Genomic DNA, 104,564 nt, shown 5'->3' on the forward strand with positions numbered 1-104,564 from the left:
AGAGTCTTGCTCTGTCACCCAGGCTGGAGTGCAGTGGCGTGTTATCGGCTCACTGCAACCTCCGCCTCCTGGGTTCAAGCAATTCTCCTGCCTCAGCCTCATGAGTAGCTGGGACTATAGGCATGTGCCACCACGCCTGGCTAACTTTTTGTATTTTTAGTAGAGATGGGGTTTCACCGTGTTAGCCAGGATGGTCTAGATCTCCTGAAGTGTGATCTGCCCACCTTGGCCTCCCAAAGTGCTGGGATTACAGGCATGAGCCACCACGCCCGGCTGGAATATAAACTTATTAAATATCTCTGTAAATCCTTCCCAGTTGGGTAGCTCTGTCCTATGATTTTGCTATCTGGGCAACTGTAGATGATGAATTAGCTGCGATTGATTTTCATCATCAGTCATCAGCCATAGCATCTGCTATACCTCTGTTGACTCCGTCATCTCCTAGGGAGCTTGTACTCAACATTAATGACAACATTAGCCCAGGTGACATGTAATTAAGAAAGCAAACCTTTTTCCAACCAAAAATAATATGAGAGATTCCAAATCCAAACAGAACAGAGCTGTGGATCATTTCATGTTTGTCTTCATATCATTCTCTCCACTCCACTCCACTGACACAGCGTGATGCTTGATTGTCCTCTAAGCCCCTTCCATTGCTGTCATCTGGGATGCTGGCAATGTATTGTGCTGAAAGGGAAGCTTATTAATAAAGTTAGTAACTCGAAGAGTCAGTGCAGGTTATTTGTAGGATGCTCATTATGAGTCTTGAGTCTGACTCAGTCCAGAAAGCAATGGAATATTCCGCATAACCACCTAAAGGACTTCTCTTTCCCCCTTCCCCAGGGTCTGTTTCTCCTGTAAGGGTTCAGAGCTGCCTGGCAGAGGCTGGCTGAAATAGGAGAAATCCTGACTTAAGCTGTTTCAGGAAAGTGATCCAGTCTTTGGAGAATAATCAGGACATAATTAAGTATGAGTAAAAGGCTTAGAGTTAGTCTGTTCTCCTCTGTAATGGGGTGTTCACTAGTGTGACAGTTGTTTTTGTGACTATTGCTTTTACGTACATTTTTGACCAGCACTTGGAACACTACCTCAGGGTAACTTAAATGAAAGTCCATTTTCCAGGATGGAGTAAACTGACAGAAATTTCCATCGTGCATCAAATCTGCTATAAGTTGTTTGCCTTCTGGGTATTTTTGGGCCCTAGTTGTACTCCTGAAGAAATAACCACTGTTGCTCCAAGTAGAAAGTGGTTGAGGAGACAGCTAACAGATACGTCCAGTTCTTATTTTCTATCACAGAGATGTGAAAAAAAAAAAGCCTAAATTATCTTAGAAGGAAAAGCATTCCTCTGTGCTGGATTTCCAGTGCTTCCCAGCTTTGCACTGTTAGCTTATTTTTTCCAATGTCCCTATAATAACAATCCACTCCTTTCTCTGCACTCCTGGCCCCTCGTGATGTTTTATCATGCTCATGCTGAAAGAAAAGGTGTCTGTCCATACTGTATCTCTTCATTTGGCCTCAGGGATTTCCCTTTGATTTGGAAAGAATAATCTTTCAAATTCCGCTATAAACTATACAGGAGAAAGAGAAAAATAAGATAAAGCTCCTGGAATGTGCACTGGTATTGACATTTCGTTCAAATAATGGGCTGAAGGTGAACTATCTTTACTATTGCTCATGTGAATGATCAATTATTATCAATCCAAACTATCAACAGTGCTGCTTATTATTGATTTATACTGCATGGTTTAATTTTGTCTCCATCCTTCCAGACATTAAAACATAGCCAATATTTAGCAGTTCCCGCCATTCACCATGAGCACCTCCACAGCCCCCAACTCCTCTCTCCCAGTTCTGCCCAGGATATTTATGGTGAGTAGCGAGTTATCTCCTCTTTGGCAGTCATCCCTGCTTTCCTGTGTGGAGGAATTGCCCACATTCGCATTTGCAAACAGAGGCTCACTCAAGTGTCACTAAAGGAAAGGAGGTGGAGCCTGAAGAGCTTTAAAAAGCAAAGCTGAGTCATTCCACTTTTCAAAAAGAGAAACTGTTGGGAGAGGAATCGTATCTCCATATTTCTTCTTTCAGCCCCAATCCAAGGGTTGTAGCTGGAACTTTCCATCAGTTCTTCCTTTCTTTTTCCTCTCTAAGCCTTTGCCTTGCTCTGTCACAGTGAAGTCAGCCAGAGCAGGGCTGTTAAACTCTGTGAAATTTGTCATAAGGGTGTCAGGTATTTCTTACTGGCTTCCAAAGAAACATAGATAAAGAAATCTTTCCTGTGGCTTCCCTTGGCAGGCTGCATTCAGAAGGTCTCTCAGTTGAAGAAAGAGCTTGGAGGACAACAGCACAACAGGAGAGTAAAAGATGCCCCAGGGCTGAGGCCTCCGCTCAGGCAGCCGCATCTGGGGTCAATCATACTCACCTTGCCCGGGCCATGCTCCAGCAAAATCAAGCTGTTTTCTTTTGAAAGTTCAAACTCATCAAGATTATGCTGCTCACTCTTATCATTCTGTTGCCAGTAGTTTCAAAATTTAGTTTTGTTAGTCTCTCAGCACCGCAGCACTGGAGCTGTCCTGAAGGTACTCTCGCAGGAAATGGGAATTCTACTTGTGTGGGTAAGTACTCCAATGAAAAGGTGCTCCAGGTCTCCGGGAAACTGCCCCCACATCCCTGTTGGTTCAATCTGGTATACTTGGGCATTTAACAAAGTTTGTCTTTGGGTATGTATAGTTGCTTAATTTTTGTTTTCTGATGCATGTTTATTTTCTTACTGGCCATTAGAGCTAATCTGCTACCAACTATAAAACTTCATAACTCTCAAACTGTACTTCTGTGTATAAGTGAATGAATATGCCTCATTTTAAACTAGCAGAACATTTCATGGAAGCTTCAGCTTTTACTCTGACAAGAGGAGTAATTAACACCTGGCTAATTGCTTGGAAATTAGGGAAACAGATGGTTGATTTTTTGTTTGTCTGTTTGAAACTCTTAAGCCACAAAGAAAAAAATCCTTCCTTCTGATAACTTGTAAGAATTCAGAAGTTCTAAAAATTAGTGAAAAATGGAAAGGGAACTGTGAACAAAGGTAGTTGTGAAAATTAACCTAAATTTCAATTTCAACCTCCTTCACTTTCTCCCCACTCTTACTGTTTCTGAGGCTCTGACACAACTCCGGAGTTTTAGTAACAGGTGCATTGCAACTTTAAGAACTGCCAAATATGATAATGGGTAAATAAGCCACACTGTCCTCTCATATTAAATGAATTTTTTGCCAAGGGGAAATGGGAGCTTGACTGAATGCGAATTACAATCCTGCCAAAGGATATTGCCTGAAAAACATTCTCTCTCTAACTGTTAATTCATTTATTTAATCCTTGGGTGAGCCTCCAACCTGCTGCTTAGACACGGCAGCCGCCTTTGTTGATGAGAGGTTATAGCTGCCCCGACATTCCATTTTTATCAGCTTGCCCTTTTGAGATGGCGTCTGGCTTTTAAAAAGAGGTAGATTGAGGGGGAAAACACAGTACAGTTTCCAGAAGAGACACCTATGGAAGACAGTACACAATAGGCAATAGTTTGAATAAAGAGAGCAGAATGGAGCCAAACTGCCAAAGCTAGGCTGCTGTCCTGGCTCTCCCATTAAGGAAGTTCCCGATGAGGAAATCAGGTGCTTTTGCTCAGAATCTCTGGACTCTGTTCTCAGGTAGCACTCCTTGTAACAGGTGAGCAGAACTCTAGGGTATTTGAAATAAAGACTTAATCCTAGTGATCTCTATGTTCCCAGCACCTAGGACATTCCTGCTTCCACAGTGTGTACTCAGCAAATTCTTGTGTATGAATGAGGCGTCTTTCTCTGATCTGCTAATGACATAGTCCTAGAGAACAGCAACAAAAAGAGGGTGACAAATGACAAAAATGGCCCCATGAACCTCAGACTCAGCTGTTGGAGACAGAAGTAAAACTTCTGTATACAGTTATGTCAAATGGACTGGACTCTCTTTGGGGTGGGAGAATTTTCCGTGGAGTAGTTGGCAAATATCTAGAGTTGGGCACTGTCATTTGCATGGGATGTGAGGGGTGATGGTTGGGCCGATCTATCAGGCAGCCAGAAGCTAGGAAAGAAGAACCCAGGTTGCTGAAGCAGAACCCAAGAAATTACAAAAATGAGCTTTTATGGATGGCTCTAGGATCTCAGAATAGTCTGATTCCTGCTGGCAAGCAAGTCTATGCCTTGTTTTCCTTGCCACCTCTGGTGGCTCAGAAGTGCCTTCATTGAGGTAGGTTGTACCCAATAAACATGAAACCCAGGATAGAAACAATAAGTTGGGGAGACTGTGTCACAGAGTGGAAGGAACCACAGGTTTTAGAAACAAACAAGCCTCATTTCATATCCATGCTACCAACTTAATAGCTGAGTTACTTTAGAGTATCTCTGGGAAATAATACCCTCGCCCACTGCTTTTAGGATTTTTTTGTGGGGAATCACATGAGATAACCTAGCATGTACCAAAGCATGGTGCTTAGCAGAGTATGCTCAATAAATGTCCTCCTGGGCTCCACGTCTTGGCTAAATCTCTGATCAAGTCATACGATGAGATGCCGTATTTGAACAGTGCAGTGACACGGCACAGATCCATGGAGTGTGGAATGTGTGGATGGCACTTTGGGATTCCCTGCCTCTCTGCTACCTCATTTCTTGCAAGTCACTGGTTTAAATCCCGTACTTTACGCTCCTGGTCTCATGTTAGCTGATAACTGCCTGGGTCACCCTTTGTCAGTCACTGTGTGCATTTCAGAGGATAGTATTTCTTTCTCCTCTCTAAATAGATATGGTGCCATCATCTATTTTTCCCTCATTTAAATTCTACTTGCCTTATTTCTTGCCCTTGGCATTGAGACAGATCACCTCTGCAGCCACCTGACCCAGCAGGAAGAATGCTTTATGGTCTAACAGTATTCAGGTAAACTTATGCAAGATTGTTACTCATGTGACTGCTAGCCGGATAAACCAAGTGATAGCAACACAATTAGGTTTCTTTCTATTCCCCTCCCTCTCCCTCCTTTTAACTGAGTATTCTGTTAGCGTCTACTTGAGCTACAGCAGGTGAGGACAGCAGGAAAGAAAACTGCTGGCAAGTGGTTTCTGAACCTTCAAGTCTATTTACCCTGGAGGACAAATAACAGTTGAAAAAGAAATTGTTCCTGTTTGGCTTCTGTACCTGCATTATTTATATGAACTTTTTTGGTAATAAAGGGTAAGGAAGAAGTACAGCCTCCCAGCTGCGGGAGGGATCCTGGGGTGGCACTAAGTTATCACTTTTAGTAGTAAACAGTGAAATCAGTGATTTCAGTACCGGCTAAGGCGTGGTCAGCATCCCAGTCATGTGCAAACCAGAGTAATTCTGAGACCAGAAGCTTGTCTGTTTTTTCAGCCAGGGTTATGCGATTTTTTTTCTTTTTTTCTAACAGCAGTGAAACTAACCTCCAAATATTCAGTGGTGTTTGGTCATTGAGCTTAGTGGTAAAGAAGCATAAATTTTGGAGACAGATTTCTTGCCTGGATTCAAATCCCATTTCTGCTGCTTGTGAACTGTTTGTCTCATTTTCCTTACCCTAAAATGAAGATAATTGTACCCTCTTCCGAGGACTCTTGTCAGTATTGCGTTAATGTATTCATTTTCAGTGCTGGCTGTGCATTAGAATCACTAATGTCTGGGTGGCCACCCCGGGCAGTCTGGATCAGAGTCTCTTCTGGGAGTGGAATCTAGGCCTTATTTTTTTTTAATGTGGTGATTCTAACCAACAGCCTGGGTTAGAACCACTGAGTTAATATATGTAAAGTGCACAAAACAGAGCTTGGCATACAATAAACACTCGATAAGCCCGAGATTCTATTAATGTTTTGTTGTTTTAAAAATTATTTTTATGAATGTAATGGTATTTTCTAAATGTGGCTTGGTTTCGCCTATAATCATCGAACATTTTTTATACATGACAAAATGCCATAGTGAAAAACCCAATAATAGTTCTACAACATTAAAAATTATAGTCAAAATAATTTAAAAATACATAACTCATATTTTTGTAATCAGAAGAAATGTTTATTAAAAATACAAGAACATGTCAACTTGATTTGAGTAAGTACCTTTGTGAAACTGTGGCTCTGGTGTTTGTCTTTTTCTTATACCAACTGATAAAAAATTTCATTCATTGCAAATTAACTCTGTTCGTCGGGTTTCTTACCGGTAATAATCTTATTTTAACAGCAGCAAAAACAAGCCACTTGAAAGTGATAGCGATTATTTCAGTTTTTTGCATATTTTTGCCCATGTGTGGAACCCTTCCCTTGTGGATTTTTAAAGCTATTAAAAGCATATAAAAATGGTAAATTAGTTTTCTCAGTTAATTTACATTTTGGGGCTAATTTGAGCTTGTCAAAATATTTGACATTCAATTTAGAAGTTGCTTGTGTTCATGGTAGAGCAAGTAATTGATTGTTTCTATCAAAAGTAAACAGACTAATAATTTGGCTCAAGCAAATTAAAAACCTTACTTTATAATTTACAAATCTGCCTTTATGAAAATCCATTTCAAATTATTCCTTGGGTAGTATGGTTGGTTGGAGGTTTTTTAGCTTTTAGTTTTTGTCTTTTTTTTTTAATTTCAATTTTTACTTTACATTCAGGTGTACATGTGGAGGTTTGTTACAAGGGGATATTGTGTGATGGTGAGGTTTGGGCTTCTATTGATCCCATGTGATCAGTTGGTTTTTTATTTTTATTTTTATTTTTTGAGACAGGTTTTGCTCTGTCGCCCAGGCTGGAGTACAGTGGCATGATCTTGGCTCACTGCAACCTCCGCCTCCCAGGTTCAAGCAATTCTCCTGTCTCAGCCTCCTGAGTAGTTGGGATTACAGGCATATGCCACCACACCTGCTAATTTTTGTATTTTTAGTAGAGATGGGGTTTCATCATGTTGGCCAGGCTGGTCTCGAACTCCTGACCTCAAGTGATCAGCCCACCTCAGCCTCCCAAAGTGCTGGGATTACAGGCATGAGCCACCACGACTGGCCTCAGTTGGTTTATTAAATCAGTACTCTCCAGACTCCGTTCCATCAGTAAAATAATTAAAATGTAAGCATATGCTTCTAATAAACACATTTACTTATCAATTACATACATGTAATATGTACACTGTACACATGAACATGTGTATGTAATGAACATTACACAACAAATAACGTATCTAATATTTTCTTTCTACACAATAGCAAACCATCTTACATAGCCTCTATGTGATATACACCCTCCTTGGAAGATAGTTTTAGAAAATAAGTGAAATGGTAGAATAAACGTTTACCTTTTCTTCACTATAAGCTCTGTTCCTTTCTCTTGATTGCTAGGTGTGGTTTTTTTTTTTTTTTTAAATTTCAAGTAAAGGTGGGTTATTCATAGCGAATGACTTTTCTCAGAGTGTGTAATGGTAGAAACAGAAATGCGTGTGGTTGTGCTGAGATTCTTCCGGAAGGAGTGGAAGGCCAGATGATGTTCCTGAGGGGGACCTGGAGTTTGAGAAATGCCCAAGTCCTGTGGCTTGCTGGGCTCAGCATCTATTTAAATTAAAGTGACCTGCACCTCTATCATATGTTCCAGGAAACCCAATGTCTCTCTCCTCTGTCTTGGAAGATGCTGGAGGTGGGGGCTGTGATGAGGAAGGCAAGGCTATGTGTCCCTTCTGGGCCTCCTACTGAATGATTCATCTACTGTGTGTCTCACTGCCCTCATGTACTGTCCCTTTCCCATACTTCACCACCTCACACCAGCCACCACCCTGTCTCACTTACTTCTTGAAAGAACGAGGAAACAATTGTTATGAGCTGTGAGGGGACAGACTTTACCTGAAGGTTTGCTGTTGGGAGGGTTGGGGCAAGGGCAGGGGCTGCTTACATCCCAGCGCTTCCAACAACAAAGTAAAACATTTTTCATTCCTGTTCCTAAAAGTGACACAAGGTCATCTGTGGAAGGGACTTGCCAGACATCTCTTTTTCTTGGGCCTTAGTCTTCCACCACATGAGCGAAACCCTCTTTCTCCCACAGTGATACTGACCTGCACCTTGGCCGCTTTCCTGGGCCTCCTTAATCTACTTCAGACCATCCATATCCTTCTGCAGAACATTTTAGATTTCTTCTTCCTCCAATTTTGCTTTTCTGATCATATCCGAGACTTGCCTTTTTAAATGAAAATAACTTCAAAAACTATTAAATAGTGAGCTGATGTGTTTTGCTAAACAAAAACAGTTGTGTACTCCTTTGAGAATTTCTGGCTCCTGATTTCAAAGTAATCATTTTTCTTTTCCTTCTACAATGGGAGATGTTAATTTTGAGACAGAAGTGAAGATTCTTGTAGGCAGTCCCAGGTATTAGGAATGCATGCTTCTCTGTCTCTCTCTCTCTCTCTCTCTCTCTCTCTCTCTCTCTCTCTCTCTCTCTCTCTCATCTCTCTCTCTCTCTCATCTCTCTCTCCCTCTGTCTGTATCTCTCTCTGTCCTGTATTCTGAGTCTGGGAAGGGACTACTGCACTTTGGGGCTGGGGAGTGCCTTTACTTTGGCTTGATGGACATAAGTCATAAGTAAGGCAGGGCACTGACTTGAAAAGAGACTTTAACAGGTCTGGTCATGGCCAGTGATTGTGAGTTATACTATAGGTTGTCCTCCTCCCCTCTCCACAATTCTTAAAGAGGACTTCAGTAAAAGTTAGACATTGATCTCACTTGTGCTCAGGTGAAATGGTACATGAGTGACAGGTAGGGGGGAACTACTTCCAGGAGCACTGTGGCCTCACATTGGTGTGGCCAGAGATCAAGGAGATCAGAGGAGAGCTCTTGATGGGGTAAGGATGAGAGAGGTAGGCCCCGGAATCTCTCAGAAAGGTCTAGGATGGAAAGATTTTAAAGAAGGCTAATTTCCAGCAATTTGCTTGTGGTGGCATGGTCCAAAAAATTTCACTATAAAAAAGAAATGTGCCCTTATTTAGTAGTTACTGACTGGACAGGTCAAGTGTAAACGATACACATCTGTAAATAGAGAAGTATGCTCAGAATATTCCCTAGTCAGTCAGTGGTCTGCTATTGGGAGCATCAAATAGTTTGGCTTGTGAATCAGTACAATGTCTTTTATTTTTATCGTTGATGCATAGGTTTCATTTAACAAATTCATATAGATGAATTTATAAGTTGTTTTTTAATCCATACAGAGTTAAAAAGTCAAACATTGAACCTCAGATGAAAGGTAACAAAGATTTCTTACCTGGAAAATAAGTCTTCTAAAATCTGTTCGAAGTCCTTAAACTTTTTGTCACTTTGATTACAATAGAGGAAACTCGGAGAACCTAGCAACTTTCCAATGTAAATTGCCTGATCTAAGCTATTTTAGCAATTATTGTACAGAAGTAGTTTTTATAAACTTATTGCAAACAAAACAATTAAAGACTCAATAACTATCCTCAATAGCTGGAAATGACTGCATTGGAGAGCGTTTTCAAAATAGTCAGTTTTTAAGAAACAAATCACTTTATCTCACTGGTGTGGCCAGAGGTCGAGGAGAACAGGGGAGAGCACTTGATGGGGCGAGGAGAAGAGAGGCAGGCCCTGGAATCTCTCAGAAAGGTCTAGGTCAGTTTTAAAGAAAGAAATCACGTTCTTTTAAAGGATTCCTAAATCTTTTTCAAGAAATTTTAAATTCCAGGAAGCAGTTTAGTGCTTAGTTTAATTATTACTCCAAATTTGGGCCATCCTAGAGCTAGTAAACAAAATATTAGTCTTATTATGTTATAGTTTCTCATGTGAGAATTAGAATTAACTTTAAGAAAGAACCAGAAACAACAACAGCAACTACAGAGATCCTGACCATTGGAATGTAATTGTCCCCATTGTCTATTTACTTCTTGCCTACAGGCCAGCGCTTTCCTCCAGAATGCTAATATTGTTCACCATGAAGGAAGTATTGCCTAGATATTAGGTGAACTAAGAACTAGATTCACTTTGTAGAGATTCTTTATTACCACTGAGGTGGTTGTGCACACGGCCATCCCAGGCCCTTCCCAGATGTCCTGTTTGCTGGGGCTCATGACAAGATGACTGAGAGTCAGGTCTGGAAGGATGAATACTATTATTGCCAGGTGTAGACGAAGAAAAAATTTCACTGAACAGAAGGGATCTTTACACTTCTTGAAAGATCTTACTATCTCTGAAAATGTTTTACTCTCTTGTTTTATATGGCCAAAGTTAATAACTTCCAAAGGCAATTGTGGAATAATGCTTGTCAATATGTCTTTCTTTAGGAGATGTTCTATTTCTTAAGAGCATCTTCCAGAGCTTTCTTCTCAATTCTGGGAATTAGCAAATGTATAGAAACTTCAGTTGTTTTAGCCAAATACAAGGCAGAAACTTCTACTCTCATCACCTGTTGACCTCCTTGCTAAGTCTGGAATCTGAATTGGTGTGAGCATCTGTTTTTTTTTTTATTCTGACTTGATTTTCTGATTCTCCCAAGTTGACCAAACATACTAATGCCTCTCACTGTCTGGGTTTCCCAAGTATTTCCCAGGACATTCAGTACACTGGAATTTGTGTGTGTGTGTGAAGGTATTTGAGAGCCAGCCAACTGCTGTGACAGTGATTCATGGTAGGCACTAATTTATTTGCAAAGCTTCTTCCCAGTGATGTAAGAGTCCTTTTGGAGAAAAGCACTGCCTCCTTCCTCCATTCAGACTAACTTCCCAGGGTGCTATGGACCAGCTTTGTGTGCAGTAAGGGAATTACATCCATGAGGTGGTTCTTTCTGTGGGTAGGTGGTTGCTAGGATACAGATAGTCACAACAGCATCACGGCAGCTGCCTTGTTCTTCAGCACATGGTGTATCAGTTGAGAAATAGTGTTTTATTTCATTCACTCCAACACTTTTCTGGTTAAAATTTTAAAAGCTTGAAGGAGGATCTTTCTTTTTCACACACACCATTCTTGTATAAACAGGTCAAAAACAGATTAGTCAAACTGAACATTGTCATAATACATGCCGGTTGACACCAATCCTCTGCTCTTCCAGCCCAGGCCTTCCCTTACGAGGTTTAAAAACATGCTGAAGGGTTGAAGCTACCAAGGGTCTTCTGGTGTTTTTCTCCCTTCCTCTGAAGTGCATAATTATTCTGTTTACTGGAAGATTTTCAACACAAAGGAAATTAACTTCTCCTTGGTGTGCAAGGAAATTGCAAAGGTTATTGTCATTAATGTTAATTTACCCACTATATCTTTTAGATTCAAGCAACATTGTTTAGAATGGTCAATGCTCTAAGTGGATCAAAAGGCTTATTATTTTTTGGAAGACAAATTTGAAAAACCTGCTGGAACTTTTATCTCTCCTGGTTACTCTAATGAATCATGGCAAAGATTTCATGTAAGTGGGAAAAAATGAGGTATTTGAAGAAAAATGTTCATCTAGGATTTCAATCCATTAAAAAGCACACAATCATGGACACCTACCTACAAGAGGATAAGTGACTGTCTTTCAATACTGACATGTTGTCTTCTGAGACAGGAGCTAATAGAAATATATAGCGCATGACATCCTCTTTAACATGAGCTATGTTGACACATATGAAGTTACTGGGTTTATTACTTCCAAGAGAGGCAGTGCCATTTTCAAACAAAGGATACATTTTAAGCAGAGTGAATTCTGGTTGGTTCTTTATACAGTGGGTTGATCTTGTCACACAGGCAAAAATGGAGCAGTTTTGGGCAGATGGTTCTAGTGTTACGCTTGCTTGTTGCCTTACTTTGCAAGAAGAAGTTCTCTCATCTTTGGTCAACGCCCTATGTCTGGCATGTCATGTTAGGCCTCAGCTTTTGAAATTGATAGGGTCTAATTCTGGAGCTGATATAAGCTGTTAATACCTACCTCTTAGATTGCTATGAGTACTAAATGGATTAATTCTTGTAAAATGCTTAGAATCTTAGCTGACGCAGTGAGTTATCAGCAAATATTGGCTATTACTCTCTACCAAAAACCATAAATGAGACATATTAGAAACATTTTCTATAATTTTTATAATACCTGTTTCTTCAAATTTTCAACAATGCTTAGAGAAGTCGGTTTCCTGGGATGAGCTAAGTCCTAAAAACTATCTTAACCAGCAGGTTCTTTGTGATTTTTAAAAATTATCCTTTTTATTATCCTAACATGTGACAAAACTCCCCATTAATTATTTTTTTTAAATAGTTAATCTTGCTATTTGTTACATATGTCTTCAAGAGAATTATATAAAATATTTTTTATGTATATTTATATAGCTGTACCTATAGGTATATATGTATATAGGTAAGGCCCAGAACTTAATGACCAGTGTAGGATTAATGAGAACAGTGAAACTGGGCTCAGGAAATAGCAATACGCCAACACTTCTTAATTTTACCTCATTTTTGTCTATTTGTCTAGAACACTCAGGATATAGTATCTATAGGCAAATATTTATGTGTTTATCCTTGCAATTTGAGAAACTAAATTTAAAGCTGGTTAAAAAAGAGAGAAGATAATTGTATTCAGTATAAATGAGACTTACACCAAATTTTGTACCTCCAATAAATTTGTTATAGATTTAATCAGTAGATTAATTTTTAGAATTCCTTTAGAAAGTTGAGTGTTTAGTGTCACTTAGGGGGAAGTTATTTAAGTTATTGTTTTACTTCATTTAGTAGGACTCATGATGACATATTTTAAAATTATTTTTATTATTTTTTGAGACAGGGTCTCACTCTTGTCACCCAGGCTGGAGGGCAATGGCACAATCAAAGCACACTGCAGCCTTGACTTCCTGAGCTCAGGTGATGCTTCCACATCAGCTTCCTAAGTAGCTGGAACTACAGGTGTACGCCAGCACACCCAACTAGTTTCTGTATTTTTAGTAGAGACAGGATTTCGCCATGTTGCCCAGGCTGGTCTTGAACTCCTGGGCCCAAGAGAGCCACCCACCTTGGCCTCCCAAAGTGCTGGGATTATAGGTGTGAGCCACCACGCCTGGCCTATGACACTTTATTGATTTCATATTTGAAGTTCCAAGAAACAAAGAAGGAAACAATTCACAGAAAGTAGAGGTTAAGGTGAATAATATTTATGTAGGAATTTACTACAAGTTTAAGCCTCCTTGCCAAAGTGCCACAAAAAAGAAAGTTATTGAATTTTTTAGTGCATATAGAATATGAATTAAATTGATAAATGTCAGATTACGAAGGACCTTCAAGATCATTTAGCCCAACTGCTTCTTATTATGGATGAGAGGCTGAGATCTAGACAGATGAAGTAGCTTCTCAGGTCCTATGAGAATATAGCTCAGGACCCTAGACTCTTATTCTGTGAAATTTACAATGCACATGACACCTCCCAAGACTGATTGTTGAAAGTCCATCAATGTAATGATTTTATTAGTTCTTTCTACCAAAAAAAATTAATAGTTTTAAGTCGGTTTAGGAAAACTTCCTTAATATATCTAGTTCTCTATGTTGAAAGCACTTTGAAAGTAGGATTGAATAAATGAAATTTCCTTTTATATAAATTACATCCATGAATTAACTCAAATCAAGTCAGCAAGTATTTATTGGATGCTAGGTGCTTGGGCTGACAGTGGAGACATCACTGATCCACATACACAGGGATTCCTGACAGGGCAATGGGGCTCCAGAGCTCAGTCAGCAGTTTACCTGATGACTTACAGATCCTCTTATTTGGTTTTATCAAAACTAACCCTTACAAAATTCAACAAGTGGCTCAGACGCCTTCCTACAAAGAAACTAAAGATTGCAGACAACACTAATATTGCAAACCTAAGAGAATAATGAGGAAAGGGCAGTCTTGACACCTTTCTTATTCCTAGGATGAGCTTTTTGTTGGCTACGTAAGAGCTGAAAGCAACGTAAATCTCCATAGATCTGACCAAAAAAAGTTAAAAAGAGAAATTAACAAGAAGACAGCCTGAAAAATGGATTTACAATTGTTATTATTAGCGACGAACCTCACAAAAACTGTAAAGTGTACCTGGGAAGATGTTAGCTAGTGGTAACATGAAGCCATCAGGACAAGCAAGATATTTGTAAATGAGTATCCAGGATCTGAAAATGATTTTTTATAATTTTTACAGTTGTGTTCAAAGTTATGATAGTTAAGAAGACTCTATTTACTAAGCTTAATGAAAAAAGTCAGAAGCCTCTCTTGAGGTTTCTTACATTACGGCAAAAGAGGAAAAGCCTGATATTATTGGTGAAACACTTGTTCTTCCTGCTTCCTGTTGTGGTAAAATATTGCTAAAATAATACATGAAAAACCACATGACAACAAATTAAAATGTGTTCCTTTGTAAACAAATACTGCTGAAAACTGTACAGAAAGAATCAATGAAAATGTGATGAAGTAAGTACTAAGCAATTATACTGTTGAATGGAAGTAAAGGTGTTTCTAATATATCACAGCGTATGGTTGTTTTCTAGAAAGTAATAGCCAAAATTTACTGGGAACTCACTATGTGTCAGACAAGATTCTAAGCACTTTACATGAATTACTTTACTTATTCTTTTTAACAATCTCTGAGGTAAGTATTACTATTATTCCCATTTTATTTTTGCAGATGAAGAAACCAAGACACGGAGAGGTTAAGTCATGTGCTGAAGGCCACACTGTCAATAGTATTGGAGCCAATAAAGAGTCAACATGAGTACTCCGTCTCCAATGCCAGTAATCTTAGCCACTATCATAATTACCTCAACAATGAAATGCTCAGAGAACTGTAATTCTTTTCTATGAGAGAGTAAGGGAAAAATGCAACAGAAAAGAAATTTTCTCAGTGAAAGTTCTCAGAAGTCAGAAATGACTTTTTTATATATCAGAAAATGTTCTATGAAAAAAATGGTATAAGTGTATTCAGCAGTGGTACACCCACTGCATTTACTAGGACATCAACCAAAAAGCATTCTTGGTGAGATCACAGAGAACACCACAGCCTTCACAGCAAGACGTGTGGCAAAGAAGTTGAAACTGGAATTGCATCAAGCATTATGGAACATCATTGATGTAGTTATTCCTATAAAACAAGACTAGTCTCTTTATAATACTTTGTACTGGATGGGGAGTAATCATAAAAATCTTTGTCTTACATACTTCCCACAAAGTATCTTGAAGCAAAGCACTTAATAGAACAGTCAAATGTCACATGTCACAAAACGTCAAATGTCACAAGCAGGAGGATTGCTTGAGGCCAGAGTTTGTGACCAGCCTAGGCAACATAGGAGACCCTATCTCTACAAATAACTTAAAAACTTAGCTGGGCATGGTGGTATGTGACTGTAGTCTTGGCTTTTCGGAAGGCTGAGGCGGGAGGATCTCTTGAGCCCAGGAGTTCAAGGCTGCAGTGAGCTAGGATTGTGCTACTGCACTCCAGCCTGGGCAACAGAGTGAGACACTGTCTTTTTTTTTTTTTTTTTTTTCCGAGACGGAGTCTCTCTCTGTCGCCCAAGCTGGAGTGCAGTGGCGCGATCTCGTCTCACTGCAAGCTCCACCTCTCGGGTTCACGCCATTCTCCTGCCTCAGCCTCCCGAGTAGCTGGGACTACAGGCGCCCGCCACCACACCCGGCTAATTTTTTTTTGTATTTTTAGTAGAGACGGGGTTTCACCGAGTTAGCCAGGATGGTCTCGATCTCCTGACCTCGTGGTCCGCCTGCCTCGGACTCCCAAAGTGCTGGGATTACTGGCGTGAGCCACTGCACTCGGCCGTGACACCGTCTTTAAAAGAAGAAAAAGAAAAGGACAAGTGTTTAACAATTTTTGGCTTTTTAAAAATTTTTGTGATTACAGATAGATGTCAGTAGTATGCTACCCAAAAAGTAACTAAAACAACAAAACTTTATCCAAGTTATAGGTGATGTTTTAACAAGTGAGAAAGTGACCACTAATTATAAGAAATTTGTGTAGGAAGAGAGCAGTTTGAAGATAGATGTTGGAGATGTTTCCATTGTTATGTGATTTTATTGTTGAATCAATGCCAATATGTCACCTGTTAAAAATTCTTGTGTCTGCGCTTTTAAAACATTTACAAACAGCTTTCTAAGCTATTTTAAAAAAATCTTCCAAATACAGAGTTTTTGTCTTTTTAAATCCACTTGTTAAAAACGTAAAATGCAATACCTTCTGGTTAGTTTTCATTTACTGTTTAAAATCTAGAAAGATAGAAATTTGCTGGTCTAATTCAACAAAATTTGTGAATAATCGAGGGATGTAATTAAAAAGTAAATTTTGTGATTTTGTAAATACAGCCAATGATGCATTTATTTCATCTGATGTAGACATAATTGTGAAAAATTATTTTTGTTTAAAAAAGCTGTCAAAAACCAAATATCAAAACATGTTGATCTTTAAACTAGATTTTTTATCAAATTCAAGCTTTTCAGTAAATGCAAACTAATCAGAAGGTGTTATGTAATCTCAATTTTTAACATGCGGGGGGACTTTTGGGACTGTGGGGCATTCCTAACTGGAGATGTCCACCAAAGACATGTCCAGGCCGGGCGCAGTGGCTCATGCCTGTAATCCTAGCACTTTGAGAGGCCGAGGCAGGCGGATCACGAGGTCAGGAGATTGAGACCATCCTGGCTAACACAGTGAAACCCCGTCTCTACTAAAAACACAAAAAATTAGTTGGGCGTGGTGGCGGGCGCTTGTGGTCCCAGCTACTCGGGAGGCTGAGGCAGGAGAATAGCGCGAACCCGGGAGGCAGAGTTTGCAGTGAGAGGAGATTGTGCCACTGCACTCCAGCCTGGGCGACAGAGAGAGACACCGTCTCAAAAAAAAAAAAAAAAAAGACATGTCCAAAAGTAGATGCAAAACTCAGTAGACAGATCAGGATAGTGATTTCTGAATTTTGCCGTGTGTGTGTGTGTGTGTGTGTGTGTGTGTGTGTGTGTGTGTGAAACATTTGGAAAAACTTTTCTAATGCTTTAATGTTGGTAAATTCATTTTAGTCTAGTAATGGTAGACTTTAAATAAAATTGAGCATAATTTGTGTTGAAAAGCTGAGGGGTGTTTAAACTTACTTAAGGTGAAGGATTACCTATAGCATAGGAACATTATAACGGTTCACTGTTCTGCAAAACTGAATTATTATGAGTTTTAAAAGTTATAATGAGCTGTAGTATTGGATAAGGGATAGACACATAAATTAATAGAACAGAAGAGAAAGTTCAGAAACGGACTCACACAAGTACACTCATTTGATATTTAACAAAGATGTTAAAGCAATTTAATGGTGAAAGGCCAGTCTTTTTCAACAAAGGGTGTTGGACCAATTAGACATCTATAAGCAAAATAATAAACATCAATCAATACATGCAAGATATACATTAGTTTGATCAGGAAACGAGGGACAACTCAAAGAGTAGGGTAAGGTGGGGTTAGGTTCCAGGTCACAGAAAGTTTTTCAAAGATTTTCTGATTGGCAATTAATTAAAAGACTTATCATCTAAGGACCTGGAATCAGTAGAAAGGAATGTCTGGGTTAAGATAAGGGGTTGTGGAGACCAAGGTTTTATTATGCAGATGAAACCTCCAGACAGCAGGCTTCAGAGCTCTTATAAGATCTAAAAAGGTGCCAGACTCTTAGTTAATTCTCTCCTGGGTCGGGGGAAAGGCCTAGAAATGAATGGGGATTACCTGCAGAATGTAGATTTTCCCAACGAGAGACAGCTTTGCAGGACCATTTCAAAACATGTCAAAGAAATATATTTTGGGATAAAATATTTTGATTTCTTTCAGGGTCTGCTATTTGTCGTGTGATGCTATACTAGAGTCAGTCTGGAATTTGGTTGTCCTATTGCTACAAAAAGTCTGTTTTGTCAATCTTAAGATCTTTCTTTTAATGTTAATGCTGGTCAGCTGTGCCTGAATTCCAACGGGAGGAGGGTGTAATAAGGCATGTCCCACCCTCACTTCCCATCATGGCCTGAACTAGTTTTTCAGGTTGACTTTGAAATGCCCTTGGCTGAGAGGAGGGGTCTATTCAGTTGGTTGGGAGGCTTAGAATTTTATTTTTTGTTTACAAATGCAATATATTATAGAAGTAGATATAAAATTATTCAGGTGATGTAATTATAGGAATCTATTTAAAGGGACCTGCTTTATAATTAATTATGGAAGATGGATGTAGGGAATCCAGCCTTATGGTGAATATGCCTAGAACAGTGTTTCCTGGTGTGGGTTCCTTGACACAACTGAACTAAAACACACTGAACAATTTCTAGTACATTCAGATAAGCAGTATAGCTTGGTCTTTAAAAGCTAGGGTCTGTGTTGAGAAAGGCATAGCTTTGTACCCCTACCCCGCTATTTATTGGCCTTGTGACTTGTGGCAAGTTAACTGCTTGAAACTTTCCTTTCTTCTTCTGTAAAATAGAGATGTTGAGAGCATTTACCTCCTAGTGTTCTCCAATTGAATGAAATAATGCATTCAATATGCTCCCCCAGAGATAACACACAATATGTTGACTGTAATTATTCTGATGAAATTCACCACCCACCCTGTTAGAGTGTTAGAGTGTGGAATAGCACATTAAAGACTGAGAAGTCCTGTTGAAAACAAAACGAAACAAGTTTCATGTTGCAGAACTTGCTAGTCTCAATTAATATCCTGAGGACCTGGAAAGTAAGCCTCTTCAGTTTACATGTAAATGTGGCTGGGGGTAGGTAGGGGCTGTTTTCTGCTCTGGATGACACATTTCTATCACTACTCTAGGCAATCTTCATTCACAATTTTGGTGAAGCAAAATGAGTTCCAGAGCATTTTTTTAATGGAATTAAGACTTAAATTCAAATCTCCTGGCTCTTCTTTCTGGGTGCATTATTTTTAAATCATCTGGCTTCTCTCTCTCACTTGACCTGAATTTTGACATAGATGAATAAACTGAGAAGAAAGCTGTGAAAAGAAATTTGTGCTTGATATGGTTGGCTGTGTGTCCCCACTCAAATTCCATCTTGAATTGTAATCCCCAGGTGTTGAGGGAGAGACCTGGTGGGAAGTGATTGGATCATGGGGGCGGTTTCCCCAGTGGTGTTCTCCTAATAGTGAGTGAGTTCTCACGAGATCTGATGGTTTTATAAGGGGCTTCACCGCTTTGCTGTCTCTTCTCGCTCCTGCCGCATGTGGAGAAGGTGCTTGCTTCCACTTTGCCTTCCGCCATGATTGTAATTTTCCTGAGGCCTCACCAGCTGTGTGGAGCTGTCAGTCAATTAAACCTCTTTCCTTTGTAAGTTACCCAGTCTTGGGTATTTCTTTATAGCAGTGTGAAAATGGACTAATACAGTGCTCTTTTAAGTACCGTAACTGAAGAGGAGATGAGATAGTTTTTTGGAGTGAATAAAACGTTCTGTACTTCATAAAACCCAAGCTGTCATTTAAGTCAGCACCTGGGGAGTAGTAATAAATGACTCTTCTTAGGGGCTTTCTGTGGGAGCAGTGTGAGGAGGCCTCAGCCTTCCTTATGTAGGTCCATTAGTTTAGAGCCACATTCTTTTCTCATGGTGTCACTGAAGTTTTTGAGGTCCAGAAGCTCCCTTTGCACTCTCTTCATCTTGTGAGCTTTCAGTCTGTCTCTAGATTTAGGGCAAGAAACCTGTGGTGGTGAGGGCAGGTGGCAATGTTCACCTGATAGACAGCTAGGATTTCTTGTTAATCTGGTTGTGGTTATCATTTATGTGTTAACTAGCTCTCATGAGTGTTTGCCCCCAAGGCCTGCAGAAGACAGGTAATGTCTCTTCTCACTTACCTGTGTGGGGCACTCCCTCAGACTCACAGAGGATGAAGGGGTGTGTGTTATAAAATGTTCTGTTTCTGCTTCCTACTTCAAGCAAAGCTTGCTTTTCATCACTGACCTCTGTGTTATGTAGTCATAGTTCTTTGTAGTCACTGATGAACATCTTCAATGTGCTCCAAACATTCTGAACTCCTTTCTAATTCCTGAAGATCCCCTACTAATCCCTAGGTTGAGAAGTCAGAGGTTCTAATTGATTTGCTGTTTGCTGCCTTAAGGTTTGTGTTCCCTAGAAATGATGTTTCATTTTGTATGTACTTCCCCCCTTACTGAACTGCACCCAAAACAAATGTTGTAGGTTTTGACATGGGAAAGCTTTAGCTGTTCAAACATGCACACCTTGCTGACATTCAAATCCACAGACTGTACCACACATCAGTGTTTACAGAGTTCTTGACAGGTCTGAAAAAACATTACCATATTTATCATTTCCATTGGTAGAACAGAATAATGGCAAATGATATACATGTAGTCCTCCATAATTAATAAAATACTTTCACATCTGTAATTATTATTCACAAAGCCTAATTCTCAAAGTGTTTCATTTTCTTTAAAATTATATTTTATTACATTCTTACAAATATAGCCTGGGCTCTGGTTTACATAAAATGATGTTGACAGTGTAGGAAAAATAAACGGTGCTTTGAGGGAATGGAATTACAATTGGCTACGCAAAGAAAATGAAGATTGTAATATCTTGACATGTGACAACCCAGACCAAGGCAGGGTGGAGTTGGAAGTGTACTAGATTGCGAGTGCACTAGATTGCGATTGCAGTACCTGGATTCTAATTCCAAGTCTACCACCTACTAGTGGTGGGACTTTGGGAAACATCATTGAATTTCCTCTTAATTAGATCCATGTTTTCCTGGTTCACCAAGACCTGAGAATCACCTGGAGTGCCTGGTCAAAAAAAAGAAAAAAGAAAAAAGCATAGCCCTCAGCCCAGCCCTGCTGGATTAACTGGAATCTCAAGAGTAGAGTAGGGATCTGCAAAAAATAGGAACATTCACTCACAGAGAGGCACCCTGGGTGATTATTTTAAACAAACAATTTTGGGAAACAATTTGAAAATGTCAAGAGTCTTCCTAGTTGCTAGGATCTGTATGCTATGATTAGCCCTTAGATGGGCAAAATCTGAAGATAAAATGTATTAATTATTTATACTTTGATTTTGTAGTTTTATAACTACTCTATTTTTTTGAAAAGTTACAGAAGTTAGTGCTATAATTTGTGCTTTATGAATTTACAAATTCTTGAGATTTCTCTTTTCCCTTTGACTTATTGGTTTATTGGTTCATGGTGTTATGTTGAGGATAAATGAGGTCAGGATGTAAAAATTTGTTATTATTATTGCTGTTAGTAAGATAACTACCATTGACTAGACCCATCTTTTATTAATTTGATATATCTGTTTCTATGGCTTTGTTCTATTAGTAAAAGCGCAAATAAACAGAACACAATTATTTCTTCATTAGTTTATTGATTTATTCAAAATTTTTGAGTGCCTATTATGTACAGAGGATTGTACTGCATTATGTGGTAAGGAATATTAAAATGTTTAAAGAGCCTTTTCTTTCTCTTTTTTTTTTTTTACATGAAAACCTCCCATTTAGTCATATATATATATATATAAATTTTTTTTTTTTTTTTTGAGACGGAGTCTCGCTCTGTTGCCCAGGCTGGAGTGTAGTGGCATGATCTTGGCTCACTGCAAGCTCCACCACCCGGGTTCACACCATTCTCCTGCCTCAGCCTCCCGAGTATCTGGGACTACAGGCGCTCGCCACCATGCCTGGCTAATTTTTTGTATTTTTAGTAGAGACGGGGTTTCACCGTGTTAGCCAGGAAGGTCTCGATCTCCTGACCTCATGATCCGCCTGCCTGCCTCGGCCTCCCAAAGTGCTGGGATTACAGGCATGAGCCACCGCGCCTGGCCCAATATTTTTTAATAAATAAAATATTTTATTGATCTCACCAATATGTCAATGCATTAGGAAATTAACAATATATATTGGATACATTTATTCAGCATAGACTATAGAGCATGCATGATACACATAGCAGAGAACTCTTAGAAATAAATCTAGATGTCCATGGTAATCTTTGCCCCACGAATTAGTAGCTATGAGTTTAAGGTGTCTCTTCCTAGTGTCTTCTTTTTCTCCATGATGAATTGCTGTATTAGAGACAAGTTATTAGAGACAAGTTATACCAATGTTCCAGTCCCTGGGTTCAAATCCAAGCAGTTGCACAACCTATGTAGTGAAAACTTGTTTCTGGCAAAAAGCAATGGCAAACGATATACATGTAGTCCTCCACAATTAATAAAATACTTTCACATCTATAATTTCATTTTTTTCCCATAATAATCCTCTGATACAGGCAGGGGAGATCCTGTGAGATGTCCAGAGAAGCGAAGCTGGTGGGGTCAGGACTGGAAACCAGGCCTCTGGCTTTCTGTCTAGTGCCCTTTCCCTTTTTCCCAAGATGTCTACGTGATTCTACAACTGCAGTGGAGCATGGGCCCTCGCTATGTGTCTGCATAGCGGGGCTTGTATTGTAGCAAAGATCTGGGAATAATAATTTGAGTGAATTCTCTTAGACATTTATGCTGGCACCTATTTCAAACTCTCATAATCTTACAGTTCTCCCAGCCTCTTGTAGCATTTCTTTTTTTTCTTTTTTTTTTTTTTATACTTTAAGTTCTACAGTACATGTGCACAACGTGCAGGTTTGTTACATAGGTATATATGTGCCATGTTTGTTTGCTGCACCCATCAACTCGTCGTTTACATTAGGTATTTCTCCCAACGCTATCCCTCCACCAGCCCCCCACCTCCCAACAGGCCCCGGTGTGTGATGTTCCCTTCCATGTGTCCATGTGTTCTCATTGTTCAACACCCACTTATGAGTGAGAACATGCGGTGTTTGGTTTTCTGTCCTTATGATAGTTTGCTGAGAATGATGGTTTCCAGCTTCAACCATGTCCCTGCAAAGGACATGAACTCATCCTTTTTTATGGCGGCATAGTATTCCATGGTGTATATGTGCCACATTTTCTTTATGCAGTCTATTATCGATAGACATTTGGGTTGGTTCCAAGTCTTTGCTATTGTGAATAGTGCCACAATAAACATATGTGTGCATATGTCTGTATAGTAGCATGATTTGTAATCCTTTGGGTATATATCCAGTAATGGGATTGCTGGGTCAAATGGTATTTGTAGTTCTAGATCCTTGAGGAATTGCCCCACTGTCTTCCACAATGGTTGAACTAATTTACACTCCCACCAACAGTGTAAAAGTGTTCCTATTTCTCCACATCCTCTCCAACATCTGTTGTTTCCTGACTTTTTAATGATCGCCATTCTAACTGGCGTAAGATGGTATCTCACTGTGGTTTTGATTTGCATTTCTCTGATGACCAGTGATGATGAGCATTTTTTCATGTGTCTGTTGGCTTGTGATTTTTGCACATTGATTTTGTATCCTGAGAGTTTGCTGAAGTTGCCTATCAGCTTAAGGAGATTTTGGGCTAAGACGATGGGGTTTTCTAAATATGCAGTTATGTCATCTGCAAACAGAGACAATTTGACACATACATAAATGTGGTCTCTTAGGAAGTGTCTGTTCATATCCTTCGTCCACTTTTTTATGGGGTTGTTTGGTTTTTTCTTGTAAATTTGTTTAAGTTCTTTGTATATTCTAGATATTAGTCCTTTGTCAGATGGGTAGATTGCAAATATTTTCTCCCATTCTGTAGGTTGCCCGTTCACTCTGATGATAGTTTCTTTTGCTGTGCAGAAGCTCTTTAGTTTAATTAGATCCCATTTGTCTATTTTGGCTTTTGTTGCCATTGCTTTTGGTATTTTAGTCATGAAGTCTTTGCCCATGCCTATGTCCTGAATGGTATTGCCTAGGTTTTCTTCTAGGGTTTTTATGGTTTTAGGTCTTACATTTAAGTCTTTAATCAATCTTGAGTAAATTTTTGTGTAAGGTGTAAGGAAGGGATCCAGTTTCAGCTTTCTCCATATGTCTAGCCAGTTTTCCCAGCACCGTTTATTAAAAAGGGAATCCTTTCCCTATTGCTCGTTTTTGTCAAGCTTGTCAAAGATCAGATGGTTGTAGATGTGTGGTGTTATTTCTGAGGCCTCTGTTCTGTTCCATGGGTCTATATATTTGTTTTGGTACCGGTACCATGCTGTTTTGGTTACTGTAGCCTTGTAGTGTATTTTGAAGTAAGGTAGTGTGATGCCTCCAGCTTTGTTCTTTTTGCTTAGGATTTTCTTGGGTATAGGGGCTCTTTTTTGGTTAGATATGAACTTTAAAGTAGTTTTTTCCAATTCTGTGAAGAAAGTCAGGGGTAGCTTGATGGGGATAGCATTGAATTTATAAATTACTTTGGCAGTATGGCCATTTTCACGATATTGATTCTTCCTATCCATGAGCATGGAATGTTCTTCCATTTGTTTGTGTCCTCTTTTACTTCCTTGAGCAGTGGTTTGTAGTTCTCCTTGAAGAGGTTCTTCACATCCCTTATAAGTTGGATTCCTAGGTATTTTATTATCTTTGTAGTAATTGTGAATGGGAGTTCACTCATGATTTGGCTGTCTGTTATTGGTATATAGGAATGCTTGTGATTTTTGCACATTGATTTTGTATCCTGAGAGTTTGCTGAAGTTGCCTATCAGCTTAAGGAGATTTTGGGCTGAGACGATGGGGTTTTCTAGGTATACAATCATGTCATCTGCAAACAGAGACAATTTGACGTCCCTTTTTCCTAATTGAATACCCTTTATTTCTTCCTCTTGCCTGATTGCCCTGGCCAGAACTTCCAATACTATGTTGAATAGGAGTGGTGAGAGAGGGCATCCTTGTCTTATACCAGTGTTCAAAGGGAATGCTTCCTGTTTTCGCCCATTCAGTATGATATTGATTGTGGGTTTGTCATAAGTAGCTTTTATTATTTTGAGATACGTTCCATCAATACCAAGAGTTTTTAGCATGTAAGGGTGTTGAATTTTATCGAAGGCGTTTTCTGCATCTATTGAGATAATCGTGTGGTTTTTGTCGTTGGTTCTGTTTATGTGATGGATTATGTTTATTGATTTGCGTATGTTGAACCAGTCTTGCATCCCAGGGGTGAAGCCAACTCGGTCGTGGTGGATAAGCTTTTTGATGTGTTGCTGGATCCGGTTTGCCAGTGTTTTATTGAGGATTTTCATGTCAATGTTCATCAGGGATATTGGCCTAAAATTCTCTTTTTTTTGTTGTGTCTCTGCCAGGCTTTGATATCAGGATGATGCTGGCCTCATAAAATGAGTTAGGGAAGATTCTCTCTTTTTCTATTGATTGGAATAGTTTCAGAAGGAATGATACCAGCTCCTCTTTGTACCTCTGGTAGAATTCGACTGTGAATCCGTCTGGTCCTGGAATTTTTATGGTTGGTAAGCTATTAATTATTGCCTCAATTTCAGAGCCTGTTATTGGTCTATTCAGAGATTCAACTTCTTCCTGGTTTAGTCTTGGGAGGGGGTATGTGTCCAGGAATTTATCCCTTTCTTCCAGATTTTGTAGTTTATTTGCATAGAGGTGTTTATAGTATTCTCTAACGGTAGTTTGTATTTCTGTGGGATCGGTGGTGATATCCCCTTTATTATTTTTTATTGTGTCTATTTGATTCTTCTCTCTTTTCTTCCTTATTAGTCTGGCTAGCAGTCTATTTTGTTAATCTTTTCAAAAAAACGAGTTCCTGGATTCATTAATTTTTTGAAGAGTTTTTCATATCTCTATCTCCTTCAGTTCTGCTCTGATCTTAGTTATTTCTTGTCTTCTAACTTTTGAATTTGTTTGCTCTTGCTTCACTAGTTCTTTTAATTGTTATGTTAAGGTGTCGATTTTGGATATTTCTTGCTTTCTCCTGTGGGCATTTAGTGTATACATTTCCGTATAAACACTGCTTTAGCTGTGTCTCAGAGATTCTGGTACATTGTGTCTTTGTTCTCATTGGTTTCCAATAACTTATTTATTTCTCCCTTAATTTCGTTATTTACCCAGTAGTCATTCAGGAGAAGGTTGCTCAGTTTCCATGTAGTTGTGGGGTTTTGAGTGAGTTTCTTAATCCTGAGTTCCAATTTGATTGGACTGTGGTCTGAGAGACTGTTACAATTTCTGTTCTTTTGCATTTGCTGAGGAGTGTTTTACTTCCAATTACGTGTTCAATTTTAGAATAAGTGTGATGTGATGCTGAGAAGAATGTGTATTCTGTTGATTTGGGGTGGAGAGTTCTGTAGATGTCTATTAGGTCTGCTTGGTCCAGAGCTGAGTTCAAGTCTTGAATATCCTTGTTAATTTTCTTTCTCGTTGGTCTAATATTGACAGTGGGGTGTTATTGTCTCCCACTTTTATTGTGTGGGAGTCTAAGTCTCTTTGTAGGTCTCTAAGAACTTGCTTTATGAATCTGGGTGCTCCTGTATTGGGTGTACATATAATTAGGCTACTTAGTTCTTCTTGCTGCATTGATCCCTTTACCATTATGTAATGGTCTTCTTTGTCTCTTTTGATCTTTGTTTCTCTAAAGTCTGTTTATCAAAGACCAGGATTGCAATCCCTGCTTTTTTTTTTTTTTTGCTTTCCATTAGCTTGGTAGATCTTCCTCCATCCCTTTATTTTGAGCCTATGTGAGTCTTTGCACATGAGATGGGCCTCCTGAAACCAGCACACTGATGGTCTTGACTCTTTATCCAATTTGCCAGTCTGTGTCTTTTAATTGGGGCATTTAGCCCATTTACATTTAAGGTTAATATTGTTATATGTGAATTTGATCCTGTCATTATGGTGCTAGCTGGTTTCTTCATAGCGTCCATGGTCTTTACCATTTGACATGTTTTTGCAGTGGCTGGTACCGGTTCTTCCTTTCCATATTTAGTGCTTCTTTCGGGAGCTCTTGTAAGGCAGGCCTGGTGGTGACAAAATCTCTCAGCATTTGCTTGTCTTTAAAGGATTTTATTTCTCCTTCACTTATGAAGCTTAGTTTGTCTGGATATGAAATTTTGGGTTGAAAATTCTTTTCTTTAAGAATGTTGAATATTGGCCCCCACTCTCTTCTGGCTGTAGGATTTCTGCAGAGAGATCTGCTGTTAGTCTGATGGGCTTCCCTTTGTGGGTAACTCGACCTTTCTCTCTGGCTGCCCTTAACATTTTTTCCTTCATTTCAACCTTGGTGAATCTGAAAATTATGTGTCTTGGGGTTGCTCTTCTCGAGGAGTATCTTTGGGGGTGTTCTCTGTATTTCCTGAATTTGAATGTTGGCCTGCCTTGCTAGGTTGGAGATATTCTCCTGGATAATATGCCGAAGAGTGTTTTCTAACTTGGTTCCATTCTCCCCGTCACTTTCAGGTACACCAATCAAATGTAGATTTGGTCTTTTCACATAGTTCCATATTTCTTTGAGGCTTTGTTTGTTTCTTTTCACTCTTTTTTCTCTAATCTTGTCTTCTTGCTTTATTTCATTAATTTGATCTTCAATTGCTGACATCCTTTCTTCCGCTCGATTGAATTGACTATTGAAGCTTGTGCATGTGTCACGAAGTTCCTGTGCTGTGGTTTTCAGCTACATCAGGTCATTTAAGCTCTTCTCTACACTGTTGATTCTAGTTATCCATTTGTCTCACCTTTTTTCAAGGTTTTTAGCTTCCTTGCGATGGGTTAGAACATGCTCCTTTAGCTCGGAGAAGTTTGTTATTACTGATCTTCTGAAGCCTACTTCTGTCACCTTGTCAAACTCATTCTTTGTCCAGTTTTGTTCCCTTGCTGGCAAGGAATTGTGTTCCTTTGGAAAAGAAGAGGCAATCTGGTTTTTGGAATTTTCAGCCTTTTTGCTCTGGTTTCTTCCCATCTTAGCGGTTTTATCTACCTTTGGTCTTTGATGCTGGTGACCTACGGATGGGGTTTTGATGTGGATGTCTTTTCTGTTGATGTTGATGCTATTCATTTCTGTTTGTTAGTTTTCCTTCTAACAGACAGGCCACTCAGCTGCAGATCTGTTGGAGTTTGCTGGAGGTCCACTTTAGACCTTGTTTGCCTGGGTATCACCAGTGGAGGCTACAGAAGAGCAAATATTGCTGCCTGATTCTTCCTCTGGAAGCTTTGTCCCAGAGGGGCACTTGCCTGTATGAGGTGTCTGTTGGCCCCTACTAGGAGGTGTCTCCCAGTGAGGCTACACAGGCTCAGGGACCCACTTGAGGAGGCAGTGTGTCTGTTAATGGATCTCAAACGCTGTGCTGGGAGAACCACTGCTCTCTTCAGAGTTGTCAGGCAGGGATGTTTAAGTCTGTAGAAGCTGTCTGCTGCCTTTTGTTCAGATATGCCCTGCCTCCAGAGGTGGAATCTAAAGGGGCAGTAGGCCTTGTTGAGCTGCGTTGGGCTCTGCCCAGTTCGAGCTTCCCTGCCTCTTTGTTTACACTGTGAGCATAGCACTACCTACTCAAGCCTCAGCAATGGTGGCATCCCTCCCTCCACCAAGCTTTAGCATCCCAGATCGATCTCAGACTGCTGCGCTAGCAGTGAGCAAGGCTCCATGGGTATGGGACCAGCTGAGCCAGGCAGGGGAGGGAACATCCGGGCCTGCTGGTTGCAAAGACCGTGGGAAAAGCGCAGTATTTGGACAAAAGTGTACAGTTCCTCCAGTTACAGGCACTCACAACTTCCCTTGGCTAGGAAAGGGAAATCCCCTGACCCCTTGCACTTCCCACATGAGGCAACACCCCACCCTGCTTCGGCTGGCCCTCCGTGGGCTGCACCCACTGTCCAACCAGTCCCAGTGGGATGAACCAGGTACCTCAGTTGGAAATGCAGAAATCACCCATCTTCTGTGTCAATCTTGCTGGGAGCTGTAGACCTGAGTTGTTCCTATTCGGCCATCTTGGAAGCGCCAACCCTCTTGTAGCTTTAATTCAACGTACTCTCCAAAGTGGAGTTAGTGTTTTCTGACTCTAGAACATAGTCCCTGAGTAAAAGGATGTTAACCCATCATTTTGTTCAATGCTTACAATAAACACATTTATTAAGTCATATTAAAGTATTACTTTTGATGATAAAACAGAATGGAGTAAGCCCAGCACAGAAGCAAGAATATGTTAGAATTCCCCTCCATTCCCCACTTACCCCAGTGATTCTGTCATTTTCTAAAGGCAGAGTGGCCCAAGCCTCCTCACACTTGGTCAAGAGAGAGAGACCAAGAAAACTAACTTGACTTGATGTAACTAATTTCATCCTCTGGTGTCATCTCAGAGCATCACAGGCAAGCTGTGTGTGGAGTCTGTCAGTAATTAGTGGTGAGGTTTCCCAAGAAGGGATCAGGTTCCCAAGTAGATATTGAATATTGGGGCATCAGAGTTGGTAGGTGGCCATCACCTAGAACAGGAGAGGACCCCAGGTACAGGATTAGGGTACCAAGCAAGGCCCTACAGGCACCAAGAAATCTAGTGAGGTTTGCCACCCAGATTTAGCAAATAAAAATGCAAAGTGCCCAGTCAAATTTGAATTTCAGGTAAATAGAGAACAAATTTTTAGTGTATGTCCCATGCAATATATGTGGAATTCAAATTTATTTGGGCATCCTGTATTTATGTGGTAAAGATAACAGGGTCAAAATATTTCAGAACCTTTACAGGATTCTGAAATTGAAACAGCATTTCAATTTTTCCTGCTTCCGTCTAAGACCTTTTAGTTTTCACCGTCGTCTTCTAGGTCATTATGCTGAAGGCTCTGGTCATAGGTAAGACCCAAGGAGTCCATTTCCAAAATGATAATATCTGTAATTTTAGTTCTAATTTACATAATTAAAATTTACACTTATATAAATCCTTTCCACAATAGAATATGATGGGTGGTTCCTTTTTGAACATAAAAAGGTATTTTATGGATAAAGAGTAAAAAGTGTCTTTCTCTTCAGAGAGTTCATTTTTCATAATTTACCAATGTTCATGTCTTATAATCAGTTTGTGGAGAAGACAATTTACAAAGTGGAGTGTGAATATCTACAGGAACTCTTTATTGTCTATAAATAGACTTTATTTTAAACAGAAAACCAGTAATTAAAAATTATTTCTGCTTGTGTTGGTTGTCATTGGGAAGTATTTTGTTTAAATGAGATAAAATATTAAAAGTATACAGTTTGGTCTCTTTCTTCCCACCCAGGTCCTGCACCCTTCTTAATTTTCTCCCATGGAAATAGTATCTTTAGGATTGACACAGAAGGAACCAATTATGAGCAATTGGTGGTGGATGCTGGTGTCTCAGTGATCATGGATTTTCATTATAATGAGAAAAGAATCTATTGGGTGGATTTAGAAAGACAACTTTTGCAAAGAGTTTTTCTGAATGGGTCAAGGCAAGAGGTAAAATACCCTTACCTACAGTGTTTGAGCTGTTTTTGTACAGGCTGACAAATATAATATACTGAATTCTTAATGTATAGATAAATGAAAATTATATAACAGTTCAAATGCGTGTCTGCCAAATATAGGCATTTATTTAATCTACATCTGTGGTGTATATTCTTGAATAAATTCACACATTGATATTTAGAAGCCCCAAAATGAGAAAGTGAGGATATGAATGTAATTTTGAAAATATCTGAGTTTATTAAGTCAGATCACCATTTTATGATTAAGATAGATTATTTGCATGATTATTTCTTGCTATTTGTAAGGTACCCCAGTAGCTCTCAGGTGGGGGGCAATTTTTCCCTGAGGGAACAATTGGCAGTGTCTGGAAACATTTTTGGTTGTCACAAGTAGGTGAGGTAGGAAGGTGGAGACGATACAGGCATCTAGTGGGTAGAGGCCTGGGATGCTGCAAAACATCTTACACTGTGCAGAACAGCCCCAGAATAAAGAATTGTCCAGCCCCAAATGTCAATAGTGCTGAAGTTGAGAGACCCTGTTTTATCTGTATAAAATCTCCGTCATGGGTTTTGGCACCTGACACGTAGAAAGAAAAATTTTCTTCTTTTTATTCTCACAGAGCTTGCACTCCGCAAAAAAAATAATATAGCAGATGACAGATAAGTACTTTACTTCATGTACATACAAAAGATCCTTAATCTTTCTTTTTAGCTGGTAGAACCCTTACATGAGTCCCAGGAGGAATGTTTCTCTCAATTTGGTGATGGATTACAAAGAGCACATGACTAGAGAAACTTTAAGAGTTGATTCTCAATGCAAAGTCCACACTATTTTTTGTTTTTTAGCCAAATATTTCTCTTTCCAGTTATTCTTAAAAGCTTCAATTAGGTGCTAATCTGTTTTATCACATCTCCAATACTTGCTAATCTCACTTTTAACAAGGATGGCTACTCATTATCCTCCAGACATCTGGTAGTATAGTTTCAAACTCTTGAGTCTAAGAATCTGAAGGGTTTCCTATCAAGAACATGGAAAAACTTAAAATAGTTGTGAATTTATATCAAGCCATTAGGAAAGGATCAGCCTGTTGCCTAAAATTCCATCCTTATATTCCTTCCTTTGGGTTAAAACCTTGTTTATAAAGGACAACTGTTAAAATTCAAACAATTTACCTGGGTGAGCTAATTTATGAATGGATTGGGTTGGTGCAAAGGTAATTGCAGTTTTGGCCATTATTTTCAATGGTAAAATAAGTTGGCTAGATTTCTTTGTATGAAATGTAGAAATAGCACAGGCTTATGAGATTATGCAATTTCAGCCCAACTCTGATTTCAGTGATGTCACCTGGGTAGCTGGACGTCTGCCATGGTTGAATATTTACACCATGAAAATCTTTAACAGTACAAATTGGGGCTTCTGCCCACCTTGCAACCTCCATTCCCCAAGAAGACCAGCTTACCTGCCCGTGGCTGAAATTAAGATATGAAAAGTTCTGGTTGGGCATTTTTATCATGAAAGAGTTGGGAATACAGCCAAAGGTGCCTAAAAAGACACTCTGCTACTCTGGTCACAGTGTGACGGCATGAAGGACTATAGAAAGGAAGGGGCCTATTGGAGGAGGAGGGCCAGAAGAATAAAGGCCACAATGAGAAATTCATCGAGTTCATGTCTGTAAGCTCAGACTCCAAGGAAATCTTGCATAGCTTGGAATTGAGTTCAGTTGAAGATCTGGAAATTTCCATTAGCAAATGGAACTGAATAAGCTGTCTGTATGGTTGCATCAAAATTTCACCATTACTATAGTTGAAATGATCAATACATTATGGTTGGCTTCCTAATTTAAATAGTGTGTAGGATAATTTTTAGTTTCAAAGCTATAAATACTATTTCCAGAAATATTTACTTAAGGGTCAGAGGAGGTAAATGCTGCATCAAAACAAAGGCACCGTATCTGTGACTATTTTATTATTTAAACAATTTTGGAACTGCATAAAGATGACAAATACTTAAAAGAATAGACTTTTTATATATAACAATTAAAATAATTTTGTTGTGAATGGGGGAAGTATTAATAACAATTTTAAAATTTGATTTTGCAGAGAGTATGTAATATAGAGAAAAATGTTTCTGGAATGGCAATAAATTGGATAAATGAAGAAGTTATTTGGTCAAATCAACAGGAAGGAATCATTACAGTAACAGATATGAAAGGAAATAATTCCCACATTCTTTTAAGTGCTTTAAAATATCCTGCAAATGTAGCAGTTGATCCAGTAGAAAGGTAAATTCTGCTGTATTCAGACATTGAAATATATTTACAAATCTAGTGAAGATTGATAGAATTATAACATTGTAAATTCAAAGGGATCCTCTCACTGAGACCAAAGCCCTCTTTTGCAGCACACAGGCACCGTTTTCTATAGGACAGTTGCCTGCATTTCAACTGAGACAGGATCCCCCCATAAATATTCCTAACTATCATGGTTTTCTGCTATAGAGGCATAATTCCCTTTCTAACTTGAAATCACTTGTAATGTCTACAATAGGGCAGTGTTTACTTGTTGAATAAATTTTCATTCAAAATAGTCAAACTTGCCCTGTGAAGGAGCTGCTGAAACATTGAGAGAGTTGGCCATTTAAGGCACTATACATTCATTTTTGGGTCTATGTAATGTGTTTGCCCTCAGGTTTATATTTTGGTCTTCAGAGGTGGCTGGAAGCCTTTATAGAGCAGATCTCGATGGTGTGGGAGTGAAGGCTCTGTTGGAGACATCAGAGAAAATAACAGCTGTGTCATTGGATGTGCTTGATAAGCGGCTGTTTTGGATTCAGTACAACAGAGAAGGAAGCAATTCTCTTATTTGCTCCTGTGATTATGATGGAGGTTCTGTCCACATTAGTAAACATCCAACACAGTAAGTTTTACTCTTGGTATAAAATAAAACAATTGTCATTTGAAGTCCACAAGATAAATTAATTTTACTTTTGTCAATGGAACTGGTATAGTGGTTTAGGCCATAGATTTTGAATCCAAAAGACTTGAGTTTGGCCGGGCGCGGCGGATCACGAGGTCAGGAGATCGAGACCATCCTGGCTAACACGGTGAAACCCCGTCTCTACTAAAAATACAAAAAATTAGCCGGGCGTGGTGGCGAGCACCTGTAGTCCCAGCTATTCGGGAGGCTGAGGCAGGAGAATGGCGAGAACCCGGGAGGCGGAGCTTGCAGTGAGCCGATATCGTGCCACTGCACTCCAGCCTGGGCGACAGAGCGAGACTCCGTCTCAAGAAAAAGACTTGAGTTCAAGCTCCAGATTTACCGTCTGTTAGATGAGTGACTTTGAGTAGGTTCTATAACTTCTCTTATCCTCAGTTTCCTTTAACGTGAGGATAATCATAATATCAGTCTCTTGGGATTATTGTGAAGGGAAAGTAAATGAATACAAACAAAAATAATTAACAGAGTATTTGGCACATAATAAGTTCTCACATGTTGACCATAATTATTCTTTTTGGAATTATGATGTTACATATTTTTATCTTTCATTGATTTGCTATCATGCCAGCAACTGACTTTCCAGCTTTGTGGCAAGAAGCAGAAATTCGTCATGTGAAATTGATGTCACTAGAAACCCACTCTTACTCTGTTCCTATTTTCTTCCCCATTTTCATCACACTTATTGGATGACTAAAAGAAGAATGAGACAATGGATCTGGAGCTAGAAATTATATCTTATTAGCTCAGAGTATGAGGAGATAAATAAAATTTTAAACTTAATATACTTTTCTAAACATAAATGAGAAACAATTGAAAACGTAGGTGGTTAAAACTTAGACAATAAATTGAAATGAAGTGAAATTCTAATAAGACAAGGAACAAATGTTCTGTTGTTCTTTTTTCTTTTGTGGTTGCTTTTTAGGCATAATTTGTTTGCAATGTCCCTTTTTGGTGACCGTATCTTCTATTCAACATGGAAAATGAAGACAATTTGGATAGCCAACAAACACACTGGAAAGGACATGGTTAGAATTAACCTCCATTCATCATTTGTACCACTTGGTGAACTGAAAGTAGTGCATCCACTTGCACAACCCAAGGCAGAAGATGACACTTGGGAGCCTGGTGAGTCATCGTTGACCTTGCGCAGGGCCTGACACATAGTTCCCACCCATTCACCTGCTTGAGCCAGACAATGAGGCGTTGTAGGGGAAAAAAAATTTTTTTCTTCAACCCTCATATATTCTTAGTCATAATAGACCCCTGTAAGAAAAGACAGATTAACAAGAAAAAAACAAATAGAAGGCCAGGCATGGTGGCTCACACTTGTAATCTCCACATTTTGGAAGGCTGAGGTGGGAGGATTGCTTGAGGCCAGGAGTTTGAGACCAGCCTGGACAACATAACAAGGCTCGGTCTCTACAAAAACGAAAGAAAGAAAGAAAGAAAAACAAATAGAAATGGATTAACATGTACATTTTATATATACATGGGAGAAATCCGGGGAATGAATAGCTCTCAAAGAGGTGGCTTTAAATGCCAGTTTATATAGTATCTTTAATAAAGAACAGTAAATTTTTAGAGAAGTGACAAGACAGAGGAAAAGGACTTTGAGTTTCTATGAGTAGCAACTTGGGGGAAGGCAAATAAATGGCAGATAAATGCTAGTTAATAAAGTTTGTTAATGTAGGTACCTCTGCAGCCATTGCCAGGCCGTAAGGATCTAAAGTTGTCTTCAGTGGTTAACTTTTGTTATTCTTGGTAGAGAGGGGGTACCTATTGTCTTTGTAAATCTATGTCTTGCGTTTAGGCAAATAGAGCTTTTCTGCATCTCTTTCTTTTTAATTGTTTGAAGCTCAACAATCCTTCCCATTTTGGAGTGGCATATTCTGGGATCTTACAGGGCCATCTTCAATTTTTCCCACTGTCTCACCCCCAGTTTCTAATCCAACACCGAATCCATTCCATTCTACCTTCTAAATACATTTCAAATGTCCACTTCTCTTCTCTATTGCCACTGCCATAGTCTAAGCAGACAGGTACGTTTTGTTTGGCCTACTATAGTAGCCACTCAACTGATCCTTCTGTTTTCTGAATCTGATCCATTCACTCCCCTACATAAAATCCTTCAAAAGCTTTTCTTTGCACTTAGGTTGAAGTTCAGCATTTTACCAGTCTCATCAATATTTGACCAACCTGCTCTAGTGATCTCTGCCCTCACTAAAATTTAGTGCAAGTCTTGCTATAACTCCTCAAACATGCTAATCTCCTTCATTCCTTTAGGGTTTTGCAGTCTCTCTTCCTTGGCTTAGACTTCTCTTCAGTTCTGAGCTTAAATGTCATGTGCTCAGATAGGTCTTCTGTGATAAGCCAATCAAAATAGGCCCCTTCACCTCTTACTTTTTTCACAGTACACCTTTCATTGAGCTCATCACGAGGTGTAACTACATACTCATTTGCTTTCTTTTTGGATTCTCTCTCCCATTTGATTGTAAGTGCCATACAGGTAGAAACCATGTCTATTTTGTTTGTTTTTTTAGCCACCATATATACAGTAGATATTTATAAATAAATTAATTTTAGATGGTAAATGTTAGTAAAAAGAATGAGTGATTGACTGAATCTAGTCACAGTCCCAAATTTCCACTTCTAAATGTAGTCTTCTCTGAATTCTTTAGCATGTAATTGTTTTTAAAAAGTTGTCAGGCCTGTAATCCCAGCACTTTGGGAGGCCGAGGTAGATAGATCCCTTGAGGTCAGGAGTTCGAGACCAGTCTGGCCAACATGGCAAAACCCTGTCTCTACTAAAAATACAAAAATTAGCCGGGCATGGTGGCGCATGTCTGTAGTCCCAGCTATTCGGGAGGCTGAGGCAGGAGGATCACTTGAACCCAGGAGGCAGAGGCCACAGTGAGCCAAGATCGTTCCACTGCACTCCAGACTGGGTGACAGATTGAGACTCTGTCTCAAATTAAAATTAAAAAAAAAAAGTTGTTAGGTTTTTATGAAATACCACAAGGGGCCTACAGAAAAAAAGTTGTCAGGTTTTTAAAAATTTGTTATAATCGTTAGGCTGCTCAATGTACCTCATAAATGATGTGACACTAACATCTCACCTTTATGTAAAAGTTTTATTTCAAGAAGGTTTTAAAATATATTTAATGTTAGCCTTAAATAGCCCTCTGAAGTGCAGAAACAGAGATAGAATTGTTTATATCTTCTACTTTCTTTTTTTTTTTTTTAAGATGGAGTCTTGCTCTGTCACCCAGGCTGGAGTGCCGTGGCACAATCTCACTTGAATTCACAAAGCAAAAGTTGTGGGAAACAGTTCAACTCTGGGTTCTAGCACCACATTAAATAGCAACAACCTAGTGGTAATGCTATAAAGTAGATGGGTGAACCCATAATGGTAGTGTAGATAGTCTACATATAAAGGTAGTGAATCTGATACACTGCCACATACCTTCCATGGGAAATTTCAACTCAAGCTGTCTTCACATACAACTCATTGTCTGAGTGGTGATGACTCACAACAAAATCATAACCAAGGGCCATTATGAATAAGTATTTACTGAGTCCCATTCATAATAATTAGAGATATGTCTGCCATCATCATAACCCTCTCTTACATTTATATGTAACCTCAGAATTTTCAAAGTGTTTTCATGGGCTTTAGTTTATCGGTTTGTCACAGCAATGTTGTGAGACAGGAAGGGTAGGAATAATTGTACTTAATTCATCATTGAGAAACCTGAAGAAATAGAGCACCTTTTCCATGATCACATAGCTAGTTAATGATGAATGTGGGGGAAAATTTCCTATCATCAATCTCTCAGTTTAGTATTCTTCCTACCATAAATGTATTGTCTCTTCAGAGCCCCTCACTACTCAGCTTCTGTGACAGGAAGTTCAAATAGGATAACTGAAAGCATGAATTTCGGAAGAAAATCTACAATGATTCACTAAAGTGCAGCCCCAAACAATGTGGCAAGTAATAGAATTGGCTGGAAAGCCTCTGCCAGCTGCAGAGCCACAGACAAATCTGGAACCTGGAAGACAGTTGGCATTGGAGATTGGCTCCAGTTACTGACCAAAGGATGCACTTCACACATACTCCACAGGCAAAGGACTTTTGATTTCAGGGGCACTGCTACTTTGCCCATTATTGATTAGGTTTAAATTGTTTTAGTGTCTTAGAAAGCAGGAGCTCTTTACCTGTGATGTAGGGCCTGTGGATCTCTTGATTTTATGGGTTAGATGAAAATATGCACTGTTCCACCTAGGGAGATGGTATATAAATTTTATTGGGTTTTCAATGTGTTTGACATCCTTCGGATTTTTTTTTGGGGGGGTGGATGAAGTCTGGCTCTGTTGCCCAGGCTGGAGTGCAATGTGCGATCTCGGCTCACTGCAACCTCCATTTCCTGACATCAAGCAATCCTCCTGCCTCAGCCTCCCAAGTAGCTGGGATTACAGGTGTGCATCATCACACCTGGCTAATTTTGTTGTGTTTTTGGTAGAGGTGGGGTTTCACCATATTACCCAGGCTGGTCTCAAACTCCTGAGCTCAAGCGATCTGCCTGCCTCAGCCTCCCAAAGTGCTGGGATTACAGGCATGAGCCACTGTGCCCAGCCCATCCTTCAGATGTAAAGACATACTTCTCTAGAGGCTGGTTAGTTCCTCATGGATATTATGCCTAAATTGCAGCTCCTCTGGTGATCTGGAAAGTGGTACTTTGCTTTACAAAGCATTTAGTAGTGAAACTACTTCAATGAAGAAATAACAGAAAAATCATATAATCTGGTTGATATTATTTTTGTTATAAAATATAAATATTTATACAAATATGAGTATCAATAAACTTACTTCTTGCAAAATGCCTAAGCTATCATTTATCAAAGCATGCTCTACAAAACTCTAGTTCTTTTTTTTTGAGATGGAGTCTCGCTCTATCGCCGAGGCTGGAGTGCAGTGGCGTAATCTCAGCTCACTGCAACCTCCGCCTCCTGGGTTTTAAGCAATTCTCTCTGCCTCAGCCTCCTGAGTCACTGGGATTACAGGCACCCACCACCATGCCCAGCTAATTTGTATTTTTAGTAGAGACAGGGTTTCCCGATATTGGCCAGGCTGGTCTTAAACTCTTGACCTCAGGTGATCCACCTGCCTCAGCCTCCCAAAGTGCTGGGATTACAGGCTTGAGCCGCCGTGCCTGGCCTCAAAACTCTAGTTCTATGGGATTTAATGAGGTTACTTAGGGGAAAAAACCTTTCGGGGCCAAGTGATTTAGAGATGATGTGTTCAATAAAGTTGAATGAGTTTTTTCTTGAGTGGAATTTCTCAGAACTATTCATATGGTTGTGTGCATCATTACTCTCTAAAGGTGACACAACCCATGTCATTTTTCTGTTTTATTTCCTATGCAGCAGCCCACAGGACTCTTGAATCTATTATTTGTAGTTCAGACCTCTTTTTTTTTTTTTTGAGCTCTAGACAAATTTTTTTAAAAAAAGGACTCAGGCATAATGAGCGTCAAGCTGCAAAGATCTGCTATAGAGTTAAACTACAGAGATAATTGACTTAAAACATGGGAATTTATTCATAATATACAAAAAGGAGCAGCTCTGGTGAAGACTGTCTGGCCAAGGCAAGGGAGGGGCTTACAAAGGCAAAGCCCCAGAGCTTCACATGGAAGATTGATTTGTTGGTTTGAACAAGTCCTTGCCTTGTAGATTCAGGTTGTCTGGTTCTGGAGGAGCTTCATGCTGCAGATATGTCTGCATGCTGCGCCCCAAGTCAAAGTAATAGAGCCACAGTTTCACCATCAGGCCATTTTCTGATGATCTGACCAGTTTCCTGAAGAGCAGTTGCCCTGGTCCTTCTTCTGGGCCTTGCTTGCTTGCTGTCTGTACCTTCCAAGCTCCGGGTCCTGTAGTGGGCACATAAAATGCATGTGTTTGGGCTCAGTAAAAATATCCTTTTCAAGGCCCTTATAGTTATCTGCCTTGTAAGCATGTCTACTTGGATTTCTTGCAAGTGTTTCAGGCTCAAAGAAAATAACTAACCTACCAACTTTCACCTCCCTCTTCCCCAGCTCCTCTCCCTCTAGTGTCATCAGCCCAATGAATGGCATCACTCTCTACCGCATCTCCCAAAGCGGAAACCGAGGAGTTGCCTGTTCCTTCATCTTCCTCACTCTCATCCCATGAAATCAGTCTCTGCATCCCAACAATTCTACTCCTTATGATCTAACCACTCTGCCCTTCCTGCAGGTTTCTCTCTCCAGCATCCTCCTGACTAGTATCCCTGTCTCCATTTTCTCTGCTGCAGGGAGCATAATCCCTCAAAAAAGAAGGCCCAGTCATGTCACTCTTTGATTAAAATCCACTGAGAATTCCTAATCATCAGTAATTAAAGTGAAGTCTCTTCCTTGGGCTCACCAAGGCTTCTGCTCATTTCTCAGCTTCTTCTCTCACCCTTGTTTATATTACATTCTCTGTTGCAACCATTCTCAAAGATGACTTTCCTTTCATGAGGCACACTTGCTCTCTCCTGCAGCCCAGTCTGCATGCTCAGGAACTTGCCACCTCCGTCCCTTCACCAGCTGTCTCTCCTCATCCTCTGAGAAACAGCTCCAACATGACTTCCTTCAGGAACACCTTCCTTGATCTACTGTGAGCCTAAGTTAGCTGTTCCAGAGAAGGTATTCTCAGGGAATGTGTTCTCAGAGAATTTCCCTAATCATATGACACCATGCTTAGCTGGAGTTGTCTGTCTTTTTATATTCCTTAGTCCTTAGAGGACAGAGAATACAACTTTCCATTGCATTCCCAATGCCTAAACGACTTTAAGAAACAAGAGTTGAAAAAACAAGCAAGCCAGGCACGGTGGCTCACACCTGTAATCCCAGCACCTTGGGAGGCCAAGGCGGGTGGATCACTTGAGGTCAGGAGTTCAAGGCCAGCCTGGCCAACATGGTGAAACCCTGTCTCTACTAAAAAATAAAATAAAATAAAATAAAATAAAATAAAATAAAATAAAATAAAATAAAATGCAAAAATTAACTGGGTGTGGTGGTGTCTGCCTGTAATCCCAGCTATTTGGGAGGCTGAGACAGGAGAACCACTTGAACTCAAGGGGCAGAGGTTTCAGTGAGCCAAGATCAGGCCACTGCACTGTAGTCTGGGCAACAGAGCAAGACTCCGTCTCAAACCCCACCCCCCACAAAAAAACCAAGTGAAAAAAAATTCTTTGGCACTCTATCTCCTAAATAATATAATAAGGAATAAGTTTTAAAGATACATAATATCTGAGTACATAGGTTTTTTTGTTGTTGTTTGTTTGTTTCAGTTAGAATTTGAAATAACCCATCTAAGTACATGCAGCTTCTTGGCTCACAGAGATGCCATAATTATTGCATGGGTACAAAATTATCTGTTCTTGTGATAATTTAAGGGCTTTCCTTATAATATCTCACTTAATCTTTACAACAGCTCTATTAATTAAGTGTGATAATTAGTGTAATATTATAAATTAAAAGTTCTGAGGTTTAGAGATGTCACAGTACCCTGTTGAAGGTCACAGGGTGGTAGAATTGGGATTTGAAACCAGACAGACTGGTAACATGCTGCCTCTCCAAATACACTCTATTATCTATCATTTCATATTTTAGATGTACCTTATTTGTTTTGAGAAGCCTGTAATTCAGCATATCATTATTTATCCATGGCCTTCTGGTAGTTAAGTGCTTCAGTTTGCACAGATCATGGAGTCAAAACCCTATTTCTCTCTCTCTTTTTACATTTTTCTTTAATGTTTTTTTTCAATTTCAGAAACTTAAAATCTTTCTCTTTCTCTCTTACTTCTCCCCGGCTGTCCGAAAACAGGCACAGAATGAATCTCACATTTTTTGTTGGCATGATTAAACTTATTAGCCAGATATCCTGGCTGCCCTGATACCTACACTATTATACAAATCTCAGAAATAGTGTGGGAACATTTTTGTACACATCTTAATGACAATTATTTCAAGTTCAACTTCTGGGGATTTTACAACTACTTTATTGCTCATAGATATTATGTTGTAAAAGGTCCAAATATTTTTGCTTTTTTCTGTATTCTTTAAATGTAGATTTCAGTTTTAAGCTATAAGAGAGCTTCAAAAGCATATTCTTTGGGAAATGAAGGTTATTTATTACTAACACTGTGTAAAATGCTTTACATTCATTTCATGCACAAAAAGATGGCTGAATTTAATCCTGTGAGTTCATGAAGGATAATTGTCTCCACCTGGAAATGTACTTGCTTCTGGAAGCAATTAGTATAGCTAAAATTGCCAAGGTGGGAGTCTAATTCATTTTGATTATTTTGTTGCTGGAGTGTCTACTATAAAATCTTGGTTATTTTGAAACCACTGGAAAAGAATCGTCCTAAAAAGATAAATATTTAGTTCATATAATTTTAAATTATTAGTTTAAACACATAAAATTCTGTTATTCTTCACGGAAATATTAGTAAAATATGGATTGCTATCTTTCTTAGCATCATTTATAGTTATTGACATTTTCTTAGTGACTAGAGTCACATTTACAAGGATACATGCCATTGCAGCAAGCATAGGATTGGTTTGGGGCAAAGCTGGGTTTGCCCTGACACCAAATGGCTGCCATTTGAAATCTCTTTTAAATACTTGAAATTGCTCTTTATCATTTTTATGTTTTCTTTCTTGCTGCTGGCTCTCACATCTTGCAGGTTTTCACATGCCTGGCTGTGGCCTCTGTTTATTTTCTAACCTGAGGCTTTTTCTTGCCACTTGTTTGTTCAGGAAACCAGATCATTAGTCCTATAGAATTTTTCACTTTCTGGATTTTGCAGATTATATCCCCGTGTGTCATTTAACATGTTTCTCTAATTTCCTTGTTACCTATAAACTGGTAGTTTAGGCTTAGAAATCTGATCAGAATCAGATTGTTTTCAAGAATGCTTTATGGGTGGCACTGCAGGTGGTTCTGTAAGCTTCCCCTTTGTACCACATTAAAAGGCACATGGGGCTAGTTCTTATTCTTTTTTGTGATGTTCAAAATTAATTAGCATTTCAGAGGTCACCAGCCTGGTCCAGCCACTGCAAGTTCCCCATCAGCCTTTTGCTTAATTGTTTTAGAAGCTATTGATTATCATTGCCTGGAGCCATTTTTTATTAGAGGCTCAAAGCAATGACATTCTAATTCTGTCACTGTTTATGCATATATTAGCTGGGATTCTTATACAAAGAGGAGCCTTTCCAAATCAGATATATGATTGTCCTGAGGAGGAGGAGCTTTTATAGGAAAGGTAAATTCAGTGTTCGATCCTATTTCTTAATTTACGTGTTTTCAAAATAAAGAGTTAGTGTCCTAACCTTCCAGTATCCTCCAAAGGTCACTTTTCTTTAATCATCTCTATAAAGTCATGGATTTTTAAAAATAATTGACATTTGTATTCACTGTAATTATTACCATTTTGATACTCAAATTGTACTATCTTTCTCTGGAAGGAACCCTGACCTGGAGTTTCTAGTCTGTGTGGGAAATTACCAACTGTCTTGCAGCCGTTGACACTGGCAGTCTGGAATGCAAGGTTAAGGCTACATCTGGGATTAGTAAGAAAGAACACTGGACTCACGCAGCCACTTCTACCATTGGTGAATGTGGGTGGGGTGCGGTGGTGACAATGGTAGTGGAGGCATATACACCTTGTCTTTTTAAAATGTATTTTTAATTATGGATACATAATAGTTGTACATATGTCATACCTTGTATTTTCCATCTTCCTGCTATGGGCAACCAAACTGCCAGAAATGAGGATACAATAAGAAAAGACTCAATGGGCCTGAAGGGCTCTTCTAAGAGTTAAAAGCATTTTATTTATTTATTTATTTATTTTGAGACGGAGTCTCGCTCTGTCACCCATGCTGGAGTGCAGTGGCATGATCTTGGCTCACTGCAACCTCCGCCTCCCAGGTTCAAGCAATTCTCATGTTTCAGCCTCCCAAGAAGCTGGGACTACAGGCACATGCCACCACACCTGGCTAATTTTTGTATTTTTAGTAGAGATGGGGTTTCACCATGTTGGCCAGGCTAGTCTCCAACTCCTGGCCTCAGGTGATCTGCCCGCCTTGGCCTCCCAAAGTGCTGGGATTACAGGTGTGAGCCACTGCGCCTGGCCAAAAGCATTATTTTTAAAGTGCTTTAAGTTTGTTGATTCATTTACTTTTTAATTCCTAAAAGGGTACAGATGGATATGATACCAAGTGGCTAAATTCTGGCTAGGTGATTTTTTTCTTTTTTTACTGTAATTAGGAATTCCAATAGCACAGAACGGCCATTCTTGTATTTTCTTCCTTGTATTTCTATTACTGACAAGAGTAAACTTCTATACTGTTCAGTTTGAGAAGTTTTTTGAGGAAGTTGAGGCAGTCATTATTGAGAACTCATTAATGATGAAGACAATAAACAAATGAAGCAAAAATATAGCCACGTTTTTATAGACATTTCATAAAACTAACATATATTTTATGTGCATGTTTATATTTATGCAAATGCATAAATATAAACACACACACATAGAATTTTACGTATCTGGTAAAAAGAGGGGGATTACAGTCAAAGGGCTTGGAATAGCATCCCAGTTCTACACTCTATTTTCTATGTGATCCTTAACAAGGCACTATTTCCTAATCTGTAAAATGGAAGATGATACTTGCTCTGCATAGCTCAAGGGCTTGTTATGAAAATGAAATGTGATAATACAAATACTTTACAAAGTGTTATTCAAAATTTTTGTTATGTGCTAAATATTGGGGATGCCAAATATTTAGTTATGACTTCAGAATGACCAAAGTTAATGGGTTTGAATGGAAGAGACTAGAAAGGCTTTGTTGATGAGGTGAGTCTTACATGGAGTTTGAGGTAGACAAAGATGTGATCAGTGGAAAAAAACAGGAAACGGAATCCCAAGTGCATTGTTTCAGAACTGGGCCAGGGTAAAATCTACAGATTCACTGGGCTATAGTAAAGCTCATGAGTGCCTGTGTGCTAGCCAGGCAGTTATTGAAGGGGCAGTTGGTGGTGGACATTAAACTCCATGATTAGGAGCTTTAATTGATCTCAGAGGTAATTAAGCCTCATTGCTCAGCTCTGAGAAGGAGTGTTCTCTGAGGTCAGCAGCAGCATTCTCAGTGCTGGCTTTGGCCTATTTTGAAGCTAAAGAACAGCAGAAGATTAAGGAGATTAAAGAAAATATAACCCTCAATCCTCTGTGTTTTGCCACCACCTAAAATGACCTTTTAAAGTGTTTAGTGTCTGAATTCAGGTCACGTCATCAGCACAACTAGGCAGAGGAGAATAGTGATTTCTTTCCTGCCTATGTCCATTATTGAAGAGTGATTGTGTATTGTTAATAAGCATCACTAAAAGCCATCAGCAGCATGGTATAGTGGAAAAAGTACTGGCTAGCATCTTGTGACAAACTGTTTTGAGTTCTAGCTCTAAGGTTGATTGGAACTTTGAGGAAAAAACAAATAGGGAGTTAGGTTGCAGGTGACATGATCACAGGGTTTTTTTGTGGATGTATTAGATGTTTACTGGATGCCTATGTTGTAAAAGGCACCGTGCTAGGTGTTACTGGGACTATAAATGTGAATAGGGCACATGCCTTATCCTCAGAAGTTTATCAATGGAAAAAAGATGCATATACATAATTGTGGTGGTGACAATGGGGATGATCATGATAAGAACAGATACAAATCCAGGTGAGAGGTAGTAGAAAGGTATGGGAAAAAAGAAAAATATATACTGGATCTAGAAGAACAAAGCATTTTCTACACCTGAGACAATAGTTGTTTTCTTCATTAGACAGTTTGATTCTCTGTTACCATACTATAAGCAGTAATTAAGGTTTGATAATCTTTAGAGGTATAAACTCAGAAGAATTTTTCACCAACATTTAATTCTGTTTATAACTATAGAATTTTTTTAAAAGAGGGATCTCAGTGAATATCTATTTCAACAAGTTTATTTTGTGAATTAGGAAACTTAGGTCAAAGAGATAAAGTGATGTGCTGTAAGAGGAAGAACCAAGACAAAATTCAGTTTCCCTGATTGGTAATCCAGTAATCATCCAGCATGCTGAGTTTGGAAAGATTTTTATAGGGCAAAGGAAAGAGTTTTTATAAGAAGCATAGTGTTTCAATTTTTTGTTATCTCAAGAAAGTGTAGCATTTCAGTGCTATTAAAAGGCCAACTCAAACCTTCCTGGATTTTTGTTGTTGTTAACTTGTACAGTTTGTAAAAATAAAAGTTAAACACAATACTGCTTTTTAAAAAGAAATTTAAAGTGGATGAATTTTGTCTCCAATATTTACAAGTTTCTAATTTTAGTCATTTACTTTTAAAATTTAGGCCATTTTATTTTTAATTTTGCTTAAAATTTTGATAGTTTAAGTGAAGCATATAGAACAAGAAAAATAATGTAACTATACATGTATAATTGGCATAAAAATCATAGGCAAGAAATAAAATTTTTGGAATCAATTATCCATAAGACCATTCAATGTAAATCTTAACTGATTTAGCAGGTAATACTGCAATGGTGTTGAAAGTTGACAAGACTGATTTTGCATTTAATTTTGTAAAGAGATTTGAAAAAACAGGTTCAAAATAACTAAGGAAATAACACAGACTAGCTAAAAGTAATTATTTGTAACTAAGATGAAGGTGTAACGTTTCACTAGTACATTAGGCCAGTGTTTCTGAAAGTGTGGTGTGAAGCAGCCTCCTGACATCATAATCACTCCTGATTCTGTAAAAATGCAGATTCCTGAGCCTCTGATTTACCAAATCAGAATCTCTAGAGGGTGGCATACTCTCCGGTTATCTCAATGTACACTAGGGACATTTTCAAGGGGGCAAGAATATGTTTCTACTGAATCTTACTGTTATTGGTCATGTCTAGTGATGTTAAATAAAATTTATGGGAGGCAACTGATTTAGACTGAGCTCCTGCAATAGGCCCCAACAGACCAAACCAAAATGAAGTCACTCATGCTAAAATTCCACATCAACACACCAAAACTAACTTGTTTATCTGACCCCCTGACGGATCAGGAGAGAGATGATAGCCAAATCCCCAAACAGGTCAGCTTTAACTGGTATCATAAGGAAATCCCATCTGGTTTAACCTTTACGAGGAAAGTAACCTGAAGTAAACTGATGTTAACCAATCCACTATATATATCATGCTCAAGCAATATCACAAAAGTGAATGTGCTGCCACAGCCAGTGTAGCATCTGTCTATTTTTAGACAAGATGTTGCCCAATTCATGAATCCCAAATAAAAGCCAATTTGATCATTTAATTAAATGTGTTGAAATTTTATCTTTTGAGATTTGAAGTAGAAGCAAATGGGTACAGACAAAGGAGACTTCTTTATTAGTAGATAAACAGATCAGAGAAACCAAGCCTATTTGGAGAACAGTCTCAGGCCCTCTGCCTGCTTTGCTCAGGCTCTTGCTGATTTGTTTCCTGTGTCCTTCCCAGCAATGGTGGTGTTCTCAGCAGTCCTTTCCTTAGGTCCTCAGCTTTTCCCATGATACATCAGCTCTAGCTGATTTTAACAATGCCATGGCTTCAGAATCCATGACCCCAATAGTTTTCCTTGGCCTTCACCTCTTGCCAGGCCTCTGGCCTCTGTATCTACCTGCATTCTAGGTATCTGCCCTTACGCTCAAGCTTGCTACTGTATTTCTCATAGTATTTTACAATGGTGCTATTGTTTTTAAAATGGGCAAAAAATAAGGTGCAAAAGAGACAAAAATCTCATTAACTTTTTGGAAAGAGATATGCAGTTGTCCCCCAGTATCCGTGGGGGATTGGTATCCCCCAAGATACCCAAATCTGCAGATGCTTAAGTTCTAATATAAAACGGTGTATTTGTATATAACCTAGCCACATCCTCCCATATACTTTAAATCATCTCCAAATTACTTATAATACCTAATACAATGCCTACATCACTTCATTCCTGTGAATTCAACATAGTGCTTGGCATGTGGCAAATTCATGTTTTGCTTTTTGGAACTTTGCTTTGTGGAATTTTTTTTCCCAAATATTTTCAGTCCTAAGTTGGTTGAATCCACAGATATGGAGGGCCAACTGTAGGTGTTACTAGTTTAGCCCTTGATTCTGGCTCTGAAAATCCCAATGGTACAAAATTGACCACTTATTCAATATAGCTGGCTAATTCAACCCAAACACCCAACTCGCTGAGCAGATTTTACTGTTTATTATGGAATATTTGGAACACGTGGGACACTGGCAGCAATAACTACAGAAATTTGAGGAGCAGAGATATGGCAATGGTATATATTGAGTCTGAAAGATGTTCATTAAATAATGATGTTAAAAACAGCTAAATAGCTTACATATCTAACCTATAAATATTACACTTAAAAAGTATTCTTGGCCAGGCACAGTGGCTCATGCCTATAATCCCAACACTTTGGGAGGCTGAGGTGGGCAGATCACTTGAGGTAGGAGTTCGAGACCAGCCTGGCCAACCCCGTCTCTACTAAAAATACAAAAATTAGCCAGGTGTGGTGGTGTGCACCTGTAATCCCAGCTACTTAGGAGGCCAAGGCAGGAGAATCGCTTGAACACAGAAGGCTGAGGTTGCAGTGAGCCAAGATTGTGCCACTGCACTCCAGCCTGGGTGACAGGGGGAGACCCTGTCTCAAAAAAAAAAAAAAAAAAAAAGTATTCTTAGGTTTGAATCTGTTTTCATTTCCTAAGCAGATTATTTCATTTGCAGAATGTGTGCTTTTTTGTGATAAAAGTACATTAGAATGAAAAAGCTAATAAGTAGTGTTTAGTATTCGCAACCTAAGAAATGACATCTCCAGCTAATCAGGATGCCCAATCCTGAGAGGTTTTGGAGAAGTAATACAATTGGAGAAAAAAGTGGGCTTCGGGATGCTGGGGAATCTGGGCTCTGGCTAAGTTTGCCTCCGTGAGAGATGCAGCTGTAGACGTTGTAGGGAGGTAAGACCTCTTAAGAATCAGGAAAAGATTTAGCAGTGTCCTCTGTCAAAACACGGCCCCACTCCAAATAAAGCATCTTCTCTTTTAGAGCAGAAACTTTGCAAATTGAGGAAAGGAAACTGCAGCAGCACTGTGTGTGGGCAAGACCTCCAGTCACACTTGTGCATGTGTGCAGAGGGATACGCCCTAAGTCGAGACCGGAAGTACTGTGAAGGTAATGACTGGAAGTACTGTGAAGGTAATGGAAGAGTCGCTGCTTGAGGGGAGGAATGCTCAACTGAGCCAGCGGCTTGTCTTCAGTGGGCCAGCCAGAGACTCAGTGGAAAACCAACTTCAAGTCCATTCTCCCCGTCCCCCACACAACCCCTGAAGACTATTTTTTATTTATTTTTTCTTGTTTGTAAAACCTTTATAATACTTTCCTATCTTCATATCTTGTGTTTCTAGATCAAACACTGAGAGGATGCTTAGGGGTTGATATAAGGCAGGGATTCTCTAAGTGGATTCTACCAACCTCTGCGTTTGTGTGCAAAATTTCAGTATGTGTACATTTTTAGGGGAGTGGTTTCATAGGGATCGTAAGAGTCTCAAAGAGTCTGTGACTCCTATCTTATCCCAAGAAGATCTAGTAGGAAGCCTGGGAAACTGAGCCAGGCTGGTTTGTCTAAGAATCCTCCTGTTTTGAGATTCTGGACCAAGTGCAACGAACTCAGGAGAAATACTATGTCCTTTTTCCTGGAAGGTGCAGTAGTTTAGTGATGAAAAGAATCCAATGGCTGCAGCACACATACAGTGGAATTAGCTGGGGTGAGACCTCAGGTAAATCTAGCATCTGCCTGTTAATTATAACCCCCTGCTTACATGGGACCAATGGGTGAAAGCCATGGCATAGAGATAGTGAGCTGGAAGGCTGGGGCTTCAGCCAGAATAAAACTGCTGGAGAAGGTTTCCACATTTAGGGAAAGGGCTCTGGTCAGTCTTGAAGGTTGAAGAGCACAATAGGAAATGTCCTAAGCTTGTAAAGAGCTTTCAAGAGTCCCTAACTGAAATGGCATGCTATATCTTTTCAAGGGAAATAATACTACCTTTTTCCCAAGGGTTATTCTAATATGAAAATCTGTATTTGAAAGTATAAGCTGGGCCAGGCGTGGTGACTCACACTTGTAATCTCGGCACTTTGGGAAGCCAAGGCGGGCAGATCACTTGAGTCCCAGAGTTCAAGATCAGCCTGAGCAATGTAGCAAAACCCCATGTCTACAAAATATACAAAAATTAGCTGAGTGTTGTGGTGTGCACCTGTAGTCCCAGCTACTCAGGAGGCTGAGGTGGGAGGATCACTTGAGCTTGGGAAGCAGAGGTTGCAGTGAGCTGAGATCGTGGCATTGCACTCCAGCCTGGGTGACAGAGCCAGACTCTATCTCGGGGAAAACAAAAGCATAAAATGTGACAGAATAGAAATGGCTTTTATCATCATTTAATTGACTTATTTTACCCTTTGCTAGAGTATGGAAAACAGACTTTCCATGATCAATTACAGCATATACAAGTGTGAGATACCCTGCGTTGTGATGACTTATTAGTGATAGCACAATTTATTTTCAAAAATAGCCATTTGAATGTATTGTGCTGTTGTCATTGTGCAGATGTTAATGAATGTGCTTTTTGGAATCATGGCTGTACTCTTGGGTGTAAAAACACCCCTGGATCCTATTACTGCACGTGCCCTGTAGGATTTGTTCTGCTTCCTGATGGGAAACGATGTCATCGTAAGTTATAGCAACAAGTATTTATTGCATTAGTTTTCTTCATTTTCAATATGTTTCTAAGGTGGCTATGATCTGGGTTGGTGATCTTCAATCAGCAGTGTGCATCATAATTACCTTTGAGTTTTATTTTGTTTGGCTTTTTAAAACATGGATGACTGCCAGCCTGGGCAACATGGTGAGACCCTATCTCTACTAAAAATACAAAAAAAAAAAAAACTTAGCCAGGCATGTTGGCCCATGCCAGTGGTCCCAGCTACTGAGGAGGCTGAGGCAGAAGGATCACTTGAACCAGGAGGAGGAGGCTGCAGTGAGCCGAAATCAAGCCACTGCCCTTCCTGGGTGATGGAGTGAGACCCTGTCTCAAAAAGCAAAACAAAACAAAAACCATGGATGACTGGACTCTACCCCAGACCTATCAAATCAGAACCTCTCAGGTTGGGAAACAAATCATCTATAATCTATGTATTATAGGTATTTTCCTGTTTCTTTGTCTGTATTACCTTATATTTCATTGTCTATCTCTTTTTTATTTTAATTTTTTAATTTTTAAAAATAACTATTGGGTACTACATTTCATTGTATATCTCTAAAGGATAGGCATGTAAAAAACATAATCATGATACATTATTGTATCTAAAAAACTTAACTATAATTCCTTCCTATCATTTAATATCCAGTTAATTTTCAGGCATAACCACAATACCATTGTTATGCATTAAAAAATTAAGGCTAGGCACAGTGGCTCACACCTGTAATCCCAACACTTTGGGAGGTCAAGGCAGGAGGATCACCTGGCAATATTAGCAACTGATTGCAATAAATTTTTGCAAACCCGATTTAACACTAATCTTGACCTTGTTCTTTATTAATTAGAACTTGTTTCCTGTCCACGCAATGTGTCTGAATGCAGCCATGACTGTGTTCTGACATCAGAAGGTCCCTTATGTTTCTGTCCTGAAGGCTCAGTGCTTGAGAGAGATGGGAAAACATGTAGCGGTGAGTTTATTTGCTTTATTTACCTTTTGTTTGTTTGAAAACATACATTTGCTCAGTGACATCTAAAAATTGATCTTGTTGTCAAGGAAGAATTGATTTTCCAATATTGTATACTGAAAGATATTGTTACAACAGATTAACATAGATTTAAATTTAGTATTTTTGGGTTTTTGGCTTTTTTGTTTTTGTTTAGACAGCATAGCGTCTAACTTATGAGCAAGGGCTTTGAGGCTTGACAGCCCTGAGGTAGCATTACCAGTTACTAGCAGTTTTGATTTTGGTCTAGATACTTGCCCTCTCTTGGTCTTTGTTTCTTCAACTGCAGAGATACTGATACTTGCCACCTTGATTAAATGAGACTTCAGATGCAGAGTGCTTAGTCTGTTTCTTGCACCTAATAAACACCTCTCTACTTTTATCTTCATAGAGACTTAAGTATATAGATAACTGGATGTAACTCAGAATTAGCAGAAGAATTGTGTGTGTGTTTTTGATTTTCTAATAAAACAAAGCCAAGCAGCTAAAAATGTGTGAGAGAAAAAAATTACTAGGAAGAGTTAGACCAGCTGCCAAACTCATCAAATGGATTTTTCATTCTAGACAGCTGCCAGTGCACTTGCTCCTGAACTCATTGGTAGAATAAGAGGACAAGGGCCACTGGAATGTGAAGGATTAACATCCAAGATGTTGGGTTATAGGGAAGGAGGGTAGTGTGACATTTTGATTTTTATCTCTGAAAAATAACCTTGATTGCAGCCATATGAATGATTGTGGAAATGTTTTAAAAAATCAACATATGGGCTGAGTGCAGTGGCTCATGCCTGGAATCCTAGCATTTTGGGAGGCTGAGGCAGATAGATCTCCTGAGGTCAGGAGTTTGAGACCAGCCTGGCCAACATGGTGAAACCCCGTCTCTACTAAAAATACAAAAATCAACCAGGCATGGTGGCGGGTGCCTGTAATCCCAGCTACTTGGGAAGCTGAGGCAGGAGAATTGCTTGAACTTGGGAGGCGGAGGTTGCAATGAGCCGAGAGTGCCATTGCACTCCAGCCTGGGTGAAAGAGTGAAACTCCATCTCAAAAAAAAAAAAAAAAATTAACAAATGGTTGACTCGCCCCCATCCTTTGATGAAAAATAATTATATTTTGGATGACGTAGCATCATTACTAAGCAATTGTTTTTGTAGGTTGTTCCTCACCCGATAATGGTGGATGTAGCCAGCTCTGCGTTCCTCTTAGCCCAGTATCCTGGGAATGTGATTGCTTTCCTGGGTATGACCTACAACTGGATGAAAAAAGCTGTGCAGCTTCAGGTTAGTGCTGTGGTTGTCTGGAACTGTGTCCCTGAAAAAAAATTCATGAAAATCTTTTGTTTAGAAAGATGGAAAGTTAACTGCTTATGGTTTTGTATTTTTGAAATGGAAAAAAAGCAAATCACATTGTAAATATGAATAATATGAGTAATAACAATATAACTAGTAACCAGGCTTTTAAAGACTATTTCTATTCTTAATTAGCATCCGGCAAAGATTTGCCATAATATCAGATAGAATATTTTTAGTATATGAGAAAGTCATGACAAGAATAGTCTTAAAACACTTTATAGTTAAGAGGCATTTAATAAGTATTTGTTGATTGATTTGATTTTTATCTCTCTACTGAATATAATTATAACACTGACAAATTCTGTCCTTTTAATGTCAAAATTCAATATAAAGTTGTACGCTTCAGCTATTTTTTTTGTCTTCTGATATTACCTCTCTTGCATCCTTCAACAGCCATGGAAATTCTAGATTTATACCAAATTGATTTAATATCTCCTGAAGGTTCATTATGTTTTAAACATATAATGCTCATAATGCTATCATGTAATGATGATCCTGTATACCTTGCCCTAGTGAGACCCCAATACTGTTAACTTCTCAGGGCCTTCATTAATATAGTGTAATCTAAATCCTTAAAATTATCAAGGGTCTTGCTATTAACTCAAATCATTGTGCCTCCCTTTAAGAAGTGCCCAGGCCAGGGAAAGTTACTTATTCGGACATGAAAGTATACAATCTACTAATATTAGTGTTTCAGTATGTGTGAATCAAGAAGATGTATAACCCTAAGACTTGCATCATTTAGCTATGGTGTTGGTTATTTAACGCTGTCTCTTTCTGTAAGTAAGCAGCTTTTAAAAGCAAATACCTGGAGAGGGAAGAAACCAGAGATGAAATTCTGGCAATATGTCACCTCCTGGAAGAGGACATCCTCTTGCCTGTCTTCACCTATACCACACTAGAGGGAAATTAAGAAAACAAGTACTGTAGAAATTGGGTAAAAAGGTACAGTGAAAGGGAAGAGTCAGAGATGCCTCTTAGTTTCTAAGGCACGTTTTAAATTCAGCCATATTTGAAATTTGGTTAACAGGACCACAACCATTTTTGCTGTTTGCCAATTCTCAAGATATTCGACACATGCATTTTGATGGAACAGACTATGGAACTCTGCTCAGCCAGCAGATGGGAATGGTTTATGCCCTAGATCATGACCCTGTGGAAAATAAGGTATGGTTTTGTTACTTGAACAGATGTGGACATGCTTTAAGGACAGAGTAGAGGATTTTATCCTAACAAATGACCTGGCCTACTTGAAAATCCTCTGCTAAGTTCTGAATGATTAGGCACAGAACAAGTTAAATATAGATATTGGAGTAACACTTGAGAAATTTTAAGGACTTTTTTGCCATCATAATGCTACCCTAGTCCTTGCTACGATTAGCCGTTTTATTGGAAATGATCACACAGTTTAGTTTTAGATTTTCAGTTTAGTTTCCTCTTTGGAGATGAGGATGGGAGACTAGCACAGTGTCATGCATATAGAAGGAGCTTCATAACCAGGTTTTTTATTACTTGCTGGTAGTGAGAGGAGTGGGAGGTTGAGTTTGGGGCATAGGAAGTATGGATTAGTAATTTGTGTTTTACATATGTCTTTTGAGGGAGGAGATTCAATGACCTCTTAACCATGAAAATCAGGGAACGTAAGTTTTATAGCTCATGTGAGAATGGCAATCTAACTAATAACATTATTTACATAAACATTTTATATAAGTTTTGTGTGTAACTTAGAATTTCTGTATCAGCTGGCCATTTGATCTCTAATTTCTTAGTTGTATCTGTGCTAGGTTAGAATGTGCTTGAAATGATGTTACAGTGTGTTTTGGAGATTAATCACCCAATAATGATACATTTATATAGTTATTAATTACCCTGCATAATTATTTAGTTATTACTATGTGGTACATTAATTCCTAGACTTTCAAACTTTGGGCTTTTGTTTCTTCCTGATTTGAAGCAGTCTGGTAAATGGCCAAAAGAAACAAAGTGAAGCCAATTGATTCTATATTTAATAGGTATGGATTGGTAGCCAAATAGAAGTATTTTTGCAAATTAAAGTTTTGCAATTGAACACTAGCAAACAATTCTTTTCCCTGACCTGAATCTATATGGTTCCATAGAACAGTTACAATAACAGAAAAAAATAATTAATAGAAAAAAGGCAGTTCAAGATTCATTTATTACCAAACTAGTTTTATTCCTGCAGAATCAGTATTCTTACAACAAGTGAATGTGGAGACCTAGAATGAATTTTAAGTCAGGTGGCTGGTTTTTGTTTCTTGGGTTAATTTTCTTATTTTCTTGCTACTCAAATTGTGATCTTTGAGCCAGCAGTGTCAACAACACCTGGAGATTATTAGAACTGCAGTCCTCCAGGTTCCACCCCTGACCACTAAATCAGTATCTGCATTTTAACAATATTATCAGGTGATTCTTATGCACATTAGAGTTTGAGAAGCACAGTGCCAGTGGAGTGAAGTACCCCTATTTGTATTTATGAAACATAACCTTTTCTATTTCATTTAGAAAGAAGAGTAACCCATTATTTAACGACTTACCATTTTCTGAATAGTCTCATTATTGATTGTAAGTTTATGTACACATGTGTACTCACAGTTAAAATTCTACAATGCTTTCATTAAATTATCAACTGACCCATATCTTTAAAAAAATATATATATATATACATTTTAAATTTTTATAGGTTTAGGGGTACAAGTACAGTTGTCTTACATGGATAGATTGTGTAGTGGTGAAGTCTGGGCTTTTAATTTACCTATCACCTGAATAGTGAACATTGTTCCCATAGGTAGTATTTCACCTGTTACCCCCCTGCACCCTCCCACCCTTGCAGTCTCCAATGTCTGTTATTCCACTCTGTATGTCCATGTGTACCCATTGTTCAGCTCTCACATATAGGTGAGAACATGCAATTTTTGATTTTCTATTTGAGTCATTTCACTTAGTATAATGCCTTCCAATTCCATCCATGTTGCTGCTCACAATGATTTCATTCTTTTTTATGAGCAGTATTCCATTGTATATATATGACACATTTTAAAAATCCACTCATCCATTGATGGACACTTAGATTGATTCCATGACTTTGCTATATGAATAGTGCTGTGATAAACATACAAGTGCAGGTGTCTTTTTGATATAATACTTTCTTTTCCATTGGGTAGATAGCCAGTAGTGGGATTGCTGGATTAAAAAGTCATTCTATTTTTAGCTCTTGAGAAATCACCATACTTTTTCCCTAGAGGATTGCAAATTTACATTCCCACCAGCAATGTATAAGAGTTGTTTTTTTCTTCACATCCATGCCAACATCTGCTGTTTTTTAACTTTTTAATAATAGTCATTCTGATGGGTGTAAGAAGATATCTCATTGTGATTTTGATTTTCATTTCTCTGATGACTAGTGATGTTAAGCATTTTTTCATATGTTTGTAGGCTGCTTGTGTGTCTTCTTTTGAAAAATGTCTGTTTATGTCCTTTGCCCACTTTTTAATGGGGTTATTTGTTTTTATCTTCTCGGGTTGTTTGAGTTCCTTATAGATTCTGGATATTAGCCCTTTGTGAACTGCATTGTTTGCAAGTATTTTCTCCCATACTGTAGGTTATCTGTTTACTCTGTTGATTTTATCTTTTGCTGTGCAGAAGCTTTTTAGTTTAATTAATTCCCATTTGTATATCTTTGTTTTTGTTGCATTTCCTTTTGAGGGCTTAGTCATGATTTCTTTGCCTAGGCAAATGTCCAGAAGAGTTTCTTTTAGTTCTTCTTCTAGGATTTTTATAGTTTCAGGCTTACACCTAAGTGTTTGATCCATCTTGAGTTAATTTTTTATATGGTGAGAGATAAGAGTCCAGTTTCATTCTACTGTTTATGGCACTCCAATTTCCCCAGCACAATTTATTGAATAAGATATCCTTTTCCCAACGTATATTTTTGTGGACTTTGTCAAAGATCAGTTGGTTGTAGGCATATGACTTTAAATCTGGGTTCTCTATTCCATTCCATTGGTTTATGTGTCTGTTTTTATACTAGTACCATACTGTTTGGGTTACTACAGCCTTATAGTATAAAGTCAGGTACTATGGTGCCTTCAGCTTTATTTCTTTTTGCTTAGTATCGTCTGTGCTCTTCAGGCTTATTTTTGGTTTCATGTGAATTTTAGGATTGTTTTTTCTAATTCTGTGAAGAATGATGTTGGCAATTTGATAAGAATTGCATTGTATCTGTATATTGCTTTGGGTCATTTTTAAACAGTCTTATGGAAATTCTTGTACCTGTGTGATAGGCTGCATACTAGACTGTAAAAGAACTTCGCATTGGCAAGAAATCTTCTGTTGAACAAGATGGATGAATTAAAATGAAATTACAGTCATGCATCACTAATGGTCTAGCTTCTTGCTCCTAGGCTACAAACCTGTGCGGATGTTACTATGCTGAATACTGTAAGCAGTATTGTAACACAGTAGTAAAAATTTGTGTATCTAAACATAGAAAAGGTACAGTAAAAAATATGGCATAAGAGATATTTTAAAATGATACACCTTTATAGGGCACTTACCATGAATGAAACTTGCAGAACTGGAAGTTGCACTGGATGAGTCAGTAAGTGAGTGGTGAATTAATGTGAAGGCTTAGGACATGACTGTACATTGCTGTAGACAAACACTGAACATTTAGGCTACACTAAACTTATAAGAAAAGTAATTTCACTATGACATTTTGAATGCTACAATGTCACTAGGTGATAGAAATTTTTCAGTTCCATTATCATCTTACGGAATCACCATCGTATATGCAGTTCATCATCAACCGAAATGTCATTATGTGGCATCTGATTGAATATAAGATTAGAGACTAAAGGAACTTTAGCAAATACCTAGTCTAACTTCCTCATTTTTACAGTTGAGAAAATTGAGGTTAAAGAATTTATCCAAAGCAATCAAGCAAATAAGTGACAAAACTGGGAACCAGTTTTGACCTGCAGTGACTAAGTATCTCTTGACTTGCAGTGAAGTGGGGTGCTACAGACTGAGCCCAGCTTGTAGCCCTCATTAATTGCAAATCATTGCCCCCTTTCAGAAGCCACAGTAGTTCAAGCATGATGGCTACGTCATTGACCAATGATCAAGGGTTAATAAATTACCAATAGCAGTAGCAATATGTGCCAGATACATGGCTAAGGAGATCTATCTATCTATCTCTCTATCTATCTATAGCAATAACAATAGCAATAGCAATATGTGCCAGATACATGGCTAAGGATATATGTATATTTATATCTATATACATCTATCTATCTATCTATCTATCTATCTATCTATCTACCTACCTACCTACCTACCTAATAAGATTGATATTATTATCCTTATTTTACCGATGAGGAAACTAAGATTCTGAGACATTAAATAACTTGCTTAAGGTTACACGTATCTGGGAAGCAGCCTAGTTCGAATTTAGTTGCAGGTGTGCCTATCTCCAAAGTCAAGCTCTTAACACCCTGTACAACCTAAAGACTAGTGCCATTTGTATATATTCCACATTAGTTTTAAAAAAAAATCAGAAATGCCTGTGTTCTCTTTTGTAGATATACTTTGCCCATACAGCCCTGAAGTGGATAGAGAGAGCTAATATGGATGGTTCCCAGCGAGAAAGGCTTATTGAGGAAGGAGTAGATGTGCCAGAAGGTCTTGCTGTGGACTGGATTGGCCGTAGATTCTATTGGACAGACAGAGGGTATGTTTTCTGCTTCAGTTTTAAGCTGTGTGAGATGGGAGTGATGGGATAGGTAATACTATTGGCTTCATCTTCCACTTTGAACACAGAAAAATGTTGCTGGGCATTTGGTTGGGATTGGAGAAAAGAGGCCACCATTGCGGTCCACACTCCCTCCACTTCCTCCTTTCATCAAGATTGCATCTGTGTGCGTGGGAGGATTTTGAAGGCCAAGAAAGTAGCCTGTGTTAGGAAAAGAAAACCAAACACTGCATGTTCTCACTCATAAGTGGGAGTTGAACAATGAGAACACATGGACAGAGGGAGGGGAACATCACACACTGGGGCCTTTTGGAGGGTGGGTGGCAAGGGGAGGGATAGCTTTAGGAGAAATACCTAATGTAGATGACGGGTTGATGGGTGTAGCAAACCACCATGGCACATGTATATCTATGTAATAAACCTGCACGTTCTGCACATGTATCCCAGAACTTAAAATATAATAATAAAAAAAAAAGTAGCCTGTGTTTTGGTAGTTCAGGCTTTTGTTATCAGGGAAACTCAAAACCTGTCTGAATATAAGCAATAAGCATTCTCGGAGCATCTGCTATGGAAATAAGACTTTCTCCGAAGTCACATGGGAGATACAGAGGAGCCTAAGATGTGCTCCATCTTTTCAGTCGGTTCTTAGTTTAGCTGGGGAGATAAGGTATATTTCCCCAGCAAAATAATTAATGCAAATTCTTGGTCTAAATAGCAGTTCAAGAAATGTCATAGGGCCACACATAAATAATTGCCAAATGACAGGTGTACACTCCCAAAGGGAGCTGCCATGGAATGAGCTTCGGCATGCAAGTGACAAATCTTGGACTAGAATGTTGACTCCCTGTTAAAACAAGCATGAAGGAGGGAGGAGAACTTCAGCTGGAGTTGTGAGGAAAGTGCATGAGATAAGAGAGATGCTCTTTGTTTCCCTACGGTGGGAAAAAACAGAACCAGAGTGCAGTTGTGAAACCCCACTCTCAGAGCTGCAGGAAGGGCTACTGTACTTGGTGTGTATGCAGCCTGCGTGAACCTCAGAACTGAATGGCAGGAAGCAGGAAGGAAATGGCTGTATCCCTTCTGCGTGCGAATGAGATCCCACTTCCTTACAGAACTATAAGAGAAGCTGCTAACGATAGACCCCTCACAAAATAATACTAGAGATGCAATGTGCTCTGAGATATATTCTCAGAGTAACGGAAAGCCAGAAAGTGAAATGGTGGCCATCCTGAACATCTGGTACCAAAGCAACCAAGTAAAAGTAAAAGAAGGGAGAATGAGGGTTTAACCTCTGTGAAATCAGCAGTTTCAACACAGAGGGAGAAGTCCCAGGGAATGAATGGGTTTCTATGCTTGGGGGTAGGCATTTTGTGTCCTAGAAATATCTCTTTTTATCAGGATAATCCATGGGAAACAGGTTTTTAAAAATCTGTTGATGTGCTTTGGGAGGCCAAGGTGGGCAGATCACAAGGTCAGGAGATCGAGACCATCCTGGCTAACATGGTGAAACCCCGTCTCTACTAAAAATACAAAAAATTAGCCGGGCGGGTGGTGGGCGCCTGTAGTCCCAGCTACTCAGGAGGCTGAGGCAGGAGAATGGCGTGAACCTGGAAGGCGGAGCTTGCAGTGAGCGGAGATCGCACCACTGCACTCCAGCCTGGGTGGCAGAGCGAGACTCCGTCTCAAAAAAAAAAAAAAAAAAAAAATCTGTTGATTTGTTTATCTGTATGATATGGTTATCAGTTATCAATAGTATGGCCATTTTACATCCAAGGTGAGCATATTTTCTTTCATTCATTCATTTGTTCATCTAATCATACCTTCATTTCTTTATTATTTGAGTATTTATTTACTGAATAGTTGCAATGCACCAGATACTGTGCTTTATATCCATGACACTATTAAATCCCCAAAGGTAAGTTTTGTTATCTCCAATTTAAAGATTAAGAAAATTGATAATTGGAGAGGTAAAATAACTTTCCCAAGGTCAAGCAGTCAACAAGTACCATGTGGAACTGTAATTGGAACTCAAAGATGGCCATTTGCAAAGCATATTCTCTTAATAGTCATAAAGATGTACCACCGCCCCAAGCCAGTGTGGATTTAACATATGGTTGACTCAGAGTCATGTGACAAATTAAAATCAACTTCAGTTGTAATAATTATAAAAATCATAATAATGACCTCCTCTGTGTTGAACCTACTTAAAAGAATATTTTAAATGTCGGCTGTGTATAATAACAGAGCTGTACATGGTTGTTCTCAGGAGGGTAAACGATGATCAAAATGGCAGATGTCAACCACTCTCGGGTCCACTAAGGATGCCAAGTCTTCTCATATTTCCCCACATTCACAAGGGACCTCTAATTTTAACAGTGTTTGATTAATAGCACCATGGTACCGACTGCAGAGGCAAGGCGTTCAGGAGATAGACAGGCACCACTGTTTCCTGGAGAATCAGACCCTAAATTCCCCAGTTCATTGGCTTCAGTAATAACAAGCCCTTCTTAAGTCCTCCTGGCTCTAAAGGCAGCTGCTAAAAGAAAACCTTTAATTTATCTGGAAATGAGAGGTTTATGGTTTGGAAACCTTGATATTACCTAGAAATTGGATGTAAATAACTGAGATTCCAATCTCATAATATTAGATCACATGGTAACTCTTAGCCAATCAAAAGGGGCAAAGTGGGATGCTTGCAGTTCCTTTTTGGCCTAGGAAAAGACAGATTCAAATTAACATCTAAATGTAGGAAGGAAGCACATTGAAAATTCCAATGGTAATGCTGTTATTTAGTATCAAGGAATACTGATTCCTAAAGTCAATTGCCTAGTAAAGAATCAAGAAGGTAAAAATATAAGCTATCTATTTATTCATTCTTTTGAGGTAACAAAAACTAATATGAGGTAAAAAAAAAAATCACTCTTCTAGGGTTGTTGATGGACACCTCTTACCCTAGAAGGAGGGTGAGTTTTTCTCTTGGAGGATCTCAGTGACACTGGGACAATTAGATAATGGTTAGAGAGAGAAGGACACACCTCTAGATTAAAGGTGATGCTTGAACTCCCATGAACTCAAATATCCCTGCTGGTCTTTGGTTTCTCACTACCAACACTGGAGTTTGAGATTTGCTCTCTAGCTGAATCAAATAGAAGTATATTAGGTGAACACCTTGGGGGAGCTTTAAAAGTAAATTCCAGCGATCTTGCCTTGAGACAGCTGCACAGTCAGGAGCTTATGTCGTTCTCGTCTCATCACTTAATTCCTGCCCGAAACAGAATTTAGAGATGATGTCTCTCATCTCTAAGATGATTAGAGATCATCATGAGATCAGAAGTGACAGTTTCATCTCCCCTGGTCACAAGCAAGTGGCCTCAGAATTTCTTCCCTCCCACCAAGGGAAGAGGCACAGTGACAGTTGTGTCTGAGAACAGAACTTGACACATTAAGTTCAAAAATATCTTCCACCCAGCAGTATCCTTCTTATGACCACTTCATCCGGGAGTAAAATTATCTTTTTAAAGTGGCACTGGAGTAGAAATGGTTTCAAATTCTCCACTGCCTTTAGTTGGTAGTTTGCAAAGTGTTTCCAACCCAGCATAGTCACTGAGCCAGTTTTACCTTCACCTCTCTTCTGCATACTGCCTGTGAATAAGGCCCTGTGCATAGAGCACTGTGCATGTAGTCCTGTTCCCTACACAGCACCTAGAAAATAGTTGGTGAACCAGCCACCAGAGAAGGTCTCCTTAGCATTCTGTAAAACCGGGAGGAGGGAATGGCCCTACCTTGTGTTTCTAGGCAGGCTTGTTTCATGCAGACATTGCCCTCAAGAGCAAGGTGAGAGGCCTTTAACAGATGTTTATTGAATGAATTAAAGGTGGTTATATATTCTGGTTTGCAGCAGGGAAACAGGGAAAGCAGGCAGTACATTGGGAAAGGGAGGCTCTTCTTAGCCCTATTTATATCCTGTCTGCCTGTGGTCCCACCTGCTGCAAGAAGCTGCTGATCGTCCCTTGTTTGCTCCTGAAGGGGGCAGGGATGCTATAGAGTCATGTTTAGCATTTAAATTCATCCAGTTTTCTCCATTTCTTCTGCTACTGTTTTATCTCCTCACCGTCATCTCCTGCCTGCCTCGCCCTTTCACACTAAAGCCACAGCAAACTTTCTAAAGTGCAAGTATAACTGCCCCACATTCTTTAGGTCCTGTACTTTAGAACTTGTATATGTACATTCCCTTGCTTAGGGTACTCTTTCCATCCCCACCCACCTTTGCCTGGCTGCCTGCTTCTCATCTTCGTTTGTTATTATCTTCAGGAATCCTTCTCTGATCCCTGCTTGGCTGGGCTACCCACTCTGTCACCCTCCCTGAGTCTTCCAATTACATTCTTTACATCCTTCTTTTCAGCATGTGCTTTCATTTGCTGTGTTATAATCCCCTCTCCCTCTTTCCCCTCTTACTTCCCCCGACCTCTCCTCCTTCCCTTTCCCTCCACCTTTTCTTCCCCTCCCCGTCCAGTCCACCTAACCCTTTCTCTTCCCCTCCCACCTCTGCCTCTCTCTCCCTCTGTTCCTGTTGAACTATGAGCTCTATAAGGACAGAGACAGGGCTTTATTTACTATTGTATCTCCAATGCTTAGACCAATCCCTGACACACAGTTGGTGCTCAGTAAATATTTGTTTGACAAATAAATAGAAAAATCAGGAAATAAGAATTTTCTACCCTGCCAGATTCCATTGGGTTATTTAATGTAAAGATTAGCAAGTAATATTTCAGTACCATTGGCCCTGTTTATCTACAGCTTCCACATCTGAGGATTCGACCAACCTTGGATCAAAAATATTCAAAAATTAAATTAAATTAAAAATAAGAATACAGTCATAAAAAATAATACAAATAAAAACCAATAACTTATAACTGTATTTACATAGCATTTACATTACATGAGGTATAAGTAATCTAGAGATGATTTAAAGTGTACAGGAGAATGTACATAGATTGTATCCAAATACTGTGCCATTTTATATCAGGGAATTGAGCATCCTTGGAGAGTTCTGGTACCAATCCCCCACAGATGCCAAGGGACAATTTTACTCCCATTTGTCTTAGAATTAAATGGAAGAAAATTAAAGCCAATGTAAATCTCCACCTACTGTCTCTGTGCTGGCTTGTCTCCCTCGTCTTCATGATCCCATGAGGATAACAGTCTCTTTGCTTCTGGCTTCCATTGGTTTCAGCAGGAGATTGGAAGTTATAAAGAGAATGTCCTCACCCAGCCACTGACACGATCCTTTTACCTTGTCCTGTCATTGTGTATTTTCATTACCTGGAATAAATATTGGGATGCTAATTAAAAGTGTTTACAAATATAAAATTTGTGGGCTTATTGCTGCTACTTTGTTTGTGGGTGGGGGAGAGAGAAAGAGTAAGAGATAGGGAGAGAGAAACAGAAATAGGAGCTGGTTTAGAATGCCTATCTTTGCATTTCAGAAAGAGGAGAAAGGAGTATTTTTGTTTGAAAAGTAAAGGTGTTATAACAAACTCCCTTATTTTGCACATATTTTAGGAAATCTCTGATTGGAAGGAGTGATTTAAATGGGAAACGTTCCAAAATAATCACTAAGGAGAACATCTCTCAACCACGAGGAATTGCTGTTCATCCAATGGCCAAGTAGGTATTTGTAAAAATAAGGCACTGCTCTGCAGAGGTCATGTGACAGTTCATGGTTGATATGCTAGTGTCCAAAACCAGAAACCAAGAAAATCCATGCAATTTGTTCAAATCTTCAGCATGAATTCCTCATGCTTTTAATGTCTTGATTTTCTATTCTTGTATAATAATTTTATTGTTAATATGCTCTTTTAAATAAATTCAGTTTGTTTTTGAAAGAAAAATGCACTGTAATTCATTAACCAACTAGACTCAAGCTCATTCATCTACTTTCTTTAAAAATTTGCATTGTTGTTTACTGAGCAGAAAAGGATATTTGGATTATATGACTTATAGATTCTGTTTAGAAAAATCACAAGATATAGGTCATTCCTAGATTTTAGATGACAGAAAACAGAAACTGTGAAAGGTTAGAAGACTGTGCTGTTAATTGTGAGTTAGTGACACATTTTCATTTACAGATTAGAGATTTAAGGACAATAAAGAATTTCTTCCTAGTTGTTAAAAAACAAAGATAAAAACCAACCCTATTTTATTTACACTGGAAATTTCACAATGATTTATGGGAGATAATATATTGATAGTAGTTGATAATTGATTTGGAGCCAGCCAAATGATTAAAACTGTGAGAACGTAACCATTTCTAAATAGGCCAATAAAAATTATGAACCATATTGACTTCAAAAAAAATGTGCCCAGCACCTGATTTATGGAAGTTGAAATTAACTGAGTTAATAGAGTACATTGCATAAAACTGGGTAACAGATAAATATGATCTTTCCTTTATGTTGTAGTTTTACAAATGCAGTGAATTTTACATATGCATAACAGAAGAACAGGCGAGCAAGATTTCATTGCCTTTTTGCAGTACAAAATGCTAATTCAAGAATATTTTACTCAAGCCTATTTACTCATGACTATTTTATTAGTCATATATTGCAATTTTTAAACCAATTTCTTTTTTAATCTAATGATCTGAGCTTTAATTCAACATTTCTTTTCGAAGATGCTTTACATAGACAAGTTAATTGCTCTGCATTTCAAAATTATTTGCCGAACATACAGCGCTATCTCTTCTTCTGTATTCCTTAGTGTACCACTTTAGTATATCATGAGGTAATTTACATTGATATTTTCAATGATGAAAGAACAGAATAATTTATTTCATGCAGATATTATTTGTTGTGTGCTTTCTTGATTAAAGGAGATTATTCTGGACTGATACAGGGATTAATCCACGAATTGAAAGTTCTTCCCTCCAAGGCCTTGGCCGTCTGGTTATAGCCAGCTCTGATCTAATCTGGCCCAGTGGAATAACGATTGACTTCTTAACTGACAAGTTGTACTGGTGCGATGCCAAGCAGTCTGTGATTGAAATGGCCAATCTGGATGGTTCAAAACGCCGAAGACTTACCCAGAATGATGTAGGTGAGGCTTTGGGATGGGCGATTTTTTCATCTTGACTGAGTGTTTATGAGTGTTAAATACAAAATATGTTTACACACACACACATACCACTTAGCCGTATGGGTGAATATGGAATAGAGACAGACTTCTCCAGGGAATCATGAGCTGCAAAGCTTACCTTAACATTGGAATACGGGGTAAAAAATAGTGTTGCGTAATCATTTCTCTTTCTGAGAAGTCCCAAAATCAGAATGAAAATATTAAAATTTTCTAAACTCCTTTAGGAATAAGAACTTGGTTCAGCTGTTTTCATTTCTTATGTTTTAGAAAAGTTGTTTCACAACAGTGATATTATAGGCAATTTTAGGCATGAATGAATGTCAGTTGATAACTTGTGCAAAGATTAATATAGTTTCCTCCCCTATTATTTTCAGATTTTACATGGGGTGTCATATATTTTCATAAATATCTTTAAAACATTGTAGCTCATGCCAGCTGTTAAAAGAAGTACAAAATGGCAATGAAATAAGCAGTGGGAAATTTATTTTGACTCCAGGAATGTACAAAGACAGTATTTAAACTGGGCCATGTGGTAAATAGATGATGACAAAAGATTATAAGCCTGCAAAAATTGGCCTTTGTATGTTAGTACTACCAGGATATGTTGACTAAACTTAAATTCTGAATTTAGTAGAGGGGCATTGAATGTTCTTGCACATAAAATGTATATGTTAAGATTGGCATCTCTGGATAGCTGCTTAGGTAAAGTATAGGAGTTCGATTGGAATTTGGAGAGAAGGAAATCTGTTAGAAGCCTATAGTGGTTGTCCAGGCAACAACTGGTGATGGTCTGAGTTTGAACATTGTCATTTAAAAATGGAATGAAGGATTATGATATTAAAAATTATTGTGCATAAAAAATTAAGAGGATTTTGTAACAGATTGCATATAGAAAATGAGAGCCAGGGAAGTGTTGAAGATGCTTTGGAGAGTTAGAAATTGGTTGGGAAGATGAAAAAACATGGTTTCTCTCATTTAGGAAGAAGCTAACCAACTAATAATCTGTATAAGATACCTATTTTGCCCATTCTCTTTGGCTTAAGATAAGTATAATTTAAAATTTTATGTATTTATAAGATTCTCTAAAAATTAAAGATATACTTCACAATAAGTGATATGCTTATGCACAACCTTAGACTTTATCATCCTTTTACTTCAGGGGTATTTATTGACACATTACAGGAACTGAAGATACAGTGGAGGGTAAAACAAATATGATATCTGCAAAGCCAAGGAATCTAGTGCAGAACACATACATTACTAAAAAAAAAAAAATCATCCAGGCTGGGCATGGTGGCTCACACCTGTAATCCCAGCACTTTGGGAGGCCAAGGTGGGAGGATCACTAGAGCCCAGGAGTTCGAGTCCAGCCTGGCCAACATGGCGAAACTCTGCTCCACTAAAAATACAAAAATTAGCTGGGCATGGTGGTGAGTGCCTGTAATCCCTCTGCCACTCAGGAGGCTGAGGTGAAAAGATCACTTGAGCCTGGGATGTTGAGGCTGTAGTGAGCCGTGATTGTGCAACTGTACTCCAGCCTGGGTGACGGAGTGAAACCGTCTCAAAAAATACAAAAACCAAAAAATACATCACCCAAATAAATGTAAAATTGTATCTTTGACATAAAAAGGTAGAAAGGAATTTGAAAATTTCTAACCCGAATGTGAGGACACTATATTTTAAACTAAAAAGCATAGCAGATACTTTGTGTATCATTTATATTGCTACTATATTGTATGACTAATACAACTATTGAAGGCCATTATCAAATAATTTTATATTAAATTATGTAAGTAACATTCCCATTATTACAGTGCCATCTACTGGTATATATGTGGTGGCTTCCCAGCTGCCAGTTAAGAATTTCTTCTAAGAGTGGATGTTCCATGCTGTTACCACAAAAATGATAACTGAGGTAATGCATTTGTTAATTGGCTAGATTCAGCCATTCCACAATGTATATATATTTTAAAACATCATGTTGTATGCAATAAAAACATATAATATTGTTTGTACATTAAAAATGTATTTTAAAAGGTTGAAGATATTCTTAATTTAAAATGCAATTAATTGTGGTTCTTCTGTAAACAAAAAATAAGAAAGATTATGTCTAGTGTGAGGTATTTGTTTAAACACTATAGCTAATTCTAACATGTGCTTTAACATGGATTAATTCCTGAGGACATTATGCCAAGTGAAATAAGCTAGTCACAAAAAGACACGTACTGTACAATTCCAATTATTTGAGGTATCTAGAGTAGCCAAATTCATAGGAAAAGAAAGGAGAATGGTGGTTTCCAGGGGATGTGGGAGAGGAAATGAGAAGTTGTTTAATGGACATAGAGTTTCAGTTTTGCAAGATGAAAAAATTCTGGAGATTGGTTGTACAACAATGTGTGAATGTACTTAACACTACTGAACTTAGAAATGGTTGAGCTGTTAAGTTTTCTGTTATGCTTTTTCACCATGATAAAAAAGAACTATAGCTATGTTAAAAATTCCCTTGCTGTACTTAAGGCTTTAATTTGGGACAAAGGGCCAGAGACTAGAATGAATCTTAATGACCCTGATCAACAATGATAAGTGGAGACTCATTGTAACCAGAACAAGTTATTTGAGTTTGCCACCAGTAGGGGAAGACATTCATTCTAATCTGTCAAATCCATTGTTCGTTTACAAAAAGAGTGGTCTGTGGGAATGTGAGTAGCCTTGATTAAAACATCCAACTTCAGCCTCCTTAGCTTTAGTCTCTAACCACCTGAGATAGAACGTTAAAACATTCCCTTGCGTATTCAATACTTGCATGCCTTCTCAGAGCAGTTCCAGTGGCACAGAGAGGTAGGTTTGGTGAAGGTGGGCTCAGAAAGATGCCCACTTACTGTTAGTAGGAGGCATGAAAATGGAGGCAGCTGATAATAAATGACTCTTTCAAAAATGTGGCTAAAAAGGGAAGGAAAGAGACAAGGAGGAGCTAGAGGGGTCACGGGGATGAGGAAATGAAGATGGGAGAGAGGTTATAGTAGACAGAGGGAACAAAGCTAGTGGAATGAAGAGAGGGAAGATGTAAGAGAAAGGGGGTGGTCGTTGATGGATCCAGGCCCTAGAGAAGGCAGGAAGGGTGACATCAGGGGCACAGGTCAATATTAAATAAGGAGAGAGGGGAAAGAAGGTGGGGGACTAATGCAGGCAAATGTGTTGGTGGAGATGGGAATGTGGGGAGACTCTTATACAATTACCTCAAATTTTGAAAAATCCTTACAAGAACTTGTGAATTTGATCTACCCCTTATTACTGCTGCTCAAAAGAGTAGGAACCTAAGGCAAAGAGTGGTAAGATAAGTTACTCGAGTTTAGTCTATAAGTAGCGACAGATGTACTAAACAAGGAAAATTCCACCTTTCTCCTTCATGGGGCTAGGACGACAATCAGCCCACATTCTCCCACTCTGCAACTGCTGGGTGATAGTGGGCCTTGCTGGGACCTCATGCCACTATGCTCCCATTCTAAGGTGACGTTCCCTCCTCATGTGGGCTTTCCTTGAGGCAGGTGTGTGAGTCGGTGGCTCACTCATAACTTGCTGAGTAGCTAAAGAGCTGATTTAGTGTAGGAATGTTGTGTAAATTTCAAGCCTTGTCCTTTCGTAAATAGTCATTGCAAAGACAAAGAAGGTGTATTTAACAAACTTGAATTGTTTCCAGGTCACCCATTTGCTGTAGCAGTGTTTGAGGATTATGTGTGGTTCTCAGATTGGGCTATGCCATCAGTAATGAGAGTAAACAAGAGGACTGGCAAAGATAGAGTACGTCTCCAAGGCAGCATGCTGAAGCCCTCATCACTGGTTGTGGTTCATCCATTGGCAAAACCAGGTACATACTGGAGATGTTACACAGTCTTTCCTTGGCTGGAATCTGCAACTGTTTTAATTGTTTGATGTCATGCAGTTGGCGGGGGGGTGGAGGGGATTTTGTAACTTTCACTAACTGTGTAGATGTTAAGATTTTCTAAGATTTAAGTTTGTTTAAGACAATCTGGTAGTTTGGTAATTGGGGCTTTATCCCTCCAATTTCACCTCTTTTCTTGAACAACTTTTACTTACCTGCTGCATTTCGAAGAGCCTTGGGTTAAGGCAGGCAATTTAGACACCGGCAGTGGAAGCTTCTGTCGACACTTGGACCTTTCCATACCCCTGAGGAGTGAGCAAATGGAAAAGGCATTTCACATTTTATAGTAGCTCTTCTTTCTGAATTGCTCTTTGTCAGTTTGACTAGATGATGAGTCAGGAAATAAGAATCACATTTGACTAAAGAGCTTCTTGAAAAAAGTGCTGGCTATACCCAGTACTAATAAGGTAATAACATTCTGGGCTTATCTTAGAATCAGTGGCTCCTTGGGGGAACTCTTCTGAAATAGCTATTGATATACCCTCTATTTAGATACACTGCATTTCTCTCCCTAAAAGCTATAGCTCCCTAAAAGCAAGCTGTAGACTTGCATTAATGGCATCCTTTTCATCTTCAAACCCACTTGTGAATTTGTTTCTTTTCTCTACTAGGAGCAGATCCCTGCTTATATCAAAACGGAGGCTGTGAACATATTTGCAAAAAGAGGCTTGGAACTGCTTGGTGTTCGTGTCGTGAAGGTTTTATGAAAGCCTCAGATGGGAAAACGTGTCTGGCTCTGGATGGTCATCAGCTGTTGGCAGGTAATATAATAAATTATGTGGCAAATTACCTAACGTTGGCTCAGAAATACAGCTGTACATCAATCTTTATGCTTTTGCTGATTTTGAATATTTTGGATGTTAAAAGTTCTCCTGTTTTTAGGAATGCTAAGAATTTGTTTGTTTATTTGTTCTCTTCTGCTGAGTTTTGAGTTCCTTATTACAGGCAAAATTCAATTGACCTCTAGTGGTAACAGTCTTAAGCTCCAAGCCCTCCACCTCCCCATTTATAGTGGAGTGGGTCCCAGGCTTGGAAATAAATGCCAAAATGCTATCACCTCACAAAAATGTTCAGCGATATTTTGTTTAGAAGTTTTATGTCCTCAATTTTAGAGGTAGTAGTATATGATCTCTTATCACATGACAGGTCTTAATAAGAAAATCAAAGTCCTTTATAAAAAATAACTTCAGGATATCAGACAAATGTGGGAAATCCAGCCTGAGAAGGCTTGTGATGTACTTTTTTACAAACTAGATATGACTTTGAGGAAGAGGAAGAGTAAACCAAGTGTGAGGTATAACCAGTAGTACTTATTTGCCTCCCTTGAATGTGCACCCAAACAATCTGGGCATCTGTGGATTCATCCCTTGATATCTTTCTAGCAGAAATATACCAAAGATAATTTACATTTTATTAAATTTTTTAAAAATTTATATTTATCTGGTAGGCATGGTGTAAATATAAGTAAAGTAACAGATTGATGAAAAATAAACAAAAGTTATGCAATGAAAAAAAGAGGCTAGTTTCAGCTCACAATTCAAAATTTACTTATGTTTTTCCTCTAGCTAACCATCATAACTTTAGTATGCACTGAAAGAATTTATATGCATTTCTTATTTTATTACATAGAGTGTTAAAAAGCTGTGTAGTCAATGGTCAAGAGTTTTAAAAATTAATAATTCTTATTGATTCACAACAATCTTCTTGTGAAACTGGGTTTTATTTTTATTTTTTGAGACAGGGTCTCCCTCTGTTGCTCAGGCTGGAGTACAGTGGCATGTTCATGGCTCACTGCAGCCTTGGCCCCACCCAGGCTCAAATAGCTGGGACCCTACCTTAGCCTCCTAGTAGCTGGGACCACAGGCATGCACCACCATGCCTGGCTAATTTATTTTTATTTTTATTTAATTTATTTAAATTATTAATTATTAATGTATTTAAATTATTAATTTATTTTATTTTATTTTTATTTTTTGTAGAGACAAGGTCATGCTATGTTGCCTAGGCTGGTCTTGAACTTCTGGCCTCAAGTGGTCTTCCCACCTCGGCCTCCCAAAGTGCTGGGATTATAGGTGTAAGCTACCCTGCCCAGCCAATTTTTTTTTCTTTTTCTTTTTCTTTTAATTTTTTTGAGACAGGGTCTTGCTCTGTCACCCAGGCTGGAGTGCAGTGGCAAGATCTCAGCTCACTGCAACCTCTGCCTCTAGGGTTCAAGAGATTCTCCTGCCTCAGCCTCCCGAGTAGCTGGGATTACAGGCGTGCACCATCATGCCCAGCTGATTTTTGTATTTTTAGTAGAGACAGGGTTTCACCATGTTGGCCAGGCTGGTCTCAAACTCTTGGCCTCATGTGATCCACCCGCCTTGGCCTCCCAAAGTGCTGGGATTACAGACATGAGCCACCGTGCCCGGCCTTTTTTCTTTTCTTTTCTTTTCTTTTTTAATATGAGTGTGTGGCAGTGAAGAGCTCAGCTACTGGTAGAGTTTGCTGTCATTTCCTTTTTCCATACTAAGACACCAGCTGTTGCCCACATTCCTTTTGCCATATCAGTACAAATGTGAACATGGTGGAAAAAGGCAGTTAACTTTATAGTATTATTATGAAAAGAATTATGACTTTAGGGACATTCTGAAGGATGAGCCCAGGGTTCTGTGGATCACAGTTTAGAAAACTGCTGTCTTACAGAATCCATTTCTCCCCTGTTCTGAGAGTGGGCAGTGCGAGAATCTTATGCCTGTATTAAATCATGACTTTTTAATGTCCTTTCATATTATAAGATGTAGGTAAAATCAGGCTAAAATAAGCATGAAAGCAGCATAAAGGAGGAAGCATGTGTATGGAAGACAAGTTGGGAAGATCATCTATTTTGTCCTTAATAACCGTGGGCTGTGATTATGAGCTGATCATGTCCCTGAGGGTTTTGGTATTTTACTCTTGTTTTTTGCCAGTACCTGAAAGAGTCCTATCTTTCTTCCGTACTGGTTCCTTATCCCCCGAATCATTAAGTGCTCAGTGAAAATGAGAGGGTGTGGGATAGCAGGGTGAGGTTTACTAAGTTACCAAGACCCTGACAGTTTCTCTGAATCCTCTTACTGTAAGAATGAGTCTGAACTCACAACCAATGAATAGTCGTAAACATAAATGAAATCAAACTTTTTTTTTGAAACAGAAAAGCTAAATTTAATTGCATCTATTGACCTTCAATAGGTGGTGAAGTTGATCTAAAGAACCAAGTAACACCATTGGACATCTTGTCCAAGACTAGAGTGTCAGAAGATAACATTACAGAATCTCAACACATGCTAGTGGCTGAAATCATGGTGTCAGGTATGAATAACTAGTTCTCCAATATACCTTTGGTTCCAACAGTTTCCATCCTACCAATGAGAAATTTTGAATTACCTTTCTAACTTAATATTGCCTAAGTTCTACACAAGGCTAATGAAACCAAACCTTGGACTCAAGTCTGTCTCTTCTGAATGATGTGCCTGAGAAAGATGGCTGCATATTAGTCTGGACATAAACAGGACACCTTGAGAGTCTTTGGGTGTGAGTCTTTGTTCTGTGAAGAAACAAAGTAACTTGGAAACAAAAGTAAAACACAGGACAACATATTTGAATGTATTTCCATCCACCCCTGATATTTTTGGTATTTGGTCCACCTTGCTGTTTTTCTATTAGCCTGAAAAGTTGATAGTAATTGATAAACAAATATAGGTTGAGCACTTCAATTGCTGCAGAAAGTCCACAAACAGCAAATGTTGGAATTCTTTTCTTCTGTGTTGCACATTTGTCACTAAAATGCCAAATCATGTGTTCAGTATGTAACAACTTTAGGGAACTTAAGTCTTTCTTGTTCCATATTCACCTAGGAGGTCAGTGGTTTTTCCAGCTGGGTTCAGCTCAGCCCTAGAGCTTCTGCAAACCCCATCCTTTCACTTTAGGTCACTGCCCTTCAAGCAGTGCAATTTGACTTTGAAACATTTTATTTGTTTGTGTTACTAAGTAACACTTTAACAAGATGTATGTGGCAAAAAAAAAAAAGGAAAATATTTCAAAACTCCACATTAGGACTTTTAAGGAGATGCTTTACCCAACTTTTGTGGTCTGCAAACTACTTTGTTGATGTACGTGGCTCTGGGTACCTCTTACCTCACCTTATCAGTGTGATTTTTTTATAAGATATAAATAAGGAGGTTCATAATTTTAGTAATAACAATAACATTTGCAGAGAATGTTAGATTATATATACAGTCATCCATCTGTATCCACAGGGGATTGATTCCAGGATTCCCAAGTATATCAAAATCTGCACATATGCAAGTCCCAAAGTCACCCCATGGAACCCAGGTATACAAAACATCAGGCATCGGTGTAGGCAGGTTTCACATCCCACCAATAATACTGATCTGTGTTCAGTTGAAAAAAATCCAGGTATAAGTGGACCTGTGCAGTTCAAACCCGTGTTGTTCAAGGGTCAACCATAATCTCTAATTTGATCCTCATTACAAATCAGTTCACAGATATGAAAGCAGAGAGACTGAGATCTATTAAGTTAGTGACTTGACCAAAGGTTTTTGAAAATTATGACCAAATAATTAATTAATGTGAAAATAAGACGTTCTGGAAAACTTCATTAACATTAGGAATATAGTGTGTTTAGCAATTTATTTGGCATACACTGTGCTAAGTGCTGGGGATACCAAGATGAGCTAAATACCATCCCAGTCCTCAAGGCCACAGTTAGTTGTGGAGACAAACAGCATGAAAGAATAAAATACTTTAAACCAATGTTAGGGATGTAGAGAACCTTTGCAAAGTCACCAGGAATCCCTAGAGATTCATAGAGCATATTTTGAAAGACTAATGGTTGAGGGACTGAAAGACTAAGATAAATGACAGATAGGTGGGAATGGGGGAGTGATTAAGTGACCAAAGTATTTGTGAATTTGGCTTAATACCTGGAGCCTAGTACAGAATAGAGGGAGCTGATTGTCCTGGTGAAAAACCCCTCATCTTTCCATACCTGGATTGTGTTCTGTGTTGTCCTAGCTTGTGAAGTCTTACTTCCACCTAAGTCAGGCTTGGGGGTCTAATTTCTGTTTCAGAGTGAGATTTCACATCAACAAAGTGTCTATGGCTAAAAGACAATGTGAAAACTCCACATTAGGATTTTAGAGTATAATCTAAAATTCTTAACGTGGCCTTTTGGGCCCTGTATGAAACAACCTTTAGACACCTCCCCAGCCTCAACAAGGGCTCACCAGCCCTCTTGCCTTCGGCTTTCTGTGGCCTGCTTCCCTCATCCTGGCCTTGTTTCTAACAGACATGGACATGTGTGCTAGTTGTTTTTTCAGCCCATGGTGTGTTTCTTAGCCCTTCAACGTCCTGTGTGTCCTTCGCCCTCTGGCTCAGAAAGCCTTTCCTAGTTCCTGACCGGGCTAGGGCTGCCTATTACAGCTCTCTTAGAACCTCACTTCTGCCCCTTGATCACATTCATCACACTGTACTTCAATAACTAATTATGCAAAACAGCAGAGCCTTTGTCAATAGCAGAGCCCTATTCTTCACCACTGTATTTTTGCCTCTCAGGAAGGCCTAATATGTAGTAGGTACTTTCAAATGAATTATATTAGTTTCACTAACAGGACCTTGGGTCTCTTCTAGTGTGATAAGGTTAATTCTTATTTAAATTATCACAATATCTTTCTTTGTCATCCTTATTTAAATATGTATCAAAGAGAGTTTGATCAAATATTTGACTAAATATCTTGATCAAAGGGGTTTTTTTTAAGGTCACTTTTTATTCTAGTCCTTAGAACCATCATGAAAAATAGACCTGGCAGAAATTGTCACTGCTGTTTTAGAGAAGAGGAATGTGAACACAGGCATTTATTTCTTCCAGAGCTTCTTTGTGGCAGAAACAACAACAACAACTTTGGCTGTAGCCTGTCCCTCCTACAACTGCATAACTATTGCTTTTCATTACGCACAGCTGCCTTGGGTTTGCATGTTACCAAGTAAATCCTGAATCATATTCTAATTTAAGATAATTCTGCAAGTGATTTAAAACATCTTGGGTAATCGGATACTGTCCACTCTACACTCTGAGCAGCCTTGTGATTTGGGAGCTAGTCTTCCAAATAAATGCTGAATTAAATGGATAATTGATTTGGTCTGATCTTATCCATCTCTAAGAGTCATGAGTGACAGGAGATAACCAAGCAAGCATGAAAGGCATCTGCTCCCACAAGAGAAATCTTCTCGCTCAAGTAGCTAAGCAAATCAAATGCAATTACCCAATGTCTGCATTCACATGCCACCTGAATCCTACTTAGATCATTTAACTTTCTTTAATTTATCGGCAAGTTTGGAGGGCTTTTTAAAAAATCTCTTCTGTACTAAGATGAGCAAGCTTACCAGTGAATAGACAGATGATAAATTATATCCTACTGTGGTATGTCAGATTCCCCCAACTCCAAAAAGGTAGGGCAGAGTGGCATTTGGAGAATGATTACATACATAAGTAAAGAGAAAAAAAAAAAACCTGCTCATGTTTATGGCTCAACATATAACTCTGTTCCCCAGGGCACTTGGATTTCAATGGAGTATGAAATGAAATGATCCATTTACTGCACTTAACTTGTATGGTTCATGATTTTGTAAAAGTGCCTTGAGGTGTGCAAGTCACTACATAAATCTTGATAATAAACACACATTGTGACATACATATTCTATTATATATGATATTAGTAAATTGTCAGTAAATCTTTTTATAATTGAATTTCTTTGCCATGTTGGTGCACAGATCTACTTGCTAAATATTAGTCTGTGTGTCTTTGGGGGATAAGAATAGATTGACTCCTTTTGTTGTCAAAATGGTTGGGAAGTTTCAAAACAAGCAACAGACCTTTCAAATTTGAGTCTATTTGCTTCTAGCAATTTTATAATTTACATTTGCAAATGCTTTTAAAAATTATAAATAAGTTCATATAGGGTTCCTTGAACACACCAGATAGTGCTTTAAAACTAAAGTTCTTTGAGGGCACATAAACAGAAACATGGCTATGGGACTTTGGGACTATGCATCTCTTTTTTTTTCTTTTTTTGACAGTGTCTCACTTTGTCACCCAGGCTGGAGTGCAGTGGCACCATCTTGTCTCACGGCCGCATCAACCTCCTGATTCTCCTACCTCAGCCCCCCAAGTAGCTGGGACTATACACCAGTTTTCAGTAGAGACAGAGTTTCACCATGTTGCCCAGGCTGGTCTCGAACTCCTGGGCTCAAGTAATCCATCCTCAGCTTCCCAAAGTGCTGGGATTACAAGCATGAACCACTGCACCCAGCCAGCTATGGATCTTTTAATGCAGTATAGTTTATAGGTCAACTAAGCGTTTCTATTTGGAGGTTAACCTGTCCCAGAACTTGGGAAAGGAAGTGGTGGACTGTTCTGTAGAACCAGAAGATTAAAGTCCGTTTTCTTCTCTAAGGTCTAGAAATAACTGCACGGGATTCTTGCTATTTGTAGATCAAGATGACTGTGCTCCTGTGGGATGCAGCATGTATGCTCGGTGTATTTCAGAGGGAGAGGATGCCACATGTCAGTGTTTGAAAGGATTTGCTGGGGATGGAAAACTATGTTCTGGTAAGAGAAAAGGGCAAATTCACATATTTGGACAATACTGAACCAGAAACATTTTTTCTGCTCTTTCTGACTCAAAAACTCCAGAAGGATTTATGTAATCAGCAGATTTGAATAAGTTATTTGATGTTAGCTAAAAAAAAAAATTGAATGACATGCATAGAAAATGAGACATATAAATATATTTACACAAATACATTGAGTTTATAGTAAAATTTATGGTTACACAATATATGCAGTTGTCATTAAGGGGAAGAATTTATAATTAGCTTTAGAAGCATGAATTTGAGTTCAAGTCAAGTTTATGACTTCACCAATTCCAATGAAAACACAACTTTTTTTTTTTTTTTTTTACCCCAGAAGCTTAGGTCATAAGTTTTAGTCAAATGAATAGATTAATGGATGGGTTCCTATTTTATATTAATAGCCTCAAAATTATAATTTAACGATTGCTGGAAAGATCTCAGTCCTTATGGTCTGAAACTCTGGCAGAAAGTGATTTATTTACATATTTGCCTAATCGGATAGGTGGGAACTCTGTAAAGACTAATTCAGCAGTAACTTGTGAACTTTATGTCCAAGATGCAGGGCGTGCCTGATGTTGGCAACAGCACCTGTAAAGGACTGAATAAGAATTGAATATACGATTATGCTTATTCTTTCCAACTAGTCCCATTTATATCAGGATTGCCTAAATATTGCACTAGTTCATAATTTTGCCCACAGATATAGATGAATGTGAGATGGGTGTCCCAGTGTGCCCCCCTGCCTCCTCCAAGTGCATCAACACCGAAGGTGGTTATGTCTGCCGGTGCTCAGAAGGCTACCAAGGAGATGGGATTCACTGTCTTGGTAAGAGGACACATGTGCTGGGGAGGAGGGCAGAGGCAGGCCTCAGAAATCGGGAAACAATGTGGGTGCATGAGCAGAGGGAAGACAGGATATAATTGGGGTGACACACATGTCAAGATTTAAAGAGTTGTGCGACCTGCTCAAACTGACGTATTTCCATTCTTGGTGAACAGTCAAGTTTGTGCCCTTGTGTTATTACTGCCCTAGTCAGCTTCAAGCCCCTTTGGAGGCTGTTTACTCCTCTGCCTTTCTAATTCTTTCTGGGGTTTGAGTGACACCAGTGTCTCATCAATACTTCCCACCTTGAGCCATCATGGGGGGAGTTGGACAGCATTTACTTGTCAGTGAATTTGGTAAGAGAAATGTGGTGAACTGCAGAGCTGATGACAGTTTGTTGGAAGTCACTGCTGTGTGTATAAAGAAAAGGAGGTGTGGCTTGTCAAAGGGCTCCTCTCACATTTCTTGATAAGTTCAATAGGTGGGAGAGTCAAGCCACTGACGTTGAAATACAAGTAAAGAATGATTCAACCCTCTTTCGTAATCCCCGTCCTCTGGCAAGGTCTGGGTGTGGCACGTTGGATTGGGAGTTCGCGTCGTGGATGTCTCATACGTTTCCAGGTGTCAGTAGCATCGCATCACGTACAAGTGAAAACCTGCCTGAAGCCGTCTGAGGCACGGTGAAGTGATTATCTGAAGTTTTACAGCGCTTTAAAACTTCTCTTTCAGTATTTTCTTTCCCTCCTTCTGAAAACCTAAGAAACTGATAAGAAGCTCAAATGATACTGCTTTCTCCCACTTGCTAAGGTTAAAGATGAAATATCAATCATAACTATCAATCTTTTGAATCTGGTTGATTTAAATCAGACCTTTATTGGATTAGTTTTGTGGAATCCACAGACATCTGTAAACACTCTTTTAAGCACATATTTGGCTGTCAGTCAGGAAAATGTCACTGCTCTAATTAAGCAGGCCCATAGATAATTTAGACAAGCTGATTTCATATTTAATTTCCTTTGAAGAGAAAGGAAGGTATCTCTTCTTGGATGTTTAAACTCGTTAGGCTCTGGTTTCTCACACTGTTACTAACTCATCTCCTTCCAGTATCGAGCACGCAATGGGGTGTGCTCACCCTGCCTGCATGGTTGGCACGGAGTCCTCAAACTCCATGAAAGCAGTGGGCTTGCTCCTCTATTCTCTCTCCCCCAGCTCACTCTTACTCTCTCTCCCCGCCCCATATATATATGTAGTTATAATACTTCGAACCTTGTCTGGCACATAAAAAGTGCTATGTAAAATTTTATCCTTATTATTATTAAGAGTAGTTGAGTTTCTTGGTCAAGCATACTTCTTTGTCTTTGCTTTGGAAAAGCTCTCTCTTTCTCTCAAGGTGATAGTTTATTGAAATTATATCAGGAACTCATAAAAGAGTCAGTTTGGGCCATCTGGGATAGCAATTCAATGTGTTAAATATTTAATTGGCCCCTATTAAGAATAAGGCCACAGTACTGGAAACCCTGAGAAATATCAGGATGAGGAAGGTAGTCTTTGATTGCAAGGAAAACGTGACCTAAAAGAAATATAACTGTGATCAGTGATGAAGAAGAGTGCACATCATAAGAGAAGTAAAAACCACAATGAAAGTTCAGAACTGGGAGAAATATTTGTTTGAGGTATTGGGAAAGATTTCAGGGAGGAAGTGTCATTTTGGAAGGAGCATGGGGGATAAGTAATTTCATTTGCAGAAATGTGAAGGGATGGGAGGAGTCCAGGCATGAACAGATCACATGACTGCCATTAAGGGTAGAGAGTAGCCTAGTTGAGCACTAAGTTTAGGTTATATGAGGGGAAGAACAGAAACTAAGGCTGATAAGGTAGTGTATGCCATAACAAAATATCCTAGACTGGATGGCCTAAGCAACAGAAATATATCCTCTCATGGTTCTGGAGGCTCGAAGTCCTAGATCAAGGTGCTGGCTGATTTGGTTTTGGGTGAAGGATCTCTTCCTGGCTTGCAGATGGCCACCTGCTCACTGTGTTCTCATATGGCCTTCCCTCTTTGATGTGGAGAGAGAGAGAAAGGGAGACAGAGAGCAAGAGAACGCTCTAGTTTCTCTTCCTCTTTTGTTTTCTTCTTCCTCTTCTTTTAAGGACACCGATGCTATTGGATTAGGACCCCACCCTTATGACCCCATGTAACCTTACTTTCCTCTTGGTAGATGCTTTCTTCAAATACAGTCACTTTGGGAGTTAGGGCTCAACATATGAATTGGAGGGGCAGGGACACATTTCAGCCTGTAACAGATGGGTTGGGTTACCTCTGCGGAAGACTAAAATCTGAGGGTTAGTCACTGAGGTTTCACTTCTCCAGTGAAACTGGCTGAGGGTCAGACAGTCAGTGTTGTCCCAAAGTTTCTACTAACCACATTACAACTGTAAAATGAAACAGGTGAAATGAATTTTAGCAATAATATTTTATGTATTCAAATATATCCAAAATATTAACATTTTAATATCAGTGTAAAAATTATTGAGATATTTAATATTCTTTTTTATTTTGGTACTAAGTCTTCAAACTCTAATGTGTGTTTTATACTCACAGCACTTCTTAATATGAACTAGATGCATTTCAGGTACTCAATACTCTCAAATGGCGAAGGCTAGGAAGTTGGACAGCAAAGTTCTAGGCAACAGGGAGCCACTGGCAGCATTTGAGTAAAGTGGTGCAATGATGGGTTTATCATCGTTGTGCTGGAGGGAGAATAATGTGGCACTGGTGTTTAGGCATGGCGCGGAGGAAACATGGGATCCAGGAATGAGTAAGGCTGTTCTTGCAGTAATGTAAAATTGAGAGGAAGAGAGGCCCTAAATGTTAGGGTGGCAGTAGCTGAGAAAGAAAAAATGGTGGGTAGTTGGGAAAGAAAGGATGACTTTTCTGATATAGTTTATTCTTATATAAAAAGCAAAACTGTTGTATTTGATATAATATGTATGTCAATGACAGGATGTCTATACAAAAGAGTTAAGTATGAATCTTTAGGATCTGAACTTTTAAATGTTTGCCTAGAGGTTGTTTATTAATCTCCAACTTTGGGAAGTCTCCTTTCCTTCAAAGCAGGAAGAAAGCTTCCAGCCTCTCTCAGGAGCTTAGAACACCTGCATGGGGCTGGGTGTGGTGGCTCATGCCTGTAATCCCAACACTCTGGGAGGCCAAGGCAGGAGGATCACTTGAGGCCAGGAGTTTGAGACAGCCTGGGCAACATAGCGAAACACTGTTCTCCACAAAAAAAAAATTAAAAACAAACAAGCAAACAAGAACTAACCAATCATAGTGATGCAAGCCTGTGGTCCAAGCTACTTGGTGGGTTGAGCTGGAAGAATTGCTTGACCCTAGGAGGTCAAGGCTACAATGAGCCATGATCACACCACTGTACCTCATCCTTAGCAACCAAGCAAGATTCTTTAAAAAAAAAAAAAAAAAAAAAAAAAAAAAAGACAGAGAGAGAAAGAACGGAAACAAAAAAGGAAAACAACACGTGCATGGGCATGCGTTGTAGGACCTAGTTCATCTCTCCAACATTCATGAAAGTCCCCTTAAACCTAAAAATGTATAGGGCTGTGCTCGCTTTGGCAGCACATATACTAAAATTGGAATGATACAGAGAAGATTAGCATGGCCCCTGCGCAAGGAGGACATGCAAATTCGTGAAGCGTTCCATATTTTTAAAGTCAGGAAACAACAGGTGCTGGAGAGGATATGGACAAATAGGAACACTTTTACACTGTTGGTGGGACTGTAAACTAGTTCAACCCCTGTGGAAGATAGTGTGGTGATTCCTTCAGGGATCTAGAACTAGAAATACCATTTGACCCAGCCATCCCATTACTGGGTATATACCCAAAGGAATATAAATCATGCTTCTATAAAGACACATGCACACGTATGTTTATTGCAGCACTATTCACAATAGCAAAGACTTGGAACCAACCCAAATGTCCAACAATGATAGACTGGATTAAGAAAATGTGGCACATATACACCATGGAATACTATGCAACCATAAAAAATGATGAGTTCATGTCCTTTGTAGGGACATGGATGAAGCTGGAAGCCATCATTCTCAGCAAACTATCACAAGGACAAAAAACCAAACACTGCATGTTCTTACTCATAGGTGGGAATTGAACAATGAGAACACTTGGACACAGGGTGGGGAACATCACACACAGGGGCCTGTTGTGGGGTGGGGGGAGGGGGGAGGGATAGCATTAGGAGATACACCTAAAATAAATGACGAGTTAATGGGTGCAGCACACCAACATGGCACATGTATACATATGTAACAAACCTGCACCTTGTGCATGTGAACCCTAGAACTTTAAGTATAATAAAAAATATATATTAAAAAAATATATAGGTCTCTGAGAACATATAGCATGACAGAAGCTGATGAAGCTCCTCTTCCAAAGGCTGTCCAACTATAAAACCCTCTTTTTCTGTACCCCACTTTTCTCTCCCGTACTCTGTCTTTTCTGACAGATATTGATGAGTGCCAACTGGGGGAGCACAGCTGTGGAGAGAATGCCAGCTGCACAAATACAGAGGGAGGCTATACCTGCATGTGTGCTGGACGCCTGTCTGAACCAGGACTGATTTGCCCTGGTAGGTTGGTGGGTGGTCTACAGTGAAGGGGAGGGACTTGGCTCGGGGATATTCTATACCCTAATCTCTATTTGCATTAGAGATTCTAAAAATCATTCAGTTCAGGCAGGCTGCAGAGCTGGCTTTCCTGATTAGGACGATGCTGGGCTTGAGAATTTGAAATGGTCCAAGTTTTCTTAATTTAATAGCATCTGGAATAAATCCTTTTTTATTACTCACAATCCAATAAAGATGGGAACATGGGTATCTCTCTTCAACTGTGCAACTAATCTCACTATTTGTAATGTCAATTTGTGGGGCTGCTGGATAAGTTTTGCAGGGCTAGGCAGGTCGGTGAGAATGTCTGGACTCAGCATTTTAAATCACTTTCAAGGATTTTAAAATATTACTTTAAAAAGGCAGTATTTCTTGTTCTGAATTAGAACTCCAGCTCTCTTCTCTTTCTTTTCTCAATATTCATAATGGTTGACTCCTGCTTCCTGAATCTTCTTCCCATAACAGCAGTAACATCTCACCATCAGCACCCCAGAAGGGGAGCTGGCTTCACCTAGACCCTGGAGACCAGGATGGGGGTCTTTCCCATCACTGCCCACTTTTTGCCTGTCAGCCCTATAAGCAGAAAACATCCTAAGAAGAAAAATTCTGTGCTTACTTGGTCTCTGTTTTTTTTTTTTTAGCATATTATTTTTCTCAAATAATTTGCTCTTCTTAAAGGTACTGAAAAACTGCTTATATTTATGTAGTCAGCTGCACATGTTTACCTTTTAAGGAGCAGTGAACCATTCAATAAAAGAGACTTTACTATTATATTTTGGCATGCCCTCTGTTACGGGAACATTTTCTTCCTGCCAGAGTTGCTACAGTCTTGTCCTTGAGGGCTCCTCTGAAGGTTAGTTTTTAGAAGAAAGCACTGTGAGAAAAAATTTTCGAGACTCCAGGATATTGGAGGTAACGGACTGCACATTGATGGGTAGGTTTTAAACCATAGAGTTACCAGTTGTTCAGTGAGACCTTGAAGCTAACTGTCACTTCACATGGTTAGTGTATGTTTGTGTGTGACAGGTTTGTTTTTATGAGATCAGTGACTCTGAATTCACATGGCGACTTAGGACTGGGTGTTCTTTTACCTGCCTCCAATATGCTTTATGTATCAGATAATACTGAGCCCAAAGGAAGAACGGCTGGTTTCATAGTGAATGACTAAGGTCTAGCTAGGAAAGTGAAACTATTGTCCCTTCTAGTAGTTCTTCTGTCACTAAAAGATTTATGTCACAAACTATTCACAGAAACTAGTTCCTCATATTGATACTTGAAAGACACTAATCCATTCAGAAAGTAAAAGTAATGTCTTGGGTTCTTTTAGACTCTACTCCACCCCCTCACCTCAGGGAAGATGACCACCACTATTCCGTAAGAAATAGTGACTCTGAATGTCCCCTGTCCCACGATGGGTACTGCCTCCATGATGGTGTGTGCATGTATATTGAAGCATTGGACAAGTATGCATGCAAGTAAGTTAAACTGTCTTGCTGATGGCACAGAGAGATGCTATTCAGTCCATAACTTGTAGCTAATTTGTAAAATTTACACTCAGGATGTTTTTCTGCAATTAGGTGTTCTTTTGGAAAAATATAAACATACACATATGAACCACGTGTGTGCACTTCATTGCATGCTCCTTGTGTATCACGATGCCCCCTTCTAGTTACCGGTGATAAGTATAAATCTAAGGAGTTGGTGATTTCCCCTTTTACTGAAATAATTTGATGTTACTACTAGTATAGTCTAGGGATTAAATGTCTCATCCTGGTTGAAAAACTTAGGTTTGTGAGATAATTCCTTAAAACTTTTTTTTTCCATCAAATGTGCTTTATATTATGTGTGAGCATCCGTGATCTGTTTCTGGATTTACAAAAGTTTGGTACATATTCACACTGGACTTCTTGCCAGAGTCCAAAAATATTTTTCTTCAAAACTAATCATATGTATATTTTTTCTTCACTTCCTAACAGTTGACTTTTACATTTTGTTGTTCAGTAACAATTGCTGATACTGCAGCTGCTGCTTTTTGCTCCCTTTTTGCCCCCATAAGGGTTTCACAGTGGGTAACGTGTCAACCTGGAAAGGAGATTTGAGGAAGCCCTAAAACTATGAGACATTCCCACTGTGCTCACTCCGAAAACCTTTCCTGTGGACCCTTTAACAAAACCCAAACCCACAATAGCCAGTTCTGCCTCAAATTTTACTTTTAATTCATTTCATATTTTCAAGGCAATAGGAGGAAACTGATAGATACCAAAAAACTAATACGTCTCCCAGGGTCAGGCTCCTGATCCATTGATAATTTTCTCTGTGCCTGAGGGAGGGGTGATGAAATAGTCTGATCCTCACAAATAGCTACTATAACCTTAAAGTCTTCTCTTATTTCATCAGTAATAATGAACAGAATAACTAAATTTGTGGAAGAGTAAGCTATATTCTGTGACAAAGTGTATGGCCTTGCACTAGAAATCATGTCCGCATGACAAAAATAGTGAAAAATTGCTCATGAATACTAGTAAAAATGACTCAGTCCTTATAGAATTCTGTTTTCATATTCATATTTACATGCTATAATTTCCTAACCTATGATAAATTGGGTATTTGCAATAGTTATTGCTAGTTTTAATGTTAAGAATCTAATTGGTTTTGCCTGTTCATTGTTTCTGATCATCCCAAATAATGAAATTACAAAAATAAATGTCCGAATGTATTAGGTCATGGTTGTTTTCCTCCATGATACTTTAGACTATAAAAATCATTATAATAATATAAAGGGTACTACAGGGTTACATACTGCATTTAGAACAATGTTTTCATTTGGATCTGATAACATCCATTTATTAAATGATTGATGAACTCTTTAACACACTGCTTTTCTTTCTGTCATTAAATCCTGATGAAAATATCATATTTCTCTGATAATGTTTTAAACATGAGTTGCTACAAATGACAAACTGGAGATAAGACTCAAATTGAAGGACCTTGAACCTAAAGCAATATTTAAAATATTACCAGAGTTCACAGTAATCTGGATCATAACCTTGTTTTTAAATTGTATATTTAATAAAAATGTGGTTTAATTAACTATTCAACCCTTGCCTCCTCCTGCCCTGATGACCTCACCTTATCTTTTATTAATTCCTTAATAACAAGTCTCTAGGAAGTGCTTTACCCATCCAACTTTTATTAGAAACACTTCCTAGGCAGGTGTCATTCTGTACAGAGTGCTCTTCATGCTGTAAGCAGGTTTTGGAAGAGCCAGCTCTTTCTTCCTTTCTTAGAGGAACTGGAAGTTCCCCTCAGCCACAAGAAACCACAGGGTGCCCCCGGGGTGATGCAGAGGAAGTGAGAGTTGGGAGTCTCCATGCCCAAGGTATTCCTCGAAGATTTCCTGGTTTGGAGATGCTCAGGAGGCTCCAAACCTTCTGGGCTCAGAGGAGGTCCTCGTTCATTCTGTCTTTCAGCCAAACACCCTTCTGAACAGGTCTTCTTTAGACCAAGACCCCCCAACATCAGTCCTGTGAAATGCTTTTTAAAAACAGGCTGTATGGTCAAATCACGTTGAGAGATGCATCATACTCTACCCTCAATTTTTTTTTTTCAGGAGACCATCGTCTTATTATTACTCAAATTGGTTTCCCTGAGCATTCGGGGAGCAGAGTTTTTAAGGACAGCTTGGTGGGTTAGGGGAAGCCAGTGAGCCAGGAGTGCTGATGGGTCAGGGATGAAATCACAGAGAGTTGAAGCTGTCTTCTTGCGCTGAGTCAGTTCCTGGGTGGGGGCCATAACTTCAGATGAGCCAGTTAATTGATCCGGGTGGTGTCAGCTGATCCATCAAGTGCAGGGTCTACAGAATATCTCAAGCATTGATCTTAGGAGCAGTATAGGGAGGTTCAGAATCTTGTAGCCTCCAGCTGCGTAACTCCCAAACCATAATTTCTAATCTTCTGTCTAGCCCTCAATTCTTGATTCATAGTATATACCACAACACATTAAAAAGTCTTGTTTACCAGCCCGGGTAACATGGTGAGACTCCATCTCTACCAAATTTTTTTTTTCTTTTTTTTTGTGATGGAGTCTCGCTCTGTCGCCCAGGCTGGAGTGCAGTGGCGCAATCTCAGCTCACTGCAAGCTCCGCCTCCCGGATTCACGCCATTCTCCTGCCTCAGCCTCCAGACTAGCTGGGACTACAGGCACCTGCCACCATTTTTTATATTTTTAGTAGAGATGGGGTTTCACCGTGTTAGCCAGGATGGTCTCCATCTCCTGACCTCGTGATCCGCCCGCCTGGGCCTCCCAAAGTTAGCCAGGTATGGTGGTACACATCTGTATTTCCAGCTACTTGGGAGGCTGAGGTGGGAGAATCGCTTGAGCCCAGGAAGCTGAGATTGCAATGAGTTGTGATGGCACCACTGCACTCCAGCCTGGGAGACAGAGTGAGACCCTGTCCATAAAAAAATAAAATAAAATAAAATAAGCCTTGTTTATCTGTATTGAGTCTAGAATGTCTCAAAATTATTTGGCTATGGAAAGGCAAACTTATTTGGCCACAGAATCTTTTGTTTGGTTTAACAGAAGAACTAATTCATAACCAAAGAACTAGTATCCTGTGTCCTCCTCCCACCCTGGAAAATGCTGAATGACTATTCTGGGCCTTATAAGACTCAGTGAGGCTCTACTATTGCAGCTGACTTGGATCTCCAGGACTCTTGGCTAAGGGACTGACATATTCCTCAAGACCCCAGACTTTCTGAAAGGATCAGAGGTGTGGCCCATTAACATCCAACAGTTTAAAAGTGGTGCTGCTAGGCATTGATAGTAAATGGCTGTAACCAAAGATAGCTAGAATTAAAACAGCATCCAAGAAAGCCTGCAAGAATGATGGTCCTTTATGCTTTTGCACTCAGATCCTGATATCTCTTGCATGGTTAGTTCCAGAAGATAGCTTTTCAGAGGTGAATAGAGCATAAAACTCTTTTTGGAAGCAGCATGGTATAGTGGAAAGAACATAGGCTTTGAAATCAGAGAACCATTGGAGTCAAACCTGTCACTCATAGCTGTGTGACGTTGTACAAACTCCTTGAGCCTCAGTTTCCTTATCCATAATACAGGAATATGCCACCAAAAATAAAATAAGTAAAAGTGCCTAGCAGGATGTCAAACACACAAGATGGTTAACAAGTACTAATCCATTTCCCTCCTTCCTCTGTGAGTGAGTTGCCCAGTCCCTCTGACCAGCTAAAGGTAGAGACAGGCCTAGAGCCCAGATCTTCTGGAGCTTTGTCCAGTGTTTTTTCCATGCTGCCTCTTCTCACTATGGGCACTGGTGTCAGTTCTCTGTATTTTTATTCCGTTAAGTCCTTTTGGAATAAAGTGGGGACATGGATGAATAAATAGTTGATCCAGGGACCAAAGGGAGGAATTTTTAATAAGTGGGCATTACAGAGTGTTTAATAGGATGTTTTTCAAAGTTGATGCTTTTGCAAAGGATAATAGAATACAGATGTTTACCTGAGATCTTAATTGTTTCTAGAAATGCACATTCCCAGTAGATGGCAGCATTGCTTCATTTACTTCAAAAAAGTTCAGCAGTTCACTCTAGTGACAGTTTCACTAATGGGACAGCAGGGTGTTTGTAGGTGAACGTCCCTTTTTCCTCCATATAGCTTTTTCTCTCATTGAAGAAAATAGGCAAATGCCTGTATGTATGTTGTACTGGGTCTTCCCTTGCACTAGTAGTGATTTTTTTTTTTAAAGGAAAAAAGTTTTCTCTGCAGACTAGGTTATGTGTTCTGTTTAGAAACTGTACACATTCTTCTTTTATAGCCTGGTTTCAAGTGAGGAACTCTGCCTTCAAATTCTCCTTTCCTTTCACCTATACTCATTGCAATCTGGCCAAACATTTGTTTCCAAAACTCCCTTGGCTCTTAGGGCAGAGTTGCTTTGTGTTGGTTTTAAAAGGTGGCTCCTCAGGATTTTAGCCTAACAGAAACTGATCTTTAATCAATGTCCTGTAATGCCTTATAGAGGCAGTATGCAAATAATCCCCCATAAATCCCAGAGCAAACAGACGAAAGGGAGAAGTCCATGCTGCATTAACTTGTAAATCATAGCGCTTTCAACTGACCCCTGATGGATTTTCTATATGTTTCTAAAGAGCTGAGTCTGGAAATGCAGAGGTTGAGAGACAGCTGAATACTGAGTGTCAAAACTATCAGCGTTTTTGGCCAGGCATCTCTGATGACCTCTGTTTGTGTGTTGTCACAGCTGTGTTGTTGGCTACATCGGGGAGCGATGTCAGTACCGAGACCTGAAGTGGTGGGAACTGCGCCACGCTGGCCACGGGCAGCAGCAGAAGGTCATCGTGGTGGCTGTCTGCGTGGTGGTGCTTGTCATGCTGCTCCTCCTGAGCCTGTGGGGGGCCCACTACTACAGGTGACCCTGTCTTTCCTTTGGTACTGGAAACCTCTTTCTAAGACCTCCCAGGGGAATGCCTGTCTCCTTGAGATGAGATGTATGAAATAGTACCTCTACATACTACATTTAAAACGTGAAATAGGCTGGGTGCAGTGACCCATGCCTGCAATCCCAGCACTTTGGGAGGCCGAGGCAGGCAGATCACTTGAGGTCAGAAGTTCGAGACCAGCCTGGCCAACATGGTGAAACCCCGTCTCCACTAAAAAGGCAAAAAGTAACAGGCGTAGTGATGCACACCAGTAATCTCAGCTACTCGGGAGGCTGAGGCATGAGAATTACTTGAACTTGGGAGGCAGGGGTTGCAGTGAGCCAAGATCATGCCACTCCACTCCAGCATGGGCGATAGAGCGAGACTCCGTGTCAAAAAAAAAAAAAAAAAAAAGGTGAAATAACAGTACAATTTTTACTGTTAGCTCAGGATTTCATTGCTCTGAAACATCAGTGCTTTTACGTTTTCCTTGTTCCATTCCAGTCATTGTCCATACACCTTCATAGTATATGTGTTATTTATCAATCACAATATGGTTTTGCGTTCCACTCTCTTTGTTTAATATTATATGCTCCCCCCATAGCCTGCATAACTATAATTTTTCATTGCTGCCTTCCATTGAGTTGATTTTCCACAAAATATTAACTGTCATAAAAGAAAATCAATATCTTCCCTAATTTGGAAGGAAATTTCTGGTCCTCAGATTTTGTGCTTTTAATAATTTCAAGTTAACAATTAAAAACTGTAGACAATAACATTTATACATTTAATTCTTTAAAACTAACACTACATTAGGGTGCAGGCACAGGCATCACACTGCTCATTTTCTGTTTTCTTAGAAAGTAGGACAGCTTCCTCTATTATCATCAATATTGAAAAGCATTTTATGTACGGTTATAGTTTGTGTTGTACAAAATCAGTGAGTCATAAAACTTTAGGGCTGAAGGGGACTTTATGGAATTATCTAGTTCAATCTTATCATTTCATGGCTGGAGGACCTAAGACCCACTTGACTAATAGGTCCCAATTCTCTGAGATGTACAAAATATCTGCCACCATCTGTAGATAAAAATTTAACCACATTTATGGGTACTACACAACCACTCAAGTGGCAACTGTCTTGTGTTCTGGAAAATTCAACATATCAGCCAAGATGTACTTATCAGAGATCCTGCTATAGCCTAGTGTAGTGGTTAAGAGCACAGGCTCTGGAATCAGATTATACAGGTTCAAATCCAAGTTAGTGTCTAAATAACACCAGACATGTGTCCTAACCTCTGTATTCATTAATTTCCTTTACTATAAAGTAGGAACAAGAATAGTACTTATCTCAAGGGTTATTGTGAGATTAATTGGGTTAACCTAAGTAAAGGCTTTAGTGTAAGTCTGGCATATAGGAATTAATAAATGCTATCTGTTATTTTGATTTTTTATGAACTGTAACCTTCCCCCAAAAGAGTCATATGCTCTAAGCCCTTTTCTACCACCTCTTGAGAGACAAGATTCTTAGGCACAAACTTGACATTTTAATTCAGTAGTCCATCAATAACATTGTAATTTTTAGCCTGGTGTGTAATCAATATCTTGGATATGTGTAGAAAGAATATTGAATGATCAATGGTTCATCCCATTGGATCATTGCCAAAGGGCAGGAAAAAAAAATGGAAACTAGAAACTTAAGTTCATGCGTGCCATAATTATTAAGTGTTTTTTCCTATTTGTTGTGTTATGATATAGTATGTCTTATGTTCTGTTGGCATTTTTCAGAGATCTGGATTGAAAGCTAACGGCAAATTGCTGGCTTTTTAAACTTGGAATTCAAAGACCAGCTCAGCTGAAAGATGACTATAGACTTTACATACATATAAGAGTATCTTCAACCTCAGACTCTCATACTCCAAAAATCAGAAGTGAAAGGACTATTCCTTCAAAAAGAAAGCTCATCAGAACCCTTTCTTTTTCTCTTCACTGAAATGCATCCAGAGTTGTACAATTCTTCCTGAGTGAATCTATGGTTATTTACCTAACAATTCTGATCAGTGTACCTGCTTACCTCTCCGCAAAGTTTCAGCTATGTGCATAACTACGTTTGCACTATAGATCAATTCTGACAAGATCAAATTAAAACTGCTAGTCTAAATGTTGCCATGTCATACTCAACTGTACCAACAAATACAGCTCTAACATTGAGTTTTTAAGTTAGACATGCTAACTGTTTTTCTTTAAAGGGTTAAAATCAGTTATTTCCTCCCTTATACCATTCCTTGCCTGTCTTGTCTAGCTTGTTTGATACCGTTTGTCTTCTGTGTCTCTCAAAGGATTAATTGTTTGTGTGCTGGGTGTGGTGGCTCGTGTCTATAATCCCAGCATTTTGGGAGGCCAAGACAGGCAGATTGCTTGAGCCCAGGAGTTCAAACCAACCTGGGCACCATGGCAAAACCCTGCCTCTACTAAAATTACAAAAAATTACCCAGGCATGGTGGCACACAGCTATAGTACCACCTACTTGGGAGGCTAAGGTGGGAGGATCGCTTGAGCCAGGGAGGCAGTGATTACAGTAAGCCGTGATTGCACCACTGCTCTCCAGCCTGGGTGACAAAGCGAGATTCTGTCTCAAAAACAAAACAAAACAAAAAAGACTAATGTTTGTGAAACTAAATAAATTTTTCAAGTATTCTAATCTTATTAGTTTAAAACATGTGATTTCTTGGAAGGACTCCCTTGTAAGAAAATCAACAGGAAGTATTTCATCACAAAGTATAACTTTGTTTTTTTGTGGGTTTTTTTTTAACTTTTATTTTAGGTTCAGGGGTATATGTAAAGGTTTGTTACACAGGTAAACTTGTGTCACTGGGGTTTGTTGTACAGATTATTTCATCACCCAGGTATTAAGCCCAGTACCCAACGGTTATGTTTTCTGCTCCTGTTCCTCCTCCCACCCTCCACCCTCAGGTAGCCCCCAGTGTCTGTTGTTCCTTTCTTTGTGTTCCTGAGTTCCCATCATTTAGCTCCCACTTAGAAGTTAGAATATGTGATATTTGGTTTTCTGTTCCTGTGTTAGTTTGCTAAGAATAATAGCCTCCAGCTCCATCCATGTTCCTACAAAAGACATGATCTCATTCCTTTTTATGGTTGCATAGTATTCCATGGTGTGTATGTGCCATATTTTCTTTATCCAGTCTGTCATTGATGGGCATTTAGGTTGATTCCGTGTCTTTGCCATTGCGAACAGTGCTGCTGTGATCATTGACATCCATGTGTCTTTATGGTAGAATGATTTATATTCCTCTGGGTATATACCCAGTAATGGAATTGCTGGGTCAAATGGTAGTTCTGCAGTTAACTCTTTGAAGCATCACCGTACCGCTTTCCATAATGATTGAAATAATTTCCTCTCTCTCCAACAGTGTATAAGTGTTTCCTTTTCTCCAAAATTTCATGAGCATCTTTTTTTTCTTGACTTTTTATTAATAGCCATTCTGACTGGTACAAATTATAACGTTGTACCTTTGCAACTTTGGAATTGTTTATATTAGCCACTTGTTTCAATTTTTTTCCTTGAAGCCTTTGATTAAAACACATAATAACCCACACCATCTCTTGGTACTGTCTGTGATGCCAGATTCACAGCAGCCCCTCCTATCCTTATCACTCTTCCTGGAACGTCCAGGTAGGGCTTTTGACAGAGGGTTGCATTCCTAGAGGCAATTAAGCTGCCTATCTGCCCCAGGACAGTGGCGTTATTGTGGAGTCTCACAGATGCACTGCTCTAGGGGCTACTGCTTTGAGGATGGGGATCCATCTCCATGCTAAATCTCCCCACCCCCACCCCTAGTGAATGACGCCGTGTATAGACTTAGCGTTGAATGTCAAACAAGACAGTACTCTAAAAAACTGGATTTGGAAGCAAGATACCTAGTGTATTTCCTGGCTTAGCCACTATGAGATTTTCTTATCTTGGGTCATCCACTCCTTCTGTCTTTGCCTCTAATTTCTTTATGAGTGAGAGATTGCAGTGGGCCAGTAAGAGCAGCCTAGGCTTTGTGTCATCATGACCGACTTCTTACACTACCCTTGGTAGCTGTGTGCCTTAGGTGAGTCACTGCCATTTCCAAGCCCCAATGGCTTCACTTGTAAATGGAGCTAACATAGTCTGCCTCACACAGTTGCTGAGATATTTTTTCCACAGACTGCCCCACTCCTCCCTGCAAAATTAGTTGTTTTTTCATTGCTATATCATCAGTACTAGGACAGTGCCTGGGGTATAGTTAGTACTCAATAGATACCTGTGAATGAATGAATGCAAGGCTATTCCCCCCAACATACATGGGCATACATACACACACACACACACACACACACACACACACACACAAACACACACACACCCTCTACCTCACAGAACCTTGGAAAGAGTGAAACACTGTCTGGAAAGCATTTTGAGTTCTGCAGAAAAGACTGCCTTAAACATCTAAAGTTATGTTCCTAGTTATCTTCATATTTCTTCTCTCCCACACAAGTACTTAAATTTTAGTAGCAAAAGCAGTTAGTTGTCCCTGATCATCACTGAGTGGGCTGAGTATTTTGTTTTGTTGTGAGATTGTCTCAAATTTTGGCTTTATCACAGGACTCAGAAGCTGCTATCGAAAAACCCAAAGAATCCTTATGAGGAGTCGAGCAGAGATGTGAGGAGTCGCAGGCCTGCTGACACTGAGGATGGGATGTCCTCTTGCCCTCAACCTTGGGTAATGTGACCAAAGCAGATGAAGCAAGGAATTGGCTTGATATTAACCCCTATTCATTTTTTCTATTTTTTCACTGAGTTCAGAATGACTGGAATCAGTTATAGCTTCCAGCTGGTGTCAGTGTTAGCCAAGACCACATCAGCTAGGGAGGTCCTGGGTGGGAGGGTGGGGGAACTGTGTTGTTAACTAAAGGAATCAGATGAGTTATAATAATGCCATAATTTAATGGCACAATAAATTTTTGGAATTTTTTTCTTTCATGTAGATTCTTTCTATAACTTAGATTTGTATGTGTTATGTGAAGGCTTTCCATATTTTTAGTTAATACATTCCAGATACATGTCTTAAAAACCCAAGATTGTGCTTCTAATTTATTTTCTTTCTTTCTTTCTTTTCTTTTTCTTTTTCTCTGTCTTTTTTTTTTTTTTTTTTTTTTTTGGACAGGATCTTGCTCTGTTGCCCAGGCTGGAGTGCAGTAATCCAACCACTCACTGCTCACTGCAGCCTCGAACTCCTGGGCTCAAACAATCCTCCCAGCTCAGCCTCCCAAATAGCTGGGACTACCGGCACACACCGCCACGCCCAGCTAATTTTTGTATTTTTTGTAGAGACAGAGTTTCACCATGTTTCCCAGGCTGGTCTCAAACTCTTGGGCTCAAGCAATCCACCTGCCCGGGCCTCTCAAAGTGCTGGAATTGCAGGCATGAGCCACTGCACTCAATTTTCTTAATTTTCTTAATATTTCTTAATATTTCTTTTATTTTCTTAATATTTCTTTTCTCACACACATTTCAACTCCCCAAATTTCAGTAGCAAAATAGTTGCCAGATTTAACAAATAAAAATATAGGATGCCTAGTTAAATTCATACTTATACTGAAAGTTCAAATTTAAATTCAAAATTAAATTTAACTGGGTTCTTTATTTTATCTGACAATCCTAGATATTTTCCGAAAAGCACAGAGGTTTGGGAAATTCAAGATGTTTCATAAATCATCCACTTCAGTAATTGATCTTGGAACACTAGAGGGCAGTCTTGAAACAGGCTACACATTCTTGAATCAGTTAAGGGAATTTCCATTTCTAGAAACCTGTCAGAGTTAAGGACTGATTCAGTGTGTGCTGTTGGCATTATTTGTGGTATATATTGTGGAAGAGACTGGAATACATGGCAGGTCCATGGAGGATTGAATCCTTAGGGAAGAGCTATTACAGAGAGGTTATGGAGGAGCAAAGGCAATGTTTGGGGTCCTTCCCACATTATTACCCCTACTCCCCAGCTCCCATCTCACAGTGAATTCCCAGAAAGTAGCTTTCCTGTAACTGTGCTTTTGACTACCAGGTGATCATCTTTTCCTACCTGTAATAGGCATTCAGTGTTTCCTTATTTATTTATTTATTTTTTGGTTGGACTCAAGTATGGGGGAAAAAAATAGAGGCTGGGCAAGTTTGCTCATGCCTGTAATCCCCATGCTTTGGGAGGCCAAGGCAGGATTGCTTGAGGCCAGGAGCTTGGGACCAGCCCGGACAATATAGCAAGATCATATTTCTTTAAAAAGATTAAAAAAAAAAACTTTGCTGGGTGTGGTGGTACACACTTGCAGTTTCAGGTACTCAAGAGACTGAAGCAGGAGGGTCACTTGAACCCAAGAGTTCAAGGTTGCAGTGAGCTATGATAGCACCACTGCACTCCAGCCTGAGTGACAGACTGAGACCTTTTCTCTAAAGCATGAGAAAGAACATGAGTTCTAGCCTTACTCTCCCACCAGTTGGCTATCTAATCTTGAGCAATTCCTTTAACCTATGCAGACTTCTGCTCCCCACTCAGTACAAGGGGTTTGGATTAGATGATCTCTAAGATCCCTTCAGTCTTTATCAGTCTTTATCAATTCCACAAGTGTGTGATTCTAGGACTAAGCTCTAGAATGTGTTGGTTCTTTGAGGCCTCATGACTTTGCGAACTTCTAAATTACCCAGATGTCACTTGTCAGTCTACATGGTATTTCATTCAGGTTTTGAGTAGCAGGTTTAATTCATCTCATTAATTCATCATCATGGGAATGAAGGAGAAACACAATCTGTGTATGACTATTAAAAAATCAAAAGCATTTGCTGCTGTCATGAGCAACTTGTTGGCTCAGAGCTATGTTGGGAGGCCTGGGGCTGCTGAGCTCAGTCCCCCACAGCCGTCATAACTGTCGTTGACAGCAACTGCTGCTGTAGATATCAGTGGGAGTGGGAGAGAGCTGAACGCTCAAACTAGAAGAAAGAGCAGAAACAAATGTAGTTCTATCAGCTCCTTTCCCCACCTCAGCCCAGAATTTCGGGACCTATGTTCTTCTGACAGAGAGGCACGAGGTTAGAAAATTTGCAGTGCAGAGGGTTGGATTTTGACTTGAGACAGAAATAATGGGCATGTGTCTTTAAACAGTGGGTTGCGTGTTGATTTTGCAGTGTGTTGCTGCAGGAGATCATCAATGAGGAGGAGATGAAGCATGATTTGTATTATAAGAAAATGAAAATACATGTTCTGTGGATTCACACTTCCCTTACCAACATTTCCCTGCCTTCTGCCTAATTGACCCCAGTCATCATCCCTTTCTACACCTTTCTCAAAGGAAAATATGGGCAAAGAGATTGTTTTCTACTCCTCTTTCTGTTGTTTCTGAGTTGTGTGCTCCTTTCTGTGGAGCGCCCATTTCTGAACCAATGAAGCGTGATCGGCCAAAACCTTGGGGCAGTCCTTGCACTAGTTACTGATTGACAAGGAAGGACTTCACCAAATGATGTCCTTTGTCCTGTTGTATGGGGTCACTTCTTTTCTTTCCTTGTAGCATGGATCTGTTTTAATATCTAATCTATCTAGAGTGAATGTGAGCCAGTGAACTCTGGTCAGCCTGCATTGCAAGTGCCCAATCAATTTTTGATAATACAAATAATGACAAAAGTAATCATTTTGTTGACTGAAGAGAAATGTTGTTTTCTGTTCCTTCCTATTAAAATTCTAGGTCCCTAGGCTGTTCAACCAGCTTGCAAAATTGTCATTGCACTGGTAATTATTACTACCTTTAATGGCCCCAAATTACTCAGAACTTGGTAGCATGTTTAAATGAGTGTTATTAATGTGTGTGTGCGTGTGTGTGTATGAAAAGTTGTAGCACACACATATATTAGATATTATTTGCCTGGCCTATGGGCAGTTCTTAGAATACTTATGGATTCTTGGATTGCTTATGGTAAATCAGTGGCTCCAGGGATCCGTGACCTAAAAGCTGAGATTCCATAATTAGAATAGATTCTTCAGTTAACATATTGGTGTGCCTAGTTGCTTTAAGACAAAGTAACACAAGGCTCCTCACTGAATGTTGAATCTCTCTTTAGATAGAAAGACTAACTTCACAGGGCCTTTCTTCTGACTTTCACTTTCCATAGGATGAACATCGTAAAGCCATAGACTTTGATTCAATGTACGTTGAGATAATTTGTGAATTTTAACAATATCCTCTCTCCCTCCTTTTTGTTGTCTGCAGTTTGTGGTTATAAAAGAACACCAAGACCTCAAGAATGGGGGTCAACCAGTGGCTGGTGAGGATGGCCAGGCAGCAGATGGTCAGTTTTTATCCCTGGCTCCTGGTGAATGGTTATTTTTACTTAGATCCTGACTGTTTTTCAATGAAAAGTCTCATTTAACCACACACACACACACAAACAAAATAACTAAATTGTATAAGCTATGTGAATAGCTGGGCTGTATTGAAATGCCATGGACCTGATTTGCACTGGAGTTCTATCTTATATGAGGTTACCACGTTCACTCAAAACTCTAGTCACAGGGCAGCCCGTGTTCTTGCACTTTGAGCAAGAACACAATGGATGACTCCTTGATTTGAATTGAGTTTTGGGGTCATTCTTAAGGTCCAGGATCTATACTGGTAGCTGTAGGTATAGTCCCAGTTAAGTTGTAAATGGCTCCAAGAAAACATGTTCCATGTTCAGCCCATCTAGTGGGAAGTGTTTCTGTAAATTTAAGTTGATCTGAGGATTGTCCTGGGGATTTCAGAGTATTCAGGTCTTATCAGGGGCATGACCTTAGCCAGACGCCTGGCTGTCTGTGAAGTCCAGCCAAGCCACTTGTGGAGAGACCATAAAATCAACCCAGGTTCTCAGGAACTCAGTCTACTTCAGATAGAAATGAACTCAGATACCCTTAAGAGTTGTATTATGATCAGCCTTTTGGTTTTGGGTCTCAGGTTGAGTTTTGTTTCACAGGCCAGAGGACATTGTTTCACAGGCCTTTGTGTCGTGAGCCTTTGGAAAGGTTTAGAGAAACTTTTAGCCAACAAAAACAGCTCCTCTGCTAATGAAAGGAGCTAATGAAATATCAACTCCAATTGAATTTTCTATATTTTTCCTTCTTCAATGTGCTTATTATCATAACCTCCTCCTCAGATTTCTTTCTGGAAAGAACATAGGCTTCTTGTTTTGGAAAACTCACTCTAAATTCCCTTCTCATACCTATGTTGCCATGAAACCCCAAATACTGAATTCAGTACAACTTTATTACCTAATTTGAAGAAGGCCTGGATATTTAAGGTACACTTAAAAATTGAATATGAAAACTACAATAAATAGTATAGTATTTTATATGGATCATTACTTTCCCCTGATAATGAAAAAATTCAGCATTTTCAAAAATTTGCTTCAGTGCTTATTGTTATTGGTAGCACTATTAAAAAGTAATGGAATATTTGTAGTTACTACTTTTCCTTGAGCAGCTAAAAGTGCATAATTCTTACAATGGTAACCCACTATAGAGGCACATATAATGTAATTTTGCAAGCTAATAGCACAACGATTTTACAGGAATTTGGTTAAACTTAGAAAAGAACTAAGGACTCATTACAGTTAGCTGAGTACTCAGGAATATATTAGAATGTCTCTTTTGCTGTTGTTTTTTTCCCCCCGCACTGTACTGCAAACAATTTGACCCATTCTCTGTGGGCCACTCATATAACTATCTCCCAGCATGAGTGATCACATCCCCAATCATGTCCAGCTGTCTCATAAATGCCTGGGGTGAAAATGCGCATAGAGATTGGGGTGGGGGGAGATTGAGTGAGGAATGAAATAAAAGATCAAGTTTGGCTCTGAGCCAGTCTCTTCTCTGCTCCTGGAAAACTCATTACAACACAATACTAGTGTAGTTCCATAAAACCATCTTCACTGAGCTCAGCTGACATCAGTTGACACAGGTTAAGTGCAGAGTACATGCTAGGGGCAGCTGACTATGCCAGGGGAAAAGAAAAGAAATACACCTAAAATCTGAATTCAGACCAGGCACAGTGGCTCACACCTGTAATCCGAGCACTTTGGGAGGCCAAGGTGGGCAGATCATTTGAGGTCAGGAGTTTGAGACCAGCCTGTCTCTACCAAATGAGACCAGCCTGTCTCTATGGTGGAACGCTGTCTCTACCAAAAAGTACAAAAATTAGCCTGGCATGCTGGTGCACACCTGTAGTCCCAGCTACTCAGGAGGCTGAGGTAGGAGGATCCCTTGAGCCTGGGAGATGGAGGTTGCAGTGAGCTGAGATCTCAACACTGCACTCCAGTGAGACTCCATCTCAAAACAAAGATAGAGACTCCATCTCAAAAACAAAAAACAAAAAACCTGAGCTCTATCTACTCTCAAGTCATTTGTGGTCCAGATGGGGAGACAGAAGTACACAGTAAAAGCTAAAGAGCAATGTGTCAGGTTCTTTAAATCACCTCAACCAAGACTATTGTAATTTTTTTAAAAAAATTTTAAGATGCCAACCAAGACTATTTTAATTTTTAAAAAATTATTTTAAGTCAAGGTCCTACTCTGTCACTCAGGCTAAAGTACAGTGGCTTGGTCATGGCTCATTGCTGTCTTGGCCTCCCCAGGCTCAAGCAATCCTCCCACCTCAGCCTCCTAAGTAGCTGAGACCACAGGCATGCACTACCATGCCCAGCTAGTTTTTTATTTTATGTAGAGATGGAGACTCCCTATGTTACCCAGGCTGGTCTTGAACTCTTGGGTGCAAGCCATCCTCCCACTTCAGCCTCTCAAAGTGCTGGAGTTACAAACATGAGCCCCTGCACTGGCCTATTTTAATTTTTTAAAAATTGGGCTCAGGGTGGGGTGTGGTGTCTCATACCTGTAATTCTAGCACTTTGTGAGGTTGAGGTGGGCGAATCGCTTGAGCCCAGGAGTTCAAAACCAGCCTGGCTAACATGGCAACCCTGTCTCTATAAAAAATACAAAAGTTAGCCGGGTAGTCCTAGCTACTCAGGAGGCTGAGGTGGAAGGATCACCTGAGCCTAGGAGGAAGAGGCTGTGGTGAGCTGTGACTGTGCCACTGCACAATCTGCCTGGATGACAGAGTGAGATGCTTATCAAAAAAAAAAAGAGAAAAAAATGTGTCTAGAGTAGTTTGAAAATGGGTTATCTTTGTGTCTCATTTTCAGGCCAGTTCTTCAACCACTACCGTTTAGGGTCTGTCTTGCCTATCTATTGTTAATGATATGAATATTGAAATTTCTTTTGTCTTTCATATAGGGTCAATGCAACCAACTTCATGGAGGCAGGAGCCCCAGTTATGTGGAATGGGCACAGAGCAAGGCTGCTGGATTCCAGTATCCAGTGATAAGGGCTCCTGTCCCCAGGTAATGGAGCGAAGCTTTCATATGCCCTCCTATGGGACACAGACCCTTGAAGGGGGTGTCGAGAAGCCCCATTCTCTCCTATCAGCTAACCCATTATGGCAACAAAGGGCCCTGGACCCACCACACCAAATGGAGCTGACTCAGTGAAAACTGGAATTAAAAGGAAAGTCAAGAAGAATGAACTATGTCGATGCACAGTATCTTTTCTTTCAAAAGTAGAGCAAAACTATAGGTTTTGGTTCCACAATCTCTACGACTAATCACCTACTCAATGCCTGGAGACAGATACGTAGTTGTGCTTTTGTTTGCTCTTTTAAGCAGTCTCACTGCAGTCTTATTTCCAAGTAAGAGTACTGGGAGAATCACTAGGTAACTTATTAGAAACCCAAATTGGGACAACAGTGCTTTGTAAATTGTGTTGTCTTCAGCAGTCAATACAAATAGATTTTTGTTTTTGTTGTTCCTGCAGCCCCAGAAGAAATTAGGGGTTAAAGCAGACAGTCACACTGGTTTGGTCAGTTACAAAGTAATTTCTTTGATCTGGACAGAACATTTATATCAGTTTCATGAAATGATTGGAATATTACAATACCGTTAAGATACAGTGTAGGCATTTAACTCCTCATTGGCGTGGTCCATGCTGATGATTTTGCAAAATGAGTTGTGATGAATCAATGAAAAATGTAATTTAGAAACTGATTTCTTCAGAATTAGATGGCTTATTTTTTAAAATATTTGAATGAAAACATTTTATTTTTAAAATATTACACAGGAGGCTTCGGAGTTTCTTAGTCATTACTGTCCTTTTCCCCTACAGAATTTTCCCTCTTGGTGTGATTGCACAGAATTTGTATGTATTTTCAGTTACAAGATTGTAAGTAAATTGCCTGATTTGTTTTCATTATAGACAACGATGAATTTCTTCTAATTATTTAAATAAAATCACCAAAAACATAAACATTTTATTGTATGCCTGATTAAGTAGTTAATTATAGTCTAAGGCAGTACTAGAGTTGAACCAAAATGATTTGTCAAGCTTGCTGATGTTTCTGTTTTTCGTTTTTTTTTTTTTTCCGGAGAGAGGATAGGATCTCACTCTGTTATCCAGGCTGGAGTGTGCAATGGCACAATCATAGCTCAGTGCAGCCTCAAACTCCTGGGCTCAAGCAATCCTCCTGCCTCAGCCTCCCGAGTAACTAGGACCACAGGCACAGGCCACCATGCCTGGCTAAGGTTTTTATTTTTATTTTTTGTAGACATGGGGATCACACAATGTTGCCCAGGCTGGTCTTGAACTCCTGGCCTCAAGCAAGGTCGTGCTGGTAATTTTGCAAAATGAATTGTGATTGACTTTCAGCCTCCCAACGTATTAGATTATAGGCATTAGCCATGGTGCCCAGCCTTGTAACTTTTAAAAAAATTTTTTAATCTACAACTCTGTAGATTAAAATTTCACATGGTGTTCTAATTAAATATTTTTCTTGCAGCCAAGATATTGTTACTACAGATAACACAACCTGATATGGTAACTTTAAATTTTGGGGGCTTTGAATCATTCAGTTTATGCATTAACTAGTCCCTTTGTTTATCTTTCATTTCTCAACCCCTTGTACTTTGGTGATACCAGACATCAGAATAAAAAGAAATTGAAGTACCTGTTTTCAAATGGATACTTTATAGGAATTTTGGTAAAGATTTGGTGATGGGAGGATGACTTGAGGTTTGTGGATATTAGTTAATTATTCAGTATGATACCTCACCCAGCTAATTTAGATTTTTCTATATTCGGTTTTGCTTTCATTGACAATATCCTGGAGGATCAGAAGACTTGTCTATTTCTGCTGAGTCACTGGCCTCAGAAAAATAATAACCATAATTTCCCCCAAGGTTTTCTTTACCTAAGTGTGAATATTTTTTCTTCCTCCAAAAGCTCACTTTTGGGTTTAGATTAAATTTTTGTATTTTAGCACCTTTTTCTTTTAGGGGTTCAATGATGACAAAAGAAATGACATGAGAACACGGCTACCCATAACATACCATTATCTTTGTACCAGAAAAATCCTTGTTTCCTTCTTAATGACTCTGGTACCTTAGAAACTGGGACCCTGCTAAGTCCTTGACTAGGCTATCTACCAGCTCCTGGTCGGATTAAAGAAAAAACACACTTTGTGTTTTTTAATCACCAAGGCACCCTGCAGAGATATCTTCTTCTTGCAACTTCACATCTTTATCAGTAATGTCCTCTTTCCTTTAAAAATTCAAGTTTTAAGAACAGCATTTTCATGTAAAAACTTGATTTGTGTTTTTTCCAGACTGAATACTTTTCCTCCCTAACTCTCATCGTCTCATTGCGCGCAACGCCTGATTGAGCTTCTGTTTGACTAAATATCACCTACTATGTAAAAAATGAGCATATTGGCCTCTTTTCTAGCATCTAATAAAGGCTTAATACACTGTACTCTTTTGAAACCATATGATTCCAGTCCAACTATTAGCCTTGATTTCTAACTGATGTTCTTTTCATGAGAATAACTGATTATTGTGTGATCTTTGAAAATGTAATAGCAGCACTAAATTATAAATCCTTAAAAAACACACATACACATGCAACCAAAACCAACAAAAGGCTGAAAGAAACAGAAAATATCTAGTCAATTTAAGTAGCTGTGACAGGCAAGATTTTATGGTTTGCTTTGTTTTCTTTTACTTTTTATTTCCTCTTTATTCTTTAAGTCTTTACATGAGAAACCCTATTCCGCATTGGTTCATTCTGAAGCAGGAATTCCAAACTTTCCTGTTTGGAACTTGACAGGGTTTCTGTAGCTAGAGGCCATATGCTAGCAACAAGGAAAACACCAGGCTTTACATGCCTGGCAGCTTTCTACTTTGTGAACCAGGTAAGCTGTAACTGTTTCCCAGACTTTCATCCCTGCATATCGTTGGGATACAGTTGGTTACTGTGGTTAGATGCAGCAAAAGACAGATGCACAGGTGCCAGCTCATCCTCATTTTTGCTGGTGGTGGTTGCTGTCAGCCTGCGGATTGCCACCACTGTCCCTTCCTTAGTGTTTTCTAAATCTCTTTTTCCTGACTGTTGGCTCTGATGCACACTGATGATTCCAGGCCCACCACCAGACACAGACGCAGCATCCTTCCATAGATAGACTTTCCTGCCTGCTCCACTGGACGCTCCCTTCCACTTGGGAAGTGGGGAGTGCTTGACTTCATGGGTTTCCCTGCCAACTCCAACCTGTCCATGCATCCCATTGCATCGGAGTGCCGATCAGTGACTTTGTTCTAATCCTCCAAATCCCCTTCCTGTACCTTATTTTCCCAGCTCTTCTTGCAATTATGTAAGGTTCAATTTCTATAATAAATTACTTTTATTACATAGTACTCAATGATTTGCTTCCTTGATTGAACTCTGATACAACAGGCTAATTCAACCAAATATTCAAGGTACACATAATCCTCATATTATACAAATTCTTCTATATAATAGAAAAAAGAACACTCCTCACCTCATTTTATGGAGTATTATCCTTATTTCTATAGTAGACAAGTATAGCACAAGAAAGAAAGATTACAGGTCAAACTCAATTACAAATATAGATGCAAAAAGTCTAAACAAAATATTAAAAAATGGCCTTGGCAGCATATTGGAAAAATAACATTTCATGGCCAATTGGTAATTATGTAATAAATGAAAGATTGGTTAAATATTTAAAATCATTGGTTATCATTCAATATAGGACCAAAGCAAAAGAGAAAAAAATAAAAGCAAATTTTGAATAGGGGCAGAAATAGTTTTCAATAAAATTCAACATGTATTCACAACAGAACTTCTTAGCAAAAATATAAAGAAAAGTTAAATTCCTTAACTTGATGAAATCTATCAAGTCTGCTACTCCCAGCAAACATAATGCTTAATAATGAAATATTGAGAGTATTCCCTTTAAGATCAGGACTAAGGATGCAACACTATCATCACTTCTTTTCAGTGAGACACCTATTCTAGGTATCTTAGATAGTAATCTGACAGCATGATAATATCCCAAAGCAGTGAGATTAGATTTTTAACATATGTAGGGACTTAAAATTTT

The 104,564-nt window shown here is 39.1% G+C and overlaps 1 protein-coding gene and 1 pseudogene across 4 annotated transcripts, besides 5 other annotated features; both read left to right on the forward strand.

Moving 5' to 3' along the window:
* Positions 2,036 to 102,919, forward strand: EGF (epidermal growth factor). Of its 4 annotated transcripts, NM_001963.6 has the most exons (24): positions 2,036 to 2,615; positions 30,099 to 30,298; positions 32,407 to 32,588; positions 32,995 to 33,222; positions 34,226 to 34,428; positions 48,465 to 48,590; positions 50,020 to 50,142; positions 51,016 to 51,138; positions 52,326 to 52,451; positions 53,554 to 53,690; positions 58,124 to 58,272; positions 63,856 to 63,960; positions 65,165 to 65,388; positions 69,125 to 69,292; positions 69,979 to 70,128; positions 72,575 to 72,694; positions 76,897 to 77,013; positions 77,737 to 77,862; positions 82,400 to 82,522; positions 83,886 to 84,033; positions 88,832 to 88,999; positions 93,658 to 93,775; positions 97,305 to 97,383; positions 100,355 to 102,919. In NM_001963.6, exons 1-24 carry the CDS (start codon positions 2,489 to 2,491, stop codon positions 100,606 to 100,608), a joined length of 3,624 nt encoding a protein of 1,207 aa, NP_001954.2. In that variant the 5' UTR covers positions 2,036 to 2,488; the 3' UTR covers positions 100,609 to 102,919. The 4 variants fall into 4 exon arrangements, with proteins under 4 accessions (NP_001954.2, NP_001171601.1, NP_001171602.1 ...); NM_001178130.3 differs by lacking the exon at positions 82,400 to 82,522; NM_001178131.3 differs by lacking the exon at positions 48,465 to 48,590.
* Positions 48,274 to 48,443: an enhancer, noted in NCBI's record as "experimental_71901 CRE fragment used in MPRA reporter constructs". NCBI's record gives its function as "activates a minimal promoter by MPRAs in K562 erythroleukemia cells, with activity observed for both the introgressed and non-introgressed 4:110880362 variant alleles {active_cell/tissue: K562}" and the evidence as "EXISTENCE:reporter gene assay evidence [ECO:0000049][PMID:34662402]".
* Positions 68,992 to 70,191: an enhancer, noted in NCBI's record as "BRD4-independent group 4 enhancer chr4:110900995-110902194 (GRCh37/hg19 assembly coordinates)". NCBI's record gives its function as "activates an origin of replication core promoter dependent on BRD2, P300/CBP, MED14 and CDK7 cofactors, and independent of BRD4, by STARR-seq in HCT116 cells {active_cell/tissue: HCT116}" and the evidence as "EXISTENCE:reporter gene assay evidence [ECO:0000049][PMID:35650434]".
* Positions 77,875 to 79,074: an enhancer, noted in NCBI's record as "CDK7 strongly-dependent group 2 enhancer chr4:110909878-110911077 (GRCh37/hg19 assembly coordinates)". NCBI's record gives its function as "activates an origin of replication core promoter dependent on BRD2, BRD4, P300/CBP, MED14 and CDK7 cofactors, with strong dependence on CDK7, by STARR-seq in HCT116 cells {active_cell/tissue: HCT116}" and the evidence as "EXISTENCE:reporter gene assay evidence [ECO:0000049][PMID:35650434]".
* Positions 78,106 to 78,400: a silencer, noted in NCBI's record as "tiled region #5378; HepG2 Repressive non-DNase unmatched - State 24:Quies". NCBI's record gives its function as "represses a minimal TATA promoter and a strong SV40 promoter by Sharpr-MPRA in HepG2 cells {active_cell/tissue: HepG2}" and the evidence as "EXISTENCE:reporter gene assay evidence [ECO:0000049][PMID:27701403]".
* RNU6-35P (RNA, U6 small nuclear 35, pseudogene) lies at positions 81,478 to 81,583 on the forward strand (annotated as a pseudogene).
* Positions 83,651 to 83,940: an enhancer, noted in NCBI's record as "active region_21813". NCBI's record gives its function as "activates an Ori minimal core promoter by ATAC-STARR-seq in GM12878 lymphoblastoid cells {active_cell/tissue: GM12878}" and the evidence as "EXISTENCE:reporter gene assay evidence [ECO:0000049][PMID:35858748]".

This window comes from Homo sapiens, chromosome 4, assembly GCF_000001405.40.
Source record: "Homo sapiens chromosome 4, GRCh38.p14 Primary Assembly".
NCBI classification, from domain to species: Eukaryota; Metazoa; Chordata; class Mammalia; order Primates; family Hominidae; genus Homo; species Homo sapiens.

Excerpts from the sequence above, each read along its gene's own strand:
- EGF (NM_001963.6), top strand. The coding sequence starts at position 2,489 with ATGCTGCTCACTCTTATCATTCTGTTGCCAGTAGTTTCAAAATTTAGT. Across the intron at positions 51,139-52,325 it reads AGATGGGAAAACATGTAGCG|GTTGTTCCTCACCCGATAAT; the intron begins GTGAGTTTATTT and ends TTGTTTTTGTAG. Across the intron at positions 72,695-76,896 it reads GGCTGAAATCATGGTGTCAG|ATCAAGATGACTGTGCTCCT; the intron begins GTATGAATAACT and ends TGCTATTTGTAG.